This window comes from Brassica napus, chromosome C2, assembly GCF_020379485.1.
Source record: "Brassica napus cultivar Da-Ae chromosome C2, Da-Ae, whole genome shotgun sequence".
In the NCBI taxonomy this organism is placed as follows: domain Eukaryota; kingdom Viridiplantae; phylum Streptophyta; class Magnoliopsida; order Brassicales; family Brassicaceae; genus Brassica; species Brassica napus.
Window position 1 is genome coordinate 25334873 of NC_063445.1, and position 144179 is coordinate 25479051.

At 35.9% G+C, this 144179-nt stretch overlaps 13 protein-coding genes and 2 long non-coding RNA genes across 15 annotated transcripts; 10 read left to right on the forward strand and 5 right to left on the reverse strand.

The window, feature by feature from the left end:
• Positions 1-19427: 19427 nt before the first annotated feature.
• LOC106370142 (26S proteasome regulatory subunit S10B homolog B) lies at positions 19428-25076 on the forward strand. The gene is made up of 7 exons (XM_048747691.1): positions 19428-23178; positions 23249-23335; positions 23419-23505; positions 23590-23727; positions 23797-23988; positions 24070-24168; positions 24253-25076. Exons 1-7 carry the CDS (start codon positions 22780-22782, stop codon positions 24316-24318), a joined length of 1068 nt encoding a protein of 355 aa, XP_048603648.1. The 5' UTR covers positions 19428-22779; the 3' UTR covers positions 24319-25076.
• Positions 19563-21341, forward strand: LOC106370152 (26S proteasome regulatory subunit S10B homolog B-like). Its single transcript, XM_048748886.1, has 10 exons — positions 19563-19680; positions 19757-19879; positions 19934-20031; positions 20148-20228; positions 20300-20350; positions 20452-20538; positions 20615-20752; positions 20830-21015; positions 21098-21196; positions 21276-21341. Exons 1-10 carry the CDS (start codon positions 19563-19565, stop codon positions 21339-21341), a joined length of 1047 nt encoding a protein of 348 aa, XP_048604843.1.
• Positions 25077-25762: 686 nt separating the features above from the next.
• LOC106452505 (lon protease 2-like) lies at positions 25763-27156 on the forward strand. Its single transcript, XM_048747692.1, has one exon. The coding sequence runs from the start codon at positions 25988-25990 to the stop codon at positions 26807-26809; it is 822 nt and encodes a 273-aa protein (XP_048603649.1). The 5' UTR covers positions 25763-25987; the 3' UTR covers positions 26810-27156.
• Positions 27157-40119: 12963 nt separating this feature from the next.
• Positions 40120-40849, forward strand: LOC111205603 (alkane hydroxylase MAH1-like). The gene is made up of 2 exons (XM_048748887.1): positions 40120-40722; positions 40820-40849. The coding sequence occupies exons 1-2, from the start codon at positions 40120-40122 to the stop codon at positions 40847-40849; spliced, it is 633 nt and encodes a 210-aa protein (XP_048604844.1).
• A 4724-nt stretch (positions 40850-45573) lies between these two features.
• On the forward strand, positions 45574-46185 carry LOC106350028 (alkane hydroxylase MAH1-like). The gene has a single exon (XM_013789971.1). The coding sequence runs from the start codon at positions 45574-45576 to the stop codon at positions 46183-46185; it is 612 nt and encodes a 203-aa protein (XP_013645425.1).
• An 816-nt stretch (positions 46186-47001) lies between these two features.
• LOC125581739 (uncharacterized protein At1g43920, Chloroplastic-like) lies at positions 47002-48179 on the forward strand. The gene is made up of 2 exons (XM_048747693.1): positions 47002-47274; positions 47384-48179. The coding sequence occupies exons 1-2, from the start codon at positions 47020-47022 to the stop codon at positions 47657-47659; spliced, it is 531 nt and encodes a 176-aa protein (XP_048603650.1). The 5' UTR covers positions 47002-47019; the 3' UTR covers positions 47660-48179.
• Positions 48171-49400, reverse strand: LOC106452421. The gene is made up of 3 exons (XM_013894571.3): positions 49329-49400; positions 48282-49250; positions 48171-48206 (listed from the first exon to the last, which is right to left on the reverse strand). The coding sequence occupies exons 1-3, from the start codon at positions 49398-49400 to the stop codon at positions 48171-48173; spliced, it is 1077 nt and encodes a 358-aa protein (XP_013750025.3).
• Positions 49401-57189: 7789 nt separating this feature from the next.
• On the reverse strand, positions 57190-62418 carry LOC106354113 (glutathione S-transferase T3-like). The gene is made up of 2 exons (XM_048747694.1): positions 61065-62418; positions 57190-60934 (listed from the first exon to the last, which is right to left on the reverse strand). The coding sequence occupies exon 2, from the start codon at positions 59791-59793 to the stop codon at positions 59074-59076; it is 720 nt and encodes a 239-aa protein (XP_048603651.1). The 5' UTR covers positions 59794-60934; positions 61065-62418; the 3' UTR covers positions 57190-59073.
• A 128-nt stretch (positions 62419-62546) lies between these two features.
• On the forward strand, positions 62547-64502 carry LOC106370123 (dehydration-responsive element-binding protein 2D-like). Its single transcript, XM_013810192.3, has one exon. The coding sequence runs from the start codon at positions 62730-62732 to the stop codon at positions 63324-63326; it is 597 nt and encodes a 198-aa protein (XP_013665646.2). The 5' UTR covers positions 62547-62729; the 3' UTR covers positions 63327-64502.
• LOC106452334 (protein WALLS ARE THIN 1-like) lies at positions 64231-66401 on the reverse strand. The gene is made up of 6 exons (XM_013894454.3): positions 66118-66401; positions 65960-66022; positions 65764-65880; positions 65153-65573; positions 64905-65056; positions 64231-64789 (listed from the first exon to the last, which is right to left on the reverse strand). Exons 1-6 carry the CDS (start codon positions 66330-66332, stop codon positions 64588-64590), a joined length of 1170 nt encoding a protein of 389 aa, XP_013749908.1. The 5' UTR covers positions 66333-66401; the 3' UTR covers positions 64231-64587.
• Positions 66402-70873: 4472 nt separating this feature from the next.
• On the forward strand, positions 70874-71317 carry LOC106354103 (glutathione S-transferase T3-like). Its single transcript, XM_013793966.3, has one exon. It carries the CDS (start codon positions 70874-70876, stop codon positions 71315-71317), a length of 444 nt encoding a protein of 147 aa, XP_013649420.3.
• Positions 71318-87815: 16498 nt separating this feature from the next.
• LOC125581740 lies at positions 87816-91041 on the forward strand. Its single transcript, XR_007319449.1, has 3 exons — positions 87816-90420; positions 90498-90561; positions 90825-91041. It is a non-coding gene; the product is annotated as an uncharacterized LOC125581740 (long non-coding RNA).
• A 5646-nt stretch (positions 91042-96687) lies between these two features.
• On the forward strand, positions 96688-99849 carry LOC111205242. The gene is made up of 5 exons (XR_007319450.1): positions 96688-98327; positions 98489-98631; positions 98717-98935; positions 99024-99048; positions 99159-99849. It is a non-coding gene; the product is annotated as an uncharacterized LOC111205242 (long non-coding RNA).
• An 18364-nt stretch (positions 99850-118213) lies between these two features.
• On the reverse strand, positions 118214-119552 carry LOC106377133 (transcription initiation factor IIF subunit beta-like). Its single transcript, XM_048747695.1, has 4 exons — positions 119243-119552; positions 118899-119138; positions 118747-118821; positions 118214-118659 (listed from the first exon to the last, which is right to left on the reverse strand). Exons 1-4 carry the CDS (start codon positions 119426-119428, stop codon positions 118387-118389), a joined length of 774 nt encoding a protein of 257 aa, XP_048603652.1. The 5' UTR covers positions 119429-119552; the 3' UTR covers positions 118214-118386.
• A 2711-nt stretch (positions 119553-122263) lies between these two features.
• Positions 122264-124520, reverse strand: LOC106377131 (protein SHI RELATED SEQUENCE 5). Its single transcript, XM_013817311.3, has 2 exons — positions 123203-124520; positions 122264-122866 (listed from the first exon to the last, which is right to left on the reverse strand). The coding sequence occupies exons 1-2, from the start codon at positions 123861-123863 to the stop codon at positions 122496-122498; spliced, it is 1032 nt and encodes a 343-aa protein (XP_013672765.1). The 5' UTR covers positions 123864-124520; the 3' UTR covers positions 122264-122495.
• Positions 124521-144179: the final 19659 nt, after the last annotated feature.

Consider the following 144179-nt stretch of genomic DNA (forward strand, 5'->3'; position numbering starts at 1 on the left):
AAATGGAGTCGTCTAGCTTTTTTGGAGTTTTTTTTAACCAAACAAAAGTAGGCGACTTATTTTTCAGTCGTCTGAAATAACAGATTTCAAAGTCAATTGCAAAAATAACCTTTGCGTTGACCAGACGACGTATAGTTTAGTCGTCAGGATTACTTAGATTGAAGTCGTCCGCTTCGATCTTTAATAAACTTTCGTTTTCTTTGTTCTAAGTTTGCTAATGTGTTTTATTTTGACTTTTTCAGATGATGCGTCAGTTACATGCAGTGTATGGAGAATGGTTGTTGAAAGATGGATGTTGGAATTTTGTGGTTGATCATTTCAAAGGAGCGAGAATGTTATTTTTGAGTGAAGGTTCGACACATGCTGATCTTGTTGCAATGGCTCAAGAAGATTATAACCTAGACATGAACACAGAGTCTGTGGAGTTAACCTACTCATTACAACAGATGGCTCTAGACCTTCCTCCTATTCATGTTACAAGTGATAGACAAGTTCGAAACTTGCTTGAGATAAATAAAACGCATGAAGTACGTCTTTGTGTATCAAGCTTTAGCAAGATGAGAACGGTTTCAGCGGTGAGGCGTAGGTTCTCCTTCAGAATATTCAAGTCAACAAAAACACTCTTTGTGGCAACATGTCGTGTTAGTGGTTGTCAATGGAAGGTCCGAGCAAGTGTGAAACATGGGACTAAAACGTTTTGGGTAACTAAGTATGTGGCAACTCATACATGTTCCATCCCAGACAGAATCGCTCAGCGGAAACGCTGTACTCCGAAATACATTGGTTGACTTTTCATAGATCGTGTTGGAATCATTGATGGGTTGAATCCGCAGCATATCAAAGATGCAATGAAGAACATGTTTGGCATGACACTTGATTACACCACTTCATACAGAGCATTGTTATATGCGCAAGAAATGGTGAGAGGATCAGCGGAAGACGGGCTACTGATGTTTATTATTGATAAAAAAAGGCTACTGAAGTTTATTATTTCATTGATTTGTAAATGTGTAAACACTCTGTTAGCACATGTATTACATCTTGGGAAACATTATTACTGATTTTACAAAAAAAATCACAACTAAAAGAGTAGACATGCAATTCACAAAACAGACCACAAACAAAACTATTATAGATCATTCCTCTACAAAGACAAACTTGGACTCCACTTGATATGGAAGAAGACTTCCATGAAGTCCAGACGACTTCCAGGAAGTCCAGACGACTTCCAGGAAGTCCAGACGACTTCCAGGAAGTCTAGACGACTGAAATGGAAGTCGTCTGGAAGACTTTCTGGAAGTCATCTAGTGCATTATATTTTGGACGACTAACAGGTAAGTCGTCCCAGAAGTCTTCCAGATCTGAAAAACATGTATATCAAATCCAGATCTGAAAAACCTGCATATCCAAAAACGTTCAAATGACTTAAAAACAGAAAAAATGAGTGGAAGATTAGATAAATCTACCTTTATAGAACACACAAAAATACATATCTAAAATTAATAGATCTACCTTTAAATGAGTGGAAGATGAGTACTATCTGATTAAAACCTGCAAAAAAGATAGATTAGTAAGAAAAACATGAGACAAAACTGAAAAATTCATATAAAGTTTGGTGTTTTCAAGTCAAAGGATTGGAGTGGGTTTGGAGAGTTTTAGTTTGGGAAAAAGTAAGAACTTTATACAACAAGAAGTTACCAAATGAAGAAAAATCAGACATAAAAACTTACCAAAACGCTCAAATCTATTATGAAAGGGAGACTTCGTCAGAAGACTTCCATGAAGTCCAGACGACTTCCAGAAAGTCCAGACGCCTTCCAGGAAGTCCAGACGACTGAAATGGAATTCGTCTGGAAGACTTCCTGGAAGTCGTCTAGTGCATTAAATTTTAGACGACTAACATGTAAGTCTTCCCAGAAGTCTTCCAGATCTGAAGATCCTGCATATCAAATCCAGATCTGAAAAACCTGCATATCCAAAAACGTTCAAATGACTTAAAAACAGAGAAAATGAGTGGAAGATTAGATAAATATACCTTTATAGAACACACAAAAATACATATCTAAAACTAATAGATCTACCTTTAAATGAGTGGAAGATGAGTACCATCAGATTAAAAACCTGCAAAAAAAGATAGATTAGTAAGAAAGACATGAGACAAAACTGAAAAATTCATATAAAATTTGGTGTTTTCAGGTCAAAGAGATTGGAGAGAGGTTGAAGAGTTTTAGAGTGATGAACATTACATTTTTGTTGCAGTCATTTGAGAGGAAGAGAGAGAATGTGTAAATTTTTATTTATATAGGGAGACAAAAAATCCAATTAGGTTAAATATTTTTGATTCAGACGACTTCCTAGACGACTTACTTGTAAGTCGTCCAGAACACTTAAATATTTTTAGCGGGAAATTAAAATATTTTTAGTGGGAAACTAACATACGAGACTTCCCAGACGACTTCCCAGACGACTTACTTGTAAGTCGTCTGGTTTAAATTATTTAAGCGGGAAAATAATTTTTTTTTAAATTTTAGGCGGGAATATTTGGACGACTTACATGCACTACAAGAAAACACGCTATATTCCGACGGACAACAAAGTCGTCGGACGAATTTGACGATTTTCTGACGGCATTCCGACGAAACCAAAAAATACTACTTCGTCGGAAATTCGTCGGAATATAACGACGACTTTCCGACCAAAGAGTGTGCATCGGTATATACCGACGCAATTCCGACGACATTCCGATTAAATATATAACCGTTACGTTCGTCGGAAATTCGTCGGTATATACCGACGACTTTCCGACGACCTTGCGATCAATAATATAACCGTCACTGTCGTCGGAAGTTCGTCGGCATATACCGACGAATTTCTGACGAACCTTTTGACCGTTTCCGACAAACAAATATGACCGTTTTATAGCCGTTGAGATTGAAAAATACCGACAGAATTTCGACGGATATGACCGTTAGGGTCGTCGAAATTCCGTCGGAATGTCGTCGGACTGCAGTAAGCAATTTCCTATAAATACAACCTCTCCTCATTCAACTCATTCTCTCCTCATTCTCTCTTCACTCTCTCTAATCACAACAATTTCGAGAAAATCATGTCTTCAGGAGTTTATTATCGTTCGTGGATGGATAAACCTCGTATGGATCCCAACACCAACTTACTTACCGATGACATAGCGACGAAATATGGTTTCATTCTAAGTGGACAAGTTCCTCGGTATATTCCGAGGTATTTCCGAGGAATTATGTTTTTAAAAATTTTCATATCAAAATATATATAAATTTGGATACCGAAACTATGAAAATAACACATAATAAGTGTTTAGTATAGTATTAGATCGTAACCGTTCAAATATAACAACTCATTAAAATATTTATGTATGTATATCATGGTTTTCATAACATCTCATCATAACACTCATATACTTTACAATCATATTCATCTAATCTTATACTACAAAAATGTTTTTGTGAAAAATCGTGTTATGTAAACATCTTATGCAAATACTATATATATTATCAAAGATTTGGATTTTGCATTTAGAAACTTGTGTTCAACCCCTAACACTACGTCGTCGGAATTCCGTAGGAAAAACTTTTCAGAAATCCGTCAGAAAATACCGACGACTTTCTGACGGATTTAATATCCGACAAAATTCCGACGACATTACTAATTCCGACGACATTACTAATCTCCAACAAAGATATGCGATCATCCTTGTCCTTCAATTGAGACGTAAGTACTTCTGGATCAACAAAGGGCGGTGGTGCAGAAGAAGGAGGAACCGACCGGGTGCGACAACCCAAACCGACCAAACGTCCCTTCTTCTTTGGAACCGACTGAATAGAAAATAGCCAAATTTACAAATTTAAACCAAGAAATAAATGAATTGAACTTTAAAAAAAAAAGAACTTACGGATTCAACGATTTCGTTGATTCGAAACCGGGACAAGTTGGTCGAAGCCGTCAAAGCGTCATCCTCGGTTTGAAGCTGAGACACTTCGTCTACCACCTGAGTTTGGACCAGGTCGACCACGTCCCTCACAAGACCGTCATCAATCTGGCCGGTCTTCTTGTTGGTATACGCCCTCTTCATTAGGGCGAGATCATCAACCGGCTCGCCATCATTTTCTTCTGCCTTGAAAAAAAACATAAATTAAAGAAACATTAGAAATTAGAAGAAATGCACAATAAATTAAAATTCTGAAACTCAAATAATTGAAGAAAAAGCGGTTGAACTTACCATGCGATCTCCCTGAGTGGCAATAGATTGAGCACCCAAGTTATGCTTGTAGATGCCCTTCCCTTTACGGTCGCTCATGCGGTTGGTGGAGTTGGTGGAAGAAGTTTCTTTCGTCTCTTCCTTATCCCAATGCGCACACAACTGCTTCCAGACCGTGTCGTTCATCGACTTTGGGACCTTTTAATAAAAAAAAAAGAAAATAGTTTAATAAATTAAAAAATTGTTTAATAAATTAAAAAATTGTTTAATAAATTAAATCGAACCTTATTGATTTCCCACTTCTTCTTCCACTCGTGGATCTGCTTCCCATAGTTGTCCATAACTTTATGGACGAAGTGGTGATAGATAAAGAGCGTCTCATCGGAATTCCAGTTGAACTCTTGCTGAAAAAAAAACACAATTAGTAGAAAATTTATATTAAAGATTAAAAATATAAGTAAAAAATTAGAATACTTACCGCAAACTGACGAAACCACAGAACCTGCTTGTCGGTAGGGAAGTGAGTGAAAGTCGGATGTCCCCTGTCGAGGGCCGAGTACATCATACGGTTGATCCATGCGCTGATCCCGTTCCCGGATCGGTTGAACCTAATAAAAAGAACAAACGGTTAATAATGAATCCAAATTTAAAGAAAAAAAAATTTTAAATACCATGTTTGACCCCGTCCATGTGGATACGGAGTGAGATACGGAAGATGGTCACGACCGGGCTGTTGAACCAACTCCGCAACACTCATCACTCCCGGAGGACCCGGAGGAGCAGGAGCGGATGCAGCAGGAGCGGATGCAGCAGCGGGAGCGAGAGGAGCAGAAGCGGGTGCAGCAGAGGGAGATGTATGGTTGGAGCTGTGGGGCGAAGGGGAATCCTGTAAATGGCTGGAATCCCGAGACTGGCTCCCCGTACCACCACGACCACGACGTTGTCGAGGCCGGGTCTGATCATCATGAGACCTGTAAATTAAAAAAATATATTTAATAAATACAGAAATATATAAATTAACTTTAAAAAAAAAATCCCAAATAATTTAATCACAAAAAAGGTTTATAGATATTAAAAATATTTAATAAATATATAAAAATAGTTCTAATAAACAAAAAATAGTTTTAATAAATAAAAAAATTGTTTAATAATTACAAAAAATAGTTTTAATAATATATATATATATATATTAAAAATATTTTTAAATCCCAAATAATAGTTTTTAATCACAAAAAAAGTTTTATAGATATTAAAAATGTTTTGTAAAATCCAAAAAATCGAATTTATATACAAAAAAGATTTTGTAAAATCCAAAAAATCGAATTTATATAGAAAAATCGTTTTGTAAAATACAAAAATCGATTTTATATACAAAAATCGATTTTATAAATACAAAAAAAATAAAAAAAATTATAAAAAAATTCTAAATCAATTCAACAAAACAAATTATTCAACCAAATCACAATTCTAAACCTATTATACAACCAAATCACAATCCTAACCAATCACCTTAACATAAATCTATCAAAACTACACAAAAACCTAACAAATAAAACCTAAAAGAGTGGGATAGGGTCCTTACATGATTTGTGTAAGAGAAAGGGGAGATCGCCGGAGATATCGTCGGATTTCAGGGGGAAATCGCCGGAGAGAAGAGAGGAGTCGCGCAGAGGAAGAAGAGAGAAATGGGGAAGAAGAAGGGGCTCGTGGTTATAAAACCTAGGGTCCGACGGACATTATCCGTCGGAATTCCGTCGGAATTCTAATTTCAATTTTCGCAAAATATTTGCCCGGTAAAATGAAAATATTCCGAGGAAATTCCGACGGATATTTTACTATCCGTCGGAATTTCCTCGGAATATTCCGAGGAAATACCGAGGAACTAGTGTTTGGGGTTTCAAAACATCAATTTTTTTGCCGTATTTCATTTCTTATACAATTGTAATGCATACCATTGAGGATTCTTTGTATAGATGAGCATAAACCATGAAATAACAAATTTCAAAACTAATTGAAAGTATTCCCTTTACCGTTCATTAAAAGGTATAAGTGTTTCTCTTATGTTGTGGGATTTCGTTCATACAATCGGAAAAGTGTTAATTATACGGTAAGGAACAAATTTTTTACTTCATAATGAACGTAAGACACTTAATAAGGGTTATATAGGTGTTATTCAAACCGCAAAACGTTGTTTTCGGTTTAAAAACCCTATTTCCTCGGAATTTCCTCGGATTATTCCGAGAGAATTCCGAGGAAACCCTCTTCTTCCTCGGAATTCCGTCGGAATATTCCGAGGAAATTCCGAGGAACTAGTGTTTGGGGTTTCAATACGTCAATTTTTTTTATAAACGGATCGATCGATGTATATATATCCAAAAACGCATCGATCGATCACTAAGATGGACCAAAGCGTAACAATGTGATCGATCGATTAGATTATCCCATCGATCGATCGAGAATCTCAAGCGTTCCTCGGAATGTCCTCGGAAAATCTCGTACGTTTTTTTATAAACGGATCGATCGATGTATATATATCCAAAAACGCATCGATCGATCACTAAGATGGACCAAAGCGTAACAATGTGATCGATCGATTAGATTATGCCATCGATCGATCGAGAATCTCAAACGTTCCTCGGAATGTCCTCAGAAAATCGTGTAAGTTTTTTTATAATCGGATCGATCGATGGATATATGTCCGAAAACGCATCGATCGATCACTAAGATGGACCAAAGCGTAACAATGTGATCGATCGATTAGATTATCCCACCGATGGATCGAACAAAATCTCGGGAGCCTTTTTTAAACGCATCGATCGATCCGTATTTGTACAAAAACGCATCGATCGATGCGTGTGCGGGAAACATAATTATAAGGCAAAACCCGAACTTTTTGGATCAAAACCTCAGAACTCTCATCCCCTCCGATTTCCCCTATAATTCGACCCCCCCCCCCTTTTTCTCTCTCTATAATCATCCGATTTGAACAATTTTGGGTTCTATTCCCCTTGATTTTTCGAGCTCTACCTGATTCCTACACTCGTTTTCACCCTAAGACAGGTATACTCCGCGAATCTCCACATTCTGGTCTTTATTGGACTTCAGAGCTGTTGAACTTCTGGGAAACGATTGGCACAGGGGTTTATAGATCTTCTCAGGCAAAGGAGTCACTTATCCGGAGCCCAGTACTGAGATATGCCACACGCCTCATTGGCTCATTACTATACGGGACAACCACAGCCGCATCAGTCACGCAATGGGAGTTGTGCCTCCTGTACCAAGGTGTGAGGCATTTGCTACCGGCATTTGGAAACTCTACATTCCCACCTTCTACTGCCTTCAACATGGGAGCGGTGCTGGCCGCAAACTTAGCAGGATACAAGGGGAAAGTAACCAAATCCAAGAGCAGTGCATGTGGATTTGGTGCAGTGATTACTCGGATCCTTACACATGTGGGTGTAGACTGCGAGAACCATCAGGTATCACTGGACAGATCGAACAACATTGCTTGGAACTACATGGATGTCATTTCTCTAGTAAGTAAGGAGTTCATAGCTGGTCCCCACTCGAGGATCGATCGGGATGGTCCTTACGTCTACGTATTCCAGGACCGAGCGAAGAAAACACTCTACTGCCACCTGCCTCAGATCGGCCTGACTGCTCTACTTTCAGAGGCTGCAGTTGAGTTCCTACCCCCTGCTACCGCACTAGTAGACAACCCATCCTTCTTCACGCCAAAATATCAGACCAAAGGCAAGGCCGTGGTTGATGAAGAAGGAGAAGATGAGGCTGCACAAGCCATTCCAGATGATTCACAACCCCATCAGCTACTCCCATCAGACTCCAGCCAGTACAAGCTGCAAGAGCTTCCACCGAACGCCACTTCGTGCCAGCAACAACATTGGAGAGATCAGAGCATAAAGACAAACAACGACATGCTACACAAGATCTGGGATGCCATTTCACGTATCAGGCCGTGTCGTTTCCAAAAGGATGATGTAGTTCATCGGGACAACTCTCCATCCAGCTCTGGTTCGGGTTCGAGTGGTACACACAGGGTAAGAAAGAGGTCTAAGAGACCCAAAGATGCAGGAACATCTGGAGCAGGAGACGAGGAGTAGGAGCTATCACCGGCCAGTATTGCCATTTGATTTCCGACCGCGCTATTTTATTTTCTTTTCCATTCTAACGTTTTATGGTCTTATTTTCTGTTAATTTTGAACTTAGTTTTTTTTTATTGTTTTCTTAATTATGAGTTCGTATTTCTTTTACATGGTTTCTTCGTTTTATTTGGTTGTGTTTTGAGTAGTTTTTAATTCGTATTTAGCTTTGCCTTGCTAGATAAACCAAATAACTAATATCCGAGGAAAGAGGTTATATCAAGTGTTCCTCGGAATTTCCTCGGTATTTCTTAAAAAAAATATATATATATCAATGGTAGTCTGTTTCCGAGTCATCATCACCAGATGAATCTGAATCTGGATCTTGGTGAAACTCTCCAATCACTGGTTCATCCTCTACGTGAACGACAGCTTCCTCTCCAAAGTCGGTTAAATCGACTACAAAACCAACTCCAGCTAAATCTTCTGCTGCACTTAAGTTGCCGGATGTGCTTGGTTGTAGTGGGTCTTCCAGCTCAGAACTTCCCTGAACTCGGCCTCTCGGGTTGAGTCTTGTAACAGTAACCCATGGATCATCTATGTTCCTTACCCGGGGGTACTTGAAATAACAAACCTGTAACATTTAGAAAAATTATAAATTAATACACATGATGATGAATCATTCTGAATAATTAACATTTAATTACCTGATCGGCCTGAGAAGCAAGAATGAAAGGATCATAATATTGCAGCTTTCGCCTCGAATTTACTGATGTAACACCAAATGCATCTGTTCTCACACCTCGATCTGGAGTGTTGTCGTGCCAATCACAATAGAAAACAGTACAGCGCAATCCAACCATGCCCAAATACTTAATTTCCAAAATCTCATGTATGTGTCCGTAGTATACATCATCTCTTGATGCAGAACAAACGCCAGCATCATAAGTCGTACTCGAACGTCTCCTCTTATGAGTTGTGAATGCATATCCTCGAGTACAAAATCTCGGATATGACTTCACAACAAAGTTTGGTCCAACGACCATCTCACGTATCCAATCGTCAAATGTTTCACCTCTGGCCAAACCAGCAGACACCTATTAATAGCACATATATATATGTTATATCAATAAATGTGAATTAGTATAAATATGTGATAAAATATATTTTAATTTGTTTAAAGCACTCACATAAGTAAACATTCATCCAGTAAATTCTCTCTGCTTCATTTCTTCTAGTTCGTCCTCTGTGGCGTATCTATACTCGAACCGCTTTTCTGCCATGAAAATCCTGTATATGATGACAATAATGTAATTAATTAAGATTTAAATTTAAACTTGTTAAAATAAAAATTTGTAAGCTCATTTATTTACCTCTCATATTGAAGAACGTCTTCGCAGTTGGTGAGCAAATATGTTTGCAAATGACTGCGCTCCTGCTCAGTAAGTCGACGGTCCTTTGGTTTTCCGCTAAGTCGTCCAACGTCTGTGAAAATGTCTGGAACCGTAACATGATATGTTGCCCGTTCGCCTCTATCATCATGCCGAGTAGGTCTTCTGTTTTTGGTCTGAACTTCTGCTGGAAAGTAGTACTCGGCAAAGTTTGAAGTTTCTTCATTGATCATCTGTGCGACTATAGAACCTTCCACCCTACTTAAATTTTTCACCATCTTCTTCAAATGAAACATATATCGCTCATACAGATACATCCATCTATACTGCACAGGACCACCAAGTTCCAATTCTCTTACCAGGTGAATAACAAGATGCTTCATAACATCAAAAAATGAGGGAGGAAATATCTTCTCAAGGTTGCACTGAATCACGGCTATGTTAGTCTTCAAATTTTCAATACCTTCAAGAGTCACTGATCTCGTGCATAAATCGCGGAAGAAACCACTTATCCCTGCAATTGCTTCATGAACATTTCGTGCTAATAGTTCCTTGAAGGCGAACGGAAGGAGGCGCTGCATCATTATATAGCAATCGTGGCTTTTCAAGCCAGTAAACTTTCCTTCCTTTCTGTCGATACAGTTACGCAAATTTGATGCGTAACCGTCTGGAAATTCCACATCGTTTGAAATCCAATCAAAGAACTCATCTTTTCCCTCTGCATCAAGTCGGTATATGGGAAAAGGAACCCTACCATTCTCATCAACATGAAGTTCTGAACGAGCACATATATCGACTAAATCCAGTCTTGACTTCAAATTATCCTTTGTTTTACCTTGAACATTAAGGATCGTGTTCATGAGATTGTCAAAAAAGTTCTTCTCAATATGCATGACATCTAAATTATGCCTTAGCAGATGATCCTCCCAGTATGGCAGATCCCAGAAAATACTTTTTTGTGCCAGTTATGTAGTTCTCCAACAGCATCTACCGGAAAACGCTCATGTCCACCGACGTCTGGCGTCCTTTCTGCACCAAAATCTCTTAGTTGTATCTTCAAATCTTTCCCACAAATTTCCGGAGGTGGACTGTCAAACACCCTCTTGTTCTTCGTAAACAAATTCCTACTCCTACGATATGGATGATCAGGTGGTAGGAATCTCCTGTGACAGTCAAACCAACACGTTTTCCTTCCGTGTTTTAGTTGGAAAGCATCAGTGTTATCTTGACAATATGGACATGATAGCCTTCCATGCGTTGTCCATCCAGACAACATACCATATGCTGGAAAATCACTTATTGTCCACATTAGTACTGCCCGCATTTGAAAGTTTTCTTTACACGAAACATTGTATGTTTCAGCACCTTGATCCCATAGTTTTTGCAACTCATATATTAGTGGCTGAAGAAACACATCAAGTGATCTCTTAGGATGCTCTGGTCCGGGAACGAGAATCGAGAGAAACAAAAACTCTCGTCGCAAGCACAAGTTTAGGGGTAGGTTGTATGGTGTAAGAATGACGGGCCATAGAGAATACTGTCTTCCACTCTTGCCAAACGGACTGAAACCATCAGTACATAATCCAAGGTAGACATTTCTTCTCTCATACGCAAAGTCGGGATACTTTGATTGGAAATGCTTCCACGCTTTTGCATCTGAAGGATGTCTGATCTCACCATCTGTTGAGTGCTCCGCATGCCATCTCATTGGTTGCGCTGTGCGTTCAAACAGATACAACCTCTGCAACCTTTCCATCAAAGGTAAATACCACATCCTTTTATATGGCACTGGAACTCTTCCACTCGTATCTTTATAACGAGGCTTTCCACAAAATTTGCATGTAACCCGATGTTCATCCGCCCTCCAATAAATCATGCAGTTGTCGCTGCATACATCTATTACCTGATACGATAAACCAAGACCAGCTACGAGTTTCTGAACCTCGTAGTATGAACCAGGAGCTACATTATCCTCGGGTAGAATACCTTTTACAAAATCAGCAATCGCATCCACACAGTCTTCAGCCAAATTATAATCTGTTTTAATGCCCATCAATCTTGTAGCAGATGATAAAGCTGAATGACCATCTCTGCAACCTTCGTACAATGGTTGCTTTCCAGCATCCAACATATCATAAAATCTCCTAGCTTGTGCAATGGGTAAATCTTCCCCTCTAAAATGATCATTTACCATCTGCTCAGTACCTACACCATAATCTACATCCGTTCTAATTGGTTCTTCTAATCTAACCGCTGGCTGAGGTTCGCTAGTACTACCATGTTCATAATCAGTTTCCCCATGATGATACCAAATTTTGTAACTTCGTGTAAACCCACTCAAATATAGATGAGTCCAAACATCCCACTCTTTAATAATCTTTCTATTTTTACAATTAGAGCAAGGACATCTTAACATACCTGTTTTTGCTTCCGGTTGTCGGTGAACTAACCCCATGAATTTGGTTATACCTCGTTGGTATTCTTCCGTAAGCAATCTCGTGTTCGGATCCAAATGAGGTCGATCGATCCAAGAACGAAAATAATTTGAAGAAGACATATTTTTTATGAAAATAACCAGCGTGATGTCTTCCTCCATCGCAGTAAAGCGTGCCTTCATCCCCTCGATGTCATCACGCAAAGCCTGCATGGATCCCGTCACCAGCTCCTCGAGCCGAATGAACCGAGAGTCCAAGTCGGCAGCATTTTGCTTGACTTCCTCAAGCCCACCGAACACAACACTCTCCAGCTCAGTGACGGTATGCTCGACCCTCTCGAGCTTATCCCCCATCTCGCCCACAGCCACACCCAAAGCCTCACGAGAAACACTCTTTTCCCGCTGGGTGCCAGCACGTGTGGCCGTGGACTCCCTTCCACGCTCCTCCACGCCGGACTGTGAGCTCGTTTCTTTTTGTTTATCTCCCTTAGCCATTTTCTCCGTTCGGCCAGAGTCTCCTCTTGTTTGGATCGTAACTCAGCTCTGATACCAACTGTCACGGACTGATTTCTTCACAGCAATCAGGACGTGCGGCCTTAGCAACTTTTCTCCTTATGGTTTGCTAAGTCAGCCTTTCGGACAACTCGCCCAGTACTTAGAGAGAGAGTGTGGACGATTTTAGAGAGAGAGAGAGTTTGTAGAAGAGTTTTCTTATTAAAACTTGGTGGTTTTACAAGTGAGGGGTGATCCCCTTTATATACACTTTCTCCTCCTCAACGGACGGTTCAGATCAAATCGATCTAACGGTTGTGAGGGTTCTTCTCAAGTGTTCTACAAGTTTCTACACTTCTCTACACCTTTCTACACTTCTCCATATCTAAGATATTTTACAAAAGACTTAAAGCTTAAGAAAATACTTAGTGGAGTGGGCTTGATTCACCTTTGGCCCGACCCGATCTTTGGTTGTCTTCATGGACGTTTTGGGTTAAAACGGGCCGTGACATCCTCCCCCACCTAAGCCGGTGACGCCCTCGTCGCCGTGTATGCCTTCAGTATGTCCCGGAATTGCCACAAGTCTTCCTCCGATTCCCATGTTGCTTCTGCCTCTGGCAGTCCTTTCCACTTAATGAGGAAATGGGTCTGTCTCGGGACTCCTCGCTTCCTTACTTCCTTGGACGCCAGAACCTCTTCGACCTCTTTGTCATACGACTTAGTCACCACAGGTGGTGCTCGAGTCCAAACCCTTCGGGTTTGGTCGTCCTCATCAGCATGGTACGGTTTCAGCATGCTAACATGAAAGACCGGATGGATCTTAAGTGTATCCGGTAGGTCGATCCGGTAGGAAACCTTTCCCACCTTTCCAACTATCTCAAACGGTCCTTCGTACTTCCGGATCAAGCCTTTGTGTAGGCTCCGGAATGCCTTGAACTGTTGTGGAAGTAATTTCACAAGTACAAGGTCGCCCACTGAGTATTCCGAAGGCCGCCTCTTCTCATCTGCCCATTTCTTCATCCGTTTTCGGGATTTCTCCAAACATGCTCGGGCAAGGTCAGCATGTTCTTCCCACTGCTTAGCCATTATGAACGCTCCAGGACTCTTCCCTTCAGTCCTTGGTGTGGCCAAGGTGTGCGGAGTCAATGGCTGTTGTCCCGTTGCAAGCTCGAACGGACTCCGTCCCGTCGCCTCGCTGCGTTGAAGGTTGTATGAAAACTGGGCTATGTCCAACAACTTCGCCCAGTCCCGTTGGTTAGCGCTCACAAAGTGACAGAGATAACTTTCAAGCAAGGCATTCACCCTTTCGGTCTGTCCATCAGATTGCGGGTGAAAGCTGGTTGAGAAGCTCAGTTCCGTCCCAAGTATTTTGAACAGCTCTATCCATAAACGCCCAGTGAACCGGGGATCCCGGTCACTTACAATATTCCGAGGCAGTCCCCAAAGCTTCACCACGTTCTTGAAGAACGCCCTTGCTGCCTCTTCCGCAGTGCAGTCCCGATCACAAGCCACGAACGTCCCATATTTAGAGAATCGATCCACAATCACAAGGATGGATCCAAACCCTTCGGGCTTAGGTAACGCACTGATGAAATCAAGCGAGACCGAGTCCCATGGTCGCTCCGGGATGGGTAGTGGTTGTAACAATCCCGCGGGCTGCTTGTTTTCCGACTTGTCTTGTTGGCAGACTAGACAAGTTTTCACATAAAGCTCCACGGTATCCCTCATCCGTGGCCAATAGTATCCAGCTTCGACGAGTGCCATTGTTCTTTTCTGTCCCGGATGGCCCGCCCATCGCGTATCGTGGCACTCCCGGATGATATCACGTCGAAGACTTTCCCACTTAGGCACATAAAGCCTTCGACCTTTGGTGTAGAGTAACCCGTCCTCTACCCAAAATCGATGCACCTTCCCCTCGTTGGATAGCTTCACCAGCTCCTTAGCGACTGGATCACGTTCTAGTCCCTCTCTAATTCGAGCCATAATAGTCCCCTTGACTTGGCTCATCGCTGCCAGCTCCGCCTTCCGACTTAGTGCATCGGCCACTACATTCACCTTTCCTGGCTTGTACTCCAAAGTGTAATCGAACTCAGCCAGGAAGTCTTGCCATCTTGCTTGTTTCGGGGACAACTTCTTCTGGGTTTGGAAGTAACTCGTTGCCACATTGTCCGTCTTGACCGAGAAATGCGCCCCGAGAAGGTAGTGTCTCCAAACTCGCAAGCAATGGACTATCGCGGTCATCTCTTTCTCTTGAACCGTGTACCGCCGTTCAGTCTCATTGAGCTTACGGCTTTCAAAGGCAACTGGATGTCCATTTTGCATCAGCACTTCCCCAATAGCAAAGTCGGAGGCATCCGTGTGTAACTCGAAAGGGAGACTGAAGTCGGGTAAGGCAAGGACGGGTTCCTGGCTTACCGCAGTCTTCAGTTCCTCGAAGGCCTCTTGACAAGGTCCGGACCAGTCCCATGTCTTCCCTTTCTTGAGAAGGTCCGTCAGTGGTGCCGCTTTCTTTGAGTATCCCTCGATGAACCGACGATAGTAGTTGACCAGACCAAGAAAAGATCGCAACTCCGTTAACTTGGTCGGGGCCTCCCACTCCATAATTGCTTTGACCTTCGGTTCATCCATCTTCAGCTTTCCATGGCCGATAACATGGCCAAGGAACTGAACTTCCTTGGTGGCAAAAGTACACTTCTCTCGCTTCACAAACAACTCATTCTCGCGGAGAACCCGGAATACTGTCCGCAAGTGTTCCACATGCTCCTCCATCGAGTTGCTGTAGATAACGATATCATCCAAGTATGCCACCACAAACCGATCCAAGTAGGGCTGTAGGATCTGGTTCATTAGAGTACAAAACGTGGCGGGGGCGTTCGTAAGACCGAATGGCATTACCATCCACTCGAACAACCCATACCGTGTTATGCACGCAGTCTTCGGCTCGTCCCCTTCCGCTATCCGGACTTGGTAGTAACCCTTCTGCAAGTCCATCTTCGTATAGACTTTCGCCCCACCAAGTCTATCGAATAGATCAGCAATCAGCGGAATGGGATAACGGTTCTTGATCGTTACCTTGTTAAGGGCCCGGTAGTCCACGCACATCCTCAATGAGCCATCATGCTTCTTTTGGAACAGAACCGGGGCCCCATAAGGTGCCTTCGACGGTCTCAGCTTCCCCGTCGATAATAACTCATCGAGTTGTTTCCGTAACTCCTCTAGTTCGGATGGAGCCATTCTATAAGGCGCCATAGATGGTGGTTTGGCTCCTGGCTCCAACTCGATCTGGTGGTCCACCGCCCTCCTCGGTGGTAGCTTCTCTGGCAACTTTGCCGGCATAACGTCCTTGTTCTCCTCAAGGACCGTTTTGATGATTTGAGGGATGTCCTCCACTTTATTGGGCTCATCCTCCACCTTCATCATGGCCAAAAACGTGGGTTCACCCTTCTTCACCCCCTTGGTGAGCTGCATCGCCGATAGTTGCTTCGTCCCTTCACTTTTCTCTTCCAAGGTCGGAATCATGCACGGTGAACCCTTCTCGAGGATGCAGACCGAGCTCAATGCAGGCATGGGTATGGCTGAGACTTGTCTCATGAAGTCCATACCCAAGACTACCTTGAAATCGTCCATGGGAATGACTGAGAAGTTCACCGGGCCGCTCCAGCTTCCCAGCTTCATCCCGACGCCTCGAGCTATGCCATTGACAGGCTGAGCCCTTGCGTTCACCGTCTTCATCCAACCATCCTTCTTGGACCACTTGATGCCAAGCCTCACAGCTTCGTCTGTCGCCATGAAGTTGTGAGTGGCGCCCGTGTCCACCATCACTCGGGTCGGCTTATCGTTGATCCAAGCTTCCACGTACATGAGCCCTTTGCTCGTCGGCTTCACTACCGGGTTAGCCTTTAGGGCGTTGAGAAGTTGCAACGACCCCATCTTTCCTTGTTCCCCTTCTGGAGTCTCGGGGTCCCGACTCTCCATAATAGCCGATAAAGACCCCATCTTCGGGCAGTCCTTCATTGCATGTGGCCCCTTGCACACAAAGCATCCTCCCTTAGGAACAAAGGACTTTTTTCTTGCCTCGAAGTCTTCCCGACGAACACCCTTCTCAAAACTCCTTGAGTTGGATGGTCGGCCAGTATCCCGTTTTGCTCCCCCACCTTTGGCCACGACCTGCTCCTTCTTCTTCGAGGACTCGGACGGACCAGAGGTACGGAAGTCAATTAGCGACTCGGCCACCGCGATGGCTTCGTCCACCGTCTTAACTCCCCGACGCTGCAACTCTTGCTTGGCCCAAGATTGCAGTCCATCGGTGAAGTAGAACACCAGATCCTCTGCGGTCATATTCGGAATCTGAAGTATGAGCGTTGTGAACTCCTTCACATAGTCCCGGATCGAGCCACGCTGTCGAATTTCCCTCAACTTCTTGCGGGCCTCATATATGACGTTCTCCGGGTAGAACTGCCGCTTCAGTTCCTTCTTGAAATCATCCCAAGTATCGATCCGGCATGTTCCTTGCTCGATCTCGGAATGCTTCCTTCGCCACCATAGCATGGCTGTGTCCGACAGGTAGGACGTCGCAGCCTTCACCTTCGCATTCTCAGCCACCACGCTGAGATTGTCGAAGTATATCTCCATCTGCCAAAGGAAATTCTCGACCTCCTTGGCATCACGCACACCGTTGAACCGGTTTGGTTTCGGAAGCTCAACCTTACCAAAACTGGTTCCGCCAACGGCTCCAGCGTTTGCGCTTGCCCTCTTGACCAGCGTGATGTCTTCCTCCATCGCAGTAAAGCGTGCCTTCATCCCCTCGATGTCATCACGCAAAGCCTGCATGGATCCCGTCACCAGCTCCTCGAGCCGAATGAACCGAGAGTCCAAGTCGGCAGCATTTTGCTTGACTTCCTCAAGCCCACCGAACACAACACTCTCCAGCTCAGTGACGGTATGCTCGACCGTCTCGAGCTTATCCCCCATCTCGCCCACAGCCACACCCAAAGCCTCACGAGAAACACTCTTTTCCTGCTGGGTGCCAGCACGTGTGGCCGTGGACTCCCTTCCACGCTCGTCCACGCCGGACTGTGAGCTCGTTTCTTTTTGTTTATCTCCCTTAGCCATTTTCTCCGTTCGGCCAGAGTGTCCTCTTGTTTGGATCGTAACTCAGCTCTGATACCAACTGTCACGGACTGATTTCTTCACAGCAATCAGGACGTGCGGCCTTAGCAACTTTTCTCCTTATGGTTTGCTAAGTCAGCCTTTCGGACAACTCGCCCAGTACTTAGAGAGAGAGTGTGGACGATTTTAGAGAGAGAGAGAGTTTGTAGAAGAGTTTTCTTATTAAAACTTGGTGGTTTTACAAGTGAGGGGTGATCCCCTTTATATACACTTTCTCCTCCTCAACGGACGGTTCAGATCAAATCGATCTAACGGTTGTGAGGGTTCTTCTCAAGTGTTCTACAAGTTTCTACACTTCTCTACACCTTTCTACACTTCTCCATATCTAAGATATTTTACAAAAGACTTAAAGTTAAGAAAATACTTAGTGGAGTGGGCTTGATTCACCTTTGGCCCGACCCGATCTTTGGTTGTCTTCATGGACGTTTTGGGTTAAAACGGGCCGTGACAACACGCTCTCATAAAAACGGCTTGACTTTCTTCATGAGTATAATAAAAACGGCGTGAATTGCAAAGCTTTAAAAAGACCAATCAATCTTCCTTCTCCAGATTCTCAGTCTCACTGACTTGAAGCGGTGAAGCCTTTCCTATCTGCCGCGGCGGGCTAGCAACCACACAACCTTCTACGCCGAACTAGTTTTCAATCGTTCCTCAGAGATCAGTACCTTGTTCAACAAGGAATCTCCGAAGTTTTTGGATGTTGAAACCCTAGAATACAATGGCGAAGCCGTCGACGACTACGAGATGGTTTCTGATGATTATATTGGTGTTATCAGTATCAACAGTGTGTGTGATCCTCGTCAGATCCACCTTGGACTCATGTAGCGTCATCGGTGGTAAGATCAGTAGCCACCAATTCGTGGAGGAGAAGCTTGGTTCAGCTCCGAGTACTCTCGACTTCATGAGGAAGCGATAGATACAGCTGTCAAGGCTGATTTGATTGTTTTGAATACTGCTGTGGCTAGGAAATGGTTGGATGCTGTCCTCAAGGAAGATGTTGGCAAAGCTCTTCTTCATAAGATTCATGAGATGATAGGGCGTATTATTTTAAACAAGAGTTGGTTAAGAACCTACGTCCGGTTTGTTGCAGGGGCGATGATTGATTCACACGCTACAGCTGAGTACTGGAGAAACATAACTCAGGGGCGATGATTAAGACTTATGTCGTACACCTAGGGAATAATCATGTTGCACACTGCTGGTAAAGAAGGCGCGACATCTCTCGCCAAGGCTAATTAAGGATGGGGAGAAATGGGTATGAGAAAGTCAAAGAGATGTTTTCGGAACATCATATGTCACATCGAATAGCTTCTGTGCTTAGAGAAGTGTTGCAACACGCAGATGCTCATGCTTTAGGATGAGATTATAGAAACGTACAAGGAAAAAATAATTTTCTTTTGTTTTGAATTTTCTTTTTATTGCAAAATACGAGTTGAGATGACTTTTACTTCTGAAATCTGATAGTAAAGTGCCCTGGAGTATGTGCACCTCTGGGGGTTGAACTGATAAAACCAAAATGTTTGGGGTCATAAGTCGTATACCTGTAAGATAGAGGAATTTAATTAAGAATATGTGCATTTTGGGGGGGGGAGGGGGGGGGGGGGGGGGGGGTGGTAATCTGATAAACAAAATTTTATGGTCAGAGTTCGAATATGTATAAAACAGCGGGGTTTAATAAAAAAAAAATTCAGGTGTTTATAAAAAGCTTTTCGTCTTCTTGATTTGTGTAAACTTCAAAGGCAATGTATATGGCTTCCATGGAAGACGGAGAAGAAGAGATATCGAGTAGACTCGAAGCCATTTTTACGTACACGTGTGTTTTCAACACTCGCAACAGCTGGCAAGAAGAAACCAAAACTGGTCTAGACTCCTTTTTCTAAACCCTAAGGTTTCCATTCGATTGCTTGTGCTTCAAGTTTGCGTGTTTCTGATCCAGACAAAGCGTATTTGGAAGATTTAAAGATAGCGCTCGAAGAAACTGAAGACGAACTCAACTACTTTACCACTACTCATGCGGAATTGGTTGGAGAAGTTGTGCAACCTCTTGGCAAAGAAAGATGTAACGTTCTTGATGTTTGATTCTTGTTTCAAGATCATTCGCTTATATATACAGTTTTGATCTCAGTTCTTGTGAAAGTAAACGAAGGAGTTCGTCTCATAGTGAATCGCTCAAGCTTAGTGAATCAGTCGAAGCTTGTTTCTGGAACCAGAGTTACTCTTGAGAGAAGAACGTTTACTATAATGAGAATCCATTGGTTCATAAGATGGTGTGTCAACACCATGGTGGTGATGTTAGTTACTCAGATCTTGGTGGGTTAACTCATCAGCTCAGAGATGTAAGAGACTGGATTGAACGTCCTCTCATAGATCCTGACATTTTTGAACGAGTTGGTGTAAAGCCTCCCAAGGTTGGTTTTGGATCCCTTCTTGTTTTGTTTTATCCTGCAAGATGATTCATTATGTTGACCTAACGTAACAGGGAGTGCTTCTCTATGGACCTCCTGGTACTGGAAAGACATTGTTAGCCAAAGCAATCTCTAGCAATATCAATTCAACTTTCTTGATTAAGAGTTTGTATAACTAGCCGTTTCTAGGTTATGCTAAGTTTTAGAAGTATATGTTGTTTCCTAGGTTGTTTCTAGCTCGCTTGTTAGCAAATACGTGGGAGAGAGTCCATTGATGGTGAGAGAGATGTTTAAATATGCCCCTGAACATCAAGTAAGTTCTCTTTCTTTCCCACTTCTTCTTGTTGTGACTTGTACTGAAACGTTGAAACGTTCTTCTGGTTATGTAGCCTTGCATCATCTTTTTGGATGAGATTGATGCTATTGATAGACGTAGATCCTGCTACGGAGAAGGAGAAACTAAAGAGTGTGACAGAGTCCTCATCGAGCTTCTCTCTGAACTTGATGGATTCAACGAACTTGATAAGGTATCTTCTTCTTTCATCTTGTAAGTTTTGATGAACATGTGTCTAAACGAGTTCATGACTTTTTTCTTGAGGTGAAGGTTATAATGGCAACGAACAGACCTGATGTTCTTGACCCTGCGCTTCTTCGACCTGGTAGAATCGATAAGAAGATAGAGTTCTCATTGCCTAACGAAGATTCCAGAATTAGAATCCTTAAGATTCATGCTTCTGGTATTACTAAACAAGGAGATATCGACTACGAAAAGGTCGTGAAACTATCTGAGGTTCGTCACACACTCTCATGACTTGTCTTTGTTATACGCAAAACAGAACAAAAGCTTTGCATTTTAAAACTTGTCTTTACAGGGATTCAATGGAGCAGATATGCGTAACGTATGTACTGAAGCAGGGATGTTAGCTTTACGTGCAGGGCACGATTACGTTGTCCCCAGCGACTTCATCAAGGTAAGTAAAGTTTCTGCTTATTATATAACGTTGCTGCACTGTTTTCTTCTTATAAACATAACTTTAAACTTGCTTTCAGGCTGTAACGAAACTAGGCGAAGCGAAGAAGCTTGAGTCTAGTGCACAATACAATGCTGATTTCTGAGAGAGTAGAGATCAGAAACGTAAAGTAGAAGGGACACAACTCACTTATGGATCGAGTTAGATGGGGTGGAACCTCTGTTGTATTTTTCCTTTGCATGGATGGAATCTCCAAACTCCAAGCTCTTCTCTGTACATGTCTTTTATCATTTATAAACCAGTTTGATACCTACCAATAGCATTAAAGCATATATGAAAGAGAAGCTGAAACAGTCTTTGAGGTTTGTTTATTGTCTGAAATTATGATAAAAAAAAAGACTAAATTAACTCTCTAAATCATTTATAAATGTTTAAAAACTATTATAGAAGTTTATAATCTAATTCCACCCCTAAATACTAAAATTTAAACAATAATCATTATATACTAAAACCAAATGTTATGATATTTTTGATCAAAAGTATTCTTGAAAAGTTTTTGATAGAGAAATTCTCTAAGATAACATTTTTTAAGTTTTTGTCACAAAAATAGCACTCGAAGAAAATGATCAAAATAAGTTTTATTAAAAGGTACAAATACATTTTTACCTAAGGGTTAACTAATCTAGACTTAGAGTTTAGAATTAAGGGGTGGAGTTTTGGGATAGAATTTCAAATTTAAAAATATAAAAAAAATATATAAAAAGTTTCAAAATAAAAAGAGACAATTTTGGTCATTTTCTTTCTTGAGGATTATTTTTGTGACAAAAACTTAAAAGGGGCTATTTGAGAGAATTGTCCAAAGTGATATCCAATTTGTGGTATTTCAAAAACAATTTCTTTTTTTAGAGATTTTCTTATAATAGTGAGAGATCACAACGCATGTGTTATTTTTAAATGGTCTTATTTATTTTAAATTAAAATTTATTTACCAGATAAATTATACTAATATTAAATAGATACTCATACGAGAAATTTTACCACTAATGATGTTTTTAGAATATTCGCATCTGTTTCTGTGGGGGTTGAACTGATAAAACCAAAAACTTTATGCGCAGAAGTTGAATATGTGTAAAATAGCGGGATTCAATAAAAGAAAAGTTTCAGGTAGTTTCAGTTATAAAAATCATATTTGATACGTTGGAAACTTGGAATGATAGCATAAGTGTGCTTGCAGAGCAATAGTAAAGTTTTCTTCTTGTTGATTTGTGTAACTTCAAAGGCTTCCATGGAAGACGTAGATGAAGAGATAGTGAGGAGAATCAATGACGAGAAAGTGAAGAGAGGCATAGCCATTATGAGATGCCAGTCTAAACTCCACATTCGCAACATCAACCAAGAAAGAACCAAAACTGGTAAATACTTCTTTCTAAACCCTAAGGTTTCCATTCGATTGCTTGTGCTTCAAGTTTGCGTGTTTCTGATCAGTAAAAGAGAATCTGGAAGCTTTAAAGATAAGACTCGAAGAAACTGAAGACGAACTCAAGTACTTTACCACTACTAATGCGGAATTGGTTGGAGAAGTTATGCAACCTCTAGGCAAAGAAAGATGTAACGTTCTTGATTTTCTTGATTTTTGGTTTGTTTCAGATCATTGGCTTATATATACAATTTTGATCTCAGTTCTTGTGAAAGTAAACGAAGGAGTTCGTTACATAGTGAATCGCTCAAGCTTAGCAGCTCACTCAAAGCTAGTTTCTGGAACCAGAGTTAGTCTTCAGAGAAGAACGTTTACTATAATGAGAATCCTCCCTCCTAAGGTTAATCCATTCGTTCAGAAGATGGTGTATCAACATGATGGTGGTGATGTTAGTTACTCAGATCTTGGTGGGTTAACTCATCAACTCAAAGATGTAAGAGACTGGATTGAACGTCCTCTCATAGATCCTGACATTTTTGAACGAGTTGGTGTAAAGCCTCCCAAGGTTGGTTTTGGATCCCTTCTTGTTTTTTTTATCCTGCAAGATGATTCATTATGTTGACCTAATGTAACAGGGAGTGCTTCTCTATGGACCTCCTGGTACTGGAAAGACATTGTTAGCCAAAGCAATCTCTAGCAATATCAATTCAACTTTCTTGATGGTTAGTGACCTTAAGAGTTTGTATAACTAGTCGTTATTTTTGTGGCTATATACTAAGTTTTAGGAGAATATGTTGTTTTGTAGGTTGTTTCTAGCTCGCTTGTTAGCAAATACGTGGGAGAGAGTTCATTGTTGGTGAGAGAGATGTTTAAGTATGCTCGTGAACATCAAGTAAGTTCTCTTGATGACTACTTGTTGGTGTGACTTGTATTGTTTCCTTATGGATAAGCTAGTTTTTTTCATCTGGTTATGTAGCCATGCATCATCTTTATGGATGAGATTGATGCTATTGGTAGACGTAGATCCAGCTACGGAGAAGGAGATACTAGTGAGTGTGACAGAGTTCTTATCGAGCTTCTCTCTCAACTTGATGGATTCAACGAACTTGATAAGGTATCTTCTTCTTTCATCTTGAAATTTTGATGAACTTTTGTCTAAACGAGTTCATGTCTGTTTCTTCAGGTGACAGTTATAATGGCAACAAACAGACCTGATGTTCTTGACCCTGCCCTTCTTCGACCTGGTAGAATCGATAAGAAGATAGAGTTCTCATTGCCTAACGAAGATTCCAGAATGAGAATCATTAAGATTCATGCTTCTGGAATTACTAAACAAGGAGATATCGACTACGAAAAAGTCGTGAAGCTATCTGAGGTTCGTTACACACTCTCATGTCTTTTGTTTGTTTATGCAAAACAGAACAAAAGCTTTGCATTTTAAAACTTGTCTTTACAGGGATTCAGTGGAGCAGATATGCGTAACATATGTACCGAAGCAGGGATGTTAGCTTTACGTGCAGGGCACGATTACGTTGTCCCCAACGACTTCATTAAGGTATGTAAGTTTCTGCTTATTATATAACGTTGTTGCAATGTTTTCTTCTTATGAATTATGATCATAACTTAAACTTGTTTTCAGGCTGTAACGAAACTAGGCGAAGCGAAGAAACTTGAGTCCAGTGCACATTACAGTGCTGGTTTCTGAGAGAGTAGAGATCAGAAACGTAAAGTAGAAGGGACACAACTCACTTATGGATCGAGTTAGATGGCTTGGAACCTCTGTTGTGTTTTTTATTGCATGGATTCATCTGAGGAATCACCAAACTCGAGCATTTATGAACCAGTTTTGATACCTTTAGATTTAGTTACCAAATAGCATTAAAGCATATATATAAAAGAGAAGCTGAAACAGTCTTTGAGGTTTCTTTATTGTCTATTTTTAATTTTAACCGGGTTTAATTAAGCCACTATGTAAAAGAACCAAAACTGTAAAATTTGACTAAATTGAATCTTCTAATTCTATTTTTTGTAATCCTACTAAGAAAATACCCTAACCTGATCTCTATGATGCATCTCTATTAGGTCATATATATACATGAGGAAGAATACAATATCAACAATTATTTTTCCCCTCTGATTATGTCACCATCAACAACACTTTTCTCTTCTTAATTCCTTTCATCCTCGTTTACAGCTTAACTCTCCTTTTGCTATTGTTTTTATGTAACCAGTTAGATACTGCAATATTCAAAAAATTGGTATAGCGCCTATGTGTCCGTGTAAACCGGTGGTAATCGAAATGATATTCTCTCAAAATTTGATTTAAATTGCTTAATTTGGTTTCGGTTTAAATAGATTTAAATTATTTTAAATCAGTCTAAATTCATCTAAATTAGTATAAATCGATTAAATAAAAAAACATCAAAGTGGATTAATGAATAATTTAATTATATAACCTTCATCATTAATTTGTCTATAATTAAATGATGATTTGTTGACAAAAAAAAATGATGATTTTCACCGACTTAGAGCATGATTATCGTGGAACCCAAAATGAGTTTCTGCATGAAATTAGTGTGTGGACGGACTCCACGTTTTCTTTAAAAAACGGTCACCAATGTCGCCAATTACGGATCGCTCTTGGCCGGTTTCTTACACTATTTTGCGGGTTCCATGACATATGGCGGCCCGCGATTGGTTCTGTTTTAGTTTTTTTTTTAATCGGATAAAACAAAAATATATAAAAAAAAAAAATTAGAAACCCAAAATGGGTTTCAACCGATAATCATGCTCTTAGTTTATTTTTAGTATATCCTATTAAATTTTTTTTATCAGAGTAATCTTTTAATTTTTGATCTGCTAAAATTCTTTTGTCTAAGGGCCATGACAGCCATGCCCATCTGTAGTTTATTTATGTTTTTGGTGTGATGATATTGAGAACTGTTGTTACATCTGGGTGGAGCAAGTGAGCTTCATACTTGAGTAAATGGGTTTCAGGTCTAGCACTTTGTAAAGCCCATGCCATGTACTGCTTGCCTTTGCTCTGTTTTTCAGAGGCTGTCTTCTTCAGTCTTACAAACATCTCTTTGACTCTGTGTTGCTGATTCTATGTGAGGTATCTAATAGAGCACGTGGCATTTTAAATAATTATCTAAATGGATAACATAACTCCTGGGATATTCAACACCACACCCAGATTCATACTTGTTCCTCTCCTCTCGTTTATTATCCACCAAAAACGCAATCACTCGAACATCTGTAGTAATCGTGACATGCCAATTATTACATCTTTTATCTTTTTATTTAAACACACAAAATTACATAAATTCAAATAAAAGAATTTAAAACTTTTTTTCTTTCTTCCTTCCCCTGTAATGGCGCTTCCACACATACTCTCTTCACCACCGTCTTCAACTTCGTTATCTCCGTCTTTCAAATCAAAGCCGCCTCTCTCACCGGCCTTTGCTAGTAATCTCCGACGGTGCAAGCTCACCTCCTTCCGATGTTCGTCTTCCTCTTTCTCCGAGAAGCATCACAACGCGAACCCTCCAAAACCCGATGACGTCGTCGAGCTTCCTCTCTTCCCTCTCCCTCTCGTTCTCTTCCCCGGCGCAATCCTCCCTCTCCAGATCTTCGAGTTCCGTTACCGCATCATGATGCACACTCTCCTCGAGTCCGACCTCCGCTTCGGCGTCGTTTACTCCGACGCCGTCTCCGGCTCCGCCGCAGAGGTCGGATGCGTTGGGGAGGTCGTCAAGCACGAGAGGCTCATTGACGACCGGTTCTTTTTGATATGCAAAGGACAAGAGAGGTTTCGCGTTACGAATCTTGTCCGGACGAAACCTTACCTTGTCGGAGAGGTGACGTGGCTGGAGGATCGTCCTTCCGGGGAAGAGAATCTTGACGCGTTGGCGAGTGAGGTGGAGGTTCTGATGAAGGAAGTGATTAGATTGTCGAACAGGTTGAATGGGAAGGCTGAGAAGGAAGTTCAGGATCTGAGGAGGAATCAGTTTCCGACACCGTTCTCGTTCTTTGTCGGAAGCACGTTCGAAGGAGCGCCTAGAGAGCAGCAAGCGTTGCTGGAGCTGGAGGATACGGCGGCGAGGTTGAAGAGGGAAAGAGAGACGTTGAGGAATACACTCAATTACTTGACTGCTGCTTCTGCTGTCAAAGATGTCTTCCCTTCGTCCTCTTAGTGAGTAATGATGATGATGGTGATATCCACTGGTAGTACATATTATGCGTTTGATATATATCTTTCCGCCTTGTCAGTAATTGAATATACAAAACTTTATGAAAAAGTCTGAGTTAACTGCTTGAGCTATGGATTGGCCAGTGGTTTTGTGGAGCCACTGGGTCAATGTTAGGGGATAGATTGGCGTCAGTTGCTTGTTCTGGTTCCGGTTTGGATAACCGGTATTATGTCTATGCCATAAGAGTATTTTCTGATCTACGAATGGTTCATTGGATGGAGGGTTTAAGGTTGAGCAGGATGAGCCTAGTGGTGTGTTTATTTCCATGAATCAAATTACTCTTTATTATGCTTCTTTCTGTCGAGCTAAATTGCTGACGAGGCTTTTGATATGTCGTGGTACACTGCCTGCAAAACCCTGCCTCAATGTCAAAAACCGAAGCCTTGGCTTATGACATTAATAAAAACACAACATGATATAGAAAACTCACCGATTAAAACTTCCTTTTCATATTGAAAAATTATTTGAAATAACTATTTTTCACCTCCTTCGAGAAATTATCACAAGGATTGATTTTGATTGTTCTATAGAATTTTATCTTGAAAGCTAGATGATTTGTTCTATATGATATAATATAATCACCGATTCTGAAATTCTTAGAACAAAAAAATATCTTTGAAATAACTTAGATCAGAATTTACCAAGAGAACGTTCATCAATAGAAGCATGAATCATAGTTTCCTAAATTTTTAAATTAAAAAATAAGTGATTAATACCAGATTATATAATCAATGCGAATCAATAAAAAAAATTATAACACTTACAACGGCACCAATTCAATCGAAACGATTTGTTTTCCGTGTATTCCAAAATTTCAACATACGATTTGTTTTCGGTGTATTTCAAAATTTCAACATCTTAATTTTAGAGGGTGTATTGAATATGAAATTTGAAGTGATTTGATTTTTAATGAGTTTTCAAATGATTGTAAGAGAATCTGAGAATTTGGTGTGATTTTTGTTAAATAACTCTAGAATCCCATATAAAACCATGGGATTTAGATTTTTATTTTTATAACTAAAGAATTCCTCTCAAACACTCTAGAAACATTTAAAGCATTTTAAAATCTCTAACTTAAATTTTGTTCAATAACAGTGGATTTCAGAGTGTTTTATAAAATGACAAGTTCAATAACACCGGATTTCAAAGTATTTTTTTAAATCCATGTTTGAATAACAGTAGATTTGTCATTTTAATACAAATCAGCTCAAACTCCAAATTGAATACACTCCAAATTGAATAACAGTAGATTTGTCATTTTGATGAACCCTATTAACATTAGTTTGATTAAAGTTTAGATAATTTTCATCTTCAATAAAATTTAAATTTATAGCAACAAAATAAACGAAACCATCTATATCATGATGTTGCTTCAAATTATAGACATGAATAGAACCAGTGTCTTGAGTATGTTTACGTAATCTCTTATGTTTCAAAATATTCATCTTTTTTTTCTTTGCAAATTTTCTATTCGTTTATTTTTTAATACGATTTGTAATCGAACACTATGCTGGTATCGGTGGAGCATACGTATGAGCTTTTATAGTGATAACTATTAGCAAAACCTAGGGTAGTTAAAAACATACTTTTAACTAAATACTTATAAACTAAAAAAAAGTAAATTACATAGACCTATTAAACCCTGGGATTCTTTTTTCCTTTTGACTACACATCTATAAACTAAAACTAATCAATTACATACACCTATTAAAATCTGGGATTTTTCTATTGTAACTGTTAAAAGTGTTATCTTTTTAGGATCATAGCTTTTGATCGTTGAGCTAATATTAACAAAATCCAAAAATATATAACTCTAATGAAACCCACAACAATATAATTCTTTTTTAACATATAAGAGAGGGTAACTTTCTTTTTGTAAAATAATAAATAATATAATATCAAATCTTTATATAGATCATACATTGTCATTATCATAATTTTTCTATATTTTGTAAAATATTATCTATTTCATTATTAAAAGAAAATTAGCTAATTTAAAACAATTACCCTACATATATTATAGAAACAATATTTTTAAAATTGGTTCAAACAGAATACTTGATATAGTTAAATAAATAAAATTATAAATTTTGATAGAATTTGCTAATCTCTATTAACTAATATATTAAGATAATCACAATAATCGTTTATTAAAAATAATAATTATAAAATTTGTTTATCAAAATTAATGATTCATCCTAAAGTTATAGAGAATGTAATAAATCATCAAAATCACTTCTCAAATAATAATATAGATGTGATTTCATATATACTATGATACGATACACGTTAAAACGTGAGTTATATTCCTTTATATAGCTTACTAAGTGGAAAGCTAATTAGGGTTGACATTCATTTACTTGTCCGGGTTTGGTTCAGGTCTATTTAAGTTATGAATTTTTGGGGTTAAAGATTTCAGCCACATTTTGATATTTACAAATTTTGATTCAAGTTCGATTCAGATATTTGCGGATTCGGTTTGGGTTCAGATAACCCGTTTAAATTACTTTTAAAATTTTAAATTCATATATACTTTAAATTTCTTAAAATCTAAAAATAGGATAATATATAACATAAAATTTGAATAATGTATGAAAAAATAGCTAAAATTAACATAAATTATGTTTGGCTCATGCAAGAAAATAAATATTTATAAAATCATCAAATCATAATAATTGTTAAATATTCTCTTCCGTTGCTTATAACTTTTAAATAATTTTATAATTTATATTTATGATGAATAAAAAAAATGAATTAAGTATCATTATGTTCTCATGCATGGATATAAATGTTTACATTTTGGTTTGTAATTTTAATTTATTTTATGAAAATAATATTATATTAAGTAATATTATGTTATTTTTTAATTATATATGAAATTTTATGTATAACAATTTGGATTGGTTACTGTATGGTATGTTTAGCTCCATATATTTTTCAAATTAAACAACAATTTTTAATTAAGTTATTTTTATTTTCCTAGCTTCATTTATTTCAGTTCATCCTCTTAGAGCTAAATGTATTTTATAAATCAAATAAAATTTGATATATGTTGTTTTGAAAATCCATGAAGCAAAATATAATATTGCAGTTGTATTAATAAACATAATCTATAATATTTTGAAAATTCATGTACTGATATGAATATTTATAAAATAATTAAATCCTACTAACTGTTTAATAATTTGTATAGGATTGTGAAAACATTTTAAAATTTATATCTACGAAATTGAAATACAATAGTATTATTTAATAGTTTTGTAACTTTTCTTAATTTAGAAGGATAAATTTTATGTTTACCACTTTTCATCTATAGCACTACTAAAGAGACATTTTCAAAAATACATTCTTCATGGCAAAAGATTCTTATATCCTTGTTATCTATATATATAATAAATCATTATTTAAATAAATAAAAATAAATAAATTTTTTTATGTTTTCGAATTATACTTTTTCAGATTCGAACTTTTTTATAAATTTTTTTTTTGAATTTTGTTTTTCGAAATTTTTTGTTTTATTTTTTTCCAAAATTTCTTTTTGAAAATTGAATTATGTTTGAAGCTATTTTTTTAGTTTTTTTTTAAAAAATTTAAGTATTATTATATATTTATCAAAATTCTAAATTTCACATTCCAAAAACCCTACCTCACCCCTCAACTTTAAACCGTAAGTCTAAATTAGTTAACCCTATGGGTATAAGTGTATTTTACTTTCATTAAAAGTAATAAAAAAATGATTAGAGTAAACATGAAAAATAGTATTATGAATGAGGTATTTGTGGCAATTTCTCAATTTAGAATATGATTTGAGAAATAGGATATAATATTAGATGATAAGTTATGTTGTTTAAATTTTTTTTTTTTAGTAATGGCAACATAATAATTTTTTTTAATTCATTAAGAATATTCGTGTAATTGACTTTTGTGAGAATTAACATGAGCACAACACATATGAAATTAATTTATCAAATTTTTATCTATGAAAAAATAATTATTTAAAGCATTTTTATTTTTAAATATTTTCAAACTATGTTTTGTATATATAAAATTATATATTTTGAAATTTTAAAAAATATTATAAAACAAATATCTAAATTATTTTATTTTTCAATCTTTTTGCAAATTATGTTTTATATATATAAACTTATATATTCTGAAAATTTATAGAAATTGTTTTATATATGTTGTTTAGGGAAAATATAAAGTAAAAAACGTTATATATAAATAATCTATATAATATAATTTAAATTTAAATATAAGTAAATTTTTATTTATAAAAAGGAAAAAACAATTTTTAATAGTGGCAATTGGGTATAATTTTTAGTTTATTAAGGGTATTCATAAAATTGAATTTTGTGAAAATCAACGTGAGTGCGTCACATAAGAAACTGACTTAATACTATAGTGAATCCAAGTTTTTTTTTTTTGTGTTTGGAGCATTATTTAGCTATTTTAGATACTTAGTTTGACTATTTGTATATATTTTCAAGTATTTTGGATATCAAAATATCTTATATATATTTTGGATATTAATTCTAAAACAAACTAATGATGACAAAAAACTAATTAATATATTTAAGTATATAAATCCGAATTAGATATATTCGGATACCCGAAATATCTTGGTTTGGTTCCGGTTCTCTAGATACAAAAATTTTAAATTTGTTCGGATATTTAACTAGTTTCGGTTCGGATTCGGTACTACGTTTTCGGACTGGCTTCGGTTCGGTTCTTCAGATTCATATATTTTGTCCGGCCCTTAAGCTAATCTATTAGTGTAAGGGCAAGAATAAAATGTTTAATGTGCCATTAGTGTAAGGGCAAGAATAAAATGTTTAATGTGCCTAGAGTTTAGTGCATTGTTTTATTTGAACTTCTGATGCTGGTCATGGTTATAGTCATAGATTAGATATCTCCTGCCTGATCGTTTTAATTGTTGGATCTTTAAATATTAAGTTTTGGGTTGTTCGCCGTCTGGATTGTGTTTTGAAGCCCGTTGATTTTTCTCTTACGATGAAGAATGTAATTTTTCATTTATGTTCTTCAAAAATAGCTATATTATCAAAATATCTTTGTATTTAATCCATTAATTATATTACTAAAACTATATAAGATTGTATTTTATCATTTACCATATAAATAATCAGGTTTGGGATTTATATGAAGAATATTATACGACACTATTATTATTTTCTAATAATATTTCCAAAAATTGATTGATTATTAGATACATTGTTTACATTTGATTTTTAAATAAGTTGTTATTTTATAAACATATTTTTAGATTTGATTTTATAATCCTTTTATTGAATTTTGGTGAGGTCTCACTGTGTCTCTGTTGGTTTTGGGGTTGTCGGTTTTGGCTCCGGAAAGAGGATATTCTTTTGCCAGCTATGTATTTCACCGTTATTTTTTCTTGTTTTTTAATCAATCCACCAAATGACAAAAAAAAACACATAATTTTTTTTGAACTTGAAAAATAATATATATATATATATATACAAATTGAAGAGAATTTAACATCAATAATTTGTTTATCAAATAAAAAAACACATCTGATAAACAGTTCAACGATCTCACCTGTTATTGGTAAATTGAATCTATGCACATGTGTACTTTGTCTATCAAAGCCACAACACTTATCATATACACGGGAATACCGTATCCATTAATTTTCTATTAAGTTTTAGTGGGAAATATATTGTGTCAAATAATAGTAAACATGATTTAGAAAAACAGAAACAAACAATATAATGTTAAGCTTACTTATATAAAATGTTATGTTAGTGACGAAGAATCAGTTATATTGGAAGCTTGAACAACGTCGAGATTAACAATTGGGTTATATGGCGTTTTGGTTAAACGGCGGGTTAAATATTACTCAATGGTTTACGGTTATTGATAATCGGTTATCAGTTGTAACTACCCTTGCCTAATATAAAAGCAAGGCTCGTGTGTTGTACACTAAGGAGGTTAGTGTATTTCCTTGCCAAGCCCCAGGGACGTAGCCCCACCGGTGAACTCTGGGTCATCAAATAAACTATGTATTGAAGTTTGGTCTAGACGACCGGACTTGTTCAAGTTGGGCTAACTAGCACAAGTCTCGCGCGTATGAACTATGGGCCTAATCGACAAATCCCATTAGGTCAAGTTCTGATTATATCAGATGGAGAGGTCACGACAGATGCCCTAACACAAGAAGACACAAGGGAAACACAGAGGAGAGGCACAGAAGAGTGATAGCTCGAGAGAGCCTGAGACCAGGGCTTGGTCTGAAGAGAGAGAGCTAGAGATAACTAGGTTCTCGGTACCCTAGCTAGGCTCTTCCCTATATACTTGTATCTCTAGGTGATTTGTAACAGAGATCAAGAGAGGACGATAGAAACTGTAACCTCTGGATATTGTACTCTCGTGTTTTGATATAATGGAAGGTTGAGAGACTGATTTCTCTCTCCGGTGAGTATAGCTCTTTTTTCACATCGAGGAAGGGAGGTGAACATCGGGTTAACAAAAGTGTCTTGTGTTCGTTCTTTACTTGTTTGATTCGTGTTCCGCGTACTTGATTAGTGACTAGGTTTGCGATAAGAACTACTGTAAGCATTCCAGGAAAGAGAAAAATTCCCTAACAAGTGGTATCAGAGCGCTGGTTGTGGCGATTAAGGGTTTGTCTAGGTCGAAGCTGGATCGATTCTGAAGAAGTAGAATCAGGGGATTAGTAGTCCCGATCGCGTCACGGGTTCAAGTGTAACGAATCAGAGATGATGCTGAAGGATAAGCAGCATCAAAGAAAGAAGAAGATGACGTTCGTGTGTGGTATGCGAAGGAAACGTCGGAAACGGAAGAAGGTCCAATCGGATCTAATGGTTTCGGGTCTGTGAAATTAGACGCAAGCAAGGGATGCTGCAGGGTTTGCGAGAACAGGAAGATCCAAAGACTGAGGTAAGAACAGCTTCACAGATGAGCTTGTTCAAGAACAGCGGCACAGTTAAGTGTGTCTGTGGTCTGCATGGTTAGAGATTGATTTGATGGTTGTTTGAGATGGAGGATATCTCAAGTTGAAGACATATTCATATTAAGTCAGAACAAGGCTTAAGGAGATGGAATCAAAGTCTGGTCATCAATTTCTCAAGTTCAAATCTTCAAAATAAATGATCTCATTCCAATGGAGTCACAAGAAAGGTTGTGATGGTTGGTTACACAGGTTAGAACTGAAGCTTTTAGGATCACAAGGGATGTATGCTGTCTTTGCAAAAGATGATCAAGGTTCTAGTATGGGTCAGATTGTGCATTGGTCAGTTTGATTGTGGAAGAGATATGTTGTGTGGTTTCAGAAAGGTGTAAAGAATGGCAGTTGGTGACACTCTGTTATCTCAGGTCTAGGAGACGCCTTAGAAGTTGAAGATGGTATGTGTGTTCAGAGGCTATTCGGATTTTGATCAGTGGTTCCAAGGTTCAGGTGTGAACAAGAAGTTGCAGAGAAGTTTTCAACGTGAGGAGGCGTTGATCAGGTTTGGAACGAGACATGGTGTTTGTACTTTGAGGCTTCAAAGTCAGTTCAGTTAAGAAGATTTGAGTTGCATGGTTGAAGGTTCAGTCACAGAGAGGTTAAGGATCAAGTTCTTGTGGTTAAAACGAAGCTCAAGTGAGGATGATCAAGGTTAAAGATCACAATGGAGCTTGTAGCAGCACATGTTGGTTTCTTGTGGCAATGATGTGACGAAACAGATGGCGTTCTGTTTTGAGTCAGCGCAAGAGCATGAGTGAATATCATTGGGTACATGAGATGTAATGTTTCTGGTTGATAGAAACATGTTGTATCTCCACGAAGAAAGAACTAGAACAAAGGAAAATTGTGTAAAGGCCTACACAAGTATATGTTGGAGCAAATGGCCATTTGTGGTAACAACATGTAGTAGTTTTGGTGAGGTCGTGTGAGTGACAAGAACAAGCCATGGGAGAAGGAGATTCAAGGTTAGAGTTTGCTTGGAGATTCTAGTCAAAAGCAGAGGAAAATGTGCAGAAAGAATCTGGTAGAACAGGTTGAGCGACACTTATTCAGGAAGCATTGTTCACTACCACAGCTAGGAGAAGCGTGTGTGAGTTTACCTTAGAAGAATCGTCATGGTGGTCTGAGTCAGAGGTTTAGAGGAACAGACTAAAAATAAATAAGGGACGACAAGCTTGGTGTCATGACCAAAGTCGTCAAGGTGGAGCTCTCGGACAAAGAGGTAAAGCTCTGAATCATCAAAAGGATGAAGTTGTAATCTTCCAAGGAGAAAATACTTGCGGACTTGACAAATATGAAATCAGGCTGGACGGGTCACGGTCAGGTCTGAGAGGAAGGAGGATGCAAGCACCAAAGGTTTTTTTTGGTGGAGTTTGCACACTGGTGATAGTGTTGCAAGACATGTTACAGCTGAAAAAACTCGCCAAGGGCTCGAGTTTGACATGGAAGAAGCTGTAAGAGTGTATCTCGACAGGTTACAGAGGATGCACGCACCAAAGGTTTCTTGGTGGAGTTTGCGCAGTGGTGATAGTGCTGCAGGACAAGTTACAGCTGAAGAAACTCGCCATGGGCTTGAGTTTGACATGGAAGAAGCTGTAAGGGTGTATCTCGACAGGTTACAGAGGATGCACGCACCAAAGGTTTCTTGGTGGAGTTTTCGCAGTGGTGATAGTGCTGCAGGACAAGTTACAGCTGAAGAAACTCGCCATGGGCTTGAGTTTGACATGGAAGAAGCTCTAAGGGTGTATCTCGACAGGTTACAGAGGATGCACACACCAAAAGTTTCTTGGTGGAGTTTCCGCAGTGGTGATAGTGCTGCAGGACAAATTATAGCTGAAGAAACTCACCATGGGCTTGAGTTTGACATGGAAAAAGCTGTAAGGGAGTATCTCAAGAGAGCGTCACAGGCTTGGATGATGCGAGATATGGTTAAAGGATACTAGTAGTGGGCTAAATCTACTGGTAACTGTTTTCTTAGACTCAGGGAATTGAACATGAGACTTGTGTCGAAAGTATTTACAACAAGGTGGAGTTGTGTGGTGTGACCAGTTAATATCGACATCGTTACGAGTGTGTTCAAGGTGGAGTCTTGCTGGACAGGTAGCTGTTCGAATCAGAGGATGACTCCAGATGAAAACATGTATGTTTCGGGTCTTCTGCATGGGATTCTGTAGAAATTTATTTCTGTATCTCAGGGATATGAGGTGAATCAGAAGAGTCTACAACGGTATCATAGTTGCAGATTGGTAATGATTTGTTTGAGCAGTGGTTGAGCAGAGATTCTTTGTATCGAGAGTCTTCTTAGCTAGTTGAGCTAAGCGGTGGGTTCTGTTGGCAACAACAGCGGTGCATAATGATGTTCAAGATAAGGTGTTCATTCAGATTATTGTAAAGGAAAATCTCAGGATTCAGTGGGTCTACTGGCTGTTGAGGTTGTTTGAGTCAAAGGGGTTTCTGATTTGAGGCAGTGGTGATTCAGGTTTGTAAGAGTTTCAGGCCAGCATCGGCATCAAGTTTATTGCAGAAAGATTGGATTCAAAGTTTGTATCAAAAGTCATCTGATACAGTACATGTTTGAATTAGAGTCACAAGAAGTTGATTAAGTCTAACATTGCTTCAAGGTTAACGCTGAAGTGTCGATGGAAATAATCAAGTGCATGGTGGTGACTGAAGTAATAGGACTGCATGGTTTTGAAGACATGGTTGTTATTGGTAGAGCTTCGAGTTTGAGGTTCCAAGGAAAAACAACGAAGGAGTCTTCAGGTTGTATCGATTTGGATACATGTGTGATGCTGGGAGGAAACTTGTTTAAGGCGTATTGAAGTTGAGCAAGTGAAGCTCAACAGGTGGATGAAACCGAATGAGCTTTATTCAGAATATGTGAGGCTGAGAAGGTCGGTTCTCAGCAGACTGCAAGAGATGCAGAAGGTGAGCATGTCTTTTGCTCTGACTTCAAGAAGTTTTGAAGCGACTAAGGATTCTCGGAGTGGTCAAACACTATGGTGTTTGGCACTGTTTGGTATTTCACGAGTTGGCAACATGGTAGCTGCAGATAGAGCTGATTAATCATCAAGGTAGAGATTGTTATGTTGGTGATGAATAATCAGTTATATTGGAAGCTTGAACCACGTCGAGATTGAAAATTAGGTTATATGGCGTTTTGGTTAAACGGTCGGTTAAATATTACTCAATGGTTTACGGTTATTAAAAACCAGTTATCAGTTGTAACTACCTATGCCTAATATAAAAGCAAGGCTCGTGTGTTGTACACTAAGGAGGTTAGTGTCTTGCCTTGCCAGGCCCCAGGGACGTAGCCCCACCGGTGAACTCTGGGTCATCAAATAAACTATGTATTGAAGTTTGGTCAAGACGACCGGACTTGTTCAAGTTGGGCTAACTTGCACAAGTTGGGTTAACTTGCACAAGTCTCGCGTGTATGAACTATGAGCCTAATCGACAAAGCCCATTAGATCAAGTTCTGATTATATCAGATGGAGAGGTCACGACAGATGACCTAACACAAGAAGACACAAAGGAAACACAGAGGAGAGGCACGGAAGAGTGGGAGCTCGAGAGAGCTCGAGACCAGGGCTTGGTCTGAAGAAAGAGAGCTAGAGAGAACTAGGTTCTCAGTACCCTAGCTAGGTTCTTCCCTATATACTTGTATCTCTAGGTGATTTGTAACAGAGATCAAGAGAGGTTGACAGGAACTGTAACCTCTAGATATTGTACTCTCGTGTTTTGATATAATGGAAGGTTGAGAGACCGATTTTTCTCTTCGGTGAGTATAGCTCATTCTTCACATCGAGGAAGGGAGGTGAACACCGGATTAACAAAAGTGTCTTGTGTTCCTTCTTTACTTGTTTGATTCGTGTTCCGCGTACTTGTTTGATTAGTAACTAGGTTTGCGATAAAAATTACTGTAAGCTTTCCAGGAAAGAGACAAATTCCCTAAATAAAATTCTTTAGCGTTTTTTTTCGAAACACTTGAAATCATGATAGACTCTAGCATTGGATATATCCAAACTATCAAAACAATATGTGTCAAAATTGGTTTTTCCAAATGTATTAACCTTAGTCTAGCGGCTTAATCCCAGTCGAGATTTCCCATAATCTTCTTAGATGATGCTAACAATCTCGTCTAATTTCGATTCTAGAAAGTCATTGGTTTCTTTAAGCACATTGATAGCTGGTTGACATTAATATGTTTATTAAAACCCAACTTTAATCATTTTTTATTAACTAATATGTAATCAAGAAAGCCATTGGAGCACATTGGATTCAGTTGAAACTTACAAAGGCTGTAAATTAAAAACAGGTCCTTGTTGTTGGGTGTCAAAAATGGCTTATATAAAATTCTTTAGCGTTTTTTGACAGAAGTTTTTTTTTTTTTGAAACACTGACATAAGTATTTTATATAACGATTTTAGAATAGATCGATGTTTTGGATGTCGAAAATGGCTTAGTGAAGTTGCAAAAAAAAAAAAAAATGGCTTAGTATTTATAGGAAAAATATTAGGTCTACAAAGTATGTAGATTAGTTTAGGTGGTGCACGATTTTGTAGTAGCCTGTTAAATCTTTCGAAATATTCGTAAATGCTAAAAGATGTATTAATGAATATGCTAAAAGTTAGTGGCCCGGATTTTTATATAAATCGAATATACTAAAAGTTCATGTATTTTTCATAATTATCTTATAAATTTCGTGAAATTGTTTACAAACTATTTGAACATGGAAAATCCCTATAAATAATTGATAGCTAATAATAATATCATACGACCTATTAATATTGTACATATATATTTAATTTAAGTTGTTATGTTATTAATATAATGGTCACTAGACTTGGATCCGCGCGCCCGCGCGGATATATTTTTCAAAAATATGTTTCTATTTGTTTTTCATGTCAATAATATAAGGGTTAGGCAAAATACCCGAATCTGGAGAACCAAACCGATCTCGATCCGAAAAAGTAGTACCAAACCCAAATCGAAATTGATTAAATATCCAAATTATTCAAAATTTTGGTTTTTGGAGAACCGTATCCGATCCGAACCGAAGTATTCCGAGAACCCGAATGTATCCGAAATAGATTTATATATATATTAATTATTTTTTAATTTAATATATATAAAACATCTAGAATATATATGATACTTTTAAGCTGGTTTAAATACTTGAAAATATAGACAAATAGTCAATAGTAAATATATAAAATAGTAAAAGTATACTTAAAAAACCAAAAATACTTAAAATATTTATTGATTATCTATCCAAATATTTGAACTAAAATAGTTTATTTATTAAGTTTAGGTATCCTAACATGTGTTATTCAAATTTATATTTAATATATTATTTTGTTTATAGTTTTTGAGAAATTTAAAGTATATAAATATATAATGAATTTTAAAAGTAATTTAAATGAGTTATCCGAACTCGAACCGAACCCGCAAAAATCCGAAGCGAACCTGAACTGAAATTTAGAAATATTAGAATGATCCTGAAATCTTTGACTCCGGAAACCCGAAACCAAACAGACCTGAACCGAACCCGATTAGGTACCAGATAGACAGTTTTACATAATATAATGGACTTCCAAATTTTCTTAAAAATATAAGCCCATTACTTTTTTTTCTCTTAATTTACTTCTATCCATGTTTCCAAACAAACATATTTTTTAAAACTACAATCTATGTTTCCAAACAAACCTCTTTTTTAAAATTACAATCCATATTTCCAAACAAACTTTTTTTTTAAACTACAATCTATGTTTTCAAACAAAGTTTTAATAAGATAGATATTATAAGTTTTAATAAGATAGATATTATAATTAAGATAGATATACTATATTAATAGTGTATAGGTTACCAGAGGCACGGGCCTCATGCAGTCAGCAAATTTCTCCTCAATAAATGAAGATGAAGATGGATCGACCCTAATATAAATTCCATCTCTTTCAATTAGATGAGAAGCTGCATGGAAGATGGAAGCCTTATCTGTCTGTGACATCATTTAACGAGACTTTGCAATTTGTCTGGTTAATGTGCAATATTCATGCGTCTTTAAATGAAGTTTCTTCTCCTCCTTATGTACACCCAACCACAACTTTCTCTAATGGCTTCAATCGGTTTATTTGAAGTATTCTTTTGCTTCTGCTTTCTCATTTTATATTACTTTCTCATCAAGAAACCCTTAGGTTTCAAAAAAGCTTTTCATAGCAACCCTAGAAACTGGCCCGTTCTCGGTATGCTTCCTGGTGCGCTTGTGATTCTCCATCGACTATATGACTGTAGCGTTGAGGTTCTCGAGAACGCCAACTTGACGTTTCAGTTCATAGGTCCATGGTTGTCTGGAATGGACATATTGATCACGGTTGATCCAGAAAATATCAATTACATACTGAGCTCAAACTTCTCAAATTACATCAAAGGTCCTGAGTACCAAGAAGTTTTTGAAGCTTATGGAGATGGGATCGTCAACTCGGACCTGGAGCTATATATGGAGGAATTTGAGGAAGGCTTCTCAGGCCATATTCGGCGATCAAGGAGTAAACTCAAAGACGGTCTTGTGCCTCTTTTCAATCATTTTGCAAAGGAAGAAATGGTTGTGGACTTGCAAGATGTGTTCCAGAGGTTCATGTTCGATACAACGTTTATTTCTTTAACCGGGTTCGATATGAAAAGTCTCTCCCTCGAAATGCCGGAGGTTGGGTTTGCTAATGCTCTTGATGATGTTGGAGATGCGATAATGTATAGGCATATTACGCCGAGATTCTTATGGAAGCTACAAAAATGGATTGGAGTCGGAAGAGAGAAGAAGATGACGGAAGCTAATGCCACTTTTGATCGTGTTTGTGCAACATACGTATCAGCGAAGAGAGATGAAATAAAAAAAGGAAAAAGTGGTGAAGATCTTTTGACATTATTCATGAAGCTTGATACTATAGAAACAGAAGATCAAGCTAGCAACACAGTAAATCACAACGGGAAGTCCCTTTTCTTTATTCAATCACCTCAAAGCTTAATATCACAACTCACAAGCTCAATCACAATTATCGTAGTTATCTGTCTCATTCGACATTGCTATATATATAACTCATATTTCCTATTCCTAATAGATAAACATAAATCATATTATGATCCTTATCTCAAGTGGATCATAAACCAAATAGGAAATAGGTTACTTGCTCCTCAAGCTTACCTCAAGCTTATCTCCAACATTCTCCCCCTTAAGCTTGAACTCAATTTCATTCACATCCTTCACTCCGATCATGCTTCTCATTTCCTTGAATTTGATCATTCCAAGAGATTTCGTCAGTATGTCAGCTCGCTGTTCACTTCCAGGTACATGCTCCACCTCCACTTGTTCATTCTCAACACATTCTCTAATAAAATGAAACCTTCGGTGTATGTGTTTACTTCGTCCGTGGAAAATTGGATTCTTCGTCAATGCAATTGCTGATTTGTTATCAACTTTTATAACCACACGCTTGCTTCCTTCTCCTACGGTTTCACTTAGGAGATCTTGGAGCCAAATGGCTTGCTTAGCTGCTTCAGTTGCAGCCATAAACTCAGCTTCACAAGAGGACAACACTACTATCTCTTGCTTGGTTGAACACCAGGTGATAGGACTCTCTCCAAGATAAAAGATGTGGCCAGTTGTGCTCTTTCCATCATCCTCATCAACATTATGAGAACTGTCGCTAAACCCTGTCAACTCCACGTTCAGGTTGCGTTTGAAGTAGAGACCAAGTGAACATGTTCCTCGTAGATATCTCAAAACTTGTTTCAAGGCTGCACCATGCGAGTCTCTTGGATCTTGCATATACCTACTAAGGACCCCAACAGAATATGATAGATCAGGCCGAGTATGTAGTAGATACCTGAGACACCCAATGCTGCGACGGTACTCCTTTTCTTCAATGCTCTTCTCCTTAAGCGCTCTGGAGAATTTTGCATTCATCCCCATCGGCACATGTGTCGGATTGCAAGAACTCATACCAGTTTCCTCAAGTATTCTTTGTGCATAGCGATCTTGTTTTAGTATGATGCCTCCCTCATGTTGATGAACCTCAATACCCAAATAATATGTTAATTTACCAAGATCACTCATCTCGAACTTAGCCGCCATCTCAAGTTTAAACTCATGAATTAGTTTCAGCGAGGATCCACTGATAAGCAGGTCGTCTACGTATACGACTACAACAAGAAGCTCCTTTCTAACTACCTTTCGGTAGAGTGATGGTTCCTTCGAGCATCGTTCGAAGTTTAGTCCGCGTAGGCTCTGGTTCAACTTAATGTTCCAGGCCCTAGGAGCTTGACGCAAGCCATATAAAGCTTTCTTGAGCTTGTAAACTTTCTTCTCGTGTCCTGCAACAACGAAGCCCTCAGGTTGATTAACATATACCTCTTCCTTTAGATCTCCGTGAAGAAAGGCCGTTTTTACATCGAGGTGATGTATCTCCCATCCATTCGAGGCTGCGAGCGCAATGATCAATCTTATGGTTTCAATACGAGCTACTGGAGCGAACACTTCGTCAAAATCCACACCATGCCTCTGGACATACCCCTTAGCTACCAAGCGAGTTTTATACTTACTGATGCTTCCATCAGCATTACGTTTGATTTTAAATACCCATTTTAAACCGATTGGCTTTACTCCTTCAGGTAGATCCACAAGAGTCCATGTATTATTTTTTTCTATCGAGTAAAGTTCATCCTCACAAGCTTCAATCCAAACTTTCAAATCTTTAGCCTCACTAAAATCCCACGGCTCATTATTTATGATCACCAACAAACGTTCACCTTCGATTTCTGCAAGCATAACGTAATCATCAAGGTAAGAGGGTTTAGTGGTTACACGAGATGACCTCCTTGGTTGATTCAAGGTTTCTTCTTCTTCGCTGTTGCTCTGTTCTTCTTCATCTTCTTCAACGTCATTAGTAAACTCCAATGGAGTTTCTTCACCATTACTCAACTGTTTTAAGTTGACTCTAAACTCTCCTGGATCAGTGTTCAACGAGTTTATTCCACGACTCCAGCTCCATTCCTTTTCCTCATCGAACAGAACATCCCGGCTCACTACCACTCGTTTGCTTACTGGATCAACTAGGCGATACGCTTTTGATCCAGGTTCTGTTCCAAGATGAACAAGTATCCTCGTCCTGTCATCGAGTTTCTTTCGTCCTGCAGTATCTGTTTTCGCATAACACACACAACCAAATACTCTTAAGTGAGATAGATTAGGCTTTCGACTTCTCAAGACTTCGTATGGCGTTTTTCCTTCTAGTGATCATGTTGCCACTCTGTTAATCAAGTAGGTGGCGTGTCTCGTTGCTTCACCCCACAATGCATTTGGCATGTTCATGTGTTTTAGTAGGCTTCTTGTCATCTCCAACAATGTGCGGTTACGTCGCTCCACGACTCCGTTTTGCTGAGGCGAATAGGGAGCCGTTAAGTGTCTATCAATCCCATTCTTATCACAGTATGCTTGAAACTCGTGGGAGGTAAACTCACCTCCCCTGTCTGTACGGAGCGTTTTTATCTTTGTCTTTGTTTCTTTTTCAACAAGTGATCTGAACGCTTTGAATTTTTCAAAGGCTTCGCTTTTCTCACCTAACAAAACAGTCCACATGTAACGGGGGTGATCATCAATGAGTACGAATATGTACCGTTTGTGCGCTGGTGTTGCTGGTGTAATAGGCCCACATAAATCTCCATGAATCAGCTCAAGTAGATCAGTTGCTCGAAAGGACGTTGCTTGTGGGAATGGCTTTCTAGTTTGTTTCCCACGCAAGCAAGACACACACGTTTCTTTGCTCACCTCAATCTCTGGTATCCCAACAACAAGATCCTTGCTCACCATCATCTTCATTGTTGTTCTATTAATATGACCCAACCGAGCATGCCATTTAGTTGAATCTGTTGTAGAATTTACTTGAAGACAGCGAATCAGGTCGACTTGTAGATTGACTTTGTATAGCCTATTCTTTGACCTAGTTGTTTTTACCATTAGTTGTCCCACGCGATCATAGAGTAGCAGTGTATTATTCTTCATTCGTACCTCACAGCCTACCTCGGTAGCTTGGCCTAGACTCACAATGTTGCTCTTAAGCTTAGGAATGTAATAAACATTATTTAGTATCTTCTTCTCCCCTCCATCGAAGATAAAGCGTACTGCGCCTTTTCCTTCTATATTTATTCTGGAATCGTCGCCAAACCGTACTATACCAGTAACAGTCTCATCCAGCTCTGAGAAGAAGTGACGATTACCACTCATATGGTTACTCGCTCCATTGTCGAGATACCAAACATTCTTTGAATCAGTCTCAGCCTCAAAAATATTAGGGTTCACTCTGTTTTCATTAAGGAAGACAACTTCATTCATCATTAGCTCATCTGCTTCTTGAGTTTCTTCATCTTTTTTCTCAGTGGTCTCTTGAAGCTTTAGTATCTTGTCTGGACACTCAGTCGCATAGTGGCCCTGTTTATCACATTGAAAACATGTAATATGAGAGAGATCGCGACCTTTTCCTTGTTTGTATGCATCTCTCTGAGCCTGAAAAGATCCAGAGCGGCCACGACCTCTTCCTCTCCATGAGCCGCGACCACCTCGTCCTCTGCCTCTGCCATAGTTCCCGCTATTGCCATCTTGACTATAGTCCATGTTTGCGTACATCAGTTTCTCTTGATCAACTGCTATGTCGTCTTCTTCATCTTCAGCAACTCTCTCCTCATACGCTTTCATTCTACCAACAATGTCCTCGAAACTTGTTTCATTAAGATCCAGGACTTGTTCTAGAGAAGCAACCATGTGTATATATTTCTTTCTCGGCAAGCTTTTCAGAAACTTCTTTACCAGCTTTGGTTCCTCAATGACTTCTCCCAGAGATGCAGATTTTGAAGTTATTTCAGACAATCTTCCAACAAACATATCAATCGTATCACCATCTTTCATCTTGATTCTTTCAAATTCTGCCATCAGTGTTTGTAACCTAGCTTCTCGTACTCTCTCGGCTCCTATATGGCGAGCTTTGATAGCATCCCACACGGCTTTCGCCGTGTCTAGGTCTCCTACTTGTAAAGTCAACGCCTCTGGAATTGATTGAAACAAGAGTGCGATAGCTAAGTTATTTTTTTCTTCAGATTTGTTTCCAGGATCGATAACTTCCCAAACTTTGTGAACCTTCAACGCAATCTTCATTCTCATAGCCCACACCGTATAGTTTGTAGATGTTAACATTGGAAACTTAATGGATGAGGATCGAGCCTCTTTGTTGCCAAGTTCGTCTTCATCTTTTATGTCTGCCATTATAATCTTATGGTTTCCAAACCTGGATGCTCTGATACCAAATATAGAAACAGAAGATCAAGCTAGCAACACAGTAAATCACAACGGGAAGTCCCTTTTCTTTATTCAATCACCTCAAAGCTTAATATCACAACTCACAAGCTCAATCACAATTATCGTAGTTATCTGTCTCATTCAACATTGCTATATATATAACTCATATTTCCTATTCCTAATAGATAAACATAAATCATATTATGATCCTTATCTCAAGTGGATCATAAACCAAATAGGAAATAGGTTACTTGCTCCTCAAGCTTACCTCAAGCTTATCTCCAACAGATACAACCAAGTTCGAGCTCCTGAACCCGAGTGATGATAAGTTCCTCAAAGATTTCACGGGTGGGTTTCATGGCGGCAGGGAGAGATTCCACTGCTTCTGGACTCACTTGGTTCTTTTGGAATATGTCTGAAAACCCTAGAGTCTTAACCAAGATTCTTCAAGAGATAAAAACAAATCTATCAACAACAACCGGAAGTAACCAAGACACATCGTACTTGAACAAGCTGGTTTATTTACATTGTGCATTGAGTGAATCATTGAGGCTCTTCCCACCAATTCCGTTCGAACGCAAGTCTCCAATCAAACCGGATGTGCTTCCAAGTGGGCATAAAGTCAAATCAGCTACCAATATTATGTTCTTTATCTATGCGATGGGGAGAATGAAAACCGTATGGGGAGAAGACGCGATGGAGTTCAAGCCAGAGAGGTGGATTTCAGAGACAGGAGGGTTCAAACATCAGCCTTCGTACAAGTTCCTATCGTTCAATGCTGCTCCAAGAACATGTTTGGGTAAGAATTTAGCTATAAATCTGATGAAGGCAGTGATCGTGGAAATATTACAGAACTATGAGATTAAGGTCATCAATGGACAAAAGATTGAGCCAAAACCTGGTCTTGTTCTTTACATGAAGCATGGGCTTAAAGTCACAATTACTAAGAAATGTTCGAGTCTGGAGTGAAACCCTCAAGTTGCTTTTAAACCACATTTACCAAAACTAAGCATGCGATTAATAAAAATGATCATAAAGATCCTAAATAATTAATTGGTAATTTTATTATTATTGTTATTTCTGAAATGTATTTTCTTCTTTATTTTCAGCTTGAAGCTGATTTATTAATAAAATGCCCCACTTGTGTTAAACTCTTTTGTATAATCGTATCATTTTATTTGAGAAATCAGCCAAAAAAACACTGAAATTTGCGGGAATTGCCAAAAGAAACCTGGACATATGGGCTAGCCAATAAAATCCTGAACTTTTGTTGACTTTTCGGGTTTATTAAGAAACTTACGATTGACTGACCAGATAAACACACCGTTAACCGAGTTAACTGTTAATTAAGCGGACGTTAATTTTGGGTGTTAAAGTATACGACGTCGTTTCATCACTTTGTCTGATTAAAGACAAACGACGTCGTTTATATAGATGTGTTATTAAAAATATGGGTTTCCAACGGCTCAAACTCGTGTACTCGGGTTTAATGGTAGGGGTTTTTGCCACTGAACTAGTGGACTTTGCAATAGATTTACGAACACAATTTCTTTTATTCTTCGAATCCGAGTTAAAGACAAATTAATGAAACGACGCGTTTTACATTAACTTTTTTATTAAAAAGATGGGGTTCCATCGATTCGAACTCGTGCACTCGGGTTTAATGGTAGGGGTTTTTGCCACTGAGCTAGTGGACTTTGCAATGGATATACGAACACAGTTTCTTTTATTCTCTTTGAATCCGAGTTAATTGAATCAAAAAGAAACGACGGCGTTTTCTCCTCCGATTGGTATAAACCCTAAATGGGCGAAATCATAAATCCAGTTCGCGATTCAAGCTCGATTCTCTTCGATCTCGTCCTTAAGAATCTCGATTCTCATCTCTCCTTCTTCGAGTATCGCATGATGAGTTCGGGTTGTGAGGATTCGTCTGTGAATACGATGAGAATTCGTGGTATCCCGGAGCAATGCGGCTGTGGTCGAAGAACTGGGATATACACATCAAAAACGAAGGTCAATCCAGGAAGAACTTTCTTTAGATGCCCAACGTTTCAAAATGTAAGTGTTTAATTTGATTGTGTTTAAGAAAAGAACATAAGATTCAATGGCTAGGTAGTCAGTGAGAAATTGTTTGAATATAAAGATTGTGTTCATGATTTGTGTCTAGGATCACTTGTATAAATGGGTAGATGAAGCTGTCTACGAAGAGGTTCAAGATGCATTGCCAAAAGTTGAGTGCTTTGCATCAGATGTTATGAAAATTAAAATGGAGATCGAAAGCATGAAAACCGTGGAGGAAGATGTCAGGAAGGCTAGCAATGAACTTAAGAAGCTGAATGTGATCATGAAAGTGGGTTTTTCGGTGGTTTGTTTAGGCGTTGTGATATGTCTTGTGTTGATCATGTTTGACAAAGCAGCTGGGTTGTCTATGAATAGCTACTAGGAGACTCTGTTTATGTAAGGCTATGTTTATTTAAGAATCATGGTTCATGTAAGGCTATGTTTTAAGACAATGTTTCAGTAATGTTTATGTTTTACTTCTTGATTGTTTATAGAAGGACAAATGAACACACCAATGAACATACCATCAAGATAAACAACATGATGAAAACACAAAGATAATAACCAACACTATCTTCATTGAGAGTTTCAAATTAAAACAGCAGGAAGAGAAGAAAGAAAAAGGTAGTTCTTATTCCAAAAGCATTTAGACAGAGACACCATCATAAACAACAGACAACGAAAGCATTCAGACAAAGACCATCATAAACAACACACAAGCATCTAAAAAAACCATCTTCCCCACGCTGCTGTCTGTGATGCTTCAGCTTGTGAGGATTGAGGAACTTCCCATCGTGATGGTTGAGCTTGTGAGGATTGACCTTCTGAAGATTGAGGAACTTCCATGGTGATGCTTGAGCTTGTGAGGATTGATTTTGTGAGGTTTGAGCTTCTTAGGATTGAGCTTGTGACTCGCCAAAGTGTAGTCCCTGTAACATATAAATGAATTGTTAGACACATTACCGAGAGCTAAAAAACAATGAGATAGAAACTAAGACCCTAACCTGATATTTCTTTGGTCTGCCTTTTGGTTTCTTAGGTGGGCTCTCAACAAAAGCCTTCCGACATGTATTCTTGTAGTGCCCTTCTTCTTTGCAATTAGAGCATGTCATTACCCTGTTCGCACGACTCAGCTTGGTAGTAGACACTGTCTCATTGGTTCCCTTCTTTCGATCATGGTTTTTAGGCCTACCAGGCTTGCCATTTCGATTAGGTGGTGGAATCACACCTAATCTATTGGTCCGAGGCCACTCTATCATCCCATTTACAGGTCTGATCCCAAAACTGTAGGTTTCACGCCACTTAGAGGTTGTGTAGAAAGGAGCAACAAATTCAGAGAGTTTTCTTCCCACGCCAAGGATGACCTTAGCAGCATGGATGCATGGAATACCATTCATTTGCCAGCTTCGACATGCACAAGTCTCATTCTCCAAATTCACCACATATGACTGGTCTCTATCTTCCACCTCAGTCTCTGGCCCAATTGCCCAACGCAGACTACATTCTTTTGACTTCTTCTCAACCCTGTCTAACTCTTTATGTGTCTTCGGGGTGAACCTAGTCTTCCTGTCCTTAGCCATCTTAGACCTATTGTAGTTCCTAGTCATACATTGGCGCCTTATCTCCTCTAACATGTCTAGCAGAGGTTTCTTCCTAGGCTCCCTGATGGTCTTGTTGAAGGACTCACACAAGTTGTTCAGATTATCATTGCAGTAGGAGCCTATCTTGAAGAAAGCTCTAGACCAAGTCTCTGGCTTTGTCTTTATCAGAGATGCATGTGCGCCAGGATCATAGTTCTTAAGCTCGTCCATGTTGTAGTTGAACATACCAGGAGTGTAGCTCCTTGCAATGAACCAGAAGAACCTCTGTAACCTTAGATCTTTTCCACCTTTCCTCCAGTTCTCGTAGATATGGCGACAACACTGTCTATGCTCAGCTTCTGGAAGGAGGGTATGAACTGCCTTCACTAATCCCTACAAGATCAGAAAAAAAAAAGAAATCAGAAACAAGAATCAAACATTCATTGAGTATCATGAAAGCAAAGTGTTTACCTTTTGTTTGTCAGACATTATAACAAAGCCGTTCCCATTTTCCAATCCCAAATCCAAGGCCAAACGCTTCATAAACCAATCCTAGTTTGTATCATTCTCTATCTCCACTACCGCCCAAGCAATAGGGACAATCCTATTGTCTCCATCTCTTCCAACCGCAGCCAACAACTGTCCCTTGATGTCCCATTTCAAAAAGGCTCCATCTAAGCCAATAACAGGCCTACAAGTCTTCTTCCATGCTTCCTTTTGTGCTTGGAAACACATGTAGAGTCTGTAGAAACGCTGCTTGCTTCCAACCGTGGCTCCTGGTATGGTCTCAATTTCCATGGTTGATCCAGGATTGCTCCTCAATATCTCTGTTTGGTAATCCCAGATTTTATCAAAATGCTCCTCATGGGTCTTCCTCCTTTCTTTCATCACCTTCGTCTTGGCCTTAATGCATGAGTTTTCTAAAACTTCCATATTATACTCCCTCAATATCTCAGCATGTATCTCCTTTGCCGTGAGCTTAGGATTCAGCCTTAACCTCTCAGCAAATAGACTTGCAATTGCTGACCTCTTAAGTATCTTGGAATACTCTGTCCTCTCACACTTATGGTCATTGACGTATGTCTTTACCATCAACTTCTGTTTCCTCCTATCATACGAACAGTAGACCATCCAGGGACAAGGAGCCTCATCATCTCTCATCTCAGCGGCACATTTTGCACCCATCTTCAAGCTACTGGATCTGTAGTACTTGATGTTGTATCTGGTTTTCAGGGTATACCTCAGACAAGCATGTTTGAAGTCCTCAGCATCTGAAAATGTCTTGCCTAGCTGAAGGAGCTCCTCTGGATCAGTGTCTTCTCTGTAAGCTTGCGCAGGTCTCATCTCCTCTTCATTCTTATCATCTGATGACAGAAGATCAGGGATTTTATCATCATCCCATGCATCATCATCGCCTTCGTCTTCATCAACCTCACAGTCATCATTTTTTGCTTTATCACCAAAATAAAGACTCAAATCTGTACAACCAACTTCCTCAATGCCAGCAATACCGTTCTCATCTTCCCTACCATCATCACCTATATCCCCAAATTCCTCAATCTGGAGAAATTCTTCTCTGTCATCACCATCATCACCTAGACTCCTCTCCGAGTTTACCTTCTGCTTCTTCGATTGTCTAGGAGACACAGGCGACCCGCCATATGAAGTTCCCCGCCTTGTCTTCTTCGCAACTGTTGATGCCAACATCTCAGTCTCTGGCCATTCTTCTCTGTCATCACCAGAAGGAGCCACATTTACCTTCTGCTTCTTCGAAACTCTAGGAGACAGAGTTGAACCACGCCTCGTGGCCTTCACCGGAGATGGCGACCCATATGAAGTTCCCCTCCTCGTGGTCTTCTCCGGAGATGACGCAGGCGACCCATATGAAGTTCCCCGCCTTGTCTTCGACGCCTTCGACACCTCTGTAGATGCCAACATCGATATCCCTTCAACGCTTTTACGAATCCTCGATCTCTCCGGCGATGACAAACTCACAGAAGCATCGCGTTCTCCACCCTTCTTCGACTCTTGAACCGCTTCGTCACTCCCGTAATCGAAATTCCTCATCGCTCCGAAAATCATTACCTCCCTTCCATTCCTTGTGAACTTCGTCTTTACCATCTCCTCACCATTACAAGAGAAATCCCCAAATCGATTTGAGAAATTAGGGTTACGTTCAAACACGGGTTTCATTTTGTTTGATTGAAATCAAACACATCTTTTGATCAATAAAAATAAACATGTGTGATAATCTTCCGAAAAGTCCACTAGCTCAGTGGCAAAACCCCCTTAGGACCACGAGTGCACGGGTTCGAGTCCAGGCAACAACAATTTTAATTAAGCAAAACGACGTCGTCTTGAGATTTTGTGTTTAACAAAACAACTGAATGAAACGACGTAGTTTCACTAAACGACAGTAATTAACGGTGAGTTAACACTGTCTTAACTGTCGGTTAACGGTGTGTTAATCTGGTTAGTCAACCGTAAGTTTGTGAATTAACTAAAAAAGTCAACAAAAGATCAGGGTTTTATTGGTCAGGTTCGAGTACAGGTTTTTTTTGGCAATTCCCGCAAAGTTCAGTGTTTTTTGGCCGATTTCTCCATTTTATTTTATAAATGTATTGTAATCAACTTGAAACGGGCTTCATTATGCTTAATTAACTAGTTACGTTATAAATTATAACTCTTTGTGTAATCTATTTTTTTTTCTTTTTTGCCATCTCTGTTTTGTGTATATCATATAGTATAAACCTTCAACATATGTACCATAAAAAAAATCAGAGAGATGTGTTTTATCCCTTAAATCATTGGATCCAAACTCAAGATGTTGAAATTGCAGTATAAGTTAGGATTTATGCTTTCATTTATTTTCAGTTTTCTGTTGTTTCCTCTTCAAGAAACTCCTTCAGATAAGTTTTTTAATGCATTTAACTCCTTCGTAAAAGTTACACATCTATCTATCTATCTATATTAATGAAGTTGGGTTTGCTCCCTTCTCCTTCCGCCACGTCATCACGGAGGGAAGGGCAAATCCCGACACGTCAGCGCTCATCCAAAACGCTCAGCCAAAACACTTTCCCGTGTGAATTATTTTTTTCGTAGTGGGCCCCTTTTTTAGGAACGGCAAAGTCTAATGCTTTCTAAACCCAAACTGCCACAATAGTTACACAGCCCACTCATTATATTCTCCTCCTGCGTTTCTGTACTCATTGTTCTCTATAATCCCTCACACGACGGCTTCGGGTTTCTGTAACGGGAAGCCTAGAAGATGAGACGTTGTCTTTACTTCAGTCCTTTAGTCTCTCCCACTACGATGAATTCAATTTCATCCTTCCCAAAAAATCTGATGAAAACCCTAAAAAGAACATTCTATGAAACTCGACAAACCCGAGACGTCAATGAAACTCGAGATCTCAACAAGGGAGGGGAACTGATTGAAGTGGACATGCTCCTTGATGAAAAGGTTTGTCTCCTTAGGTTCCTTTATTGTCTCTAAACCTGACAGCTTTTCATAGACTTGAAGACCTCTAATTTTGTTTGACTCTTCCCAGGCAACGCTTATCCAAGGGTCTATCAGTGAACATCGGCTTAACACTTTCCGACATCTTCTGAGAGAAGGTACAACTTACGAGATCGGCGGATTTGATGTTAGAGGTAGCATAACCAAATTCAAGTTCTCAGAAAGGTGGAGAATTAATGGGCTTCAATATGCTGCTCTTGGATGATCAGGTAATTGTTTTGCCTAATCTCTTTCATGTTTGTTTTTATTTCTTTTAGGATTACAGCGTCTTATTTTTTTTACAAATCTCCTTTATACTGCAGTCCTCTCTCATCAAAATATCTGTATCTGTCCATCGCCTAAACACTTTCCGAGAACTTCTAAAGGAGGGTGCTTTGTACGAGCTAAGTGGCTTTGATGTCACCAGAAGCAACAACCATTTCAAGCTCTGTAATTCCAATGTTGCCATCCGTCTAAACCAGTCTACGAAGATGGTCGAAGTCCCAGCTGTCGCTAATCCAAGATAACCCTTCTCTTTCAGACATTCTTGGCGAGGTTTGCGACATCAGGACAACATACAATGACCACAGTCAGATTACTCAACGACTTATGGTTAACGACCGAGTAGATAAGTTAATTCTCTACCCACCTATTACTCGAATAATTAACTTTATAACCAGAATAGATAATAACTGAAAAAAACACGTACATCCTTCTCAGGGATGCAACTGTTTGCGTCAGCGTTTTTGACAGTCTTGCTGAACTCCTCCACAAGAGATTGGAAGCTGGTGTTGTCCACCCTAAAGTGATGATAGAAACCAACATCAACCCCAAGTTTATAGGAGGTAACCAGTTTTTGAATTATTCTCACACCTAATAATATATTTATAACAAATAAAAAAGAAAAAGAAAAAAGATTAATGTCACTGCAGGTCGTCTTCACCTCAATGCTACTTCTGGGAACCATTTTATTTTAACAATGAGGTGGCCGCAAACCATAATCTATTTGAGGAGTACGTAAAACCATGACGCCACATTTGGATTACACACAATTTGCAGGTTGTCAACCCGACAATGACTCCACCAATGGGAAGCAGTATCGTGGTGTGAAGAAGCTGGAACATGTTTCACTTGGCGAATTGGAGAACTATTTACTGGAGTCACCCCCACGAGTAAGTTTTTACTGAAAACACTATCTCAACCTCATAATACAGTGGATTATGACATTATCACCCAAATTCCTCAACAAACTCAGGCTATTGAGTTCTTATGCAAATCCAAGATTGCCTAATTGGAAAAAAACTACGGCTGGTGTTACATCTCCTGTGCTAAGTGATCCATGAAGCTCTAGCGTGGAATGTCATCTTTCACATGCCCAACATGTTTTAATGCCAGTGTTGTTGGAGTTCTCAGGTTCAATTAACGCATTAGGAAGAAAAGAAGCACAATGCAATAATATCATGTATTTTTATTTGTATAAGAGGAGAGATGCAATATAGATGTCAAGCCATTTCAAATTTTGATTATATACACCATTTCTCTATGCAGTGTCTGGATGTTTTACGTCGAAATCATATTATTTGTTAAAAACACATTATTTGTTGATGATAAACTAATTACCCTGGTTCCTCTAATTATAAATTGGATGTGAACTGGTGCATTGACTATTGGAACAGAGTTTGTGCTTCCGGTTCATGTTATACAATTTACACCAAAAGTCGTACTTTGATAACATGTAAGTAATATTTCTTATTCATTATATCTTTTGGAACTTTTGCATTTCAAGCAAAGATGTAACATGGTTTCTCCTATTTCCAGATTTACAATTCTTCATTGCTCTGTTGGTAACCTCAGTACATGTGATTGTGAGGGATGCTTATTCAAGCTTTAGGGTTGATGTGAGTCTATTATTTCCTGCGATAACACGATTGTATGGAGAACAAATGACCATCGAATATTATATGATTAGCCCATTTCTATCGATACACATTTCAGTTTCAAGGCCATTTCTCCTGAATGATGATGCTCGAGTAATTAGCATGAGCACAACAGATCTTTGTGGCTGTACCTACAAATTACTCTCAATGAGCACATCAATTCCCGGGGAGGAGTCTTTGGCTGAGAGAAAAGTGGTAAATGAGAAGAGCAAGAGCAGGGACAAAGAATCTTACAGTTTTTAGATGGTGATAGTTGTTTAGACTGGGAAAATGATCAAATTATTATAATTGAACTTGAAAGGCTAGAAATCCACAGGAACATCGTTGTTAAAGGTTGCAATCATATTTCATTTGGGTTTCTGTCTTTTTGCAGTTCACTCTCATACGTATGTCTTATGTACTTTAGAGAAACCAGATACTACTAAAGCAGTTAACAAGTAGTACATATATGTCATTAGCGTAAAAGCAACCTAAAATCGGCTTGGTTTGTTAATCTTTGATATTGAACAACTGAGAGAGAACTGCAAAAAACAAAAACAAAAAAATACAGATGAAAGAAAAAACAGATTGAATATATAAAATATTTATATATCTAAGATAAGATCCTACTGTAAATACATTAGTCCTATTTCAACTAATGTACTGGGAAAGATAATCAAACTCATACGAAGATAATGATGTGCTTTCACTTAGCTAAAACTAACAACTAGAAATATAATAATTAAATTAGTACAAACGTTAGAAAACATGTGTGATAAAAAATACACACAAAAACATATAGAAGATCTCAGAAAAAACATATCAAAAATATTTAAAATGTTAAAATTAAGCTAAATAATATTAAGCCATAATTCATTTAAAAATAAAACATACGAACCCGGCGCGTAGCGTCGGAATACCACTAGTGAGAAAGAAAGTTACACATCTTACCGGGTCTCTCTGCTCCACAATATTTTGAAGACCTTCGTTTGGATCCAACATTGCTCCTCTATGTCCTGACAACCACCTTACATAAGTTTTTATTGACCAAAAATATATTCAAACAAAAGTTTATTAGAGCATCTCCAACCCTATGCTATTTTTGCCTTTATATACTATAATAGAGTAAAATCTAGTCTAATTCACCTCTATTTCTTCCCCTGAAATAGAGATTGCTATTTTCCCTCTATATTTAGCATTCATCTATAATAAATATTTTTTTTTTACAAAATAGTCCCTTAATTTTTTGAAATTATATGTCTATGGAAAAATACAATTTCTTTTTACATATAACAACACATTTATTTTTTTTACATAATAATTCTTAAATTTTCACAATTATAAATAACATAAATAAACAATATCATTATTTAAAAGGGAATTTTTTATTTAACACACGATATTTAATTTTTTTTATATATGTAACTAAAATAAAAATAGAAATTTAATTATTAAAAGTTCCACATAGATTTTTCATATTGATAACATATTTAACTTCAACCTAAATATTAATTTATACAACATACTCCAACAACTTTGATAAAAATCTAATTTCTCACTTTAAAATGTAGTAATTAATCATTTATAGGAAAATGTAGTAATATTGATGGTTAGATAATGTCTACTTTATTTTATTTTGTATTATGTTTACTTGAGTAAACTTTTAGTTTAAATAATATTGAAATTTTATGAAAAAAAAAATCAAAATTACAATGAATGGATCAATTTTCAATATTTATAATTTTAATTATAAAATAGAAAAAAGAATCATGTAAGAATATTCTTTTTAAAGAAAAAAATAGAAAAAATACATTAGAGATGGTGTTATGTACTTATCAGATTTGGGACAATTGTCCTCTCCAACTCTTTTCGTTGTCTTGTAATTTTTAAACAAGATAAATCGCGCTAAATAATCTTGTTGTTTTCGTGTTACTTTCATTTAAATATTAATTTGCAATTACATTAATTTTGAGATTTATGTTTTTCAGTTTCCACAATAGTCTTCTAAAATTATGTAGTTGGCTTACTTATTTGACCATGATTAACCCGGGATTCTTAGAATGTGGTTCTTAGCGGAAATTAAGAAAATATTTCTTAACTTTTAAGTAAAAAAGCTAAGAACCGGTTCTTAAAGTCCTTATTTAAGAACCAGTTCTTAACTTTTTTAGTTAAAAGTTAAGAAACAATTTCTTAACTTCCACTAAGAACCCCATCCTAAGAACCCCGGGTTAATCATGCTCTGTTATATCCATGGTTTCTTACGACGAGGTTCTTAGAGAAATATAAGAAACAGTTTCTTAATTTTCAACTAAAAAGTTAAGAAACTGTTTCTTAAAGTACTACTTTAAGAAACAGTTTATTAACTTTTTAGTTGAAAATTAAGAAATTGTTTCTTATATTTCCTTAAGAACTCTGCCCTAAAAAACCGTGGATAATGATGGTCTTAGAGCATCATTATCCCACATATCCTAAATGGGTCTCTTATATTTTCTTTAATACTTTTAAAATGCAAAAGTGAATTAAGAGACTGAATTAAGAGACCCAAAAATTTACGTACTCCAATGCAAGTCTCTTAATTAAAGATTCTTAAAAAAAATATTAAACTTAATTTTTTTTATTTTTCTTATTAAACTTAAACTTAAAACATTATTAAAGATAACATTTTAAACATAGATTTTAAAATAAAAAAACATAAAAACATAAACAAAGATTAGTAAAATAAACGATAATAATTTGAAAAATAAAATTTCTTAATTACGGGTTCTTAGAAAAAAAAATATAAAACATTGTTTTAAAGATAAAATTTATTTATTAAATAAAACATATTAACAATAATCATTCCATAAACGTATCACCAATTGATTCCTCTGAAGTGTTTTGAGAAGAAGAAGCCATACATGGTATTTATTAAATAAAACATATTAACAATAATCATTCCATAAACGTATCACCAATTGATTCCTTTGAAGTGTTTTGAGAAGAAGAAGCCATACATGGTGTTTGATCAAAGTGTTTTTAGATTTTCATAAAAAGAAAGAAGAAGAGTGAATGGTGTTGTGAATAAAACTTTGATGTTTACAAACTTTATATAGACACAAAGCATCATCAAGTCTGTGACATAATAAGTTCTTTTGCCTTGACATAAACCTTTTCATTCAAAACATAACAGATCAAAGTAGTTTGTGATATGTTCCAATCAAACAAAACAAACAAGTTGATTCTTTACGAACAGGAAACAAGTAAAAAGAACTAAGTTGGTGACACCAGAACATATATCTCCAGCCTCAAGATCCAATAAGTTGTTTAATTACAATGATCCTATGATCTACAATCCAAGACCAAACATGGACATATTATAAACTATGATCGGATTATAAACATTGGCATCCCAAGTTGAGGTCCCATGTTGTTTTACATCTCTGCCATATAATAAACAAAACCACCATGAAGAGATCACAACTAAGGTAATCTCTGCAGAATTGAAAAGCTCATACTAGATTTATCGTGTTCACTAGGGAGAAGAAGAAGAAGGATCCAAGTGTACTAGAGCTAGAATGATATATAAGAATACAAAGAACATATGTTCCACCAAGATTCTGAATCATAACTCACAGAAATTACTTATACAAAATACAAAGATTCCAACTTTTTAATTTTATTACTGAATTTCACCTCATTCTGCGTTACAAGTTCAACAATGTCCATATCATAAAAGGCAGTATACTAAGCACAAAGACTATTACTTCTGGTAATTAAGCACAGAGAGCAGCTTACCATGTGGTTTTAGTAATGGACTTTTGGTAAAGACCGTGAGCTAGATCTCCAGTCTCAGTATTCCAAAGGGAGACGTTCTTCTCCTGGGGAGTAGTGGATTTCTGAAATGTCTGAAGATAAGTCCCGCACAGAGATATCTCAGCAGCCGTGACATTTGCTACTGCAAAAGACCGTACTTCTCCCAAGCTGGCGGAATCATAGATACTGATGGTTCCATCTGACTTCATGGCCATGAACTTCGATCCGTCAAGGCTGAACTTGGTGCTGGAACATGAAACTCGCTCATTCTTGGGAGTGGGTTGTGGCGGGCTTAGCTCTGAAACTGTGTGTAATGAGATTCCGTGAACAAACAACAAAATACAGAGACTTTAATAAAATCAAACATGTCAATTAGTTTGCATAAACCTCATCAAGAACCCTAAAGTTCGAAGCTTTAAGCAAAAGCGAATATGGGGTTTCTAATTTACCTTATGGCTGAGACGAATCTTCTTGCTGCAAGCAAAAAAGAAGAATTTATATATAATTATTAAGAAAAATAAATCGAGGATTGGAGAAGAGAAATTGGGGATCGGAGACTTACGCTTCGGCATCAGGAGGGAATTGGCCATGGACGGGGGAGAAGAGATCAAGTGCTCGTTTCAGGGATTTGATGCTCAGCTTTTTCACCGACTGTGGTTCTATTGATTCGGCCTCTGTCGTCGGAGCAGGAATCGTTCTTGCGTATGGTGTTCACGGAGAGAGAGAGAGCGAGAAAATATCAACACGTGTCTAATAAGAAACGTTTTTTAGAGCATGATTAACCCTAAGAGTCAAAATTGGTCTCTTAATGATTTTTTTATTAATTAATCATAGTTAAGAGCTTGTACTTAAGCAAAAAAGTTAAACAGAAACGTATTAGACCATTGATCACAAAGACTGATAACATTTTACACAAAGACTACTTATATTACACATGATATTTTAAAGGATTACATTGATCACAAAGACTACTAATTCACTAACATTGATCAACTTATAGTTTAAAGGATTACATTGACAACATTTCAGTAATCAGTTTGTTCTTAAGCGCCACTTCTAATTCACTAAGTGGCTCTTTTTTTGCAAGCAAATTGTCAAGCAGTTTGGTCTTGCTAAGCTTATCCTTCAAAGCTAAGTCCTTCGCCTTTAGGTCCCACATTTGCTGAAACACTTCCAGATTCTTCCCTTCTTCTCCGACCAACCTTTTACCCTTCGCCTTTGCTGCCTTAACACCAATATGCCTAGCCATTGGTTCATCCTCCCCATTGACACTGTGCATAGAAGCTGATGACTGAAAAGATTGTTCTTCCCCCACCCTCTTTCTTTTTGAACCAGAACTTTGTTGACTACTTTCATAAGTCCCACACCATTTCTGATCATTCCTAAGCTCCCTCTCCAACGAGAACTTCACCTTGTAATCGTGGAAGAATATCTCATGCGCAGCCTTCAAAACATCATCTTCACTCTGACCACTCGTCCTCTGTTTTGTTGCAGCGTCATATGACCCCACAAACTTGCAGACACTTTCATTTATCTTCCCCCACCTTTGCTTACAGTGGCTTTGCTCTCTCTTGGCCAAACTAACCACCTTGGGACTTGCATTATAATAAGAGGCAATCCTCTTCCAAAAGATTCCTGCTCTTTGCTCATTCCCAACTACTGGATCCTTGGAGGTGTTCAACCATGCACTAATGAGGACCAGGTCTTCAGCTGTTGACCACTTGCACATTTGCTTACGGTCCTCACCACATTGTGCACTCCAAGGTCTGGAGTAGGTGAAGAACTCATAAACTGAGTTGGGTATTCATTGTTAGGTAGTTGACTGTTTAGTAAGTCTAAAAAGCTAGAAGAGTCGCTTTGATGAGAAGCCATACAGAGAAGAAGTAGAGAAGAAAGATGAAGGAGATGAAGTTGATGAAGTAAACAATTAGTAAGGAAGCTTTAATAGAGGAAAGTAGATGAAGGTTTAATGTTGCTTTTAATTGCTTTTAATTGTTTTAGGAAGTAGTTGTGTATTGTAGATATGTTTCACTTAAGTTTTAATGTTTCTATCTAACAAAGGACATACCATAAATGACAGACATCAAGAATGAGGACTTTTCATGATTTATATTTCAAATAACTTAATGCAATTTAAAAGAACAATTCAAAGGATTCAAAGGATGACAGACAACAAGTTATTGTCTAAAATACTCCTTTAAAAGAACAATTCAAAGGATGCAGATAGTATAATGTTTCACAAGCAAGCAAACAAACTAAGAAGCGGTCAAAGAAACAAAGAACCATTCAAAGGATGCAAATTAATCAGCAGGGGAGAGCATGTCTTTCACGGATGCAATTCACAAGCAAGCAAACAAACTACATCTAATTCATGTCTATTTCTATGTCTATCTACCAGTCGCAAACATCAAACAACATCTATATCTTTACAAAAACGCCAAAAGCTTACCAGAAGTGTTTGTGTAGACTGAATGTTCATGCGGCTTCCTCTGTGACTCAGTAGAACACTCTTCACAACCTGAAAAGAGGCACAACAAAGCATCATTTTTTACACACATGAATGTCCTAAACACTAACCAATAACCAGATTCAACTTATATGAATTCAAATACACCGAAAGCTTACCTGAATCTTCTTCTGTATGATGAATCTTGTTGTGGCTCCCTCTTTGACTCACGAGAACACACTTGATAACCTGACAAACGCACAAAACAACATCATTGTCTTCTACCCTGAATCTACCAACTCAACACACATGCATGTCATATGAACGATGAAAATACCACAATTTACCTTCTGTTCTGCAACTCGGAGATACACCAACACAGAATAGCTCATATCTCTATTTCTCTCGGACTGATTTGGCTCACCTGAATACAAATAAATCATCAATTCAATGTTTATTTGGGTTTCAATCCGATGGTTTAATGACAATATAGGAAGACGATAGAGGAAGAAGACGATAGAGGAAGAACAGAAGACGATTGAGGAAGAAAATACCTTCGGCGATGGGGTCTGATGGGAGCTTTGCTTCGCCGGCTACGAAAGCATGGCCACAGAGGCGAAGAACAAGAATAGATCTCTCTCTCAAGGCTGATTTTGACTGAATTTGGTCTGAGAAGAAACGGTTCACCGTGGGAAAGGGAGAGAGAGAGAGAAGAAGAATCGTCGCAAGAGGCGCCTCCTCCGTGGGCTTCAAAGAACCCGACTCTTACCCAATTTTTTTTAATTTTTTAATTACACTTTGGGCTTAAGAGCCGAGCTAAGATCCATCGTTAATCATGGTCTTATTTCTCCTAATTAAGATACGTTCTCTATCTTAATACTCCCTCCGTTTCATATTAAGTGTCATTTTAGAAAAAAAAATTCGTTACAAAATAAGTGTCGTTTTCGATTTTCAATGCAAAATTTATTAATTTTATGCAAAATTTATTTTTCTATTAGTTGAAATATGGTTAGATGTATAGGTAATAGTGTTTTTTATAGGAAATGTACAAAATTAATTGTTTCCTTAATCCGTGTGCCAAAACCTAAAACAACACTTATAATGAAACAGAGGGAGTATATATTTTCCTTTTTTTTTTAATTGCTAACTACCTAAAAGACGCCCTTAGGAACCTCTGATAATGGTGCCCTTAGATTCTTAAATATCTGCAGGGATACAACAGAGTATTGGACCTCTGAAAAAAGGAAAAATGTTTAGATATATCTGAACCGGACGTTTGTAGTTATTTTTTATATTCACATATTTGAAAAAAAAAAACGTTTGTAGTTATCGGGTAAAAGAAAAATAAGAGAATAGACTGCCTTTTCACGTACGTGTGTCTCGACCACAAATGTATTCTGAATTATAGAGAGAAAAGATTCAGTGAACTTTGTTTCGAGTCTTTTGACTGTCGAGGAGCCAACTTCGGTCCCCGAGTTCTGTATGCGTGTAAACTTAGCCGCCACATGACTGACTGTTACATGCATACGTTACTTGTGTATTGCTTTCTTACTCCACGTGACAGTTAAAGCTTCAGAGAGAACAGATAACTTAGAAAAAAATTGTGACTCCATGTACGTACCAAAAGAGTATAAGATTTTACAGAATTTAAAGTAGGATGAGCGTGTAATGTATCTTTCATAACATACACCGTAGCCTAACCAGATGTTTTATTTGCAGAACACATATTATGTTTTGTTTCAAAAATAAACAAGGGTGTAATATTTCTTAGACAGACAAAGCAATCTAATTTTGTTTCAGTAAAAAGTAATTAACCTTTAAGAAAAAAAAAAGTAAGAAGAAGTAATTATGTTTTCCATATTTAACTGTTTTATATTACTTGAAATTTTTAATTTTTAATTATTGGAGTGGAGAGCGTTCACACCGGTCCTGTAATTCAGTGATATATTTTTATATTTCCCCAATCACAGGAGACCTTATCCATGTCTACTGGCTTCACGATCTTTGTTGCCAAAAAGAGAAGGGCCTCTCGAGACAAGTGTAGTGTCAGGATTACAAAGAGACTACACCAACTTCCTCTTCTCGACACGACCCTCCGTCATGTCTAGGCCAGCTATGTGTCCTTCTTGCCACGTTTCATCACTCTCTTCCACTATATATACACACTTAGACATCCCTCATGTTTTTGCCTTATCCACTCCAGAGAGCCAAAGGTAACAATGGTTGGTGCAAATAAGAAACAACGAACGGTCCAAGCTAGTTCGAGGAGAGGCTGCATGAGAGGAAAAGGTGGACCCGATAACGCATCTTGCACTTACAAAGGCGTTAGACAACGCACTTGGGGCAAATGGGTCGCTGAGATCCGTGAGCCTAACCGAGGAGCTCGTCTTTGGCTTGGTACTTTCGACACCGCCCGCGAGGCTGCCTTGGCTTATGACTCCGCGGCTCGTAAGCTCTATGGGTCCGAGGCTCACCTCAACCTCCCTGAGTCCTTAAGAAGTTACCCGGAAACAGTGTTGCCTGGGACACAAGTATCCCATACGCCAAGCAGCAACACCGGTGGAAAAAGCAGCGACTCTATCAACGAGGAGTCGCCTAGTTCATCCAACGAGATGTCATCGTGGGGAACAACAGAGGAGATATCATGGGGACATATGAACGCTGATTTACCTGTGACCGATGATTCTTCTATATGGGAAGAAGCTACAATGTCGTTGGGGTTTCCATGGGTTCATGAAGGAGATGATATTTCTCCGTTTAGTACTTGTATTAATGGTGGCTATTCTAATTGCGATTCCTTTCATTCGCCACTTTAAGGTTTCACTAAACTCTCCTAATCAAAACCTTATCATATACAATATATATACATTAAATAATCAATGTGATATAGGCATATGTGTGAATAATATATATAAACTTCGTGTAATTATATATGTACAAATACGTGTGGTTTGTCTGTAGTGTAAAAGCAGATTCTTACTACATCAAAAACATAAAAACGACATTTGTTTGTCTCGAATACAGATATGGGTCATGGGAAATTTAGAAGTGCAATGTATCTGTGTAATGAAAACGTGATACTACGTTGTGTAACGGTTAGTGTTAAAGACTGCATGTCCGTTTCATGTGGGCTTGACTATTGTCTTATTTGTTGTGTTGTATCTTTTTTGTATTCTTGTTGGTTGTTGCTATCTCTTTCCATCTTCCCTCGGCCTTTGTATTAAGGTAACCTTGCGTGTCCTTGCTACATGGCAAGGTACACTACCTACACTAGCGCGATTATACTAAGCCCAAAAGTATATTTGCGGCCCAGATATTTGGCCTCCACCTAATATTTGATGCAAACAAGAAATCTTGAATCCACATAGTCTACTCCACTACAATTGGTGCGTCTCTCGTAATATAAGTATAGAGTCCGTGCGGAACAACTATGGTGTTATCCTAATAGTAAAAAGAGTATACATAGAAATTTTTGTTTAGTGCGGTTTGTAACATTCAGACCCAACTTCAGATCCATAGTATATTGTTTTTTTTAATGAAGATGTTGTATATAAAGAGAACGAGATATAATATTCCAAAATATAAGTTTTTGACCTTTTGTTCATTTGGTTTAAATCAGTTTCAAGATTTTAAATACTTGAATATTATTATGTCATTTTTAGCAAATTCCTTTCTTTACTTGAATTCATATGAACCGGTCCTAATTGAATATCGTCACAATGATAAATAATGGTTACCTTAAATGCAAATTATAACATTCTATTGATGATATAAAAGCCAAAAACCACAAAAAAATGTAACAAAAGAGCACTAATTATCAGCCAGATATATAAATATTTGAAAGTCCCAATCCAAGCCCCCACATAGTCTTTATCATCATCTTCATCTACACCACCATCCTCATGAACAATGATGTCTCATCAACTCTTTTCCCCCTCTAAAAAACCTTTCTTAGGTGATTAATATTATGAAGAAAAAACACAGACACAAAAGTCATAAAACACAGCGGCACACCATTGTTCCCTTTTAATTGGGTAATGGCGTTTGTAATTATTAGCTGGAGAGAGCCTCCACAAGTCAAACATTGTCCGTTGACTGATGAAGCAGTGGAACTGTGATGGACGACTTGATGGAACCGCGAGAAACGGGTACACGCTCAATACCATGCTCCACGATGGTCTGGATCTCTGCCTTCTCAAGAGCTGCAAATTTCCTCTCTTCGCTCTTACCGTAGAGCACAAAGTAAAGTCCCGCTATGATCAGCACAGCACCAATAATCCTGCCATTAGAGAGTCGCGACGTGGCATAAAACAGTTTAAATTGTCGTCCGGTCCTTAGAATTAATAAATTGTTGTAAAGCACCACCAAATATATGGTTTTATTAGTTTACATACCCGCCCAAGTAAAATTCTTCTCCTAATGCTATTGAAGCCATAATCGCAACGACCAAAGTCTGAACGGGTTGGTAAACAGCAACGAAGACTGGACCTCCTCTGTCAATACACCAAATCTGAACCGCAAAGGCGATTCCAGACGCTACTATTCCCTGAGGACCAATATTATAAAATGTAAAACATACGAGCCAATAATGTAATATTTGAGAAATTGAGGGATAAAAATGAAAAGGTTAAAAAAAACTAACGGCGTATAGGATGGTGAAAAGCTCCCAACCAGAGTGAAAAACCCAGGCCTGAGAATCTCTTTCACAGAAAGCAGCGATGATCAGGAACTGAATGATTCCAAAGAAACAAGTGTAAGACGTAACCGAGAGCCTGGCCGGGTATTTTTTAAGAACCGGAGCTTGAAACACGAGCCAAGCGGACCAGGAGAGACAGTGACCAATGAGGTAGAGGCAACCAAGAGTCCAGTTTTTCGGCGCGGCGTCTCCAAACGGTGCTAATACGGCGGGGTTGGTGGTGAGGAGGTGAGCGTGGAGGTGGCTAGTTGGAGTGTAGATGGTGGGACCCTTGTAGAGAGTGATGACAGAAGCTCCGGCGACACAAAGACCTGTTCCTAGGACTTTGGAGATACCATCTCTTCTGTTTAGTCTAACTCTCTCAATCCTGTGTTTTGTTTTTTACATATATAACCATAAACAGTGTTATTACTATAATTGATCACATTATTTTGTAATTTAACCGGAAATGGCATTTAATGTTATCTTATGTATCATTTGCTGTCTATCCGAGTTTTAAATTATATGTTTGTTTTCATTATTGAGCACACGAGAAAAAAAGAGAGATGGATCAATGCCTGAGAAGAGCAGCCATGAGAAAGGTAATGGCGGGAACAGAGTTCTGCATGGAAGAAGCAAACGTTGGTGAAGTGTAGTCCAGTCCCAACAAGTAAAACCCTTGGTTCGCTGTTATTCTGTGTCGTGTAACAATTCAATAACATATTCATTAATAATCCAATTTTGTTATCAAAGTGAGGAATATAAAATATATACCCGATGAGTGCCAAGAAGAAGAACTGGATGAGAAAGTTGAGAGTAATCCCTGGTCTCTCCTTCCTAAATAACACAAAGTTATGGTAATTAGATTAGTGAGTTTATTGTTAGTTTTAATCACAAAAAATAAAAAAGGGTTTTATATATGAAAAGGTTACTTTTCGAGGAAGTAAGCGAAGGGAAGGAGAAGAAGCAAGGCGATGATGTTACGATAAACAGGGAAGACAAGTTTGCTGATTCCCATGTTAAGAGCAGCTCTCGAGACCACGTGAAATCCAGCGTAGCCGAATTGTAACGTGAGCATGGCTATGTGAAGCTGAAGCTTCTCCGGAACTCCCCATATCGCTCTCCGGTTATCGGTGTTATCCGCCATTGGGACTGACCGTTGTATCGTACGACGATGGAGAATGAATGAGTGAGTTTGATTGAGGAAAATGGGTGAAGTTTATTGGAGATATAAATATAGGTAGATGGCTATCTCATTCCCCTTTGGCTGTGGGAACCACCACATTTTTTTTTAATATGGTATCTCTATTAAATATGTATTGTTATAAGTTTATAACAATGTGAAATACTAGTGAATAGAAATGGAATTAGGTATATTAATGATGTTTTTGTTGTCTCCGATCACACAAAAAATTTGTTAGGTTGGTATATACTGGAATTTTCAAGGACATTCACTCCTTGATTATGATACTGAATATTAGGAAAATGAATTTATAATTTATTTTATTGTTTCGCTATATGTTATATACTAATATGAAATATGATCAAATTCTCAGGGAAACTGTGGTGCAATCAACTTTTACCTTCGATGGCGCGAACACAATTACCATTAAAGAACAAGGTCTTCCTATTTCATCAACTTTTCAGAAAGTTGGATATGACGATTCATAATATTATTACCGCCAATTACCACAACGATTTTTATATTATAATTCCTATAAACATATGTATATATTTTTTGAAAACTGGCCTTAAAAACATATGTATATATCATAAACTTTTCAGCATCATCTTCAAATATTGGTTTTGAGACCCTATAATCACTGAAACCGAAATTCTAGTCAAGCTTATTATTGTATATAGAGAAATTCTTGGGTTCACCCCCTAGAGTGAACCTCTAGATTCACCAACCAATAGTGTTTGAGTATTAGATATTTGATATCTTTTAAAAAAGGAAATAAAATTAAATATTCAAATTAGATTATATTTTTAAAATAAAATAATAAAAATACATAAAAATAGTTACAAAAAATAAATAAATTAATATTGTTAAATCTTCAGCAAAATACTAAACCCTATACCCTAAATACTAAACCCTAAACCCTAAACGTTAAACCTTAAACTTTGTAAAATCTTAAATCCTAAATCATACATTAAAAACTAAATTTTAATAACACTAAACCCTAAATCCTAATCACTAAACCCTAAACCCTTGGGTAAACTCTGAACCCTTGGATAAAACATAAACTCTAGGGTTTAATTTTAAATATTTTAAAATTAAATCCTAGAGTTTATGATTTATCCAAGGGTTCAGGGTTTATCCAAGGGTTTAGGGTTTAGTGATTAGGGTTTAGGGTTTAGTGTTATTAAGATTTAGTTTTTAATGTATGATTTAGGGTTTAAAATTTTACAATGGTTTACGGTTTATCCAAGATTTAAGGTTTATAATTTAGGGTTTGGAGTTTAGGATTTAGGGTATAGGATTTAATATTTTGCTAACGGTTTAACAATATATATATTTTTTTTGTAACTATTTTTTATGTATTTTTATTGTTTTATTTTAAAAATATAATCTTATTTGGAAATTCAATTTTGTTTCCTTTTTTAAAAGATATAAAATATCAATTACTCAAACACTATTGGTTGGTGAATCTATAGGTTCGCCCTAGGGGGTGAACCCAAGAATTTCTCTTGTATATACTATCAAGATCACTATAATCATCGCTTTCCATAAGTGAGCTTTACACTACATACTATTTTTACAAATTTGATTAGTTAACCGGGCCTTGTGGTCTGGTGGTATAGGAACCTCGGCTGAGGTGCCCGCCATCACGAGTTCGAGGCCCGGCCACAACGGATTTAACATGGTTTCCGTTTGGCCGCCAAGACCTTCCGGTTCCGGTTGGACGCGGTGGGATAGTCGGACTTAGGTCCGGATACCTGGATTATCAAAAAAAAAAAAAACATTTTCCATCACTTTTGATTTCATAAAGTTATAGTGATCATTTGTATAAATGGCTAGTTCATTGTTGTCTAAAATATCCAAATTTTCATTATACATCATACGGAATCACCCATTGGTCATTTGTATTCCCATTCCCGGTTAGAGATTATGACAAACCGAGTCAAAAATGTCATTGTAATGTTAATAAAAATAAACAAAAACATTCTGAATCTTTGATAGGTTTTAACTTCATGATTGACACTGTTAAATCAAAACCATATAGCTTTTTTTTTTGTTTAAATAAAACCATATAGCTTTATGTTAAAAAACATATAAACAAAGGGGCCGCGATTTTAAACTTGTGTACTATATTCTGTTTTCTCAGAAAATAAAAACAGAACTTAAAAATGTGTAAAGGAGGTAAGAGCACCATTAACCCTAGCACTCCAAAATAGGGTGTTTAATTTTTTTTTTTCTGATTTAAAAAACGAACCAATCGCGGGTCGCTACGTATAAGTGGAGTCCGCGAAACAGTGCTAACCACTATTATATTAATTTTTTGCTAAGCACTCCTCCCTCTAAGGGCACCATTATTGGGAATCCCTTAAGGCATCTCTTAGAGGGGGATGGGAACCGTAGAAGAAAGAGAAGAGAAAAACCCTTAATTAAGGGCTGTTCCTTACTCTCCAACTACCAAAAAAAAAAAAAAACAAGAGACTTTCTTTCTCTATCTTCATCCCACCAATAATGTTGCCCTAAACACCCCGTTAATCCTGCTCTAAAGGTGTCTCCCGCACTCTTTTATTTCTTGCATGTTCTAGCTGACATGACAACCCTCACGCCAAACGCAACAATCATTATTCTTCTTAATTTTTATTGTATCTAAAATAACTTTTTTTTTTATCAATATCTAAAATAACTTTTAATCTGAAAATCTTGACCGCAAAAACAAAAAATATCTGAAAATCAAAAAGGTAAAATTAAACAGAAAAAACACAATGGTTTATAAGTTTATAACTGTATTCCCTCAATATGCACTCGACATTATAATGGTTAAAGCAAAAAAAAAAAAAAAACATTATAATGGTTTTAGACTTTTAGTTTGTCCTTTCCTTTCGTATATTTTGGGCAGCATGGCTTATTACTTATACAGTAATGAGTAATTCGCCAGGAGAATAACACAGTCTCATAGTACTAAATTTCGTTTCAACATACTTTTATATAAATATTTGTAAATATTATTATTGTTTATCCGAAATAATTAATTTTGTGGGGACGAACCCCACGCGCACTCGCTAACCGTGAGACCCACAGTACCTCATGTTTCGTAGGCAAAGCCACACGCTCAATATTTATGTACACGCTTACACCAATATTATTATCTGTATTTGTCCTCAATTATTATAAAGTTGAATTTTCTACGTACATGTGTATTACTTTAGTTCTAGCTCCAATACTCAAATATATAAAACATAATATTTGGATCATTAGACCATGATTATAGGAGTGCTTAACCCCGGTGCTTAGCTTAATTTTGATTAAAAAAAAAAATTAAGTGTAAAGAGAAGAAGCGACGCTTAATAGAGCGCCACAAGATTCGACGCTTAGGGACACGCGTCATAACGTCTCGACTCTATCTCTCTCATCTTTTTCTCTATTTCTTGTTCTATCTCTCATCTCTATCGCTCTCACGAAAGGAAGAAGGTGGTCGGTCTCGATTCCGAAACTTGTTTCGTGATCTCTCCCCGCCGGATGATTCAATCGGCGATTCCGCCTCTCCTTCTTGGTTTCTCTTCGATGATGACACCATCGGCGTCTCTCTCGGTGGCTCCGCCTCAAGGTCGTGAAATCTCGTCGAAGACTCCGGATCTCTTTGTTGATCTCTCGTTGACGATGAATCACTGGACGTGTCGCTCGGTTCCTCTACTCGAAGACTCCGCCTCTCTATCTAGATCGTCGACTCCAATTCCATCTCTCTCTCTCGGCGACGGTTTGAGCTCGGTCGAATCGAAAGGTAAAGCAACGATTTGTTTTTAATTTTTAGTTATGAATCCTTCATGCATGTCTTAGATTTGTCTTAGATTTGTCTTAGATTGTGCTTGTTCTATTTTATTTTGAATTTTTTTGTGTTGTTTTGGGTCTGTTGATTCAATCTCTTGTATTTGTTTAAACTTCGTGATGAATTTATATGTGATCTCTGATTGTTTGGATTTTTTTTCTGACTTTGCGAGATGGTTTGATCGTTGAAGACACATGAAGCTTCCTCAAACAAGAGAACTACAATCGCAACACAGGTAAATCATATTCTTTTGATCTTTTCAATTAATTGAAAGTGTGATAAAGGTTCTGTGAATAGATTGGTAGGTCGTTGTTGAGTAATGGTTCACTTTGAGGTTGATTTTGAATTGTTATCGCTATGAATGTGTGTTAGATTAGTTTGTAATAAATGATTGTGTTAGAAATGGTTCTCATAGGGATGATTGTGTATCTCTTCTGAATTGATTCGTTTGTAATAAATGGTTAGGTTAGCGTTAGTGAATGGTTGCTGATAAATGGTTAGATAAAAATAGAGTTGAAGTGTTATAAATGTGTGTTAGATATATGTCACCTCGTTTTGGTTGGGTGTGTTATTAAAGACAAAACTTTTGCTTTCTCTCTTCTATAAATTGTTTCTTCTTCTCTTCCATCTATCTAAAAACAGATTTATTGTCTTCCTCTCTTCTTTTAATCAACCTCAGATATGGATGAATCCATACAGGCAAACGCCAAAGTTTGTTGAACTGCTTACCAGTCAACAAAACATTGTCTTTGGTTTGTCTGAAGATAGTCTCGACCTATCTTCATCACAAGTCCCTCTTTTTGGCTCCCAACCGAGTGAAGATTCCTACTTTGGCGACAACACTCCTGCAGAGCGTCGAGAAAGGAGGAAATGGACGCCAGGAGATAATGTTCTGCTCATCAGCTCGTGGCTTAATACAAGCAAAGACCATGTAGTCTCGAATGAGCAAAAATCTGGGGCTTTCTGGAAAAGGGTCGCACCATACTTCACCGCAAGTCCTAAGGTGCAAGGCTGTGAAGTCAGAGAGGCGACCCACTGCAAGAACCGTTGGCAGAAGATCAATGATCTAGTCAACAAGTTTTGTGGGGCTTACGAAGCTGCAAGTAGAGAGAGATGTAGCGATCAATGATAGTTTTGATCAATATTTTGATCAATATTTTGATCAAGCTTTCAAGAATTTCACCAATGCTTCGGGTGATCAAGGAGAAGAAAGGAAAAGAAGGAAAAAAATGAATTCATATTGAAAGAAATCGTGAAGAAGGCAATATCCGTTTATGGAAAGATTATTTCAGTGAAACTCCAACTTACCCTGATAATCTATTTCGACGATGATTTAGAATGAACATGCCATTTTTCATGTGTATCGTTCATCGACTCTCAAATGAAGTTGAATTCTTTCGACAAAAGAAAGATGCTCTCAGAAGGGTTAGTCTCTCTCCCCTTCAAAAGTGTACCGCGGCCATTAGTCTCTTGGCACATGGTAGTGCGGCTGATACAGTTGACGAATATCTCCGACTCGGTGAAACTACTACTCGGTCATGTTTGAAACATTTTGTGGAAGAAATAATTAATTTATTCGGCGAGGAGTACCTAATAAGACCAACACCGGCAGATCTTCAACGTCTACTTTATATTGGTGAACAATGTGGATTTCCCGGGATGATAGGAATCATCGATTGTATGCATTGGGAGTGGAAGAATTGTCCCACCGCTTGGAAAGGTCAATATTCACGTGGTTCGGGAAAACCAACAATCGTTTTGGAGGCGGTTGCTTCGTATGATCTATGGATATGACATGCGTTTTTTGGACCTCCAGATACCTTAAATGATATCAATGTTCTTGATCGCTCACCTGTTTTTGATGACATAATAGAAGGTAAAGCTCCGCCAGTCACTTTTTCTGTCAATGGAAGAGAGTATCATTTGGCTTACTATCTCACAGACGGTATTTACCCGAAATGGGCAACTTTTATCCAATCTATTTCATTACCACAAGGGCCAAAAGCGGTTTTATTTGCTCAACATCAAGAAGCTGTCCGAAAAGATGTCGAGCGTGCTTTTGGAGTCTTGCAAGCTCGCTTTGCCATTGTAAAAAATCCAACATTTTTTTGGGATAAAGTCAAAATTGGAAAGATTATGAGAGCATGTATCATACTCCATAATATGATAGTAGAAGACGAACGAGATGGATATACTCAATATGATGTTTCAGAGTTCCAACAAGGAGAAATCCCCGGAAGTTCACATGTCGATCTCGATTTTTTTACAGATATGCCTACAAATATCACCAATATGATGGGTGTTCGAACTAGAATTCGTAATAGACAAATACATGAACAACTCAAAGCTGATTTGGTTGAACATTTATGGAGTAAATTTGGACGTGATGGAAACAACCAATAAGCTCGGATGTTTTTTCAAATTAATCTCGTTTATTGTACTAATCTTTACTTTTATGTTTTTTTTAAATCTATGTTTAAAATGTTATATTTTAATATATTTTATTTAATAAATAAATTTTATCTAAAATAAAATAATGTTTAATATTTTTTATTTTAAGTACCCCAAATTAAGCACCTTGCATTGGAGGATCAATATTTAGAGGTTTCTTAATTTGAGTTCTTAAGACATAATTATTACTAAAAATGATTAAGCACCCCATTAGGAGTGCTAGGATTAATGGTGCTCTTATATAATAGAATCATCGAAAGGTTTGTGGTTGCTTGTCTGCTTTCATCTTTCTCTTTCTTTTTGTTTTGCTTTTTTGGAAAGATCGACAGTATATTCATGTGTTCGGATATTACACATGTTACCCACGTGAAAATAAACCATATATGTAATTTTCCTTCCACGTATGAATGAATATAATCACGACAGAAGTAAAGCTCATTGGATTTCTTGTCACAAAACTGTTTTAGATATCGTTTTCTACATGCCGTGTTGATGATTGATGAATGCTTTTATGTAAGACTAAGTTATTTTTTTTTGGAAAAATAATTGCTGACTTCATTAGATATAGTAGCCATTACATCGCTAACCATGCAAACTAAACAAATGTATACTTAGCTACACGAAATATATATTATGCATGACAACATCCTCAATTTTATGATGTTATGTAATTAACATCACGAGTTTAATTTCATTCATCCAAAAAATGATGTGCATACCAGAAACTGTTTAAATCTCTCGTTTCATTAATTAAAATGTGACGACGTACCTAAAAATAATTTACCTAAATTAGATTTTGACCCGTATTTTAAAAGCGTAAGAATATTTTTCTAACAAAATCTAATTTACAATATCAATATGTTTTATAGATTTTGATAAGTAGTGTTTTAACATTTTTATTTTAGTGTATTTGAAAACAATATAATTATTTTATTTATATATATATATTAAATATAAATAAAATTTATATAATATCTTATTTAATTTAGTTTTTTAATTCTTTTAATCTGTTTTGGAATGAACTTTTAATAAAATTTCAGTTATACGTTTGATTAACTGTGTGATATATACTTATTTGATAAAAAAAGTTTTATAAAACTTCTTTGATGTCAATTTATTGACTATAACATTTTATTTGTTTAATATGAAATTATTAAGTTAATGAATGATTTAATATATTTTTCCATAAACTCAAAATTTCAAGTCAAACACAAAAATAACCTATGTTTTTTTGAAACTTTTTTTTGTCCTATTCACCCTAGAAGTTCTAGTTATTCACGAAAATGCCTTTACTTTTTTTTTTTTTAAATAAGGCTTTTACCTTACCATCCTCATCTTCACCAAATATTTACAACTTTGCCATTGACATCAATACCTCAACCACCATGAACTACCAAATTGAGAGTGTTAATGCCCTAAAGTTTCGATTTTTTCTCATTCTTTCTCATTTCCTATCCACACAAACCACATATCTTACACTTTCTCTCAAAATTCATCAAAAAAACTGAAGATTTTGATTACAAATTATGTAAGGTTCATAAGCTCACGATTCTTGGTGATTAACGAGTAGGTAGCTTTTGTGGTGAAGTTCTGGGTGATTGGAGAAACCACGCAAGTCATCTCACGAGTCCAAGGTATGAAATTGCGAACTACATTTTATTTTTCAGATCTGTTCGACGAAGAAGACTTCTTTAGAAGTCTTCTTCATCGAGAAGACTTCTTTCATCGAGAAGACTTCTTTAGAAGTCTTCTGGTCAATGATAGGTTAGTTTTGCAATCGATCTTTTGTGTGTTTTTAATAGAAGACTTCCCTAGAAGTCTTCTCGGATAAACAAGTTACTTTTAAATTTGACCGAAGTTGGTCAGAAATTTGACTTTTTGTAGAAGACTTCTAAGGAAGTCTTTCTGGAGAAAACTTCTATAAAAGTCTTCTGAAAGTCTTCCCTAAGTTTTCTCAATGCCGGAAAATGTCTGCGTGGGTTACTTTTTCAATTGAAAAATAATAGTAAAACATTTAATATCAATGAGAAGACTTATTTAGAAATATTCTCGAGTTTAATTCTGGGTTTTGGTCAAACCTTTGCCCGCGAGAGAAGACTTCTAGAGAAGTCATCCGACGGAAGACTTCTAAAGAAGTCTTCTCTCGAAAAGTCAAATATAATCAATTGCAAAAGTAACCCAGCATACTTCTTGCGACATTGAGAAGACTTCCGGAAGACTTAGAGAAGACTTCTTTTGAAGTATTCTCCAGGTATACTTCCATAGAAGTCTTCTACAAAAAGTCAAAATTCTAACTAACTTCGGTCAAATTCAAAAGTAACATGTTTATCCGAATTTAGAAGTCTTCTCTCGGAATTTCGAAAAAAATTCAATTTCAAAAGTAAGCCAATATTTACAAAGGAAGACTTCCGAAGATGTCTTCTGTACAGTAGACTTCTTAAGAAGTCTTCCTTCGTAAATTTGCAATTGCAAAAATGTCCAAAATAGAAGACTTCTTTTGAAGTCTACACAGAGTAGACTTTTTTTGAAGTCTTCCGTGGATGACTTCAAAAGAAGTCTTCTACGTAAATCTTAATTAAACTTCAAATTTATCCAAAATTAAAATGAATTTTTAATATCTTCTTGCTAATTCATGTTTATTAGTCAATATTGGGACTACTGAGTCGAATTTATAACTTAATTGGTGATAATTATGAAGTTACAAACATTGATGTTTAATAATGTTTCTAGCTAAACGGAGAAGTCTTCTGTAAGTCTTCCTCATAGAAGACTTGTAGAAGACTTCATAAGAAGTCTTCTCTGATGATTTTGTTTTATTAAGTTGATGTTCTGCATTTGTGTTGTCTTCCTCATAAGATACAATTTTTAACTTCTATGAGATTTAAAATTTCAACTTTCACTTAAAATTCAATTTTGATCTTTTGTGAATTTGACTAAGGTTTTTTGAGAAGTCTTCTCTCTTAGTTTTAGCAAATTTTACTAAGTTTTTGTGTTGTTGTGTTTTGTTATGTGTGGATAGAATGATTAAAATATTTTTTGGTGTGTTGCATCAATAACTTTAATGAAGTCAAGTACTTTTGGCAAAACATGAACAAATTTTTCATTCTTTTGATAAACATCTCTTAAAGTTTACAAAATAATTCACAACTAAAATATTACACATACAAATCATAAAAAGGCCATAAACAAAATTATTACACAGCTAGATATTATTCCTCAATATAGATAAGCTTGGACTCCACTTCACATCATCTCTTTGTACCACTTTGGGCAGAAGACTTTGGAAGACTTCGTGGGAAGTCTTCTAGCATAAAATACAGAAGATTTCTCAATAAGTCTTCCGAGAGTCTTTCGAGAGTCTTCCAGGAATTATCCCAGAAGTCTTCCAAAATCAATCTCAGATCTAAAAAATCTGCATATTCAAAAGCATTCAAATGACTTCAAAATAGAGAAGACTTCAAAAATATAATTTTAGATAATAAACAAAACAGTCACATTAGGTTGGATATATAATTTTTTAGAATCTAATATATAAAACACACAAAATACATATCCAAAATTTATATCACTTTAGACAGAAGTCTTCGGAAGACTTCCTAAAGACTTCATGGGAAGTCTTCTAGCATAAAATGCATTAGAAGACTTTCTAAGAAGGCTTCTGAGAAGTCTTCCGAGAGTCTTCTGAGAGTCTTCTGAGAAGTCTTTCAAAGTCTCTCATATCTGGAAAAATCTGCAAATTCAAAAACATTCAAATGACTTCAAAACAGAGAAAAACTTCAAAAATGAAAATTTTATGCTTACAAAATAAACAAAACAGTCACACTATGTTGAATCTACACCTTTTTAGAATCTAACATATAAACACACACATAAATTCATATCCAAAATTTAGAGATCTACCTTTGAAAGAGTGAAAGATGAGAATCATGTAATAAAAAACCTGCAAAAAGAAGATAAATTAGTGAGAAGACATAAGAAAAAATGAGAAATGGATATAAAGTTGAGATTAGAGAGAGGTTAGAGAGTTTTAGAGTGAGAAACATTACATTTTTGTTGCAGTCATTTGAGATGAAGAAATAGAATGTGTAAATTTTCTTTATATATGGAGACAAAAATTCTAATTCGGTTAAATATTTTCGACCCAGAAGACTTATGGAAGACTCATGGAAGACCTATGTAAGACTCATGGAAGACTTATGGAAGACTTTTATTTAGGTGGGAAACCTAAATTATTCCAAAATTTAGGCGGGAGCCCTAAATTTTACTTAAATTTAGGCGGGATGTGACGGAAGACTTCTTTTTAAGTTTTCTGTGAGTCTTCTAGACCCTAAAATCAAATAACTATGCAAAAAAACTATTTTAAACTTAAAAAAACTTAGAAAATGTTTAAATCAAATTATTAGATAGTTACTAAACATATATAGGTCAATTTGAAAAATGAAAAAAAAAATGAAGATAAGATTTCAAATCTAACCCTAAAGATACCAACAATACTATAACATATGTTACCAAACCCTAAACCAATGACTCATGAACCAATCTACATTCACTCATCTATGTTGAAAATAATTTAATTTTAGATAAACTAAATTTAGATCATTGAAAAATGTTTATTATTACATGATTTCAAATTTTAACCCATGAAAATATTTTTTATAAAAATTTTAAATTATTTTTAAGATCTAATCCATGAGAAGACTTTCTCTGAAAGACTTCTGGAAGACTTATGGAAGACTCCTGGAAGATTTATGGAAGACTCCTGGAAAACTTTGATTTAGAGGGAAACCTAAATTATTCCAAAATTTAGGCGGAAACCATAAATTCTACTAAAATTTAGGCGGAATGTGTCTGAAGACTTCTTTTTAAGTCTTCTGTGAGTCTTCCAGACCCTAAAATCAATTAACTATGTAAAAAACACTTTCTTAAACTTAAAAAAAAAACTTAGAAAGTGTTTAAATCAAGTTATTAGATAGTTACTGAACATATACGGGTCAATTTGAAAAAGAAAAAAAAAGGTAAGATTTCAGAATCTAACCCTAAAGATACATACAATACTATAACATATGTTACCAAACCCTAAACCAATGACTCTTGAGCCAATATACATTCACTCATCTATGTTGAAAATAATTCAATTTCAGATGAACTAAATTTACATCATTGAAAAATGTTTATTATTACATGATTTCAATTTTTTACCCATCAAAGTATTTTTTATAAAATTATAAAATTATTTTTAAGATCTATTGAATGAGAAGACTTACAAATAAGTCATCTTAGAGAAGACTTACAAATAAGTCATCTTAGAGAAGACTTACAAAGAAGTCTTCTCTAACTGAGGGTTATAATGGTAAAATTGAATACATGTTTTTTGTTTATTCATAAGGGGGCTGTTGTAATTTCACTAGGCTTTTGGGTTACTTTTGCATTTAATTGAATTTGGGGTACACTTTGTATTCAAAATCAAGTTTTGAGTCATTTTTGGCAAATCCCCCAACAAAACTTCCATTCATTTAAACTTGGTAAAACTTTCACATTTAGATTCATATTCTCTTATTATTTTTATTCTTAAAAGTATATAATTTATAATTATATACGCAAGATTATGTTTGGTTTAAGTTGACATCACATAAGTTCTAAGCAAATAAAATGTTAGAATTAATAAATTGACAGCAAATAAGTTTTATAATTAAAAATTATCAAAGAAGTATATATCCCACAATTAATCAAACGAATTACAATTTTTTGTATTAAAAGTTCATAACAAAACAGATTAAAATAATTAAAAAACATAACAGATTAATAAATATAAAAATAATACAATTATATAGTTTTAAAATACACTAAAATAAAAATGTTAAAACACTACTTATTAAAAGTTCATACCAAAACAGATTAATATAAATAAAAATAATACAATATATAGTTTTAAAATACACTAAAATAAAAATGTTAAAACCCTACTTACAAAAAATGTTAAAAATTATTAATTTTGTAAAATAGACTTTGTTAGAAATATTCCTACGCTTTTAAAATGCGGGTCAAAATTTAATTTCAGTTAAATTATAGTCGGGTCGGTCATATTCTAATTGTTTAAGTAAAATATTTAAACGATCTCTAACATCCACATCAATTTTTGAATAAATGAAATTAAACTCGGGATGTCAAATACATAACATCATAAAGTTGAAGGATATTGTCATGCATAATATATACTTCGTGTGGCTAAGTATACATTAGTTTAGTTTGCATGGCTAGCCATATGATGACCAATATTTCATGTAGTCAGCAATCATTTTTTTTCTCAGTTTAAAGTGTATCAGATTAGTTAAAAACAATTCCCAAACACCACTCTTTCTTTTAAAAATGGAAAATTAATTGCTGACAACATGAAGTATTGACTATCACATGGCTAACCATGCAAACTAAACTAATGTATACCTAACTACAAGAAGTATATGTTATGCATGACAACATCCCTCAACTTAATGATGTTATGTAGTTAACATCACGAATTTAATTTCATTAATCCAAAAAGTAACGTGGATGTCATAGACCGTTTAAATCTCGTGTTTTATCAATTAAAATATGACGTACCTGACGGTAATTTAACTAAAATTAGATTTTGATCCGCGTTTTAAAAGCGTAAAAATATTTTTTTAACAAAATCTAATTTAAAAAATCAATATGTTTTATAAAATTTTGATAAGTAGTGTTTTTTAGTGTATTTAAAAACTATATACTTATTATATTATATTTATATTAAATACGAAAGTTATATAATATATTATTTTTTTTTAATTATTTTAATCTGTTTTTTATTAACTTTGAATAAAATTTATGTAATTCGCTTGATTAATTTTGTGATATATACTTATTTGATCATTGTTTTATTATAAAACTTATTTAATGTCAATTTAATAACTCTAACATTTTATTTGTTTGATATAAAATTAATTAAGTTAATGAATTATTTTATTTATATTTTCATAAATAAAAATTTCCTTTATTTAAACTTAGTAAAAACTTTCATATATGATTCTTAATATTAGATTTTTATTCTTAAATGTATATAATTAATAATTATATACATGAGATTATGTTTGGTTTAAGTTGACATCAAATAAATTTAAATAAATAAAATGTTAGAGTCAGTATAATAATAATTTTAAAACACTACATATCAAAAATCTTAAAACATATTGATTTTCTATAAAAAAAATTCTTACACTTTTAAAATGTGGGTTAAAATATAATTTTAGTTAAATCAAGGTCGAATCAGTCATATTTAATTGATGAAACGATATATTTAAATGGTCTTAGGCATCTACATCACTTTTTTGGATGAATGAAATTAAACTTGTGATGTTAACTACATAACATCGTTAAGTTGAGAAATGTTGTCATGCATAACATATAATTCGTGTAGCATGGTTAGCCATGCGAATGCGAAGGCAAGTACTTCATGTAGTCAGCAATCATTTTTCCTTTAAAAATTCTCTTAAAGACATGAACGTGTGGAAGTTTTTAGTAGTGTTCTTAAACAGGTTACTTGTAGTATATGAGCTACAAATATATCATATTCCCCGTGTTAAAAAATTAGCATTTAAAATAAAATCCTAATTTTGTGTCATAAATAAATAGGAAAATTTCAATTTTACCACAAATTTGATAATGTTGATACCATCTTCGAATTTATTCTTAAAGGATAACCATTTTCATAAATTTTATAAATTTATTATAAAATTTTAAATTAACTCGCATAAATCATTTATAAATATTCAAGAAATTTATAAAATATTAAAAGATTTATATATTCAATCACACCTCCTAAATTTAAACCTTAAATAATTATTAAACATAAACATAAATATTAAAGTATTTTGATTAAATATATTTTTGAAACGTGATAAATGGTAACAAGTAATTTAAACAATTTCTCGAAATAAATTGTAATTAGGGAAAGGAAGGGATAATTGATTATTGTTTTGACTTATGGGTTATGAATGGTGGATGCGGAAAGGGCGGGGCTGAAAAAAGTTACCATTCACACATAAAAATTTGTCACTTTTCTAGATAAAGTAAATATCATAAAAATAAAAATAAAAATAAAAATAACTGCGGTCTACATTTCAAAGAAAATCATTGAAACGCACCTTGTTACATTACCGACGCTATAAGGTGTGGTTTCACCTTTTCACAGTTATTACCATCTATATCACATTTTTTATTAATTCTTAAGTAATCATACTATTATCTAATAAGAAAATTATATGGTATTGGCCAATCATTTAACACTACACATTCTTAAATCATTTATAAAGTTGCCAATATCATTTATATATTATCATGTAATTAATTTTAATAATAAAATTTGTATAATTATATAAGCACCGTATAGCACATTAACTTACAGTTGATTTATGTTGTTTTTTTACTTTAGTTGTTTATTATAAAAAAATATTTTAAAATATTTAGATGTTTAAGAATATAATTAGCTATTAATTCATATAGTTTTATTAAAAGAAGTTCTTCATTCGGAAAATGGTGAGATGATCATGAACATGTAATACTAATTTAATAAAATTTACTAATACTAATCAATTATACAAATACTTCACTAATATTTTATACTATGGATTCAAAACAGCAAGATCGTATAAATGATAACTGGCACAATTTTGGCAGTTTTTACTTCAACAAAAACACGAGATATTGAACAAGAGAACAAATGAAAATGATTTGCGGGACTTATAAAATGAACCTAATTGATGATAGTAATGCAATTATAATTTTTGAAATAAAATAAAATAAAATATTGACTATAAAATCTAAATAATAGCATATAAAATATTTTTACAAAATTATATCAGTATCATTGGTAACTAGTACAATTATAATTTTAAAAAATAATTAGATATTGCCTACAAAATCTCATTAATAGCATATTAAATTCCATATTACAGCTATATAATATTTTTAAAAATAATATATATATATATATATATTTTAAATTATATCAGTATCAATGATTTTTTAGTTTGTAAAATATAACTAAATTATATGTGTCCCGCAGTTAGACTAATCATTATACATATCAACATTTATATTTTGTTTTGAACCACTTAATTTAGACGAATTGCAATTGTTCCACAGTGTGCGTTTCTTTTATTTAAACTACAGTAGTCAAACCGCACCGCAATATTCAATTCGCTTGTCTTACACTGTTTAATCCGATGTTACCATTCGGAGCCATAAGTTATGAATGAGAAGGGCAGAACCGGAGTAACACCTGAAGGGAGTAAAAAAGTGTCATCACTAAAATGATTTACTTACTGTTGTTTTTATAAATAAAATAATTAAAAACTAAAAGAAAAGGAAGCAGCGGGGCTCACTTTTGATCAAACCACTAGTTTGAGTTGAAAAGAAGAAAAGAAGGCATGGTTCAAGATACTGTTGCAAACATAAATTGAACTTTAAATGTGTATTATCTAATTAACAAATTTAATTATGCTAAGATTTAAATGATTATTATTAATGATAAATATTATCTTAAGTAATTGTAAATATAATCGGGTATTTATGGTTTAGTGTTGCTTATTTATTTAATTTGTAAAATATAACTATATTATTTTTCTTTTTAGAAACGTGATAAATATATGTTTTTACTATTTTAATTAATATATATACTATATTTTTAGTATATTAATAATATTTGTGTCATTTTTAAATTCAAACATCGATGGTGATGACATACCTCAAAATAATGTTCTTAAAACTCTAAAAATAAAGAAATATATTGTGTTAACCTCGATGTTAATACACATCTTTCAAATGAATATACTCAAGATCTAACTCGGCTTTCTTCTTGAAAATGTGAGGAATTGACAAGACGTAAGAAGATGTAAAATATATTTATAGTGTCAAGTCAAATATTATTTATATTTTTCCCGTATTTTTTAGTTTGTAATCACCATTCAAACATTCGTTTTGTACTATCTATTATTTTGGTCACCATTCACATATTGTTTTGAACCGTTTTTTTTAGATGCACTGCTTGTCCCGCAGTATGCGTTTTGCGAACATAAACCACATTTAAACTTCTCCGCACTAACCAAACAGCTTGTTCCGCACCGTCCAATCAGAAGTTACCATTCGCAGCCATAGCAAGGAGTATTTTTTTTTTTATGAAACTAGTCGTACAAGTGGCACACTTATACTCAACCGTATTCATAATGCCATTTGTCAAGAAAATCCCTTCATTGACTATACTGCAACTTCCAAATATAAACCAATTCGTGTATTTAAAAGTTATAAAAATACATACGTTTGAATAACTAAACTGGAGGAAATATTTTCCAAACATATTGCAATTTATTAGCAAATCAAAATAGATAATGGTATTCAATATGAACGGTATAGAAGTATTAGAGATAAAATATCCCGCACCAGAAATTTAAGAAAATCTTAAATAATATATAAATAGTTAAGACTAATCTCTTTATTGTCAATTGTTTTTAAGTTAGAAACCCGTTAGAAACTCGAATCAAACATGGTAGTAGAGCATATTGTAATTCTCTTACGAAACTAGCTCGATCGAATATAAATATCTTACAGTTCTGTGATTTATGGTCGATAAGAGCCAACAATTCTTAAAAAGGTATTAGAGATCTTACATCGAGAGTTTAAAGGAATCTTAACTAATATATAAATGGTAAGGGCAATTCTTTTACTACCTTTAATATATAAAGGGTTAAGCTAACAAAAAGAAATCCTTTTGCTACTAATAGTTTTAAATTCGAAGTCTATAATAAATCTGAATATGACGAGAAGCGTTTACTTTTATCATAAAACATATTAAATCCATCAAAATAGTTTGTTAATTAGTTATATCAGCTTATGATAAGATCTAGAACCTAATTAGCTTGATGGAGTATATTTTATGATGTTTTTTTTATCATTTTCAAATGATGTTTTGTAGTTATCAAAGCGACAGTAGCATTTGACTGTTCTAAATCTTTAATTAATCAAAATTATTCAAATTTGCGCAAAGAATATGTGGAGGGCAGGATCATATATTTAATTATGTCAGATCACTTTCGCCGAATTAAAAATCTACATTGCACCGAAGCTTCATCGGATGTCCGCTTCCCGCTTCGGAACCGGAATCGGAATCGGAACCTTGTGGAAGCTTACGGAATCTCGCTTCCACAACACTTCCAACATATTCTCTTTAAAAACACGTTGGAAACTTATGATTCCGTTTTGGAATCACGCTTCCGTTCTTTTAAAATAAAATACAATGTCATGTATCAATAAAAAAAATATAATCATAGTTTTTAATTTATATAAAATCTAAATTTTAATAGTAATGAATAGAGAGAATATAAATATATAAATAAGTAATACTATAAATTATCTTTATGTATTGAGGTTTTTATTAAACATATATCATATATACAAATATATTGTGTCAATTATTTATGAAGTATTAAAAATAATTAATATAATAATTTATTTTAAACTTAATTTTTGTGTATTTTCACAGTTTTAATATGAAATTATTTCAAAATTATTATAAATGAATAAATACTCTATTTAAAGTTATATCATATAATTTTAGTCCAATTTTTTCATTTTTTTTATATTTTAATATATATATATATATATATATGCGTGTGTATATATATACATATGAATATACGCTTCCAACACGTATCCGCTTCCTAATTTTTTTTAAAATCTCGATTCCGCGCTTCTATACGCTTCCGCTGCCACGTATTCGCTTCTGTTTCCATGTAACATAAAAAATTGTAGGAAAGTTCATTCGTTAAAATAAGTATTTGTTATGGAAATTCACTAAACACCCTTTTTTTTTTTACAAAAAGGGAGTATTATCGATGGTAAAGACGAGGTTCACTATTAATTTGCCCAATTTCCGGAACTAGTGTTTACAAAGTATATTTAGGATACAATTGATGGTATTCTAATTAGCATCTTCCCTCTTTGTGACAGAAGATAATCCCTTGTTTCGTATAAAAGAAGAAAACAAATCCCTTTTTAAGTTGAAAAAGACAATAAAGACAGTAGCGATGACGAACAGACGAAGAAGAAGAGGGAGACCAATCTTAGTTGGGATATTTAATTGCTTTGTCTCCTTTTTTCTTCACTTTAGTTCATTTATTTATCATCTTTGCTCGCCCACGAGCGAATCTTCTTGTCTCCTCTCTCTCTCTCTCTCTGTCCCTCTCCCTCTCCTTTTCTCACTTCTCTTTTGAATTTTTAATCCACAAACTTTTAACCTAAATTTCAAGATAAACGTAATGTGATGTGTTGTTCAAAAAAAGGGGTAATGTGATAAAAGTTCGAGATATTTGAGATGATCATTCTTCATTCTTTTGAAGTCTTAAATGACCAAGTTATCATCTTGTATTCTCTCGCTAATTTATCCAATACACTAAGCGCGCCATTTATTCAGGATAATATACTTGTTATAAGTCACAAATAGAACACGTCTGACTATTATAAAAGAAAGGTTCCGAACCGAAGCATATTGTCTGAAGAACGTAGACACAGGTCTGCGAAAATGAATCACACATTTAATGACTGTGCATACCACAACTCTACTGGTGTACACCGTACACGCAATTCAATGATGTTTGGTTATTGTAATTTAAGGGATCAAATCTCTTCAATCGTGAATTTGAGTTCTTACCTGATTACTGTACGTTTGAAGTTGATTAAAACGGCTTGCTATAAATCAAAAGATTAGTTTTTTTTTCCGGCATGAGATCACATGTTTAATAACAGGATTACATGAGACAATTTTTTATGTGTTTAGATATTCATCCCATGTTTTAACCAAACGAAAAAAATATTCATTCGATGTTTTGATTGATATTTGATAGAGGATCGTTAGATTCGTTTGTGAATCGTGATGATGATAAGTGGTGTCAGTAAGCAGACACATTGACGTGCGACAACACTATAAGGAAGAGACAAGTATGACCCTTCATCATTTTATAAGACTAATGCCACTTTAACCACTGCTTACAAAAAAAAAAAAAAAAACCACTAACGTATAATTTCAATACGTTTATTAACAGAAACAAGTATTTTTTTTTTCTTGTTACAAGAATAAAGCAATTGCAATCGACAAACTATGGACTATGGCGATCCAAACGTATCAATCTTCGAAAATAAGTAAACTAACTGGCGAAAAAAATATTAAAGCAGAATTGTTTTCAAGTTCTTGCAAAAGAAATAATTCAAGCTCTAAGCGTTTACACGTTGCCGTCGGATCGGAATCTGAAGTGATTTTAAGTTCTTGCAAAAGAAATAACTAAAGCAGAATTGTTTTCAACCTTAGTTTTTTAAATGACAAAAAGAGAAGTTGCTTATAAAAAACAGAGCCAAACTAATGAGTTTGTCAAGTAATCAACATACCGGTATGTTTTTATATTAGATAAACCGAGTGAAATGATCTCCTTTGAATGTCTAAAATTACATTTTATTTTCTTTAATATTGTTGAACATTTTTTCTCCAAACAAATATCTTTATTCTTTTTTTTTTGGTCAAATCATTTTTTTCTCCAAACAAATATCTTTATTCTCTTCTATGATTTTTACGCTTTTTCAAGTGCATATCAGTTTATTTATATGCGAACAGATCCAGATTTGGTCCATTTGGACCAAGTCCAATAGAATATTGGTCTTAACCCCTAAATTTCCGTGACATTTTATAGATTAGATCCTTTAAATTATGAATTTCTTTTTACAGAGATTCTTGAGATATACTCTCTCCGTTCCTGAAAGTAAGATGTTTTAATTTTTTTTACTTGTTCCACAAATATAGATTTTCTATATGTTTAAGGTATTTTTTATACTTTTAAGAAACATTAAATGAAAATATTTGAATTGATTAAATTTCATTGGTGAAAAGTTATTGGAAAGTGTATAATAAAGTAAAAGAAAAATTAAATTATAAACATTTATTGAATTCTTAGTAAGCGTGAACGCTTTAGAAAATCTTACTTTCAGAAACAGATGGAGTATTTATAACTTCCAAAATTTTGGTGCAAAAAGGCTCTTTCATGGAACTCATTGAAAAATAAACTCTGAAGTTTAAATAACAATTTATGATTTTATAATTAAAATTTAGATTTAGATTTTACGATAAAAAAATTTGATTTCAGATAATGAAAGACATAAATTTCTCAAAACATCTCAATGTTTTGAAAAACTTGTGGAAGCTTCAATACACTTGTTAATCATTCTTAGAGTTGCTATAAATGTCCTTATAATATTGGAAATATATTTATAATACTACGAACGGTATATATACCTATAGAATTTTGAGAAATAAATGTGAAAATTCCAAAATTATGGATCCAAAATTACTAAAATTTTCAACTTTGAAAATGACCAATAATATATTTATTTAGATCAGTTAACAGTGTTAACACTTAACACAAATAATCGTGGAAGCACCGTAGCCTATTGGTTAAAGTTTAAACACTTTTACACCCAGGTCTAGGGTTCGAATCCTATACTATGCAATATCTTGCAGATTGTAGGATGTGACGCTCAGATTGTAGGATGTGACGCTTATCGGAAGTTCCAAAGTACCGTAGACAGAGCCGTTCGTTATGGTCGTATGATGCGGAGAAAGCTTGTCCATCAAGAATGTCTTACATGCAGAACAACCCGTCAGCCGATCCAAGTGTTTCGGAGAGAACTTAATCATGGAATCTTTACCCGTGGAACTGTTCATCAACATCACCTATGTTTTTTTGAACATTAATATCGTATATGTTGCAGGTAGTTGATTATCATATCTAATAGAATTAAAAATTATATGATGATATAATGTGTTATCCAATATAAAAAAAAACACTTAACACAAATAAGTTTATTTAGGACCAATAAATTCACATGCTTTTACAATAATAAAGCCTATACATTGTCCCACAATTACATACATAGGCTTCAAATAGTGACAGGGAACCACAGTTAATAATAACAATTTTTTTTACATATGCATCTATATCTATATGTGTTTATTACTATTAGAATTGTATTGTAGTTATTTCGTATGTTACATTTCAAACCCATACTATGAGGCCATACTATTTCAAGTCAACTTTTCTTTATGTTTGTTACTAATGATTACTCCAAAAACTTGTTCTGTTAGTTAAATCAATAAAATATGGAGAAGTTGTGTTTTTTTCTCCTTCCTATCAGGCATTGGGTGTTCTGCAACTATTTTGTGGGTTGGCCTTTTTTGGATGCGAGATCGTTCTCAATGTCCAAAACATATACTGACTTTTTTTTTTTGCTCAACAACAATTTTTCATTATCCAAATGTGAATACAGGATTACAACCTCAAGAGATTTTAAACCCAACATACAACCGATGGGATCTAGTAACGCATAGGAACACTGACTCGGATCCTACACTACCCAATCTATTCATCGGTGTATTTTTCACCACAATGAAACGAGTTCCTCCCACGACCCGAGAGAAACAGTCTCTTGATTACCTAATTAGACCACACGATACGAAAACAGTGATAAAACAAACAGACTATGACCTAAACCGAATTCTGATTCAACGACCAAGCAATTGGTCTCCTCATGATCAGAATTCAGTCCATGTACCAATCACATCAACACCAAAAGTGCATTCCGACCTCGGCTCATACTCTTCATCAACCACTGTCTCGATCCATAGCCAAAAACCGGACAGTATCATCCGGAATGAAAAGCGAACCTTAGCAACAGTTGTCGTTTCCGGTTTCTCTAATCGCAGCTATCTGGAGGTACGAAGCTCCAACCACCGGATGACGCAGTCAATACACCGGCGTAGGGAAGTAGAGCTCTGCCACGCTTCACCGGCCAAGACCATTCCTCCGGTTGACTACGCCGTCAGCTTGAATCTTGGAACGTGATGTCCCCGAGAACCGGAGAACAATCCTCCATCCACAGCCTATCATACTGACTTTTCTATTTTCTTGTTCTTGTTTTTATTCATCGCAATTGCTTTTGTTTTGAGTAAATAAAAAAAATTGCTTTTGTTTGGCATGCATGCATAGATTAGTTGGAAAAATCCAGCTTAATACAATTACAGATATTCCGACATGACTAAACTACTGATATTATTGCCATGATTTAAATTATATAGTCTTCTATACAACACCAATTTTTTCATCAGTGGATTATAATTTCCACCTTTATCATGATCATTTTATCTCTTTCTTTTATCTAGTCACACTTTTGTGCTACATATCTTCATGTTATATATATGTATTTCCTTAATTAAGATCTCCTAAGTTTTTTGTTGGTAAAAAAGTTCTCCTAAGTTTTCAAATCATGTGAATAGTTTTACACACTTGCATTGTGTATTCACATAACTAAAAAAATGATGCGAAGAAAACACCCGTATAAGTTAACTCAGTATGAAAACACTAGTAAAAATCTACCGCATAGTCACGGTAGTGCCACTATAAAACCGTGGCCATATAAAAAACGCCACGGTTTCGCTACGGACTAGCAACGATTTCAAATTAGCCACGGTAAAACTAAGTAGCCACAACAACAGCCACTAAGATTTTCGTGACTAGGTAACAAACCACAGTATTGCCACTAATATTTCCATGTCTATGTACATAGCCACGGTATAGCCACTGTTTCAACGTGGCTTTTATAAAATAGCCACAATGTTGCCATGAACTTTGCGTGGCTATTTGAAACCCTAATCCCTAAACATATTTTTAAACTCTAAACCCTAAACATAAACATTAAGACTACAATATTTTCATAATAAAACTTCATTATTAAATTAAACGTCAAATTTTAATCATTTTTTATCTCAAATATTTAAGCTCCATTTAAAATCATAATCTTAACCTTAAACTATACATTCTTTAATCCTATGTTTTAAAAACAAATTCCAATTATAACATTTTAAACTTCAACTCTAAATCTTAAATATAAAACTATAAACTTAACTTTTCAAAACTATTTGGCAAACCATATATCATATAAACTCAAATCCTATATCATACTTCAAACCCTAAATCTCAAACTCAAACCTTACATACAACCATAAACTCTTAAATTTAATCTTAACATTTAAATTTAAGCCTTAACATTTAAACTCAAATCCTATATCATACTTCAAACCCTAAATCTCAAACTCAAACCTTACATACAACCATAAACTCTTACATTTAATCTTAACATTTAAATTTAAGCCTTAGCATTTAAACTCAAATCCTATTTCTCAAACTACAAATTCTATATTAAAATATAATATTAAATCATTAAACAATATATCTTATATTTAACCATCATTCCCTATACATTTTCTAAACATTAAACGCTAGCCATTTTTTTATAAAATAAATTATCAAAGTATATGAAGAATTATAGACTGTTTTTAAAAGTATAAACTCTTTTATAAAAAAATTATACACATTAATAAAAACTAAACAACAATAGAAATGGACAACATAAATAAAACACACAGATTTTTTTATTTCTTTATTTTTTCTTTTCTCCTTACCTCTCTTTTCTCAACCAATAAGAAGGAGTTGCGTGGATTGATAATTTTAACCATTAGATTAAAATTATGAAGGGTCCAGATTAAAATCCTTTTGTGTTTCTTTCTTCTTCTTTTTTTCTCTTTTCCGCTCTCCTTCGTCTGATCTTTCTTCTTTCATTCTATCTCTTTCTCTGTAACAATCGACTCATGTATTCACCTCCTCACCATCACCACCGGTCGACCTCTCTTTGTCTTCCTCTTCTCTGGCTTCACCTTCGCTATTTCTAATTGATATGTTTTGTTTTGTTTATAGATCTGAGAAGGAGCAGTGATGAACCTTCAAGGAGAATGTGGGTGACGGAGACGACAGTGTGACGGTAAAATTCTTCATTGATCAATGCAAATCTAACCCTTCACTTCTCTCGACTCATTCCGCGAGTTTCTCAAGGCGTACCAAATCCTCTCTCTCCTCGTTTACTTCGATCTAATCGTCTTTTTATATGCTTTAATTTGTATCTGTGGTAGTTGTGATTCATAAAGTATTCATCTTTGTTCTTGACCCTCTTTGTGTTCTTAGATGCCAAAAAGCAGAGTTCTTGCTTAATGTTTCATTTGTTCTTGACTCTCTTTGCGTTTATAGGTACAAGGTGAATCTGACGATGAAGGGAAGGAGAAGTGGTGGTGTGGGAAGATGATGAAACGGAAAAAAGAAGTGGTGGTATGACAGTGTGGCGCCTCCGGTGAAGCGTAGTGCGGCGGTAGTGTATTTGTATGTATATACGTATTTATGTATATATATAACAATAATGTGTATTTTTTGTTTTAGTATTAATTAATAAAAATTATTTGTTTGTTTCTGTTTCTGCTTATTATTATTATTTTTTTTAGTATAGCCACGCCAATAGCTGTTATTATCGTGGCTACGTAAGCCACAAATATAGCGTGGTAAAACTGTGGTTACTAGCCACGTTTAGCCACGGTTGTTTTTTAGCCACGAGGCTATAGCCACGGTAAATTTATGATCTAAAAGCGTGGCTTTTTTTATATAGCCACGAATTATCGCTCTATAGCCACGGTATTGTAGTGGCTATGCGATGCATTTTTACTAGTGAAAATATTACAGCTATAACCCCAAAAAAACAAGATTTACCACTTCTTTGCACATGTCTTCATTTCTATCTTCCTCCGCTTGTTTTCATCATTCACGTCTGTAACTTAGTCAAAAAAGCAATAAGAGAATTTAGGTCTTTTCAACGTTTGCAATCGCACGCTTCAACAACGAAAAAAGAAAAGAATAAGATTTTGCTAACACTTAAAAGTATACCAATGATAATTCCTTAAATTTGCATGCGTTTTTCACTGTTTTCGTCCCATAAATAAATGTGATGTTATGATACAATATTAGCCTATAATCTATCGATCCATCTGATGTATTAGAAGTTTTAAAGAATAGATTAGCGATTTGTTGATGCTGAAAATATCCAAAAAATTAGAATAATCACATGTTTATTATAATCCTTTAACAAACCAAATTCTTTTAAATTTGTTGAGATGTGTACAAATTTATTGAAAACAAAAAAAAAACTATTATTAATCAAATTATTCATCAACTTATTCAACAAAAAAAAATCTTTTTATTCATTTCTCATCAAAATTATAGTAAAATATTTTTAGAAATTTTTATTTATTTTATTATGTAGAAGTAGAATTGATGAAGTAGTCATTCTATTTTATTAAAATTAACTAGTAAATATTTTATGAAATTGATTGAATACATCATTCTATTCCGGTTGCAGCCATAATGAATGGAAAAATTATTTACTCCATATCAAAAAAAAATGAGATGTAGTTCTTTGTAGTTATTCTAAACTCAAGTGATCAAAAGTTTGAAATAAATTAATGTAACGATAGAATGAGAATAACAATATAAACAAGATTAGTTCAGTTCAAAAAAAGAAAAAATACAAACAAGATTAGTGTGTCTGCCACAAACAAAAAGGGCGGAAGTACATGACCATCTATATTGTTGTCTCTATCATTAATGTTCATCATCCCATTCTACGGCTCAAATGTCACAACTTGGAATCTTCAGAGACACAGAGAGAATCATCCACACGCAGTTTATATACACAAGAGAATCAAGAAACATCGTTTTCAAAACGATCAGTCACGCTTATGTTCAAGCAGTGGAAGACACATTGACGTCTCGTCTCTTTAGACAAGACTTCGTGTTCGTTACATGTTTATATCCAACCAAACCGCCACATGAATTTGTTATTTGTCGTTATAAACAAACATGACTTACTGTGTTGAAGATAATTTAGTCCAGTAATCTAAAGTTTATTAATTTTTTATACTAGAAACTCTAAGTTTCGAATCCTTCAAAATATGAATTATTTAGATTTAATAAAAAAAATTCTACATGAGATGTTTCAACACCAGAAAATCTAAGTTTCGAGTTCCCAAAAATGTATATTATGCATATAATAAAGGGAAAATTTTCATAAAATATTTAGCATAGTGAAAATAAAACTATTAGACTTAAAATTTTATATAAAAAGGGCTCAGAATCTATACTATTATTTGAAGAGTATTTTTTTCTCTCTGGCCTCTCAAATTGAAAGTTGTAACGGTTAAAGTCATTGTTGCTATTTTTTAATAAATAATTATATTTTTTGTAACCAAATAGTTAGATTTTAATTATATAATAATAGTTCATATATATAACAATAATTGGAGAATGATAGTGGGTTTATTTACTTCATTGTCAAGTTTATAAGATCAAATTTAGTATATCACAGTTAAGAATGTGTCACACAATAGAATTTGTAAAGGATGACTCTTATTTTGTCATAAGCATTAATATAAGGGAAAATTTGGATAAATGCACTTCAATAAGAATATAATTTGAAAAATATACCTTTGTTTAAGCTTTTTGAAAACTACACTTATCTATATATAAATTTACAAAATTGCACAATCTTAATATTTATCAATTCCTATTAAACAATTTTTTTTAAAAATTATTTTAAAAGAAAATCGTTAGAGATAGGGAATTATTTGTGAATCCACTGTTCAGAATTTCTTCCAACTCTTTCATATACACATGAAAGTAATCTTTCGATAAGACTTCAATGCAAGCAACACCATTTGTTTTCTGTGACTTTAAACTGTTGGTATGTGTTTGTTCCTCCTCTGCCTTTCTTTTTCCATTACTTCCTTTTTGAATCTTGTACTCCATCTCTATATAAACAACATAAATTAAAAAATTTGTAAGATACACGAATCAAATCATTGGCTCAAACAGATTTATTGGATTTTCATGACACGTGAAAAAAGAAGAACAAACCGATGAATAATAATCAGTGCAATTCTTTTTCATATTCAAAATAAAAAAAAAACGCATATCCGAATACATTATATCAGCTAGAACTTACTAGGCTCCGGTAGAGAAGATGAAAATTTTGTAGAGACAAACGTGACTTGTTTTTCTTTTTTAACAACGTGACTTGTTTATATAAGTTGAAGAAAATAAAATAAAGGGAAATCTGTATAAACTTCATGATAAATTCAAAACAAGTCATAATTCACATGTTTATCTTTGTTATTGTAAAATTTAAATGGTAAAATAACATATTTATCTCAACACACACATTTATCTAATTTTAATGATATTATTTGCAAAATACCCTATTAATGCTGATAATTTTCAAAATACCCTATTTAGGATTTGAAATTTGATAATATAAATACACTGATATCTGTATAAATTGACATAAGAATCCTTTATATATTATTTAAAAAATATTACAACATTTGAGATATGTCACTTGTCATCACCATAATGATTCTTATATTATTTAGAAAAATAGATTGGTCAATCTAAATATATATTATAGTTCTCATTAAAATAACCATAAAATTAATATTAATGTAAAAAAATATTTCTTCTTTCTTTAAATATAAACTACGGAATTACTTAATGTGATTAAAATATATATGACAATTAATTATTTTAAATAATAAAGATACAATTTGGGTATCCTATACCATTTTTTAAATTTTATATTATAAAATAAATTAAACAATCACATTAATCATATAATAAAAAAAATCAGCTTTTTTCGTATATGTTATATTTTGAATTTTTAAAAACGACTATAAATTACTAAAACTATTAAAAGTTTTGACATCAAAAATTTTGTGATGAATTGTTTACTTTTTTGTTATAACAAAATACAAATGAACATAAAACTATACAAGTAGAAAGTGTCATTTAATAGATTGTAAGATTAATATATATATATATATATACATATATTATATATATATATATATATCTTTTGTTTAAGTTAAACTATATAACATATAAAAATACATAATATTTTAGTTTCAAAATTTTCATTGAATTTTAAAAAGGATTATAAATTATTAAAACTATTAAAAGTCTCACTTTGAAAATTCTAATATCAATGGTTTAAAAAAAAATTGTCATCAAAATTACAGACTCAACTAAGACTCTGCTAACCAAACCGGGGCTCTGTATCCATGTGAACGATGAACGACGGTCGAATCTGAACACTTCGTGCCAGGCTGACCGCTTTTTTGTTTTGTGGTCTTGGTACATGGAAGAGATCCGAGTAATTGAAACTCTCTTTTAGACGCTTGATATCTTCCAAATATGATGCCAATCACATGTCAATCTTCAGATTTTGAAATCATCTTCACTAATTGAGAACAATTTGTTGCAAACGTTACATGAAAATGCAGTAAACTCCTCATACATTCAGCTACCAAAATAAGGGATTCAATTTCCGAATGAAGGGTAGAAAGGCTAGCTCGCGTATTCGTCGCCCCATTAGTCCATCAAAACCTTCCAAAGTGTTATACCATCAAAGACATGAATTTTTTTTCTTTTCTTCCCATGATCTATCCGTGAAGCACCAACGACCTGATATATGTGGTGTTGTTTCTGTCCGGACCGCTCGATGTTGAACTGGATCTTGGGACATTTTGTCTTGTGCCTCATACCATAGGGTTGATTCTGTTTATGGTAAAGCAATAGTAACCCGTGGGTCAATGTCTATGTTACTGAATACTTTGTTGTTCCGCCATTTCCAAATATATAATTGAATCCATGGAAACTAGTGGTTATCCCCTGGTTGCGGAACTCTCCAAAACAGATAATCCATATTAAAATAAACCGATTGTGTAGGGAAAATATTTGGATTTGATGGAATCAGAGCCCACGTTTAAATATATTATGTATATTAATATCATTTAAATATAATTATATACAATATAAAATAGAAAAAAGTGATTGTTTGGATTTAATTAATAAATGTAATTAAACAAGAGTTATTGTTTTGTTTATGTGTTCACACCTACTTAATTATATACATAACAGTTTTATTTTAAATTATTTAATATATATTTATTATTTTGTTATTTTATAATACGTAAAACATAAAATAAATAATAATAGATTAAAAATATTATATACATAAGGCGAAGATCTTAACTTAGTTATTGTTTTATTTAGTCTCATGCACATGAGGTAACAACTATCCATAAACTACAATATCATATATAGTTTCTCAGAGTCAAAATAACCAAATTAGATTTTATTAAAGAGGTAAACGAAAATTATACCTTTTTACATGTATTCAGATATAATCATTTTACGTATATTATTCATATGTGCATTATTAATTCAAAACCAATCTAATAAGTTATTTTTATTCTTTTAAATTTTTCAAATCAAATATCCAATTATTCATATATCACAAAGTTGTTTTATATTTCATTTTCTCATCAGGTATCAAATTTTTCAATTTCGTCATTCTTTAGCAAAGACAATCTAACTTCCTTCTTTTGTAGTGTGACACTGAATTTTCTATAGCAATTACAACGTGAAATTGATTGATCCAACAGGAAAAAAATCAAAGTGAAAAAGGAAAAAATAGATTGGTCCAACGGTACAAAAAACAATCTGGACCGCCAAATAAAGTTGTTACAATTAAAATATGTGACAGTTGTTTAAAAGTTTTAAACTTGAAAATATTACACATAGACATACTTTTAACCTACGTCAAATTCGGACGTCCGATTCCCGATTCGGAACCGGAATCGAAATCAGAACCTTGTGGAAGCTTACGGAATCTCGCTTCCAAAACGCTTCTAAAATATTATATTTAAAAACACGTTGGAAGCTTACGATTCCGTTTTGGAATCAGGCTTCTGTTCTTAAAAAAAACATAATGTCTTATATCAATAAAAATATAAAATTATAGTTTTTAATTTATATAAAATCCAAATTTAATAGTGTTAAATAGAGATAATATAAATATACAAATACTAAAATTAATACTACAAATTATCTTTATGCATTAAGTTTTTATTAAAGATAAATCATATTACAAATATATTATGTCAATTAATTATAAAATATTAAAAATAATTAATATAACAATTTATTTTTAATTTATGTGTATTTTCACAGTTTTAATATAAAATCATTTCAAAATTATTATAAATGAATAAATGCTTTATTTTAAATTTAAATCATAAATTTTTTAGATCTAGATATTTAAAAAATTCTTATATATGGATACGCTTCCGACACGTATTCGCTTCCTAATTTTTTTGAAAATTTTGCTTATACACTTCTGCTTCCACGTAATATAGCTTTTAACTTCTTTTACACTTATACATACTTTGAACTTTGCATGTACTTTATTCTTTGTAATTTACATCAAAACCATTGTACGTAAACACACCTAAAATTCAACATTGCAGAAAATTACCGCCGCACTCTTTTTACAATCTCCCTCTCTTGTTCTCTTAAAATCAGCCACTAAACCCACCTTCTTCTCTCCTCACCTCCTCCAACTCTCTTTGCTGAAAACGATGGTGATACCAATGGCTCCAAGTTTGACTCGGTGAGAAACGAAGCAAGGTTCATGAATTTAGAAGAGGCTTGCGAGACAGGGAGTGATATCGATGGCCATGCACAACAAGGTACAAGGATATGAAGATACGGCACCGTTTCAACAACCTGCTGTCCACAAATCCCTTCTGCTCTCCAGTCTCCACGATGACCTTTACTTAATAACCTCTAACCACATATCCTCTCTGTATCTGACCACACTAGGCCTGACCCTAAGCTTTGTCCTCTAGGAGAGACACCTGACCACATAATTTCTTCACTTAACCTTTTTAGTATCCACGTAAACACTGACACCAACACATCTATATCTGACCACACATCACCTGGCTCCAAAACTAATCTTCCACATGAGTCCCCTCATAAGTCGTCTGACCCTAACCACATAACCACCTTTAGTCACAAGCCCACTTGTCTTTTGGAGTAATTTCGACTTAAAAATACACACCACAAGCTCAAAGTCCACTTCATGTACAAAATAACTTAAAGTGTTATGTTTAGAGCTTAAAGTATGTCAAACTATAAACCACTCTTTAAACTTTTAATCGTGTGACCGTTGAAAACAAAGTGATCATATATATAAAAGATCTTCAGGCTCAAATGAAATAAAAGATCTTCTTCTACAGAATTATTATCTCCTCCCCGTTGCCTTGGGTGAGGGCATGATTAAAGGGGTTCTTAGGGTGGGGTTCTTAGCGGAATATAAAATACCGTCTTTTAATTTTTAACTAAAAAATCTAAGAACTCCACCTTAAGAACTCTCCATTAATCATGCTCTCATGATGAATGGCGCTAGAAAATCTCCCCGCTCTTTTGGTTGACTTCCTCTAAATCATATCGCCTCTCTATATTCAATATTTCTCAAAGAAATGGCGAGATCGACTGAACACATACAAAAGTGCAGAGGCGTATAGGCAAAGGGTAAAGTAATCGATTCTTAGAGAGACGATCCGATCCCTCTTCAGGTCCGAAGCTTTTTCTAGAATTTTCGTTTTAAAAGGTTTTGATCCCTGCTAATGTTTTTTATCACCGGATTGTTCCGGTTTCTTAATTAGGATCCGTGCAGTTTGATACCAATCTTGAAGGAATACATCATCAGCCTAAAAGTCATTGTGGGATCAGGAGAAAGACTCGTGTTCAAATGGTTGCTTCTACTTGTCAAGTCTCAGCCAAACAACACTGCTGTCTCTCCTTCAGGTACTACTGGACTGGTCACTATGTTAGTTTGTGTTGACATGATTTAGAGATCGATTGTTTAGTTGCTTCTATCCATTATGCTTTTGGCACATTATTATCTGAGTACATACATACCTACCATTATTGTACAAAATCATTAAACGTTGTTAAATTGCTTTCAGATTGCTGCTAGTTTGAAACTTGTGCTGGCTAGAAAGGAGAACGAGTCGGATCAACCTTCTAAGAAGAAAGTCACTTGGCGTCTCTTCTTCATTCTCTGAATCAGCATAAGTCATCACAGATTGATGAAGTCAACAGCATTGAGGTAAAACGGAACCACAAAACTAAACTCGCGAATTCCTTTTGTTGACAGTGATTGCTTCATAATGTTCTAGTGGCATTGCTTGCAGGGTCAAAGCGACTCTGCATGGAGCGCTGACTGACTTCCACGGCCTAGTTGGTTCACCGTCATGGAAAATCCCGTCTACATATGGGAAAGAGGAGGAAATGGAGATTAGTGATAAACACGAAGACGAGATCACAAAAACAGCTCGATAAGCGAGAGTGTCTAGGTCTAGCTTGAAACGTGAACCATCATCACGAAGCGTAGAGAACAAGGAAAATACAGGGTGTGCGTTTAGTTTCAGCCTTCCCTTTATTATATAATGCCGTTAGCTGTTTTCACTTAATACTATTTATTACTGTTTCAATTTGCAGGTTCCGACTCCATCCAATGACTTCTGTAACGTCCACGACAAAATGCTTACCAATCTCAACATGTCTTTAACTATAACATATTTTTCAGCCATAATAATTCACCTTACGTTTCGTCATTTTTTTTTTTTTTCAAAGCGAACGATACGGGGTGAAAAGTGTTGATTGATCTCTCTGCAATGCGTCTTTTCCACGCTACGTCTTCATGGTTCTCGTTGGTATGTGTTCTTGTGATCCGATCACTGTGTTGCCGCTTCCAAGTTTATATAGGTTTGGTTCGAAATTGCATTGGTGGTGGCTTTTGTAATCCGATTCTTTTTTTTTTCAGATTGTAGAGGATGCTTGCTTTGATCGGAAGGTGCCTTGCTTCGTTCTTCACTTAGGTCTTCTCTTTTACCTTTTACTTAAATTTTTATTTTTCGTTTTTTTTTTCTTTCCCTAAACATGTTTTTTTTTTTGTTTGATTATTTATGTTAAATATTATTTTTTTGGAAAATATAGAAACCAAACTTAAGTTTTCAAGATTTTTAGGGAGAATTTTATAATAACTAGATTGATTATGAAAACTTATGAGTAAATTTGTGGCAAACAAATAAAATATAATATCATGTCTTTAAGATCGTTAGAGATATTATGATTTATTTGATTTAACACTTATGATCACAAAGTTATTTCTAATCAATCTAACAATTATAAAAAAGTTTTTTTCTTTTCTTTTTTTTTTGCCTTTTCTTTTGATTTAAAACATAACCTTCAAGAGTTTTAGGAAATTTTTTTATATATCTAGAATGAGCATGAAAACTTATGTATAAATTTGTGATAAACAAATGTAATATACTATCCAGTCTTTGAGATCGTTAGAAATGTTAAATTTTATTTTATTTAAGACTTATGATCACTAATGTGAGAACCGAAATTTGCACTGTCGATTTACGTTTAAATTAGGAAATTAGGAAAACCCTAATTTCCCAGAGGTCTCGGATCTCTGCGAGAGCCAACGACAAGTGACCAAGTAGATGCGGAAATCATGAAGAGATAACAAACGAGTTTAGAGAAAACATTAGATCTTATTTCGAATCCGCATAAGAGCGTTGCGATCATTACAAGAGATCATAAAAGCTTTGGCCGCAAAGGCTGACAGCGAGTTACCTAGTTCTAGCGGCCTAAAAGCTCAAACCTAGTTGAGTCGCAGCTCGATAACAAAAGACGAAAAAGATACAGAAAAGGTTTTTGATTGATTTCGGACTGAACCTACGTACCCTTTTCGAGGATCAAGCCGAACGTAGTTCAATTGATAGAGCTGGACAAGAGATCGAACTGCCTGGGCGAGTTCGTCTAGTAATTGAGTGCCAGTCATAGAAACCGAACTTGTCGAGAATAAAGCCTAAAGTTTCTAAGTGCAGAGAATTCTGAGTCTACAAAGTTCTCCCTAGTGCCTCTCGCCTAGGACTCCTTATATACTCGCTCCTAGGTCGGTTTACGCTTTTCTCCTTCTGCCCTTAAGCCGTCATAGCTTAAAAATGGAGATATTCCGTTTTTCCCGATCTTCGTGATTATCTTCGGAAACTTCACATTTATCCGCGGAAACTTGACATTTATCTTGCCTTACGAACCAAGCATAAACCGTCATACGGCTTATGGGCTTTTGGTTAAGAAATCGTAAGTGGGCTTCGAGCTTCGTCTTAGGTCTCTTTGGGCTGTCTTTGGCTCGAAACGTTTATTACGGTTTCTTTGATAAAAGCAAACTTTCCGCGGTTTTTATCGTAAAGTTTGACTGATGACTTCGCGTGACGGGAAACATAGAATGATTTAGCCATGGTCTACGAGAGATAACATTTAAAGAGTAGGCGAGAATGCATGGAGAGCCCGATCGCTACGTAACGACCAAGCCATGTACAAGCTCGGTCGATACGTAGCGACCGAGCTTTCGCTACGTATCGACCGAGATTTAGATCGAGCTCGGTCGCTACGTAGCAGCCGAGGCGTGTGCGAGCTCGGTCGCTACGTAGCGACCGAGCCTTGGCTCGAGCTCGGTCGCTACGTAGCGACCGAGCTTTGGCTCGAGCTCGGTCGCTACGTAGCGACCGAGCTTTGGCTCGAGCTTGGTCGCTACGTAGCGACCGAGCTTGGCTTGTCTGTGGTCCGATTGCCATACTCGAGGTTCCCGTGGTGGGATTGATTACGTGTCCATTCCTTTGGACAATCGGTATTTGGTTCGATTTGAGATTTGAACAAGATTTTACCGCGAGGCTCTTCGTAAAGAATCTTTTTACGAAGTATAACTTTCGTGAAAAATGTTCATGCTGATTTTTACGGAGATTTGGATGTTAACTTCGTCGTGACCGTTTTTGACCCAAACAGTTAGCCCCCCAGCCCGTTAGAATCGTGGATCGTTGATGAGATTCTAGCGTGCGGTTAGGCGATTTAGGCAAGATAGGCATGTTGGACGAAGTTCGTATCCGAAGATTCGTAGACAAACATTGACGAAGAAAAACTTAAGCATATATAGAAAAGTTTTTTTTTTATTGGGGCTGCGCTTTATGATGGCTGCCTACGTACCCTTGTCGAAGGGATCAAGCCTTTCGTAGTTCGTCTTGGAGTTAAGATGCTTACGATTTGTTTTCCATTGAGACATTTACGGTTTAATTATGTGTCATGTAGAGATTATCAGGCATGTTGTTGTTGATGGCATTTTATATAGGACCTTTGTCGGCCTTGAAACTACCTTTGTTGGATGTTTGTTTTGGCCAAGTGTGGCCGTATTTATGCTTTCGGGACAGAAAGCCATGTAGAGATTATCAGGCATGTTGTTGTTGATGGCATTTTATATAGGACCTTTGTCGGCCTTGAAACTACCTTTGTTGGATGTTTGTTTTGGCCAAGTGTGGCCGTATTTATGCTTTCGGGACTGAAAGCGTGCGGCTTTAATCCCAGCCGCTTTACGACTTTTTTTTTTTTTTAATAAATTGTGTTTCGCGTTTTAAGAACATGTTTGTGTTCGTTCGATTGAAGAAGGAAGAGTATGAGTTGTCATCTCATATCTAACTCTTTGTAGATCGTTATATTCACTGTTCGTTTTAGATGAGAACGTACGAAAATTTTGCTTTTCGGAATTTCATGAACATTGGAATACAAGCGAAGAGACATATTTTGGGATCTCGTATCTTTTGATATCATGCCTAGAGATGATAGAGACCAGTGCGCTGGGTTTAGGGCAAGACCTAGGCTTACTTCTGGTTTTAGGGGGTGCGATGACTAATTTGGCTTACGTATCCCGTTACAGTTTCAACCTGATTCCATACCGATTTAAAGTTCGCGATAGGTTCTCGGCTTATACGACTTGTATGGTTGGAACCGAGCATCTCTCCAAGGACAATTTCTAAGTCTCCTGGAAGTGCTGACCAAAATTTTGGATTTCTTTTATAGCGCTATTACCCTTGTGTCGGGTGTATGAGAGCCACCTCTACGAGATGGCTAAGTCTGTTTAGGACTGTTAAGAGTTTGTTGTGATCAGCAACAAACTTATTGGTAGATATTACCGTTTTTGAATCTTCGCGAAGGATACGTGTTTTAAGAGGGTGTTAGTGCGTATGATTGTTTGGTCCTCCAAGATGGTGTTTTTATCGACGAAGGTATTTTTGTCGAAAAATGTTTCTTCAAGTGTCTGCGACGTCTCGCAATGCTGAAGATTGGTTTCTTTTTCGTATGCCGCGTTTCGTGCTCGAAATATTCGCGGGCTTGAACATGTTATGCGGTTTTGCAAGGGTTTAGTCTTAACCCTGCGTTTGAGAAACATTTTGGTTTGTCTATGGATGTTCGCAGCCAAAATTGGTGTTCCTGTTTGGATTTGATTTGCGATCGAGGAGTTAGGACCGAGGGGTCGCGTAAATTTATCCCCGGAAAGAGGCATCCTCCTATACTATGCTTTGTGAGGTGTTGGCCTTCCGAGATTTCTTTCGTGTATATTTGAGGATGTTTCGTACAGCTCTAGGAGCTCTGTTACGAGTTTTCCTTACATGCCGCATTTTACGAGTAAAACACAGCGGACTATTAAGTTATCGGTGGAACGTATTGAACTTGGTCGATTGTCGACAAGTTTAAGTTTTTCGTTAACCGTTTGATAGTTAGGACTGAGTTTTGTTACGAAAAATTTATCATATGATTTCCGACTATGGGTTATACGATAATTATTTTCTTGATAGTCACATGACTTTTTTAGACAAATCGCGGATAGTCGTTTAGCCGTTAAGTGATGAAGCGATGGTTTCTCAAATACTTTGGCTTGGCGTGAAGGATGTGTTCGCTTAGACAGCCAAGGACGTTGTAGGTCAGGCATTAGACCGTAGTCCTTAAGTTCATGTTAGTTTACTATTGTCTTTAAAGGGGATGCCGAATTATGGTTCGGATTTTTACTGGAAGGCATAATTGACCGAGGGCCAAAGAGCGCTTGTCGAGATTGATAGGCCAATTTTGTCGGGGTTATCCGTGTTAATATGGCCGATAGTCATAGAAAACGATTCTCCGCTCCAGGTTTCAGTTATTCGATGAATCTTTCGTATAATGTTACCTATAGTCTTATGGAAATCGATTCGCTTTTGTCCGAGGAAGACGAAGCCCAAGAGGTTTGCTACATAACCAATGTGGGGTCAGCGGCGGGATGACTGCCTTCTCGGATGTGACCAAGGGAAAAGAAAGGCCATAGCCAGCGAGCAGCATGGAGGTTTGTCTTTGCTATACAAAACATACTTCTTCATAAAACATGTTATGTTAACTTTAGAAAGTTTCTTCGTAAGACTTGGTCTGATTGTACGAAGGATTTTTCGCGTAAGTATTGGGGACCGGTTTTACGAAGGTTGTAAACCGGTGATATGTATACATATGTCAAAGTAGCGTTGTTTCTGCAGGTTTTACGAGAAACGTTTCTGATGTGATTTCGATCTTAGGTGAAAGTTGCTTGGAGTTACTCATGGAGTGTTACCGAAGATTATTTCATTACGATCTAGTCGCATAACGTTTTTCATAGGTTTTTTGAGAGGATTCTCATGGCACATTCTTTTCTGGAACGAATTGGTCAACAAGAGGTAGATTGATATTAAGAGTTTTCAAGGCTCCTAAGACAAATGTTGTAGTATAAAAGATTGTCGAACCAGTTCTGAGGGATATCAAAGCACCGAGAATGCAAGTACTCACTTAATCTAAGTGCAACCAATGATTTTGATGGGTTTTAAACTACTACTAATACTAGAAAGCAATAACAGAATGATACTTTCTTGACTAAGGGAAAAGAGAACTCATGGGCATAGGGATTAGACCTTGGGTGATCAAGTATCGAACTAAGGATGACAAATGATCAATCAAACTATCAACCTTAAGCCTAGACACAATTCTAAGCAAGCTCTATGTCTAGATGAATGCTCATTTGCTAACATATCTCAAACATCAAATGTCTTTGGTTGAATAATATGAAAGCAATCATTACTAACAAGTCTATTAGCTATTTTAGCACCTTTAACAACAAATGTCTTTGGCAAAGTATACTAAAAGCCTAGGAGAGTTGTCTCAGGCATTTCATCAAACACCTTTTGGGTGGGAAATGTCTATTGATCAACTTTTGAGTGGCCAACTCAGAAGATGCATTATGAATACTCTACTAGCAAGGAACAAGAATGATCTACACTAAAACATCCTAGAACTAACCTAATCACCCTTAGTCTCCCTAACCCATGAATTCAAAAGGTGATTACTCACTAATCTTCATGATTCCTCTTAAACCCATATTGGATTTCAGATTAATCATGTAGAGAAATAGATAAGAAATCAACAAGAACACAAGATGAAAACAATGAAATCTGAATCAAAAGAAGTTTTTACTAGTTCTTCTCTCTCCAAAAGAGATTATCTGCCCCCAATGACTTACAAAAGTACTTAACTTAGGTTTAGAAAGTGTAAAAACATCAAAACAAATGACCAAAAGGCCCCTGAAATAACATAAAAATCGTCCAAGCAAAACACGCGGAGTGACCTAGCATAGTCGCTCCAGGAGGTCACTCCCGACGCGTTTCTTTGTGTCTCGACCCGTCAAAACGCGAGTGACTTGAGCTGGTCGCTCTGGTTGGTCGCTCTGGCTGGGAGTGACTTGAGCTAGTCGCTCTGGCTGGTCGCTCTGGCTGGGAGCGACCTCGGTAGGTCGCTCTGAGAGGTCACTCTGCGATGCTCGACCAGGATGGATATGCCTCTAGTAAATTGATCATAACTCCTTCATTACATCTCCAAATGACTTGAAACCACTTCCATTAGAAAGCTAACTCAATTTTCTGTGTCTCCACAAAATCTTAGCAACAGGAAATTTCTCTAAAGGCTCCATCCATGCTCATTTTTCACCTCCTTTTGGATCACAATGCTCCCAAACATCTCAAATCACTCCATGGCACACTTCAACACCTAATAAGGACAATGAATGCAAAATGCAACCTAGACATGGATAAATCCTAATCTATATGATGAAAATGCTCATGGATGAATGGATAAAACAATGTAAATATGCAAGATATCAACTCCCCCAAACTTGTTCTTTTACTTGTCCACAAGTGAACTTTCTAGAACTCATAGGGAGAGAGGTTTGAAGTTGGGAGCTCATAGCCAAAAGAAACACAACTAGCACACACAATTAGCACACTCTCTTATTACACTCTAGCTTCTCTAGGCCTATCTCAACTCTTTTTGCCCTTACACTCATCATCAATCATCCACATATTCAAATCAACCAACTCTCACATTCGTTAAGCACAAAACATTATGTGAATTCTTGCAAATGGTCAGTTGGTCCAAATCATTTGGTTGGTTAAGGGAAGGCTTTTATTCAAGTGATTCAAGAGGTTCAAAACATGTGATCTTTAAGGTGGTTTACTCTCGAAACAAGTAGACTTGACATTGCACATAATATATCTAAGAAAGGGATCAACTCATGCATACAATGCTCAATCTCCATTGTTCTACCCTTTTCCCAAACATACAATTACACAATCATTCCCAAATGTCAAACCCAACTCACATCTCTCACCAAAAGATCCTAAGAACATTAACTCCTTCTCTTTGAAATCTACAAGGGATTTTTCACAACCTCAAAACATTACTTAGCTCCTAAAAACTTTGCTAGCCCCCTTTTTCTTTTCTTTTCATATTTTATTTCTTTTTTTTTTCTCTTTTTTTTTAGATGGGGGCCAAGACTTTTCATAACTTGAGCTAGAGGTTTTTCTACTTATCCCAATAAGACAATTCACTTAAACACAAAGAGCCATTTCTTTTCCTTTTTCATTGCTCCCAAATCATAATCACAACTCTCACCCCCCACCTATAGCTAGACAATAGAGTGCCCAATCTAGCAAGAATGAATCAAGCATTGTCGTTCCAGATACTCTCAACATTATGCACATGTAAGACTTTCCGAAGAAGGCCTCACTCATTAAACCATGAAAGCTTAAAAGGAGGGAAAGGTTTTGGGAGTGGTCTACCACTAGAGTTTGTCAAAATAAGATTGGCATAAAGGATGTGACAACTCAGGTGTGTATAGCTATGACTCAGTACACAAGGGACCATGAGCAAGAAGCATTAAGTTCGTTCAGTTCAAATAAGGTTGTAGTTGGCTTCAAAGACTGAGTTTCAGCAATCAACAAGTTTCAGGAAGAGTTTTCAAGGCTCGAAACATACAAGTCTTTTTGAGAGGTGCATAAGCTACTCAGGTGCAAAGTAATGTTCTTTACAAGGCATTTCAAATCATTGCTCCCAATGCAAGTGAATGCAACCTATATGCTCTAGACTCTCCTAAAAATGCAAGTGATGCAATCTATATGATTTGTTTTTTTTTTATGCTAAAAGGTATGTATGCAAGACTCAATGAAAAATCATCAAAGCAAACATGATCAAATACTTGGTACCTCCCCCAAACTTAAATGACACAGTCTCTGTGTTGTCAAGTAGAGAGAGAAACCCAAAAGAGAAAGCTAATATGCAAAAATGAAATAGTATATACAAGGGAAAGTAGAGAAGTACCTCAAGTGGAAAGTGGAGAAGGAGGATCCTTCTCAATGTAGGGGTCTCCACAAGTGATGGTTCCACAATACTCAACATCCAGTGGAGACTGGATTGGGTAAGAGACAGCTTTGTTGACATTGAGGAGTGTGACCTTCTTGTTGGCGAAATCGATGCAAGCACCCACAGTAGTAAGGAATGGTGTGCCCAGGATCAATGAAACTCTCTTCTCAGTTGTCATCTTCAAGACAGTGAGATCTATAGGGATGGTGCAAAATCCAATCTTCAAAGGGAAATCCTTGATGAGACCAATAGGGGTAGTAGAAGAAGAATCCCCAAACGTGAGAGAGGAAGTATCTGGCTCCATGTGTTCAATCTCAAGACTCTTCACCATCTCCATTGAGATCACATTCACACTTGCACCAGAATCAACAAGAGCATCATCAAAGGTGAGCTTACCAAGGGAGCAAGACAATGTGAACTTCCCTTGGGATTCTAGTTTAGGGAGAGACTTTGGTGTGATGGCTTGATCAAGTTTCAAAGTTGAAATGTTGAGAAGCTCTGCTACTTCTGCTTGGTGGTCTACAATGTCTTTGATGAGCATTATTTGGACATGAGCCTCACGCATACCCGAGATCTCTAGAAGCTTAACTCCAATATCACTTAGGTCTTTTCTGAACTTGGAAATCACCTTCTTTTGAGCTTTGGTGAGGCCCCTTTGTGGAAATGGGAGCTTGTCATAGGGTGACTGCTCAACCTCAGTGGTGTCCTCCAGCTTGACCTCTTTCAGCTTCTGGTTAGCTCTCTTCGCAACTGGTTTCTCAGCCATGGGTGCATCTCCCTTCAAAATCTTTACTTCAACCATTTTTGTCAGCTTCCTCCACAATCTTTGCTTCAGCTGTGGCTACAATCAGATGCTGAACCTGTTCAATCTCAGTTCCAAACACCAATCTTTCAATTTCATCTACCTCTTTCTTGTGGTTACTCAATTCAATCCCTGAAGAAGTGGTAGAGAGGACAACATTGCAATACTCCTTGGGTTTTTGCTCAAATTTTCCAGGTAGAGACCCTTGCTGGCGATTCTGGTGAGTTGTCATGGAAGCAAACTGGTTTTCCAAAGCCCTGAACTTGTTGTTGAGCTCATTGTAACTTCCATCAATCTTGGAGTGAAGGTTCTTCAACTCATATCCAACCTGCTTTTCACTTCTAGTCTGAGACTCCAAGATCTGTTTCAGTAGAACATCAGTGCTGCTTTCCTGAGGAGTAGAGGTAGAAGGATTAGCTTGTTGTTGAGAAGACTGGTTCCATTTGTTGGAGAAACCAGGAGGAAGGTTTTGCTGAGGCTGATAGTTGCCTTGCTGGTTGTTCCCCGGCAACGGCGCCAATTTGATATTAAGAGTTTTCAAGGCTCCTAAGACAAATGTTGTAGTATAAAAGATTGTCGAACCAGTTCTGAGGGATATCAAAGCACCGAGAATGCAAGTACTCACTTAATCTAAGTGCAACCAATGATTTTGATGGGTTTTAAACTACTACTAATACTAGAAAGCAATAACAGAATGATACTTTCTTGACTAAGGGAAAAGAGAACTCATGGGCATAGGGATTAGACCTTGGGTGATCAAGTATCGAACTAAGGATGACAAATGATCAATCAAACTATCAACCTTAAGCCTAGACACAATTCTAAGCAAGCTCTATGTCTAGATGAATGCTCATTTGCTAACATATCTCAAACATCAAATGTCTTTGGTTGAATAATATGAAAGCAATCATTACTAACAAGTCTATTAGCTATTTTAGCACCTTTAACAACAAATGTCTTTGGCAAAGTATACTAAAAGCCTAGGAGAGTTGTCTCAGGCATTTCATCAAACACCTTTTGGGTGGGAAATGTCTATTGATCAACTTTTGAGTGGCCAACTCAGAAGATGCATTATGAATACTCTACTAGCAAGGAACAAGAATGATCTACACTAAAACATCCTAGAACTAACCTAATCACCCTTAGTCTCCCTAACCCATGAATTCAAAAGGTGATTACTCACTAATCTCCATGATTCCTCTTAAACCCATATTGGATTTCAGATTAATCATGTAGAGAAATAGATAAGAAATCAACAAGAACACAAGATGAAAGCAATGAAATCTGAATCAAAAGAAGTTTTTACTAGTTCTTCTCTCTCCAAAAGAGATTATCTGCCCCCAATGACTTACAAAAGTACTTAACTTAGGTTTAGAAAGTGTAAAAACATCAAAACAAATGACCAAAAGGCCCCTGAAATAACATAAAAATCGTCCAAGCAAAACACGCGGAGTGACCTAGCATAGTCGCTCCAGGAGGTCACTCCCGACGCGTTTCTTTGTGTCTCGACCCGTCAAAACGCGAGTGACTTGAGCTGGTCGCTCTGGCTGGTCGCTCTGGCTGGGAGTGACTTGAGCTAGTCGCTCTGGCTGGTCGCTCTGGCTGGGAGCGACCTCGGTAGGTCGCTCTGAGAGGTCACTCTGCGATGCTCGACCAGGATGGATATGCCTCTAGTAAATTGATCATAACTCCTTCATTACATCTCCAAATGACTTGAAACCACTTCCATTAGAAAGCTAACTCAATTTTCTGTGTCTCCACAAAATCTTAGCAACAGGAAATTTCTCTAAAGGCTCCATCCATGCTCATTTTTCACCTCCTTTTGGATCACAATGCTCCCAAACATCTCAAATCACTCCATGGCACACTTCAACACCTAATAAGGACAATGAATGCAAAATGCAACCTAGACATGGATAAATCCTAATCTATATGATGAAAATGCTCATGGATGAATGGATAAAACAATGTAAATATGCAAGATATCAACTCCCCCAAACTTGTTCTTTTACTTGTCCACAAGTGAACTTTCTAGAACTCATAGGGAGAGAGGTTTGAAGTTGGGAGCTCATAGCCAAAAGAAACACAACTAGCACACACAATTAGCACACTCTCTTATTACACTCTAGCTTCTCTAGGCCTATCTCAACTCTTTTTGCCCTTACACTCATCATCAATCATCCACATATTCAAATCAACCAACTCTCACATTCGTTAAGCACAAAACATTATGTGAATTCTTGCAAATGGTCAGTTGGTCCAAATCATTTGGTTGGTTAAGGGAAGGCTTTTATTCAAGTGATTCAAGAGGTTCAAAACATGTGATCTTTAAGGTGGTTTACTCTCGAAACAAGTAGACTTGACATTGCACATAATATATCTAAGAAAGGGATCAACTCATGCATACAATGCTCAATCTCCATTGTTCTACCCTTTTCCCAAACATACAATTACACAATCATTCCCAAATGTCAAACCCAACTCACATCTCTCACCAAAAGATCCTAAGAACATTAACTCCTTCTCTTTGAAATCTACAAGGGATTTTTCACAACCTCAAAACATTACTTAGCTCCTAAAAACTTTGCTAGCCCCCTTTTTCTTTTCTTTTCATATTTTATTTCTTTTTTTTTCTCTTTTTTTTTAGATGGGGGCCAATACTTTTCATAACTTGAGCTAGAAGTTTTTCTACTTATCCCAATAAGACAATTCACTTAAACACAAAGAGCCATTTCTTTTCCTTTTTCATTGCTCCCAAATCATAATCACAACTCTCACCCCCCACCTATAGCTAGACAATAGAGTGCCCAATCTAGCAAGAATGAATCAAGCATTGTCGTTCCAGATACTCTCAACATTATGCACATGTAAGACTTTCCGAAGAAGGCCTCACTCATTAAACCATGAAAGCTTAAAAGGAGGGAAAGGTTTTAGGAGTGGTCTACCACTAGAGTTTGTCAAAATAAGATTGGCATAAAGGATGTGACAACTCAGGTGTGTATAGCCATGACTCAGTACACAAGGGACCATGAGCAAGAAGCATTAAGTTCGTTCAGTTCAAATAAGGTTGTAGTTGGCTTCAAAGACTGAGTTTCAGCAATCAACAAGTTTCAGGAAGAGTTTTCAAGGCTCGAAACATACAAGTCTTTTTGAGAGGTGCATAAGCTACTCAGGTGCAAAGTAATGTTCTTTACAAGGCATTTCAAATCATTGCTCCCAATGCAAGTGAATGCAACCTATATGCTCTAGACTCTCCTAAAAATGCAAGTGATGCAATCTATATGATTTGTTTTTTTTTTATGCTAAAAGGTATGTATGCAAGACTCAATGAAAAATCATCAAAGCAAACATGATCAAATACCTTGTACCTCCCCCAAACTTAAATGACACAGTCTCTGTGTTGTCAGGTAGAGAGAGAAACCCAAACGAGAAAGCTAATATGCAAAAATGAAATAGTATATACAAGGGAAAGTAGAGAAGTACCTCAAGTGGAAAGTGGAGAAGGAGGATCCTTCTCAATGTAGGGGTCTCCACAAGTGATGGTTCCACAATACTCAACATCCAGTGGAGACTGGATTGGGTAAGAGACAGCTTTGTTGACATTGAGGAGTGTGACCTTCTTGTTGGCGAAATCGATGCAAGCACCCACAGTAGTAAGGAATGGTGTGCCCAGGATCAATGGAACTCACTTCTCAGTTGTCATCTTCAAGACAGTGAGATCTATAGGGATGGTGCAAAATCCAATCTTCAAAGGGAAATCCTTGATGAGACCAATAGGGGTAGTAGAAGAAGAATCCCCAAACGTGAGAGAGGAAGTATCTGGCTCCATGTGTTCAATCTCAAGACTCTTCACCATCTCCATTGAGATCACATTCACACTTGCACCAGAATCAACAAGAGCATCATCAAAGGTGAGCTTACCAAGGGAGCAAGACAATGTGAACTTCCCTTGGGATTCTAGTTTAGGGAGAGACTTTGGTGTGATGGCTTGATCAAGTTTCAAAGTTGAAATGTTGAGAAGCTCTGCTACTTCTGCTTGGTGGTCTACAATGTCTTTGATGAGCATTATTTGGACATGAGCCTCACGCATACCCGAGATCTCTAGAAGCTTAACTCCAATATCACTTAGGTCTTTTCTGAACTTGGAAATCACCTTCTTTTGAGCTTTGGTGAGGCCCCTTTGTGGAAATGGGAGCTTGTCATAGGGTGACTGCTCAACCTCAGTGGTGTCCTCCAGCTTGACCTCTTTCAGCTTCTGGTTAGCTCTCTTCGCAACTGGTTTCTCAGCCATGGGTGCATCTCCCTTCAAAATCTTTACTTCAACCATTTTTGTCAGCTTCCTCCACAATCTTTGCTTCAGCTGTGGCTACAATCAGATGCTGAACCTGTTCAATCTCAGTTCCAAACACCAATCTTTCAATTTCATCTACCTCTTTCTTGTGGTTACTCAATTCAATCCCTGAAGAAGTGGTAGAGAGGACAACATTGCAATACTCCTTGGGTTTTTGCTCAAATTTTCCAGGTAGAGACCCTTGCTGGCGATTCTGGTGAGTTGTCATGGAAGCAAACTGGTTTTCCAAAGCCCTGAACTTGTTGTTGAGCTCATTGTAACTTCCATCAATCTTGGAGTGAAGGTTCTTCAACTCATATCCAACCTGCTTTTCACTTCTAGTCTGAGACTCCAAGATCTGTTTCAGTAGAACATCAGTGCTGCTTTCCTGAGGAGTAGAGGTAGAAGGATTAGCTTGTTGTTGAGAAGACTGGTTCCATTTGTTGGAGAAACCAGGAGGAAGGTTTTGCTGAGGCTGATAGTTGCCTTGCTGGTTGTTCCCCGGCAACGGCGCCAATTTGATATTAAGAGTTTTCAAGGCTCCTAAGACAAATGTTGTAGTATAAAAGATTGTCGAACCAGTTCTGAGGGATATCAAAGCACCGAGAATGCAAGTACTCACTTAATCTAAGTGCAACCAATGATTTAGATGGGTTTTAAACTACTACTAATACTAGAAAGCAATAACAGAATGATACTTTCTTGACTAAGGGAAAAGAGAACTCATGGGCATAGGGATTAGACCTTGGGTGATCAAGTATCGAACTAAGGATGACAAATGATCAATCAAACTATCAACCTTAAGCCTAGACACAATTCTAAGCAAGCTCTATGTCTAGATGAATGCTCATTTGCTAACATATCTCAAACATCAAATGTCTTTGGTTGAATAATATGAAAGCAATCATTACTAACAAGTCTATTAGCTATTTTAGCACCTTTAACAACAAATGTCTTTGGCAAAGTATACTAAAAGCCTAGGAGAGTTGTCTCAGGCATTTCATCAAACACCTTTTGGGTGAGAAATGTCTATTGATCAACTTTTGAGTGGCCAACTCAGAAGATGCATTATGAATACTCTACTAGCAAGGAACAAGAATGATCTACACTAAAACATCCTAGAACTAACCTAATCACCCTTAGTCTCCCTAACCCATGAATTCAAAAGGTGATTACTCACTAATCTCCATGATTCCTCTTAAACCCATATTGGATTTCAGATTAATCATGTAGAGAAATAGATAAGAAATCAACAAGAACACAAGATGAAAGCAATGAAATCTGAATCAAAAGAAGTTTTTACTAGTTCTTCTCTCTCCAAAAGAGATTATCTGCCCCCAATGACTTACAAAAGTACTTAACTTAGGTTTAGAAAGTGTAAAAACATCAAAACAAATGACCAAAAGGCCCCTGAAATAACATAAAAATCGTCCAAGCAAAACACGCGGAGTGACCTAGCATAGTCGCTCCAGGAGGTCACTCCCGACGCGTTTCTTTGTGTCTCGACCCGTCAAAACGCGAGTGACTTGAGCTGGTCGCTCTGGCTGGTCGCTCTGGCTGGTAGTGACTTGAGCTAGTCGCTCTGGCTGGGAGCGACCTCGGTAGGTCGCTCTGAGAGGTCACTCTGCGATGCTCGACCAGGATGGATATGCCTCTAGTAAATTGATCATAACTCCTTCATTACATCTCCAAATGACTTGAAACCACTTCCATTAGAAAGCTAACTCAATTTTCTGTGTCTCCACAAAATCTTAGCAACAGGAGATTTCTTTAAAGGCTCCATCCATGCTCATCTTTCACCTCATTTTGGATCACAATGCTCCCAAACATCTCAAATCACTCCATGGCACACTTCAACACCTAATAAGGACAATGAATGCAAAATGCAACCTAGACATGACTAAATCATAATCTATATGATGAAAATACTCATGGATGAATGGATAAAATAATGTAAATATGCAAGATATCATAGATCTAGCCAACAATTGGCAAGAAAATGTTCCCTTTAATGTGCTCGATGCTACATTTGTTCTCGAGTTTGCTTCGTCGCCAACGTTTTCGATGCTTTTCCATGACTCACTTGGTTCAACGGAAACTGAAAGAAATGTTTTGGTGCTTGAAGATTTCTCGTAGAAATTTTTATACAAAACTGGCTTTATAAAGCCGGAAAGGGCTTTAAGACTTTGGCAAATTGTCGAGTTTCATTTTGATATTGGTACAGGTTTTCTATACGCATGATTGCGACAAGAAATGTTGTATAGTCTTTGAGATTATGTTCATGATCGCCTGGATATGTTGCTAGCGTTTAGACAAATATTAGATTGTCGTTTGCCTACTTGGGACGATTTGCTTTGACGAAAGCGTTTTCTTGACGATTTGCAAAAGTTTTTGAAGTTTGGGAGTATACGAGTATAGTATACGTACCTACTCCCTTTTTTTTACGAAAGAAAACAGTTGAACCGATACTTTGAAGGGTTGTGTACGTTTCTTCTTCCGAGGTTTGGAATGATCGATAATCCGGGACGATTTAAAGACGACACTAGGACTGTGATTTGGTTGTTTCCAGGTTGACGACTTGAAATATATCGGTTTTAAGAAATTTGCTAGAAACGAATCGGTTTTAAGACGACGTTAGTGTCTCTAGTTTTTTCACTCTTTAGGAAGCGAGCTCGATATGCATGGCGATCGTTTCTCGATTTTTGGAGAGTTTAGATCGATTTGCAAGATCTGGCTGAACAGTTATGGAACGATATATGGAGACAGGAAAAATCGCCTAAGACTTAGTTCGCTAGATTACCCACCTAGTTTTTCAGTTCCTTAAAATTCTATGGCAGTTTCAAAAGCGTTTTGTTGCTTAGTCCCTTCCTACGAAAATTCCAAGTTTGATCTTCAAAAAAGTCGGACATACCTTAGTGTTCTAGGAGATGCAGTTTTATCTCTTCTCAGTTTTGCTTGCTTATTTCCCCTTCCTCTTCTCGTGTATGTTCGCCATTTTCGACATTGGTGTTTATCCTTTGAAACTTGACATTTATCTTCCGAACTTGACTGTTATCTTCTCCTTAGATACGACGTCAATTTTTATAAAAAGGTTCAACATAATCGTATAGTTGAGGCGGCTAAGGTGTTAAGTTAACTGTTGCCGTTTTATATGATTAATCTGAATCCATGCGAAAAAACAAGTCTTTGCGGAGTTTTTTTTTATCGTAAAGTTTCAATGGTAACTCCAATCGAGACGAAACAAAAGACATTTATCGAGATTTGAAGGAGAACACAAAGATGGAGGTAAGGGCGAGTGGGAGCAAGCGAAGGAGTTTAGACGAGTCTTACTTATTTTCGTCGTAAAATCTCAACGGAAACTCCGATTGAGACGAAACAAAAAATGCTTCGATCGGGATTCAAAAGAGAACGCAAAGGAGGATCTTTCTGAGGCCTTACAGGTCGCTATGTAGCGAGTGGAGGTCTGACAGGTCGCTACGTAGCGAGTAGAAGCAAACCAAGAAGAGTCCTACTTGTTTTCGTCGTAAAATCTCAACGGAAACTCAGATTGAGACGAAGCGAAAACCATTTCGATGAGGATTCAAAAGAGAACGCAAAGGATGACCTTTCTGAGGCCTTACAGGTTGCTACATAGCGAGTGGAGAGTTGGCTTGAGCTCGGTCGCTACGTAGCGACCGAGCTGTGTGCGTGCCCGGTTGCTACGTAGCGACCGAGCTGAGTAATCGATTTGCTGCGCTTCCTTTTTCCGCGATTAACCTAGGGGTTTTCTGCGGTTTTTGGGAGAGCAAGTTTTACTTTTCCGAAAAGTTTTCGGAAAACGTGTTTTGGTAAAACCCTTACGCATTGAGACTTCTTTAGCTCGGTAATGAGCCAAACTTACGGGGTTTGATAAAATTTATCGTTTCCCTTTATGTTTAGACAGAGAAATCGCGAGCTCATTTCGTAGCACTTCTTGTGGCGAAAAGTCGCGGCTAGGTTTTCGATTTTTTTTTTCAGGCACTGTGGCGTTTGCGTAAGCGTTGGCCATAGGCGCAATGGCGGCTGGGGTTGTCTTACCAGCGTTGTTGCAGCTATGAGTTAGATTAATCCGCACCCCCCTCCTTCTAGCGCCAAACTGTGGGAAACGAAATTCGCACTGTCGATTTACGTTTAAATTAGGAAACTAGGAAAACCCTAATTTCCCAGAGGTCCTGGATCTCTGCGAGAGCCAACGACAAGTGACCAAGTCGATGCGGAAATCATGAAGAGATAACAAACGAGTTTAGAGAAAACAGTAGATCTTATTTCGAATCCGCGTAAGAGCGTTGCGATCATTACAAGAGATCATAAAAGCTTTGGCCGCAAAGGCTGTCATCGAGTTACCTAGTTCTAGCGGCCTAAAAGCTCAAACCTGGTTGAGTCGCAGCTCGATAACAAAAGACGAAAAAGATACATAAAAGGTTTTTGATTGATTTCGGACTGAACCTTGTTAAAGGCTCCCTACGTACCCCTTTCGAGGATCAAGCCGAACGTAGTTCAATTGATAGAGCTGGACAAGAGATCAAACTGCCTGGGCGAGTTCGTTTAGTAATTAAGTGCCAGTCATAGAAATCGAACTTGTCGAGAATAAAGCCTAAAGTTTCTAAGTGCAGAGAATTCTGAGTCTAAAAAGTTCTCTCTGGTGCCTCTCGCCTAGGACTCCTTATATACTTGCTCCTAGGTCGGTTTACGATTTTCCCCTTCTGCCCTTAAGCCGTCATAGCTTAAAAATGGAGATATTCTATTTTTCCCGATCTTCGTGATTATCTTCGGAAACTTCACATTTATCCGCGGAAACTTAACATTTATCTTGCCTTACGAACCAAGCATAAACCGTCATACGGCTTATGGGCTTTTGGTTAAGAAATCGTAAGTGGGCTTCGAGCTTCGTCTTAGGTCTCTTTGGGCCGTCTTTGGCTCGAAACGTTTATTGCAGTTTCTTCGATAAAAGCAAACTTTCTGCGGTTTTTATCGTAAAGTTTGACTGATGACTTCGCGTGACGGGAAACATAGAATGATTTAGCCACAGTCTACGAGAGATAGCATTTAAAGAGTAGACGAGAATGCATGGAGAGCCCGATCGCTACGTAGCGACCGAGCTTTGGCTCGAGCTCGGTCGGCTCGGTCGCTACGTAGCGACCGAGCTTGGCTTGTCCGTGGTCCGATTGCCATACTCGAGCTTGCCCGTGGTCGGATTGATTACGTGTCCATTCCCTTGGACAATCGGTATTTTGTTCGATTTGAGATTTGAACAAGATTTTACCGCTAGGCTCTTCGTAAAAAATCTTTTTACGAAGTATAATTTTCGTGAAAAATGTTCATGCTGATTTTTACGGAGATTTGGATGTTAACTTCGTCGTGATTGTTTTTGACCCCAACAACTAAGTTATTCCTAATGAATCTAGTAATTATAAGGAAACTTCCTTTTGTTTTTGTTTTTTAACTAAAACATAATTTTTTCAAATTTTTTAGGAATGTTTTTTTATACAGCTAGATTGATCATAAGAACTTATGTGTAAATTTGTGTGACAAACAAATATAACATATTATCAAGTCTTTGAGAATGTTAGAGATATTATTGTTTATTTGATTTAACACTTATGATCACTAAGTTATTAGTAATCAGTTTAGTAATTATAAGAAAGAATTCTTTTGTTTTTATTTTAGATTTAAAAAAATTTGGAATTTTTTTATCTAAAGTTTTCCTTTTCCTTTTCCTTTTGTTTTAAAGATTTTTTTTATGTAAATTTGTGACAAACAAATAGAACATAATATCATGTATTTAAGAACGTTAAAGATATTAGGTTTTTGTTTTTGGTTTCAAGATTGCATTGGTGACTTTTTTTTGTTTCTGTTCAATGTTCTCGTACTGCAGAATTTACCAGCTGTATATGTAATATGCTGACATTAATGTAATATTTTCATAATTTGTAATAGCAAAATAAGCTAACATTTAAAAGAAAACAATCACTTTCATAATTTGTAGTTTTTTGCCTTCAAGAATACAAATTAAAATGTAACAACCCCTCTCCTCTGGCTAAAGTTCCTTCAATCACTCCGTGGTTATAAAACATTGGGACTATGGCACATGTAGTCTATAGTGTGCTGAACATACTGGATGCATTTTACTCCCCACCTGTATCATTTTCACCAGCTTTCTTGTACTCTGGTTTAAGCTCATATGTCCCTTGGTTCGATCCTCTCTTATTGTAAACGCACAGCTCGTTAAGTATCTCTTTCAAAAACTGAGCTGGTTGGTCCGTCTCCTGTACAAGCTGCTTCAAAGTCCAGTTTGGTTGGCCTTCGAATAGCTTGAACATTATAGCTTCGAGCTCCCCACGATCTCTCCTCGTCCTCTTCACCTCTGTTTGCTTCACTGGAGGAGGTTTCTTCTTCTCCTGCTCATTCATACACAACACAAACAAACACTTGGTGACACTAGTCTCACGCAAGGACACTAAGATGTAGAATGTTAATAATATTACCTTTGAATTGGAGGAAACTAAACCAAGCATTCCAGGCATGGGCCTCATATGTACTCCACGGTCGTTATCAATAACCTTTCAAGCTTATCTGATTAGCTTACAGTTAAAGAGAGGCCCAGAGAATGAGAAGAACAAACACTTAAGAATAATACCTGTATCTGTCTACTTTTAACCATGGATTTGCTTGTTCTCTCTCGACAAAGCTTCGCATACTCTTCAATGTCTTCCCCGTGTGGCTTCATATCGAACTTGTGTTCTACTTTTCCTTCGCTAGCTGGATCACCTAGATTGGCTTCGGAGAAGATACCCATTGGAACAAAGTCTCTAAACATGTTCAAAGCGTAGCTCTTTGGCATGTTCCCATACTCAGCACCAACCATCTCCATGAAAAACTGATATAACAAGGAAACATCAACAACAAGTGTGTTCTTGAAATCACATCAGGATTAAGAGATTCCAACTTAAAGAATCAAGAATCGAAGATGTGGTCGAATACCTCGGTCTCGGCTTGTAGAGGATCAACGGATTCAACAACCTTGGCCAAGCTATTGAATCCAGAGGAAGAAGAAGGAGCTTGCTTTCCCCAGGCCTTGGCGACAACTACAGGACTCTTCATCAACCAAACAGGTCGATCTGATTTTTCCAAATCGAGTTCATGAATGTTACTTCGGTCATCTTCCATGGTCAACTCGAAAAGACTTTCTCTTTCTTGTCTAAATAGAATCTTTTGTTCCTCTTTCTCCTAGTTATTTCTCTTCAGTTCTGAATCGAAACTCTGTTTGTTATGTCTCTTTCTTACTCTTCCTGTTTTGACTATAAGCTTTGAAGCTTGAGGTGAAAAAAGAAATGAAAAATCTTCTGTGACCCGACCCGTTACTGAATGCTCGGATTAATTGAGCCCAGGCCCATTAGATGTTTCGAGGAACAAAGGCTCGTTTACTATTTTCAAAAGCCCTTTTTCCGGAGCTGTCTTTTTTTTTTTAATAATTTTGCTGCCAGTGTCACTCGGTTGTCGTGTTGAATTTACACACTATTACAAACAAATTGTATGTCTGGACCACGATCACGTGCTGATAAATATACACCGAGGTTAGAAATGGATGCCGTTAAATAAGTGCATTATTGGAAATAACTTAACTAAATCTATGAGAAACCCTAACCACTACTTTCACTCAGTCGCTTGATGTACAAAGGGGGACCAATCTCTTTCTTTTAAACAATTTGATCCGTTTTTTAGTTCTCTCATCTACTTCCATATACTGTTACATCTACACTAAAAATTAACATTCTTTTGTTTTTGTCTTCAACCAATAAAAGATTGATTCATATATGTAAGTTTTAGTACTAGTTTAACATTTATGTATTGACAATATGCATTGATATTCTTTCTATAAGAGGAGAGTATCTTCTTATGTGGCGTGTAGAAGCCATATTACTTGTATTTCTATTAGTGATTAGCCTTATACTCAATTGGGAAATTAGATATTTACATAGAACTATATTGAAATATAAAGATATAAGGTAAATACAAGTGAGATATCTTATCCTAACAACTCAAACATGATATTTGCTTTTACTCATGATTGGTTTTAAGGGGTTGAGAGAAGTGAAAATGCAAAAAAGGTCCTTTCTTATGATCTATAGAGGCGCAAATGTGATTCAATTTTGTTTTTGTTTTTATCCACATACAATTTTTGCTCACATTGTCTCACTGTTTGATATTGACGTGTTGGGAGATTTACAGGATATGATTTATGAAAAGAGGATTGAGATAAAGAAAATAAGTGTCCATCAATCATAATCGAGTTAGGTATAAGCAGAACGATGCATTTCAAAATCTTTTGTTCGATACTAGTCTCTCACTTTGACCATAAACTTTACAATTACAATGATATGATGTGTCGAGTCTTTGGACTCTTCGTGTTTCTTGACCCATTATTTCCCCCTTTTCAAAATAATTAATTAACAATTAATTTACTCGCAAACTATCCTTCCAAACTTAACCTAACCTATTTATAATGGTAATCAATGAAAATGCCTAACATTTGACCTACGAGATAACTTTCAGTATACGTACCATCGGAACCACATTGCGTCATAAGTAGGTAATAATAAAGGGAATATATATAAAAATAAAGTTATGGCTAGAGAAAGGAAAAACGATAAGCTAATCCTACGAGGACGTAGAGCTTTTGTGAAACAAGAAGTGCGACGTATTAAGCAAAGTATCATAGGGGGTGATCCTGATTTTTGGATCAGCTACTGACCTACAGGTACTACTGAAATTTTTATATATATAAATTAAACAAAATTAGTTTGAATGAGAGAGACTGAAAGAAGAGATCACATGTGATGAGTCAGACACTGTACAGTTTTAGAGTAACTTCCATATTCTCCTCTGTCATTTTAACTCGGCCTAAATCAAGCAATCTATAACAGTACTAGCTAATCATTATTGTCATTAGTAGTATCAGCTCACAGATACATGTCATATTAATTAATACCAGTGTACAAAAAAAAACTAAACCTATTTAGACGTTCATCAATATGTATTTACTATATAGAATATATCAGTTGTTTGTAGATGTGTACACTGTACATAATTCTACAAATTGTAAGGAAAATTCTATATTATGAAATGAGGAAATATTCGCTACTGACGAATGATAGTTACATCCCATGCAAGTAGTGATCAAATACCTAAAATTAGCATAGTTCTGCAGGAAGGTAGTTTGGTGTGAATGCCCTATATTACTATCCGTTTACATTCATATACGCCAATTAACAAATCACATGTTACGTGTGGACTAGTAATTTAATTGACCTTATCGAAAATCTAGCTAGCTTTAGCGTCCTAATATTGTAGAGAGGGGTTGAATCTAGTGGAATTGGAACAATATCATCTCAGTGAAAACCATAGATATCATGTAAAACAAATGCATGTCCAGTTTGGTATATTCATAAATTTAATACATGAATATGATTTAAAGCCGCCAAGATTTTTTTAACTAATTTGTTCCATCTTTTCCGAGATGTTGGTTATAAATATATTTGAGTTGAAAATTAAGTTCACATATGGAGAAATTCAACTGGGTATAGTATAAAAATTATTTGTTTTATTGAAATATGTTCTTAAATCTTTGATCAGTGGAACAGGAAACCTAGTTAAGTCATCTTTAGATCCGGCAAGCAAACGTATAAACGGGGAAAAAGCAGCTTCGAGCTCAACACCAACCAGAAAGCTAATTCAATATCAAACCCAAAAATATTGTATTTAATCAAAAATGGATTTTTGATCAAAGTACTATATTTCGTAACCCACTGAAAAAGAGAGATAATTAATAACACATAAAATCCAACTAAGCGAATTCAAACTGACACAAAGAGATCGATCCTACGCAATGAACCAAGAAAGAGGTGTAGAAATGGTTTCACGATAAAAAAAAATTCTAACGAATAACCACAAGAGGAAACTGAGAAAAGTGCAATAATCAAAACATAAATTAAAAGATCAAACTTTAGAACTGGAACAATAGTACAAATCTCATTGATGTTATTATAAAATACGGATCACGCGTACGATGTGCATCTTAATCATCACCTTTATAAGTAGCAACCTATAACTAAGGGAGTTTGATCAAATTGCACGAAATTTCAAAAAGATAAAGTTGAGTACAACAACAAAGAAAGACATCTTATCACTATAACGTTGTAAAGATGAAGTAATATTCAGTAGTCTGAATCTAATCTCAAGACCTCGGAGGTGTGAAGAATGGCGTACCAGCGATGAAGGAGTTCAGCTGAGAAGGATAAAGCGACGAAGGATCGATCATTAATCCATTGTTAGTGTTTGCCGCGACAGTGACCGCCGTTTTAGCAGCTATCTCTTCGGCATTGGTGGTTGTGGCAGTGGAGGCAAGGAGGTCAAGTTGGTGATGGTGATCTTGATCTAGACCTTGGTCATAAAGAATGCCTTTGAAGACATGTCCTCCTATGTTCACAGCCGTTTGATAAGCATATTCTTGTTCATCTTCATCATTCTCCATGGAGCTCACTCGAACGCATCGGAAAACCGCCGGTGAACTGACTTCCGGTGGTAAGTTTTGACTCTCCTCAAACCCTAAATTTCATTAATGATTATAAGAAAAAATTAAAACAAACTAAGTTTTTTCGGCCTCTTTTGGTAACATGTTCTTGATTTTATATCCAATGTAGAAAAAAAAAATCTTTAATTGTTTTTTGAATTGAGTTTTACATGGATAAAACCCTTTTATGTCGTCAGGTTTACTAAGAAACAGTAACTTAGACAAAATAAAGCAGCAATATTCACACGCAAATGATTTTGTACTTCTCCACAAACTTTCATAATTAAAGCTTTGACACTTTTACTATCAATTTCGTTAGCTTAATTCATTATCATCAATTCGAAAACACACACACCCTGATCAAATTTTACCTGAATTGGAATTAGCATTCACCAAACGGGTAGCAAGAGCCGATCCACTGCCACCACTACGGTCTTTATCATCATTATCACCACCATTTGCTTCTCGTAGGCGTTTTGCTTTTGCGTTTTGCGTTTCTCGGCTGGTGGCTGAATGGTGCTGCAAGGAAGCGAGTTGAGCTAAACGCTCACGGCGTTTAGCAGCAGGAACCCAAGTGCTCTTAACGTGAGTCTGACAGTGAAAGCCTCGGCTTTTACAACAAGTTCTACATCTCAAATGAGGACAATCTTTCTTAGCTTGATTCCCACAATCTTGACAATTCATACCTCCTTGCCTTGTCACCGAGAATCCTCCGGGCTCATGATCGGAGACGACGTTGAAGTATAAGCTCCGGCTCCGGTTATTGTTGTTGTTGTTGCTGCTGCTTGGGACCATTCCAAAGGAGTATAAGTTTGTAGAAGCTGTGACATGATGCTGTTGTTGTTCTTGTTGTTGTTGGAAGTATTGTGGAGGCCAAATCTCGAAACCCTTGTTGGTGTTATAGATCTCGTCTTTGTAAAGATAAAGATAATTGCTCTTGTCTTGTTGATGATGGTCTTTGTCTACATGATGATGATGATCTTGCTTGTTGTTGATGTTGTCTCTCCCTCCTAGATAGAAGAATCCTGCCATTTCCCTCCCAAGTGATAATCCACATCACACACACAACATACCCCAAAGAGATCCAAGAAAGAGTCGGAATGTTTTCTTTGCTAGGAGAGATTGAGAGTAAATGATGTGGAAGATTGGATTAATTAAGAGAACGCAAACGCTACCATAGAATTAGTCTCTCTTCTTCATTTTAAGACAGTAAATTGTTATCTCTGAAAGTGGTAGTTGCTGAGTTTTCTCTGGAGAGAGAGAGAGAGAGAGATGAGGTATTTAAGACATAGAGAGTCTCATGAAGATCTTTTGCTTTGGAGACTTCACTACAGTTATCTTCCAGCTTGAGTGGATCCCCATCACATAAATATCACTCACTATATATGTTTAAATGAGAAAAGAAAAAGAAAAATATGCTGACACATTATTTTATATAATTTTCTTAGAATAATCATGCAATATGTTTATTTTCATGGCTTCAACTGCAGCATTCGAAAAAAAACTTGTGCTTTGAAACATCGATCCAAACCAATACAAAATTGTATAGAAATTGAGATTTCACTATTTATTCACTATAGCGATCATATTTATTCTCTACATCTTTTATCAGTATATTCATAATCCTCTGTTACCATCATATTTATTCTCTACATCTTTTATCAGTATTTTCATAATCCTCTGTTACCACCGAAATACATGAAAAGGTTAAAATTAAATTATACTTCACTATATATATATATATATCAGTATAGTTATATATAGAGAAAATCTCTTGGATAGCTCTTTTTAGATTATTTCACAAAAATAGCTTTTCAAGAAAAAAAATGACCAAAAAAAGTTTTATTGAAGAGTAAAATATGCATTTATACACATTGGGTTAACTAATCTTGACTTAGGGTTTAGAGTTAAGGGTGGGTTTTGAGATGGAGTTTCAAATTTCAAAAAATAAAAAAGAAAAAAAGAAATATTAAAAATTTCAAAATAAAAAGAGATTATTTTGATCATTTTATTTTTTGAAGGCTATTTTGTGACAAAAACTTAAAAATAGCTATTTGAAAGAATAGCCTTTATATATATACATGCATATACATATATATTAAATAAAGTCATCGAAATTAAATTATATACAGTTATAAAATATTTTAATTGATGTAAATATCTACATGCGTTCAAAAGCTTTCAATAATTTATTAGTTATGTTCATCTATGCAAGTTTTCTACTGATCATCACTTTATTTCTCTAATTTTTTTTAAAGCATCGTATTTCAAATTATTAAAAGTATTATGAAATGAACTAGCACATCTAAAATGAAGAACTTAACGTGATAGATAAAACTAATTTGATTTGGTTTAGTTAAAATAAAATAAATATTTATATTTGGTTTAATTAAAATAAAAACTATTTATACTTCAATTTAAATTTACAAGAATATATATAACTCGATATACTCTTAAAACAGTAATTGAACTATTCTAGTTTTCTATATCCAAAAGATCTAACTAAAATAAAGACATCTATATTATTAAAATAGAATTACAAATATAAATTCACCCTAAAATTTACAACTTATTTACAAATCAATGCTACTGAAGTATTAAATAACCCTAACTTTAAGTAATTATTGTCTTTTCCTTTTTTGTCAAATCATTTCCTAAACAATTTTAGCTAAATTTTTGTGTTCAACATATTTCCTAAACTGATTTAGCTAAATTTTAGGAAAATTCAAGTTTAAAAAATGATTTTTAAACATATTATGTAATTTATTTTGATAAAATAATATTATATAATATTTCTCAAGTATCATATAATCCATACATACTTAGCTTGTAAGGCCTAAACTATATGTATTTCGAATATTTCTAAAATATATGTTTAACCATTCAACAATAAAATCTATATATGCTATGATTTATTATTGAACTACTTGTAGAATAATCAAGATTTTTATAACCGAATATTCATTTTTAATATATCTAAATGTCACCTAAAATATATATTTCTAATATTTCTAATATATATTTTTAATCATTTCTGTTTTTTCTGGACAACTTTTTTTTTGGGCAACCTTTAATCATTTATGTTACTATTAATTATTCACAACAATAAAATCTATCTATATTAAGTTTTAAATATCATTGAATTACTTGGAGAATAATATTTAATGTTTATAACTGAATATTTTTTATTATGTATATAAATCTCGACATATGGTCTATATCTATTACAAATATTTAAGATATTATTACATTTGGGAAACGATTTCGTGTTAAAAAAAATATAACTCAAACATATCAAAGGATCAATATTTGTCGAAGGTTTAGTTTGGCGCACGGTCGATATTTTTTTACTATTTAATTATTGTTTTTATAAACATTTTAAAATATAAAAATATTTAAAATATTAAATAATAAACATTTAAATAATTTTGCGTATATAAAAAATGAAAATAAGTATCTGCACGGACGTACCGATCAAGCTCTAGTATTTTTTTATAAGACAACTATCAACCTAGACGCAAATTACAAAATTAACCATTAGTCTATTTAGAACAAAAAAATATATAGTTGAATTCAAAAGATTATATGCTATTTAATATTATTCAAATGATAAAAAATCGACTACATATTACATATTTAAAATCATGTATCGATTTAAAATAATATTAATAATTTAATATGTTATAAAATAATTTAAAATAAAAGTAAAATATCGATAAAATATTTATATCTTCAACGTAGCAAGAAAAAAACAGTTAGGACTACTATATATGAATGGTAATAAAATACCACGTGTTTGAACAGGGAGTTTTTCTACATTCCTCTCTCCCCCGCAAAACCCTCCCAACCGTTAGTTTATCTTTCCTTTTTTCCCTTTAGTATGTAAACAATAAAAGAAAGGAAAAAAATAATTGTTTTTTTAACATTAATACCAAAAAAAAATTGTTCTCAAAGGATTACGGAAGTAACGTCACGTTGTTTTGACATTTTATCGTCACGGACGGTCTTATCGTGGGGGTTTACAGCTTAAATACGGCGATTAGACCTTTGACGCAGTCGAAAATATAACTTTCAACGAAGCCTACGTGTGCTAATTTCTCTGTAATTTATGTTTTTACTCGTCTAACCAGGGTTACGTGGCTTTAATAAAGTGTATATACATTTTTTTCCCTTTTTGAAGGCATTAATAAAGTGTATATACATATTTTTCCTTGGCATTAATAAAGCATAAAGGTTACAGCTTATGAGGTGATACATTCAAGGGTATGAAAACTTGCTTTTTAACGGTAATGAAAATACCCGTTGTCAAAAAAAAAATAACGGTAATAAAAATACCAAGCAAAATTTCAGTTTACTCATTTTTGTATATGTTACTCAATTATATAGAATCTGTTTTTTTTGTAAGTTCACGTTTTCTTAAAAAAAATTCGAAAACTAAAAAAACTCTGGGGTTTGGTGAACAATGGTATAGATTGTAGAGTTTATAATGCAAACCAATGGCGTTTTCCATAATTAAACCTATAACCGGTGCAATAAATATGTATAAAAGAGATAAGTGGTTTTAAGCAACTGAACTACAATATTGAAAATGGACTACAATAAAATTATATTTTCAAAAAAAAAACTACAATAAAATTATGTGCGCTGAAGGATTTTTTGCTGGACAGCTAGCGATCCCTAGTCTAATGTTTAGCTCACGAGTCATTATTATGTGATCGTGAATGAATGTGATCGTCTTCCATTCTTACCCAAACCATTACATGAATACTATGTATTTTTGGTAATAAATGAATACTATGTATTTTCTGTACATTTAGCTTTTAGCTTTTAGTTTCATCTTTCAAAATTTTGAACACTATTAAACAAGATTTCAGAACCGTTTTTCTCCTTATTTACAAATGGGGAGCAACGTAATTACACCAAATCAACCCATATATTAACATAATAATATGTAATATACATATAAATATATAAATATATAAAAATATACATATAATTTTTTTAAAATATACATATAAGTATATATTTATGTGTAATCATGACAATATATATACTCTTTTGTGAAAGAAACCGCCGTGGTTTTATCTGAAACTGGCTTCTATTAATTATCGTTTCTCAAATATCTTATATAAATACGTAGCAATTGGTAAATGTTCTGTAAATTCACTGCAGATTACGTATTCATTCATAAACTGAATTGACAGTAGAACCCAAGTAAGCAGACCCACTCTAGTGTCTTTCATCACGTGGAACCGCGTGTATTAGCGGCGCAATTTGCATTTGATAATGATCATTAGGCGCAATTGATATTAAATAAATTATTTTCAAGTTTATATTTGGGTGGATGTCCTTTTTAGTCTCATGGGGCTGACAAAGAATTTATTACTAGTTATTTTCTTTTGCATGTATCTAGTTTAGATGGGTTCGAATTTTAATATATTGTCGGCTTCTCTCTTTTTAGAGAGAGAGAGTTGTTCTCTCGATTTCTCTTCTTCCTATCTCCCTTAAATCTTTCAGAAGAAGAGATCTCGCCGACTGTTTTTGTTTTCCATCTCCGGATCTTCCAGTTATGGTTCCCGATTGATCGGGCTTTGACTCCGGGAAGTAGCAGTTCTCTCAATGTTATCTTCGCCGGCTTTTGTCTCCGGGAAGAGGTGTTCCCGTTAAATCTCTTCGCCGGCTCATCTCCGGGTTTTTTCTCGGTTCCGTTTGATCGTCGCTTTTGCCCTTTCTTTGTCCCATCGACTCTCGATCTAATCCTCCAAAGAAGATTGAAGTTCTTTTGGATCGATTGCAGACGGTGGTTTTCTTCCGAAGCGGTGGTCCGGTTGTGCCTTGGCCTTTCGTGAAGACCACTGTGTTGGTCTTTCACTGATCCTTCTCCGCGGGCGGCGGAGCTCCGACGTGACTCTTCTGGTGGAGGTGGTGGTGCTTCGTCTTGACGCGTGTTTTAGAGTCGTTTGTCGCTCAGACACGCGGTGGCAAGTGTCGCTGATCTTCCTCAACGGTTTCCTCTGTTGGGCTGTATGCCCACGGAGTTATGTAAATGAGGCCCGTTTGTTTAGGCCTTATGTTTTATCTTTGTGTTGGGCTGAGTCTCTTTTTGGGCTCTGTCCCGTTTTAATAAATAATTGGCAAAAAAAAAAAAGATGGGTTCGAATTTTCAGAAAATATCGATTATTATATACTATTAATGAAAGCAACTTTATTGAATTTTTTTAATTTATTAAAAATAATTAACATTAGTACCAATAAACAATATTTGTTGAACATTTTCAACGAACTGGGTATAGTCTTTCGTTGTGCTCACTGCTCATATGTGTTAAAATGAAAATATCTGTTGTGAGTATGTGTGACACACACAAATCGCCTATAGAAAAAAAAGTATGTCCCTTAAACATTTTTATATTGGATTGGTTATCCCTTTTTTTTTGAACACCAGATTGGTTATATTTAAAAACTTAATAACAAGTTTTTTAAAATAACTGAATATAAAGTATCTCCCAATACACATACTATGTGAATAGCTATATCAAAATTCCAAACAATATTTTTTTTAGTAAGAAATGTTTACTCTATGTACATTTTAGTTATTTCATACAAATATAAATATGAATTATATAAAACTATTTTCTATCAAATAAACTAATTTTGAAAATCAATGTTCCACCTCCGCTTGAGATTTTTTTATAGTTCTGATGCATATATTAGATTATTTCATACATATCAGCCCTATCAGGTCACGAGTGACTTTTGACTTCTCAATTCTTGTAGCTAGATTTGATCAAATCTTGGTTATCAACAGACCAATTAATACCCAACCAATTTCACAGTATAAATTCTTACCAGTACCATCAGTAATATACATATAAACTTACAGTAATATCCTTGAAGAGGATCATTGAGGACTTGAGTATATAATTTTTTCTTTTTATGATAACAAAGTTACGTGTAGCAGACCAATTAGAAATTGTGATTCCAAAACGCTCAAAATATAAGACCTAAAGTTAAAAAAAAAAAATCGAGATGCATGCGATTAGTTGTAAGAACCTACAACACGAAACGAACAACATTTGTTCGCATGTCACAGTCAAAAGTAAATCACAGAAACTTAAGACAACAAAACGAACAACATTTGACCGTAGATCTCAGCATAGTTGACATCAACATGCAAATGAATATTTATGCAGTTTTCAACAAGTTATGGGGTAGAAACTACAGAATTACCATTAGGAAGTTGGGTGAATCGAATTATTTGTTTCACATTCCGGATGAAGCCTCTAGGACTTGGGTACTTCAAAGGGATATGTGGCATATTGATGACTGTTTAATGTTTATTGCTCCGTGGACTCCTGAAGCAACTTTGGCTATCCCTGAGATCAAAACTATTCCTATATGGGTGACTTTAAAGAAGATACCTAACATTCTTTACTCAATTCCAGGAATTAGTCACATAGGTTCTGGATTGGGAGCTCCAATGGCGACTCACAAACCTCGTTTGGATCCCATTCACATGGGAGAAGCAAAAATTCTAGTTGAAGTTGAGTTGAATTAAGTTTTCCCGGCAAGGATCGCTGCAACTGATACAACAGGTTTTCTTTCTATGGTGGATATAGAATATGCGTGGCTACCCACTAATTGTAGTAGATGCGGACAGTTAGGACACAAAGTGAAGCGTTGTCTGCAATCTGACAATGGTGAGGTGAAGAATGGCTTTGAAAAAGAGTCTATTGCTCCTATTTTTGATCAGTCTCTTGCAAAACAATCACTAGCTCTAGTACATGTCACTGCTTCTAACATTGAGGATGTCCATACCCCATCAGCTTCAGTTGCTAACAATTCTGATCCTATTGAGTCTTCTACTCCTTCAGGCATGGAGGTATCTCTTTCTAACACTCTCCTCGCTGATCCAGTTAATCCAAACGAGGATTATCTTCATTCACTCGCGATAATCTCGATACTTGAGAACATGTGTATGTCTCCAACAGTTATTTGCATCAACGACCCTATGGAGTCTCCGATCTTGGAGTCTGCTCAAAAGTTATCTTCAGTCACCACTCCTATTGCTAACACAATTTCTACGGTCCAAAGGGATGGTAGTAGAATAGCTGAGCCTGACTTTGGCTCTAACAAATTGCTTTATTGTTCAGTGCGGAGGAAGAAGAAGATTCATCAGATTTGGAAGAAGATCCGGATTCGATGGATCTCATGACACTTCCAGGCAAAAGAATCCTTTGAGAAAAGCCGGTTAAACCCTCAACAAAGGCTAAGGAGATGCATTGGCATTCAACATGTCGCGGACGGGGAAACAGAGGACGTGGGAACCGTGGTGGACGTGTTTAGAGTTGTTCTGCTGCGAACTCAGTATCAATTAGAGCTTGATCTGATTGTTTCTGGTTCATATCATGTTCCCTTTATTTTGTAAAAGCTTTTTAAAAACTGTACGACTTCGGCCGTAACTTTAATAATAATATGGTGTAAAAAAAAACATGCAAATGAATATGGCAAAAGCATTTTATTTTATTTTGTTGAGAAAATATATGACATGATTTTATTCAAATACTTAAACGTATTGATGACCAATAATATATAATTATATACCTGGTTGATATTTCATAATATAAATTGTTTTCGCAAAATATTTTGGTTTAAAAATATAAATAATTTTCATATTTCAATACAACTTTTGTGTCTATTAAATATTATATAACCAATTAAATATGCATTTTATTTAATAAATTATATCTAATTAAATATTAAGTTATATTTTTGAAATATAACAATTTTTTTAATTGTTGTGATTTGAGCCAAAAAAGCTAACTTTATGAAACAACGGGATTATAAGTTACCAGCAAAAATAAAATAACTGATCGTATTTAGGGGCCCGAGACATGAGTCTTCTGTATTTTAAAATTTCTTGTTGACTAAATCACTATTTTGTCTTTATTTGTCAATGTTATAACTTAAATTTAATAGAAAACCAAAGAGCTTCCTAACTTTGATGGCTCGGGATCTCCATGATTAAACTAGTTGCCTAATGTCCCTTTTGTCTTTTTCTTTACTTTATTCTTCCTTTGTTCTTTTTTTTTCTCATTTATATTTTTGATCTTATCGTTTTGATAAATCTGACGGGATTAGTAGCTCGCACTGGTTTTTTGACTGTGATATTTTTTTAAAGAGACGTACATACTTCGCGGGATTGATCCGTTATGATTTTCAATTAACTGTATAAGGTAGATTATAAAATACCTAATGTCCAAAAAAAAATTAAACAAGCGATAAATGTGCATCGACTAAAGTAATTGAAAATATATGTAAATAAGCTGCTAACTCATTCACGTCCTTTGGTATAAATTCGCCCTGCGACTTTGCCCCGAACCGAACCAGCCGAACCGAATCGAACCGACATTTTCGGTTTTCGGTTCTGTTATGTTTTCGAGTTCGGTTTGGTTCGGTACGATTTAAAAAAAAATAATTCGGTTTTCGGTTCGGTTCGGTTTTTGGTTTTTTTTTTTTGGAAAACCCGAAATTAACCGTAAATAACCGAAAATCCGAATCGAAAATAACCGAAATAACCGAAAATAACCGAATTTAACCGAAAAATCCGAACTTTTTTAAAAACCTATACCGATATTAACCGAAAATAATAAAAAAAATCGGTTATTTTTGGAAATTTAGGTGAAAACCGAAATAACCGAAAACCGAACCGAACCGAACCGAAATTTAATTCGGTTACTTTCGGAAATGGTTTTTAAAATTTTGGTTAACCGAAAACCGACGGTTCGGTTCGGTTTGGTTTCGGAAAACCGAAGTCGCAGGGCTAGTATAAATGCTTTCAAGTTATATTTTAGGATCCACCAACAATGAAATTGCTATATGTAGTTATGCGTAGGAAATGAGGTTGTACAACATGTCCAAATGATCAACAATGTCATCCAACACTCTTTTTCTTTCCAAAAACCACACAAAATCATCATATTTTTAAAAGGATGTACTGAATGTGCTATTTATAGTTTTTTTCTAAATGTGTTTTTCGGAGACTCAAGCTTTCCACCGTAGCACCATACATGTTTTGAAGTTTAAGTAATGCTGATTAATAAACACCACAGCTTACTTGGCCGTATATCTTGAGACGAAAACTGATGTTTATCATAGAATTGTGTGCACTGCATTGTGAAAGCCAGTTCAAAAAAAAAAAATTGTGTGCATTGCGATGATTTTTAGGGATGGTATATATGAGATTGTTATTTTGTAGCCGAATTGTAATACAAGATGTTACTATTATATTTTCAATAAAAGGACGATTTTATACTCTTTTATCACCTCCCACAAGTCAGGCAGAGAGTGGAGAAGGAGCAAAGGTCATCTTAGGAAAAGTTCAACAATAAAGATTAACTCCAATTATTATTGTGTTGTTGGCTTTCACTCTCGAGCCTTGTGCTCACCTTTCTTCTCGCTGCATCTTTCTCCTCTCTGTTACATATATACTACTAGCCAATCATTGTTCTCAGTTCTCACTAACAGTATTTTCCCGACAAATAATTTATTGATATGAAAATAAAGAGAAAATGTGTTAGGCAACATGATGGAGACCCCAATCATGTGTTTTGATTTTTTTCTGCATTGGTTGTTTATTACTCCCTCCGTTTCATAATATAAGTAGTTTTGGCTAAAAGCGCGAAGATTAAGAAAATTATTATGTTTTTAAAAAGTATTTTATAATAAATAGGTTAGATATAATTTAACCAATAAAAAATAAGTCTATTTAATTTGATTGGTCACACTGTATTCAATAAATGTAAAAGTTACCTAGAAATACGAAAACTACTTACATTTTGAAACAAAAAAATTTTCCTAAAACTACTTACAATATGAAACGGAGGGAGTAATAATCTATTTAAATCATTTGATTCATACTCAAATCTCTTAAAATTATAGTTAACTAGTTTATTTCATTGGTTATTTTAAGTAATAATTTATTTAGACAAATTTGTTTATAAAATTGATTTAAAACGTATATTATTTATTTATATATTATATTCTATAAAAACTTTCCGTGAATATTATAATATATTATTTAGTTTACATATCAAAATTATTATAAACAAATTTGTCTAAAATATTTTTTAAAACCAAGTACTATTTTGGAATTGTTATATTTCAATAAATTGATGAAAAAGGTTTAAAAGTTGAAGTAAATGTTCAATGATACTAAATGAAAGTTTTTATTTTTTTCCAACAAATATAGTACAACGCATTCATCCGTTTTTATTTTCTATTTAACTAAAACTTGTATTTTTAAGTATTATCTTAAAATATTTTGAACCTTTTTAACACTCAGTCTAGCCTGGGGCATATGATTTGAAACCCAAAAATTAAACCAGAACATAAATAAAAAACAAAACTGAAACTAGAACAAAATTTACAAAACCCTGAACATGTATTATTTCTTTAAATCTGAAAATAAAAAACCGAACCAAAATTGAATGGATAAATATCCAAATATAGTAAAATACTAATTATTTTTAATTTAAAAATAGCTATAATTTATAAAAAAAATATTCAAAAAAAACTGAACTACTTGAATATTTTCAGTTTTTAAGGGTTTTAACTAGGATTTTCACAAGTTTTTTTATTTCATTTTTTTCTTTAAACTCGAAGTAAATCGGAACCATTTTTAATTCGGTTATATTTCAGGTTTTATAAAAAACGGACATGAATCCGACATTAATTATTCGAACCAATCCGTTCTAAAATCATAAGGTTCCTAAACAGGTCCTAAACATTCCAACCAAAATAATTGGACCCGCGAGCGGAACCTTAAACCCGAAATACCCAACTCTGATTTAATCAACAATGATAATTTGATAAATTAGTTGATCTGCATTTTCTGCATATTACTTGATTTGTATTATCTATTGATTTGCATATTTTGAACATCGTCACCCATTCGAAGTCTTTATGATAATGTCTATTTCTATATTATATACACATCTGATTAAAAGTCATTGTTAAGATCATAGATAATTAATTCAACTAGAAAGAACACTAACCATTTTGTCAAATGTCATTGGTTCGAGTGATTGTTGAGAAGAAACTAATATTACATAATATGGTTTTGGTCTTATAAAATTACAGATTTTGGCCTCGAATTTTCTGGGATTCACAAAAAGAAAAAATAATTTTAAGTGAAAACCTTTTTAATCAGTTAATAATAAGATGTGGATTCTGATTTTAAGAAATAGTATAAAGTAAAAAGATTGACGGAAATAACCAAAAAAGTTCATTAAACCTAGAACAAATGAGGACGTTGATAAGTATACAACATATGATGCAAGATCTAGACTAGTACATAGCTTTTTTTTTTTTTGGGCAAAGACTAGTAAATAGCTAGAATGTACAATTTCGTATATTTTTGTTATGTACGATACTTACCGACCACTGAAACTATCTGTAAAAAATAAGACTCGAGCTTAAAAAGGACTCCACTTTACCAACCATAATATAAAGTATAAAACCTTCGATCAATAAACGAAATTACTATGAAATAAATTAGTATTACATTAGCTCTGGATCGACAAATTCATAATGATATACATGTAGAAAGTTTTTATTTAGTTATTTTCTCTTTTTCTCATCAGAGCCGTGCGACTTTTATAGCTGCCCTAAGCGAAAAATACAAAAAATAAAATTATTTAAAATAATACATCAAAACTAATAAATAATATTTTGTTGACAAAAATCAGATTTGTTATATAACAAACAATTAAATAACTAAATTAGCAAAGATAGTTCTAAAATATAACATTATATATTCATACTAGAAAATCCATAATAAAAAAAAATTCATTTTAAATGGCCTTCATAATTATTTTGTACAGATAAAATAATCAAGTGACTCAATGTTTTTAATTGATATATTCAAGCAAAGATAAATGGATTACTATACAAACTTAAAATAATCATACAATAAATAGAATTACAAATTTGCGATAAATGTTGAGAAATAATATATTATGCTTAGAAGTGATTACTACAAAAATACGAGAAAATACGAGAAGACAATGTTGATAACTTGTAAACTTCTAGTCATGTTAGTTATTTATTATCTTAACCACGTGCTAGTGGTTCAGTGGTTAAACTCAATCTGGGATATCATGAGTTCGAGTGCCGCTGGGAGGTGATTATCTTGATGGACCTTCGGGTCCAATACAAAAAAGCCTGCTAACGTGTGGCTACTGGTGGAATTTACATGGGTTGATCACTAGCCCTTCTGGATGCGTCGGCGGGCTCCCTGGATAAGTTCCGGTGGACGATCATTGGCGTTAGTCGAATCCTCTCGAAGCTCCGGATACCAGGATCATACGAAAAAAAAAGTTATTTATTATTTGTCCCATATTATACTTTTAATAGATCTTTGAGTTTAGGTTCAGTTTGACTTTTAATGGGCCGTGAGTTTGGGTTCGATTAAAAAAAATGAATACTAGCATTGCATATGATGACACAACTAAAGATTTGATTTGATGCATTTTGAGAAATTGATGCGCTAAGCGAAAGTTTCTTTTCTTACTAGGCAGGCACGGCACCGTTCCTCTTCTATATGTCGATGTCTATGTAACACCTGAGTAAACATGAAGTAGATTAATTAGCTTGAATGGATGAAGCGTTTTAATTACTATTAGAAGAAAAAAAACATTTCCCCCCACCATGCCTTCAAGGCCATTATTTTTGCTTAAAGCTAAGTTATAATTATGCTCTTTCCGCCAGAAACGGGTTTTTGTCTTGTTGAAAATAAAGGAATGAAGTGACTCAAAGCGTCTTCCTAAAGCTAAGATATTCGATTTACTGCGTTAAGAATACACTTTATTCCAATATATATAACGCGAAAATAGTTTGAAAATTGGACGAGGGAACAAAAAATACTAATTTCATGTCCCTACTATATATTACTACTAAAATATTAGCATATTAAAGTTGTTGTGCAATCACCTACTTCATCCGAAGTTTTCCACGAAAGTATATTTTAAATGTATTCGAAACAATGAAAACATAATAAGAGAGAAAATAATGTACATGGTGATGTGATTGTAAGTTTGTAACTGTGGTTCGTGAATATATGACAAGTTTTTTTTTTTTTTTTTTTTTTGATCAAAAATATATGACAAGTTAAGTATAATAAGCAAGTCTAATTCTGAAACCCTAGTTGACGAACACTGCATGCCAATAGTAGAAACAGTACGTACGATCACGAGACCAAACTTATACGTACTTTAGTTTCTTAGGATCCTTCCACTTGTAGGCACTAGCCCCTTGCCACGTGGTCCCCATCCATTAGCTTTATGGGCCTCATGAAGCCCGCGGGGCCCATGTTCCCATCCATGCACATGCTTCACATTAGGCTCTAGCTATGTTAGTGTGTATATTTTAAAATACTAACTTTAATACGCATTTTTAAGTACAAATAAACGTATAAAATAATAGGCCTATATATGTGCCTTTTAGTGGAAGAAACGGCCGAAGAAAAACGTTGTGGCCACCACGAAGGTTGCAAAAACTCATTGTCATTTGCACGTGATGACCACCTTCTCCCAGTGTCTTATAATATGTGTGTATTATATAGCTCGCATGTATAAATATATACTTTATAGAATTCAGATAGTTATATACTTGAGTGTAGGACCATTCACGAATCTTTAGCACTATACTCTAGTTCGAAGAATCTACATTATAATAAGGCATTGTTCGCTCTTCAGCGCACCACGTCAGCGTTTTGTGGGTCATACTTTTAAAAACTATAAAAAAGTGTCAAGTCCATGGTTCAAACCTGAGTTATTAAGATATAAACACCAACATTTATACCACTAAACTAAAAGATACTTTGTACATTGGTGGCCGAAACTAATATATATTTATGAAGGCCGCAAACCTTTGTTTCTTCGGTTTCCTCTGAGGGCCGGACCTACAAGTGTATGATGTTCATTTTTAAATGAGATTCATCACGTTATATGAAAAAAAACTCAAGTTTGCAATAATTATAGTTTTCCCATATTGTAAACTGTCGCTGTTTAACATGAGTTATGATTCTTTTCATCATTGTCTCAGACAAGTCTGAGTTACAGAGTTGCGACGTGTGTCTGTTCACTACAAGAAAACACAAGCTCAACGAGGAAAATTAACGAGGAATATTTTTCCTCGTTAATTTACGTCGACTTTACGAGGAAATTACGCGAAAAAATAAAATCAGCGTTATTTCCTCGTAAAGTAACGACGAAACAGTTTTGTCGTAAAGTCGATGTAAAGTGACGTGGCTTTTACGAGGAAAGCGTATTTCCTCGTACATTCCATGTAAACTTAGCGTTTTCTTTACGAGGAAATAATTTACGTCTACTTAGCGAGGAAATTTTGAATCCACCAACTTTGTTTGTCACATGTTTTTTTTTCGGCCACCTAACTAATTTTCGTCGTAAATTCGTAGGAAAATTACAACTACCAGATTCGAAAATTTTCTATAAATAGGGACGTTTGAACATCATTTTAAACACACCAACAAAAAAACGTGAAAGAAAAAAAAATGGCTGGCTCCGGGAATATTTTCGAGTTACGTAAGTGGATGTATATGCATAGAGATGCTAACGTGAGAGTGACGAAAGAATACCTTGCGGGTCTGGAGACATTTATGCATCAAGCAGATTCAACACCGCTCGCCCAAGAAAGTGGTAAGATGTTCTGTCCTTGTCGGAAATGCAACAATTCGAAATTGGCAAACCGTGAAAATGTTTGGAAGCATTTAATAAATAGAGATTTCATGCCAAATTACTATATTTGGTTTCAACATGGAGAAGGTTATAATTATGATCAGAATGAAGCTAGTAGTAGTATAACAATTTTCAGGAAGAACCGGTTGATCATCATTTGCATAATGAACATAGTTACCATCAGGAGGAGATGGTAGATTATGATAGGGTTCATGATATGGTAGCTGATGCATTCGTAGCTCATGAAGAAGACGAAGAACCTAATATAGATGCAAAAAAGTTTTACGAAATGTTAAACGCTGCAAATCAACCACTTTACAGTGGTTGTAGAGAAGGTCTCTCTAATTTGTCGTTGGTTGCTAGAATGATGAATATTAAAACTGATCACAATCTATCTGAAAGTTGCATGAACGAATGGGCAGACTTGTTTAAAGAGTATATGCCGGAAGACAATGTGTCTGCTGATTCTTATTATGAGATTCAGAAACTGGTTTATAGTCTTGGGTTGCCTTCGGAGATGATAGATGTTTGCATCGACAACTGCATGATCTACTGGGAGATGATGAGAAGTTAGAAGAATGTCGATTCTGCAAGAAGCCACGATTCAAGCCGCAATGACGGGGACGTAATAGGGTACCGTACCAAAGGATGTGGTACCTACCAATTACAGACAGATTGAAAAGATTGTACCAATCAGAGTAGACTGCTGGAAAGATGAGATGGCATGCCGCGCATACTCAGACGGATGGTGAGATGACTCATCCATCAGATGCAAGAGCCTGGAAACATTTTAACAAAGTACATCCGAATTTCGCTAGCAATAGCCGAAATGTGTATCTCGGATTATGCACAGATGGATTTAGTTCGTTCGGAATCTCAGGGAGACAATATTCATTATGGCCAGTCTTTCTTACGTCATACAACCTGCCACCGGAGATGTGCATGCAACGGGAGTTGCTATTCTTGATCATATTAATACCTGGTCCGAACCATCCAAAAAGGTTCCTGGATGTTTTCCTACAACCACTGATAAAAGAGTTGAAGGATTTGTGGTCAACAGAGGTGAAGACGTATGACTGTTCAACGAAGACGAATTTTACGATGCGAGCGATGCTTTTGTGGACCATAAGTGACTTTCCTGCCTATGGGATGTTGTCTGGATGGACTACACATGGGAGATTAGCTTCTCCATATTGTAATGGAACGACAAATGCGTTTCAACTGAAGAATGGTAGGAAGACAAGTTGGTTTGATTGTCACCGTCGATTTCTTCCCATTGGCCATCCGTACCGAAGAAACAAGAATTTGTTTAGGCACAAAAGGGTTGTGAGAGAGACTCCTCTTCCATATCTAACTGGAGAACAAATTGAAGCGCAAATCGACTACTACGGAGCTAACGAAACAGTTCGTTGGGGTGGTAATTGGCATGTCCCTCGTAATATGCCTGATTCTTATTGTGTTCATCACAACTGGCACAAGAAGAGTATATTTTAGGAGTTTCCATATTGGAAGGATCTTCTTCTGCGCCACAACCTCGATGTGATGCATATAGAGAATAATTTCTTTGAGAACATAATGAATACAATATTGACTGTCCCAGGGAAGACAAAAGACAACATAAAATCAAGGTTGGACTTGCCGGATATTTGCTCAAGAAGCGAGTTACATATAAAAAGCAATGGACAAGTTCCATTTCCGATATTCAGATTGTCTTCGGAAAAAAAGTCGGTGTTGTTCAACTGGGCACCAGAAGTGAAGTTCCCCGATGGGTATGTTTCAAATCTCTCTAGATGTGTTGAAAAGGGTCAAAAGTTCTCTGGGATGAAGAGTCATGATTGTCATGTCTTTATGCAACGACTACTGCCCTTTGCATTTGCGGAGCTACTTCCAACAAACGTACATGAAGCACTTACAGGTAGTGTTTTATAGCGCAATAATTTTATAACGGTTTAGTTTGCAAAATAATATATGACTAACAATGTGTTTAATTGTTTTTGGAATATAAAAGGCATTGGAGCATTTTTCAGGGATCTGAGCACACACACTCTTAAAGAAGAAGTTGTGGAACAGCTTCAGGAGAACATTCCCATCTTATTGTGCAACTTGGAGAAGATATTTCCTCCCAGATTTTTTGACGTCATGGAGCATCTAGCTGTCCACCTCCCATATGAGGTGTTGCTTCGTGGACATGTACATTACGGATGGATGTATCAGTATGAGCGAGCCATGAAATATTTGAAGGGAAAAACAAGGAACCTCGCCAAAGTTGAAGGTTCTATAATTGCTGGAAGTTTGACGGAAGAAGTTTCTCACTTCACATCATACTACTTTGCGTCAAAAGTACGTACCCGGAGAAGAGCTCCAAGAAGATATGATGATGGTGGTGTTGCGCCAACATATGCAGTTGCTGGTGCTCCAGATCTCTTTAGCCAGATTGGGCGACTCGGAGGGAAGTCAAAAGAGGTTTGGTGGTCGAGTGAACAAGATGCTCATAGTGCACCCACCTATATTCTACTCAATTGCGAGGATCCATTGATGCGTTATTTTGAAAGGTAACATATATGGACACTTCTAAACACATATAAGTATAAATTATATAATTGCGAGAGATTCATTCATATAAAATGTGATTTTACAGCCTATTTGTTTCTCAAGTCGAAGAAACATTTCCTGGTATATCCACAAGTGACGTAGACAAAAGGAAAGATCAACACTTTATTAAGTGGTTGAGGAATCAGGTAATAATTAACTCAAACTCTTTTTTCATACATGATCTGTATTTCAACGTTCTCTTTATTTTTGCAGGTTGATTATGACGACGATGCAGATTATCCTAAGTGGTTACACGAAGTAATTCAATCTCCACTTGTAAAGGTCACCACATCACAGATGTATTTCACACGAGTCTATACTTTTCACACATATGAGTATGGTAGACAGCGAGCGACCAGTAACTATGGAATATGTGTGAAAGGGGAAACATATTTCTACGTGATCTTGACGGAGATTATTGAAGTCGAATTCCCAGGGATATTGAAGCTGAAATGCGTCCTCTTCAAATGTGAATGGTTCGACCCCGTCGTCGGTGTAGTTGCTGTCAACGGTGGACGAAGGTACAACAAATTCGAGCCTTGCATCTTAGCTTCACAAGCAGACCAAGTTAGTTTCCATCCATACCCTCGTATGAGAGATTCGGGTATAAATTGGTTAGCCGTGATCAAAGTTACACCTCGAGGACGAATCATCAGTGAAGAAGAACCACCATTGCAAGAAGAACAGATAAATGAAGTCGAGGAATCTGGACAAGAAATTGATGACATCCTTCTCATTGATCCGCATAATCACGAGTACGGAGATCTTATCGACGATGCCACAGAGGAAGCTGTTGAAGACGAGTTTAATGAAAATGATGATGTTTCTAGTGATGACGAGAATGTCGATGTATCGAATTGATGTATTTGATTTTGTGTAAGGTAATGTGGGAGTTTGTTTTATAAATAAGATATTGAGATAATAAGTTAAGGAATGGGGTATGGAATGGAAAGAATATATTGAGGTGAAAGAATATATTGAGGTTAAAGGGTAGATGGGTTTGGGGTTTGGAATATATGACGTAGAAGATAAGGAAGATGGGGTTTGGGGTTTCGGATTTTAGGGATTTAAACATAATACTCGTTAATTCCTCATAAAGAAACGTGAAAATTGCGACGAAATATAAAAATAAAGAACGCGGGGCTCGTTAATTTCACGTAAGCAGAAATCGCCGTAAAGCACTCGTAAGACAACGGGGAAATAACGACGAAATAAAAAAAAGAAAGCGGGGCCTTTGTAATTCCTCGCTACTTCGTCGTACAATAAAACACGGGCCTTTGTAATTCCTCGTAAAGCTAAAAGCGGGCCTTTGTAATTCCTCGCTACTTCCTCGTACAATAAAACACGGGCCTTTGTAATTCCTCGTAACTTTACGAGGAAATAACGAGGATAAGTAATCTTATATATACTCCCGAGCGCTCACTCTTTCTTTCCTCTCCACTTCCTCTCTACTTCCTCTCTATTTCGTACCAATGGTAAGTCTCTCTAATTCCTCTATAATTTGATTAGTTTAGGATAGATTAGGTGATTAGTATAGGGGATTTAGATAGGTTTACAGGTTTTATGTTAATTAGTGTTGATTAGGTGGATAATGTAGGGAATTATACTGTTGATGTTAATTTTTAAAATTAAATTTTTTTCCAGGTTCGAAAGGACAGACTTACTGCCCATTACAGAGAGATGTTCGGTGAGCCGGGTAGTCATTTATACCCGTCTTCTTCAGCTCCCGGTTCTTCTTCAGCTCCCGGTTCTTCGGGTCAGGAGACTGTCCCCGAAACTCAGTCTTCTCACAGAGTCTCTCGGTCTCCTTCTTCTAGTGCACCATCAGTTCCTCATGTGCCTCCTCCGATGGCTCCTCCGATGCCCGCCGATATTCATCCCGATTTGATGGTGCCTCCGAGTGCTCCTTACTCGCAGTACACTATCGAGGACATTCTCCGTCTGCCAGGCAGAGAAGGTTTACCAGTCATCGACCCCGACCGACCGGACGGAACTTTGTGGTATGTTACATTAATTTTTTTTTAATTCGTTGAAAATTCTTTTATAACATTAAAAAATAATTTATATTTTAAATTTGTTTTTTCCAGGTTTTGGGTTGACGGATGTCTTGCATCGGACGTAACCGATACGATCAAAGGTTACTTCTCCATGCCACATCCGAACTGGAGTAAGACGCCTCACTACGTCAGAAAGACGTGGTTCAAAATTTACGCTGTAAGTTTCTAATAGTTAATTATATATACTTTAATTTTTTTCATGATTTATATATATTTCTTTAAAAAAAACTAATTATTAATTTAATTTTTTCCATAGCAAAAATATCATTGGGCCTTGGGGGTCACTGAGAGGGTGAGGAAAGCGTTTTACGCGAAGGCGAAAGTTCGCTTATTGGACACGGTCTCCAACTGGAAAGGTGACTGGATCGTGAAGGGATGTGAGCGTGGCAAACTTGCTGAGCTCACCACGGATGTGTGGGATGGCCGCATCCGTTATTGGCGTCTTCCTGATTCCATTAGAATCGCCCAGTCTTGCTCAAACTCCCGTAACACGGTCGATGAGCACGGGAACGGGTCGATGCTTCACACTACGGGCCAAAACCCCACGCCGGTGTCCGTATGTAAATGGTAATTAAATATTATATTATATAATTTTTTAATATATATATTTTTAATCTAACTTTCTTAAATATTTTTTTGGCCAAAGAGACGGGACTTTACGAGAGGACCCACAAGAACAAGGCGAGGGTATTTGTAGATGGCAAGTCCGAGCAAATCTACAACGACGTGGTCGCTCGGGTTGAAGACCGCCAGACCCAGCTGAACCAGCAGTCTACCAACGAACTACCCGTCACCTTATTCACACTTGAAGTGGATAAGATTTACGAGGAGGTAAATTTTCTAAATTTTTTAATTTTTTTATTATTCATTTAATTTAACTTTAAATTTTTACTAACAATATTTATTTTTTGTTTTTAAGGTTGTCCCTAAAATAAAGGGACGGA

Bases quoted from the DNA above. Each gene is read 5' to 3' on its own strand.
- LOC106370152 (XM_048748886.1), top strand. From the start codon at position 19,563: ATGTATATGGCTTCCATGGAAGACGGAGAAGAAGAGATATCGAGTAGA. The intron at 19,681-19,756 runs GTCTAGACTCCT...TTTCTGATCCAG, and splicing joins GCAAGAAGAAACCAAAACTG to ACAAAGCGTATTTGGAAGAT. The intron at 20,032-20,147 runs GTTACTCTTGAG...TTAACTCATCAG, and splicing joins AGCTTGTTTCTGGAACCAGA to CTCAGAGATGTAAGAGACTG.
- LOC106370142 (XM_048747691.1), top strand. From the start codon at position 22,780: ATGCAACCTCTAGGCAAAGAAAGATGTAACGTTCTTGATTTTCTTGAT. The intron at 23,179-23,248 runs GTTGGTTTTGGA...CTAATGTAACAG, and splicing joins TTGGTGTAAAGCCTCCCAAG to GGAGTGCTTCTCTATGGACC. The intron at 23,989-24,069 runs GTTCGTTACACA...TTGTCTTTACAG, and splicing joins AAGTCGTGAAGCTATCTGAG to GGATTCAGTGGAGCAGATAT.
- LOC106452505 (XM_048747692.1), top strand. From the start codon at position 25,988: ATGGCGCTTCCACACATACTCTCTTCACCACCGTCTTCAACTTCGTTA.
- LOC111205603 (XM_048748887.1), top strand. From the start codon at position 40,120: ATGCTTCCTGGTGCGCTTGTGATTCTCCATCGACTATATGACTGTAGC. The intron at 40,723-40,819 runs GTTTGTGCAACA...TTGATACTATAG, and splicing joins CTAATGCCACTTTTGATCGT to AAACAGAAGATCAAGCTAGC.
- LOC106350028 (XM_013789971.1), top strand. From the start codon at position 45,574: ATGGCGGCAGGGAGAGATTCCACTGCTTCTGGACTCACTTGGTTCTTT.
- LOC125581739 (XM_048747693.1), top strand. From the start codon at position 47,020: ATGGGCGAAATCATAAATCCAGTTCGCGATTCAAGCTCGATTCTCTTC. The intron at 47,275-47,383 runs GTAAGTGTTTAA...ATTTGTGTCTAG, and splicing joins GATGCCCAACGTTTCAAAAT to GATCACTTGTATAAATGGGT.
- LOC106452421 (XM_013894571.3), bottom strand. From the start codon at position 49,400: ATGAAGCGTTTGGCCTTGGATTTGGGATTGGAAAATGGGAACGGCTTT. The intron at 49,251-49,328 runs GTAAACACTTTG...CTGATCTTGTAG, and splicing joins TAATGTCTGACAAACAAAAG to GGATTAGTGAAGGCAGTTCA. The intron at 48,207-48,281 runs GTTAGGGTCTTA...TATATGTTACAG, and splicing joins GCAGACCAAAGAAATATCAG to GGACTACACTTTGGCGAGTC.
- LOC106354113 (XM_048747694.1), bottom strand. From the start codon at position 59,793: ATGTGCAAGTGGTCAACAGCTGAAGACCTGGTCCTCATTAGTGCATGG.
- LOC106370123 (XM_013810192.3), top strand. From the start codon at position 62,730: ATGGTTGGTGCAAATAAGAAACAACGAACGGTCCAAGCTAGTTCGAGG.
- LOC106452334 (XM_013894454.3), bottom strand. From the start codon at position 66,332: ATGGCGGATAACACCGATAACCGGAGAGCGATATGGGGAGTTCCGGAG. The intron at 65,574-65,763 runs GCATTGATCCAT...AACAAAACACAG, and splicing joins CTCATGGCTGCTCTTCTCAG to GATTGAGAGAGTTAGACTAA. The intron at 64,790-64,904 runs GTATGTAAACTA...CTCTAATGGCAG, and splicing joins GAAGAATTTTACTTGGGCGG to GATTATTGGTGCTGTGCTGA.
- LOC106354103 (XM_013793966.3), top strand. From the start codon at position 70,874: ATGAATCCATACAGGCAAACGCCAAAGTTTGTTGAACTGCTTACCAGT.
- LOC106377133 (XM_048747695.1), bottom strand. From the start codon at position 119,428: ATGGAAGATGACCGAAGTAACATTCATGAACTCGATTTGGAAAAATCA. The intron at 119,139-119,242 runs GTATTCGACCAC...TTGTTATATCAG, and splicing joins CTCTACAAGCCGAGACCGAG to TTTTTCATGGAGATGGTTGG. The intron at 118,660-118,746 runs GTAATATTATTA...ATGAATGAGCAG, and splicing joins TAGTTTCCTCCAATTCAAAG to GAGAAGAAGAAACCTCCTCC.
- LOC106377131 (XM_013817311.3), bottom strand. From the start codon at position 123,863: ATGGCAGGATTCTTCTATCTAGGAGGGAGAGACAACATCAACAACAAG. The intron at 122,867-123,202 runs GTAAAATTTGAT...AATGAAATTTAG, and splicing joins GAATGCTAATTCCAATTCAG to GGTTTGAGGAGAGTCAAAAC.